The 144,179-nt window shown below is 46.8% G+C and overlaps 2 protein-coding genes across 2 annotated transcripts; both read right to left on the bottom strand.

The window, feature by feature from the left end:
* Nucleotides 1-54,616: 54,616 nt before the first annotated feature.
* Nucleotides 54,617-128,960, bottom strand: DYNC1H1 (dynein cytoplasmic 1 heavy chain 1). The gene is made up of 78 exons (XM_083167281.1): nt 128,549-128,960; nt 126,529-126,616; nt 126,052-126,225; nt 125,702-125,957; nt 124,554-124,740; nt 124,203-124,474; nt 122,851-123,078; nt 121,645-122,721; nt 121,379-121,558; nt 121,011-121,160; nt 120,783-120,929; nt 120,567-120,707; nt 119,994-120,170; nt 119,760-119,870; nt 119,560-119,679; nt 119,189-119,428; nt 118,811-118,966; nt 118,598-118,711; nt 118,412-118,522; nt 118,131-118,340; nt 117,306-117,452; nt 117,057-117,223; nt 116,804-116,977; nt 114,530-114,695; nt 111,290-111,478; nt 111,005-111,202; nt 110,637-110,919; nt 110,458-110,558; nt 110,213-110,372; nt 109,806-110,046; nt 109,532-109,715; nt 109,201-109,413; nt 100,975-101,213; nt 100,719-100,875; nt 100,232-100,459; nt 99,289-99,519; nt 99,063-99,203; nt 98,743-98,976; nt 98,287-98,493; nt 98,087-98,208; nt 97,042-97,207; nt 96,789-96,952; nt 96,581-96,710; nt 96,079-96,212; nt 95,714-95,828; nt 95,444-95,605; nt 95,130-95,344; nt 94,850-95,054; nt 88,244-88,417; nt 87,575-87,694; nt 87,337-87,457; nt 85,968-86,163; nt 83,295-83,412; nt 81,835-82,050; nt 81,534-81,746; nt 81,281-81,408; nt 80,259-80,412; nt 80,029-80,175; nt 79,765-79,915; nt 77,950-78,203; nt 77,697-77,831; nt 76,703-76,797; nt 76,310-76,484; nt 76,144-76,219; nt 67,647-67,807; nt 67,421-67,532; nt 67,272-67,332; nt 63,558-63,681; nt 62,067-62,180; nt 61,652-61,822; nt 61,223-61,440; nt 60,398-60,501; nt 59,358-59,569; nt 58,684-58,837; nt 57,472-57,614; nt 56,028-56,196; nt 55,583-55,710; nt 54,617-55,094 (listed from the first exon to the last, which is right to left on the bottom strand). The coding sequence occupies exons 1-78, from the start codon at nt 128,799-128,801 to the stop codon at nt 54,966-54,968; spliced, it is 13,938 nt and encodes a 4,645-aa protein (XP_083023407.1). The 5' UTR covers nt 128,802-128,960; the 3' UTR covers nt 54,617-54,965.
* A 7,801-nt stretch (nt 128,961-136,761) lies between these two features.
* On the bottom strand, nt 136,762-139,267 carry LOC146049436 (general transcription factor II-I repeat domain-containing protein 2-like). Its single transcript, XM_083165962.1, has 2 exons — nt 138,890-139,267; nt 136,762-138,717 (listed from the first exon to the last, which is right to left on the bottom strand). Exon 2 carries the CDS (start codon nt 138,676-138,678, stop codon nt 136,864-136,866), a length of 1,815 nt encoding a protein of 604 aa, XP_083022088.1. The 5' UTR covers nt 138,679-138,717; nt 138,890-139,267; the 3' UTR covers nt 136,762-136,863.
* Nucleotides 139,268-144,179: the final 4,912 nt, after the last annotated feature.

Genomic DNA, 144,179 nt, shown 5'->3' with positions numbered 1-144,179 from the left:
TGTCTTTCCTTACCGAGTGGTTACAATGCTTGCGGCTCCCGGTATTGTGGCGGGCGGGGGGTCCCCTCCTGGACCGTCGCCGGCTTGAGGTGGGTTCCAGGCTGACCAACGGCGGGGTGGGAGGCAGCGGTGATAGCGGGCAGGAGATGTAGATGTAGCCGTCTCTCGGCTGCGTTGCGGTCGGCGCCCTCTGACGCGTCACCGCTCCGTCCGGCTCCCGGAAATTGAGGCCCCGGCTGCTATCCCCGGACCAGGCCGCAACCTGCGGCGGCTCTGAAAAGTGCCGCCCGGCTCCGCAACCCGGACCAGAGCAGGCGGGGGATATAGGTAGAGCAAGGGAGAGGGTGGGTAGATAGACTGGGGGGGGATAAGGGCTGATTTGGGGGTGCAATTAGATCGAGGAAGCAGGAGCTCCGGTGCTGCACGTCCTCTCGGCCAGCTCGCCAGGCCACGCCCCCCCGTTCTCCTAGGGTTTTGATCCCGCTGTGTTTCCAGAGGTTCAAGTTGAGATTGGTTTTTGGATTAGTTTTGCCACTGTAGTGATGGGGAGAGTAGTGATAAGGGCAGATGGGGCACGAGTGGTAAGTAAATGATCCCACACATGTAGAGTTGCAACTGTCGCTGGCTGGAGGGCTGGAAGGGGGGGGTCTGATGTGTTTTGGGATCTTAAGTAGGTCAGGAAGAGGAATATGTGGGCAGTGAGATTGTTCAATGCCTACCCAAGCCCTGGGAGTAGGGCTTTCGAAGTAGTGCTTAGATGGGGCAAGGAGGCAGGCTACTTGATACTGAGACAGGTCAGGGAGGTCAAGTCCTCCAAATGCCCTCGGGATTGACATTTTGGAGCGGGCCATAGCTGGGGATGTACTTCGTCAGGATGGAGGTGGCCATTTGCAGAGACTTTTTGGGGAAGATATAGGGGATAGTGCGGAACAGATACATTAGCTTGGGTAGGAGCGACATCTAAAATGCTGCCATCCGTCCAATCCATGAATTTCAAATGCTAGCCATGACCTGGAGAGGGATGTAAGGGAGGTGAGGAGGGGAGACAGGTTAACCTCAAATACAGATGTCATGTTTGGGGGGATGTGGATGCCTAGGTATTTTATAGAGTTAGACTGCCAATTGTAGTTATATGTGGATTTCAGTGAGGGAAGGAAGTCTGTGAGGTTAATCGGATGGGCATCGGTCTTGGATGTGTTGAGCTTGTAATAAGAGGCAGCGCTGTATGAGGCCAGTATCGCATGGATATGTGGGAGCGTATTGGGATGGTCCGTTACAAAGAGTAGTACGTCGTCCGCGAAGAGGTGCAATTTATGGTTAGTGGAACCCACCCGGAGACCTGGTATGTTGGGGTTGTTGCGGATGGACATAGCTAATGGTTCAATGGAAAGGACAAATATTAGGGGCGAAAGAGGGCAACCCTGCCTTGTGCCATTGGAGATTTTGAAAGGGGAGGAAAGGAAGCCGTTACTGAACACCCGGGCCGACGGGGAGCTATATAGTGACATAATTGACAACAAAATCCGGTCCCTGAAACCAAAACGTGATAAGACTTCTCGCATATAATGCCAATTAAGTCGGTCAAATGCCTTTTCAGCATCGAGTGAGAGGAGAAGAAGATCCTGCTCTGTAGATAATGAGTCAATCAAGTTGAATACTCTTCTGGTATTGTCCGGGGCTTGTCGCCCAGGGACGAACCCCGTCTGGTCCGGATGCACCAGCAAGGGTAGGAAATGATTGATTCGGGATGCCATTAATTTGGCAAAGATTTTGATATCAGTGTTCAGTAAGGCTATCGGGCGGTAGTTTTGGCACAGTGCAGGGTTTTTGCCTGGCTTCGCGATGGTCAATTTTCGGGCTTCTAGTAATTCTGGGGGGGCTTGCCCCGCAGAGGAGAGTTTGTTGAATAAGTCCGTTAGGTAGGGGGACAGTAGGTCACTAAAGGACTTGTAAAAGTCTGTGATGAACCCATCGGGCCCAGGAGCCTTGTTGTGGGGGAGCGATTTAATGACCGATTGGATTTCCGACCGCGACCATGGAGCGTTTAGGGAGTCTAGTTGGTCTTGGGAGAAAGATGGGAAATGTAAACTGTCTAGGAAGTCACGTATGGTGGCATTGGTGGGTTGCGGTGTGGAGGGGTCTAGGAAGAGATTGTAAAGCTTAGAATAATAGTCAGCAAACAGGTTTGCGATGTCTTTAGGGTTGTGGATTACGTGTTGGGCACGTAGTTTTCGGGCTAACATTCTGCCCGATCTGTTGCTAGCTAGATAGAATCTATGCCTCATCCTATTTAAAGCTGATTGGGTGCGAGCAAGGAGTAGTTTCTGGAGTTGGCTTCTCACTGAAGCCAACTCTGCCTTTAGGGAGTTAGAGGGGGCCTTCTTATTCCTATCCTCAAGATCGACTAGTTTGGACTCCAAGGTTTTTTGAGTTGCATTGGCCCTACGCTTCAAAGTGGCTCCAGCCTGTATGGCTGCCCCTCTGGTAACCGCCTTAAAAGCGCACCAGTGGTTAATCACCGAGGTGTCCGTTGTCTGATTATTAGACATGTATGCTTCCATTGTTTTTAATATGGTGTCTTTGGCTGAGGGGTCTGTTAGGAGGTGAGGGAACAGACGCCAAGGCCTGGGAGGGACTTTCAAAGGGAGGAAGTTCCATTGCCACACCACAGGGGCATGGTCAAACCAAGTGATGGGGAGGATATCGACTCCAGCGGAGTGTTGAAGGGACCATTTGTCACAGAGGATGTAATCAATTCTGGAGTAGGTGTGGTGGACTTGGGAGTGGAAGGTATATTCTCGGCCTGTTGGGTAAGTTGTTCTCCAGGTATCGTACAGGTCAAATTCTAGGAGTAGGTTACGCAGGGCTATCGATTGGTTGTCTGAGTGAGATTGATGGCTAGGGGGGAGATGGGATTTATCCAGCCGGGGATCAAGTGCTAGATTGAAGTCGCCCAGCAATATCAGGGAGCCTTTTGATAGTTTTTGTACAAGGGAGAAGAGTTTGCGGAGGAAGGCTACTTGGTTTGTGTTAGGGGCGTAGATGGAGACTATAGTCGTTGGTCTGTCCTCTAGAAGGCCGGTGAGAATCAGGCATCTGCCATTTTTGTCAGCAGTTTGGGAATGGCAGGTAAAGGGGGTGTGACGGTTAAAGAGAATAGCAACTCCGTTGCGCTTGAAAGGGCCATTGGCGTAATAGGCTATCGGATAGTTTGGGTCCCTGAATGTGGGCGGGTTAGGAGAGGCAAAGTGCGTCTCTTGGAGGGCCACTATGTCCGCCCTTTGTTTATGGAAATATGACAGGGCCATCCTGCGCTTGTGTGGGGAGTTACAAAGTTACAGAGTAGGTAAGGCTGAAAAAAGACTTGCGTCCATCTAGTTCAACCTGGTATAGATATCCATTGCTGATTTGGTAGGTTCTGATATTTTACAGACAGATTATATTTCTTATTTGTACCCATGGATGTTTTTCACCAGTAAATGTTTGTCCAACTTTGCCTTGAACGCATTTAATGAGCCAGCCGTTACCACCTCTCTGGGAAGAGAGTTCCAGAGTTTGACTGTTCTGACCGTAAAGAAATTATTTCTACTAGCTGAATTAAATCTTTTTTCATCTAATCTATACTCATGCCCTCGTGTCCTAGATTCCTTTCTAGTAGAAAAGAGGGTGTGTGACAGTTCCTTATATTGGCCCTTGATATACTTGTAAATGTTGAGCATGTCCCCCCTTAAACGTCTCTTTTCCAATGTAAATAGTCCCAAATTGCTTAATCTCTCCCCGTAGCTTAAATTCTCCATTCCCCTAATAAGCTTTGTTGCTCGCCTTTGGAATTTTTCTAATTCTATGATGTCCTTTTTATAGTGTGGGGCCCAGAACTGCACTCCGTACTCGAGGTGAGGTCTCACCAATGCTTTATACAGTGGCATAATTACCCTTGAGTCCCTGGTTTCCATTCCCCACTTAATACATGCCAGAATTTTGTTGGCCTTTTTTGTAGCTACATTACAATGGGCACTACATCCCAGTTTGCTGTCCATTTGGACTCCTAGGTCCTTTTCAAGTATGGAATTACCAAGTTCCTCTCCGCTAAGGTTGTAACTTGCACACTGGTTGTGTCTCCCAAGGTGCATAACCTTACATTTATCTACATTGAACCTCATCTTCCATTTTTTTGCCCACTCATCTAGAATTGCAAGATCATTTTGAAGCATGGTGATGTCTTCTGATGATTTGATGACTTTGCTAAGTTTTGTATCGTCCGCAAAGATGGATACATTGCTGAGTAACCCTATCCCAAAGTTCAGCCCCTTAACATTTAATGAGATAAACTTAGGCATGGCATGTCTTTAAGGAATGCTGTGGATATTCCGACTGTATCCGTGGGAGGGGTGATAGGTGGGATGAGTTGGTAGCGGGTAATGCGGTCCAGGGGGGGGGGGGAGAGGAGGAGGACAGGTGATAGGTAGAGAGGAAGGTAAAGGGAAAGGTAAAACAAAAGGGTCCAGCAACTAGGACCCGCATGACTACTGTAGGGGAAAGAAAAAGGTTTTTCATGCAGTAGTATAGAGGGGTTTTGGGGTGGTGGCCTGGCGTCTCTGGGAAGGAGGGAGAAGGAGAGGCCACCCCTCCTGTAACGACTTTTTTAACTAAGCAGAACTTTGAAATCTAACAGTCCACCTGTGGAACTCAGGGGAAAACAGACAAATACTAATACTGTGTGTAGCTTGCTAAAGCGTACATGTAGGATCCCCAACCGGTATGGAGGCTATATCACACATAAACAGGAACTTTTAGCAGACTAACATTATGCTTCAATAAACATCAGTTAACACAGTCCCAGTGCCTAAGAACCTGCAATCATTAGTAAGTAATAAGACTGATACTTATCGCAGGAACCTCAACCCGCTGTGGGGAGGTGAGGGAGACAGGTTGGCATGGGCGCTCGAATAAAGAGTGGGGATGTCCGTGGCTGTACAGAGGTCATCAGGTGTCAACCCATTCCTGGCGGAGGGGCTGGGGGCGCTTCTGCCCCTGGGGTCCCGTGGTTGAGATGTCCCATTCTAGCAGGAGTTTCATTCCAGCTTCTAGGGAGGATACATTGTAGGTAGTGTCTTCATGGGTGATGATCAACTTCACTGGGAAGCCCAGCGGTACCGGATCTCGTGGGCGCGCAGTGCCAGGGTGATGGGAGCGAAGGCCCTCCTGCTAGCCACGGTCGCAGGAGAGAAATCCTGGAACAGCTGGAGGCTGCCAAGTGTGTCGGTTTTCTTTGGGAATTTCCAAGTCTCTGGCGCAAAAATTATTACAAATCTTCAAGTGTCTTCACGACTTTCAACGATTTTTTCCCCAACTCACGGTAAGTTGGGCGATGTACAGATACGTAGCGGTTTCTTTATCCTCGAGATTTTTCTTCTTTCTTCTCCTTTTTTTTTTTTTCTCGTATTCCTTCTTTTATTTCTCCGGAGTTATTCTCCACTCAGTGAGGTGATGTATGGAAAAAATGGGGAGTCCGGGTTAGTATATAGGCCGTAGGATTAATATAACACCCCGTGTGGTTAGAAGAGGAATTGTGATCGTACCTTACTCACCAGAAAGTGGAGCAAGATACTCCTATAAAGGTATCTTTACTTAATGTGACTTGAATACAGTAAATGGTGCGTACCGCACTTACGTGAAGAACTGGTGAATATATGCCCGTAGCGTGTTCTTTTTCTTGATCGTGATATCGTTGTAAAAACCGGTATTTTTTTTCCTCCAAGTGATGTGATTAAAGTGAAAAAGAAAAGGTATTAGTGTCTCAATATAAACTATACCTCTGTAGGCAGGTAAGTATAAAGTGGAAGGAGGGTACTAGAGGCGTACCGTGACTCACACTGTGATGTGTGGATAAATTCCCATAAAGGTATCTTTTTAAAGAGGAAAAGATTTCACCACCATTAGTGTTGATATGTATTAGTGGGTAGAAGGGATGCGTACCAAAGAACTTACACCAGTGTAAGCATGGAACCACCTATCAAGGTTTCTTTTGTTTCTCCCCGGATAGTAATCCGTGTAGAATGGTAAGTAACAAAACCAATAGTAATGAGTGGTGCGTACCGCACTTACTGAGGCAATGGTTGGTATATGCCCGTGGCGTGTTCTTGCCCTGGTTCCGATGTTGATGTCGGAACCGGTGTTTCTCTCACCGTGGATTGTGGAGAAAATATATGAAGATACAATTAGGGCCAAGATGAAAATAAATTTAAACAATGCCCCTATGGGGGACTGATGGATATGAAGTGCCTTTAAAAATTGATGAAAGTACTGATGGCGTACCGTGACTCACACTGTGGTATATCAATAAATTCCCAATAAAGGTATCTTTACACCATCTATAGTGCTCATATATACCGAAGAGAAGATTTGCGTACCCAAACTTACACGAGTGTAAGTGATAAACCACCTATAATGGTTTCTTTTGTCCAGAGAGAGGATCCGTATATAGCGAAAATATCCAAGATAGATGATTTTCTTAGTAAAAAAGTTCTTTATTATACAGTAACAAAAATCGATAAAAAATCCTCCATCACAACAATGGAAGGATATATATAAGTCCAAAATGTCCCAAAGTAGTATCCACAATAGAAAAAAATTAAAAAAATATGAAAAAAAAATATATAAAAAAATAATATATAAAAAAAGTTTTTTTAAAGATAAAAATACATACAGTATATCCAAAAGTGCATCCAGAAGAAGAGAAGTGATGGCTGCTCACTCTCCACAGAACTCGTCGACGCGTTTCGGTGTCAAAGGACACCTTTTTCAAGACATGTCTGTGGAGGGTGAGTGTCCATCTTTTATACCATGAGCAGCCAATCATGTTTAGACAGGAAGTGTGGATTTTGCTAATTAGACTTCCTGTTACTAATTTAACATGCATAATGTCTTGTAAACATATTTATATTAATATACATACATATAGTATACAATCAAAAATGACACTTGCTAAAAACTAAGCAAAATGAATAAAAGAAGAAGGAATGTATCTATGGTCGCCATGACAACCGGTTTTGTACTTAATAAGGCAGCATGTATTTTTCGGCTGGAGAATGGTTAGTAAAGTCCCCGCTTCAATAGTAAAATAGTGAGCAATAAAAACGAAGGTTTGGCTGGATTTAAGCACATATATATGCATACTTCCGGGTGTGCGCTGTTTGACACGCAAACAACGGAAGCCGCAGTGGATCAAGCTGGACCGCATCGCTGGCTGTGTACGTCGCGTCAGAGACCCTCTTGTGTTTAGTGGTCAGACAGATTTCTACGGAAGCCCAGCGGTATCATGCGCAATGACTAGAAGGATTTGGACCGCATAACGCGGAAGTGAAGGAAAGATGCGGCTCACGTAGTGGGGATGACGTCCTCGCTTGTCATGTGTAGTGATTGGGGAGGTTTATGCTGGTAACCTCGTTGTCATAGCGACGTATAGATCTAAAATAAACAATAATAATAAGCCATTATTAGTACATGATAATATGTTGTTAACAAAGAACCAGAATGGGCTAATACAAATAATGAAATATATGGAATATAAATGAAAGTGGTGTGGCCTGAACAGCAGACAACGGGGAACGGTGGCATTTACAGAAACCACTTCAACTCAAAGTCGCTGTTCAGACCACTAGGCAATAAGGTTTTACAATTATAAATGAGATTCATCTCAGTTTTTGCCAGGGAAGGGGTATTGTCGTTGTTTCTTATATTTTTATTACCACTTTCAGGCCACAAAAGGATATTATTTAGGCTGGTTTAGGTTTAAATAGAAAAACCTTTTAAAAAAACGTTAACAGAAGAGGCTGACAGAAATACTAGGACCTGTCACATTATAGGCCACATAAGACTGGCACACCACTAATCAATTATATTATAAATGGCATTATTCTAATAAGGGTCTAAAGATCACCGTATTCTGGAAATAAAGTCCAGGAGACATCTTATAAAGAAGAATATGGTCTGTTTATTTCACAGGCATTGATCAAAAGACCGCTACATTCCCCCTGATGAAGTCTCTATGAGACGAAACGCGTTGGGATTTTCTACAAGCGTTTTTATCAAAACTACCCCGTGAAGTTGAATAAAAGAAATTTTGGAACTAAATAACTCCGACTTACTTCACTGGATGTGGATCTTAAAATAAGTGTATTTGGACATTTATAATTTAATTTGGCGCCATACCACTATTGGGTAAAAACATTGGTCTGTGGTTGTTCCCTACCCCTCGGGGAACTTAGTGGTGAGGCTGCCTTATACATAATTGTAAATTAAATTATCTGTAAAGAGGCATAGCGCGAATTGGAATATTGGGGATACATATATTGAAATTTATTCACTCCAACCTTAGATCATGAGATTGCGGTGACGTAATGTATAAATACGAAGAAGTTAATAGAAACTCCTCCATTCCTGACGAATGATCACGTGACCTGTACTGTCAAAATGAATACGTGACCAAAGTTAGTGAGTAAGCCGTCAACTGCCCCTACTTCGGTGACGTAGTGCATATATCACTACGAGTAAGCAAACAGAAATCCCCTTATTCCCGATTAACGACCACGTGACCTCCATGTAAGAGGGAACACATGACTGAGGCCAACGAATGAGCAGCTAACCTCCCCTTCTGTGAGCTACGACCACATGACCTCCACGTCAGAGGCAACACGTGACTGAGGCCAACGAATGAGCAGCTAATCTCCCCCTCTCAGAGCTACGACCACATGACCCCTGCATCACAGCAAAAGATGCAACTAGGGGATGAATGGGTACATAGTGAACACCCCCTTAAGACACGTGACCACGGAAGTGTTCCTTTAATTTAGTACTTTACAACCAGTTCATTCATTCTAACATCAAGTTATTCTAATTAGCCCAGATCTCCTATGAGGATAATCGATTTTGCTCCACTTCGATGTGTAATACCAGACTGTAAACCATTCAAACTCCATCTAATTCTGCTTAATAAGTTGGAAAGAAGTCATGTGAAGTAAATAAGGTCATATGATCATAGATTAGGAAGCTGTCTCTATGTATATATTATGTTTTAACTGCATTGCATATTGCTTTTTAAGTCTGTCTCCTGTTTTTAACATTTATACTTGTTACACCATGGGATTTATGTATATTATGTAAGTTTTTTTGTGAAAATAGAGGCATTTTTTTTCATGGGATCCTGCAGCTGTGAGTAATCAGCAGCCATATTGGTCACAATATAAATATTGATTCCCAGCAGCTATAGGATCACCTTTGATAAAGCCAGTTGAACTGGTGAAACGCATCAGTCTATACGATACCAGCACCCTTATTTTTGGCAACTAAACCGATTGGACCCACCCACTAAGGAACTTAGTCCCGGACCAGACCTCCCAATTTCCACCCAAACCACCACCATTGGGTGTCAGGATCTCCTCTGGTTACAAATAGCACCCCTTTACTCAAGGAACCCCTTGCCTACAATCAGCATCCAGCAAGTGAGGGTCTAAAACTAGTGAGTAAATGGGATCTACATTGGAGAGACCCCCGTAATATTGGTTGGAGGTCATAATAGGAACGAGACTCATATCCTTACAGGTATTGCCTACATTGTGAGAGACTAGACAGTCCATACGGTAACACACCTTTTGAAATAATGCCATGCAATTGCTGCTATTATCATTGCTTCATCAATCATTTTTTTTTTATGTGTTTTTTTATAAGAAAAAATATTCATTTTTTATATCGCATGGTGGTTAATGGTAAAATCCACTCCTCCTCAAATTAGCGCTGTGCCACTACATTTGCCTTCTGGTATAAATATGGGGATCTTACTAGGGGAAAGCAGGATTCTGCCAACATTAAAGATGTGAGACCGATCCTAGGAATCGTGAGTGGTTCATACAAATTTTTGAAGCATAGCAGCTTTTATAATCTAAAAGGACATAAGGACATACCCTTTTATTATGGTCCGCTAATAACTTCATTTCCAGAGAGGTATCAGTTGCAAAACAAGACCTTGGTAGCACCTCTCATTATGTTTGAAAATATGGTGTGCAGTCCAGACCACCCCTCTTTCCACAATACAAGACCTGTATATACAAAAAGGAGAAAATAAGAGTGTCTGTTCCCTTGCAATTACAAATACAAAGCTAACCATCACCTTTTTCCTATTTATATTTATTATATTTTATGTATGTCATTAATTATGGTCTATTACCAAAAATAAATGTTATATATTATTAATAATTGTTGTGTGTAAATTAATCCTTCCTCAAAATATGCAGTTTGGTACTTGTGTATTATCACGGCGCCCATCGCATCGCATACCACAAATTAAGGTATGCGATGGACCCGATTTCAGCCTTTTTTCCAGGCTGAGTATACAATTTTAAAATCGGGTCACATCGCATGCCATTACAATGGCATGCGATGTGATGCGACGCGATTTGCCATTGAGTCCCATGTTAAATGGCACCCCCAGACTCGATTTTTAATTGTATACCCACCCTGATGGGTAATAAATATGTAAAATGCCCCCACATTGTTAACGTTCCCCCACTATCAATGCCAACCCGAAGCGTGGCGTGCGTAGCGAGCCCGCGAGGGGCGGTGGTACGCGTCCTCCGACCTTTTCATACCCTCATTATCCACATCGGCGTGGAGTTTTTATAAAGTGTGGCGAGCGTAGCAAGCCACCAAGCCCGAAGCGTGACGCGCGCAGTGTGCCCCGCGAGGGGACGCGCATTACTTCACAGGTATACGCGTCCGCTCGCCACGCTTCGGGCACAGCTGCGCTCGCCACACTATAAAATCAACTCCACGCCGACATGGATAGTGGGGGTATGAAAAGGTCGGAGGATGCGTACCACCGCCGCTCGCCACGCTTCGGGTTGGCGTTCATAGTGGGGTGGCGTTTCACATACTCATGACCCATGAGGGTGGGTATACAATTAAAAATCAGGTCTGGGGGGGGCGTTTAACATGGTAATAAGGCATCTGGGTGCCTGTACAATTAAAAATAGGGTGAAATTGTGTTGCATCGCATGCGATGCGACGCGATTTTTCATCGTACAATGCCCTGTGATGGAAATCGGGGGCTCCGTGATAATACACAAGTACCTGCAGTTTCCTTTACCTTTTACTTTTTAAGCAAACGGGACTGACTATCCCGTTAAACTACTGCGATTTTATGACACATAAAAGTGCGATTTCTTCCGCCGGTCATGTGCGAGTTTTGGACCAACCGGAGTGCGATTTACACGACTGTCTCTGCATGACTAAGAACCCCCTAACCTATTGGCCCACCTAGGTCCCCTCCATTATGCATCACACCCCCTATATAAAGGGGCACTGGCGCCATTTCGCTCTTTGATAGGAAGTAAGGAGCATGGAGAGGAGCAGTGGCAGTATGAGCAGAGGAAGAGGTGTTGGTGGCAGAGTGAGGAGTGGCAGAGGGAGCAGTGGCAGAGGGAGCAGTGGCAGCAGCCAGCCAAGAGGAGCCAGTGGGAGAGGCAGCAGAGGACTGCTGAGGTCGTCCTCCATTACAGGGAGTGGCAGCAGTGTGGCAGGCAGCATGGCCACAGCAAGGCCAGCCCCAGACGAGGCCCTGGCGGAGCAGCCCCAGCAGGAGGAGGTGGAGGATCCGCTGGCATCCCCATCCTATACCCAGGACCTATTCCATACCCCAGAGCAGCTGCAGGAGGGCCACATGTCAGAGGTGGAGGAAGATGGATGTGAGGAGGAGGAGGAAGACACTGGCATGGAGGAGGAGGGGTACATGGCTGGAGTAGAAATTGAGGAGGAGGAGGAGGTTGAAGCTGTCCGCACAAAAAGTGGCAGAAATTTGAGATTCTCGTACGAGGAGAATGCCACGCTTGGCCGGGCTATCATACCCCTGTTTGACCGGTTACTGGGGAAAAGCCACCACAACACCACTGCACAGCATAAAAGGGCTATGTGGAAGGACATCACCCAGGACACACCTCAAAGTAAAATGGCCATGGAGTTGGAGGAGGCCACCAAGACTGGCGGAGGAAGCCCCACCACTGTCTGCTACACGTCCTCTGAGGTCAAGCTCAAAAGAATCATACACCCTGAGGTCCTGCCTGGCATGCACGTCGCGCATAACAATAGGCCGGCGACGCCACCCAGAGCTGGTAAGTGTGACAGCATGCAATCTTAAACATACATGGCAATGTTTTTAAGCTGTAATGTTCGCTTGTATGTTATGCTAAGTAAAGTGCTGCTGTGGAACTACATAGCCCAGCAAGGTCAGACAAAAAAAATTGCCTGCTCCTACTTTCAAATTGATCATAATGCTGGGCCTTGTAGTTCCACAACTGCTGATATTGATCAAGACTTTAACATTCTTTCTAGCAGCTTAACATGTATGTGGCCCAAAAACATTGGTGTACTGGTGGTTTAGCTGCCACGCCTACATACCACAGATTTTGCACCAGTTGTAATGTGTCAAATAGTTTAATAATAATTTAAGCAAATTTCAGGTGTAAAACATATGTCAAATAATGTGGGGACTAAATAATGTAGTCCTTAACCAAAGGAAGTTTTGTCCAGTAATGTAATTTCAATGCATATTTGACATAAATGCTTATCCATTGCAAGGTAGATAATGGCTGCCCATCTTTTCTTTCACAGATTGTCCGTCCCGAAGTGCTCACGGATCACAGAAAAGAAGGCCCATTGGAGCAGAATCTGTGGAATCAGGTAAAGGAACAAAAAACACATACAGTACACACACCCATGTGTCCATCAACAATATCTCACACTACATTCATCTCCTGCTGCTACATTGCAACGGAAATGAATTTTAATCTGACCTAGCCATCTCACTTAGTATTAATGTCAATGTTACATGTAGTATCGGGGTACATGTGTAAGTACATAATACCCCTAGGTATGTGCGTTCAGCATTTCAAGCCCTTTCAAAAACAGTACTGAAGAGAGAATGGCCTATATATGCATCAGTACTTACCTCTTTATCTGTATCCACAGGTACTGTACAACTAGAAACACAACCAACAGAATCCTCTGATATGATGCTGGACGAAATGGACATCATTCTAGAACCCGTGGAGACCTTTGCGGCTAAAGGAGGAAATACAGACGTCATCACAGAGTGATCTTCCACCAAGTGGGGTGACTCCCAACCCACAAAGACAACCCCATACAGCAGCTTCTGCTGCACAAGTAGCTAACTCCTTGTTAAATTTCAAGGAGAAACAAATTGAGTTTATGGCCTCCCAAAGCCTGCAAATAGGAAACATCCAGGGGTACATGCGTCACACTTTTCTGCAATTAAGAAAAATTTCAAGGAGTGTACGGGTTGGTGTAGGTACTCATGTGCGCATGGCTAATAGCATTGACACCCGTTTTGCAGATCTTACTTCTGCTGTAAGGGAACAGAATAGCCATATTGGCAGCCTTGTGCAAAGTATAGTTGCACTTAGCCAATCGTGTACTGCGCAGACCAATGCCTTAATAGCTATGCAGGCACAAATACAGCAAATGGAGGTCAATGTCATAGGTGCACCAGCATCTACACTTAGTAGTGTATCTAGCACCCCAGTAAGTGGCTCGCCCACTTCCCCACCCCGTCGGAGTATTAGGACCCAGGGTGGCCTGGGCACAGGTTCAAAAGGTGGTTTTGCGCGGGCTGATGGTGCCAAAAAATAATTTCTTTCTTTTTTACATTGTTTATTTGCATCTACTATGCAATTGATCTTGTTACATCCCCCGAAAGTACGATTGTTTGAGTCACAGAAATGCAGGTTGTTTATGACATACTATACTGTAGTAAAAATGTCTAAACGCATACCATTTGGTCTGTGTATTATTTTTAAATCAATTGTTGTGTGAATTATGACATAGTGTAATTGTATATGGGCATGGGATTGCTGAAAAGTAGTGTTGTGTAACTCCTGGCCTGTCAAAGGTTGTGGAACTACATATCCCAGCAAGCTCTGGCACTCATTTTTTGGACTGTAATGGTTATAGTGTGTCAGGGCATGCTGGGACGTGTAGTTCCACAACACCAGGTGAGCCATGTTTTAGAGCAAAATTCGTTCATACATGTTGCAAATGTACTTACAAGGTTGATTACAGCAAGGGATAGGTCAGCACCACCAGCTGCATCAGTTGGGCTCTCTGTATTAGGCTAAATGTGGGTGGAAACAGATGGTATTGCTAAATCTATTGTTTGTGAGTACACTTACAGCAAAGGTACATGTTGGAATACAGGGCACATGTGCTTACCAGAAAAGTAGCGCCTGATGATCTCTGTACGCAACAGATTCCCCCTCTGCGTACCCATCACTACCCGAGGTGTGGTAGGTTGGGCTTCCTGCACGACTGCTGCATGTTCCTCCTCCACATAGGCTGGTTGGGACAGGGCTATGTTGTGTAACATGCAGCAAGCCTGGACGATCATCACTACTTTTGCTGGGTGGTAAAGCAGCATACCCGATGACCGGTCCAAACACCGGAATCTACTTTTCAATACTCCAAACGTACGCTCCACCACATTGCGGGTTGCAATATAAGATTCATTATACCGGTGCTGTGCTGGGCCCTCTGGGGAGCGCAAAGGTGTCATGAGCCAGGAAACACACCCTAGCACGATACATACGTGGGGTACGCAGTAGTCGGGGGGGGGGGGTACCTGGATCTGGTGCGCAGCTTCCTCCTTCCTGCACAGCTCCTCCAAATGGGCCACATCACAAATCAGCAACTCCAAACCACTCTGCAAAATCTCCATGTCTCAAACCCTCACAGGTGTCCTTAATGATGTTGGGGTATATGTAGGGGTGTTTCTGAGTGAAATTGAGGCCACCTGTGTTGAAATTAACCATTTGTGCACTTGACCAAAGTGAGTTCTAGGCCAAATCGCCCAACAGAACCTGGTCTGAAAAAAGTGTGATTATTAGACACCTTAAAAGTGCGATTTCCGAAATCGCATCCCATTAAATAAGCTATTTGTATACTTTTCTGTACGAAAACATCTGGATGCGATAAGTGCAATTTTTTTCAACACTTTCAGTACGCATGAGTTATCGCACAGAATATGCGATATCCGGCCCTTAGCGCATCCTATTAAATATGCGATTTCAAGAAAAAATGCGATGTCGCCATTTTTTTTACTAATAATCGCCAAAAAACACAAATCTCATCCCATAGAATGTCACCCACAGGGTTACACTAGGTATTGGCTGAAGGACCTGGCAGGCACCAAACAGGTTAAAAGCTTTGCCTCTGGGCAATCCAAGCTCCTCCCCACCTGTACCCCATCCACAGGCAGCCAGTTTTAGTAAACAAGCCCCAAGGCAGAGAGAAGGAAGACGCTTGATAACATACAAGTCCGTACACAAAAATAACATAACAGGAAAAACCATAAACTGCAGTAAAACGCATTGAAGGCGCACATGTCAGGGAGGAATCCCTGCGTCTCCTATGGATCTTGAAGAAAGAGATTTAACAGGTAAGAACATAATTTTAATTTTCTACTTCGAGTCATATGAGAAACAGGGCTACACTGGGATGTCCTAAAGCTAACTCTCAAAGGTGGGGACGCGCCTGAGTCTCGCTAAGGACTCTGTGCCCGAAAGCAGAGTCCCTGGAAGCAAAAAAAAGTACAGGAAGTATAAAACTGCGGCAACACCACCTTTGGAGGAACGCCACCTCCTAATAGACCCGGTTCCATTTTTGGTAAAGGAGAGGAAGAGACTCCCACCTCCTATTTACTGGATATTACAAATTTCCCATCTTCCCAATAACCATATGACTTCCCCAGTACTGGTGGACCACACAAGAAGGGTGACTATCCATACACTCATGTCTAACGCACTGAGTATTTTAATATTTTATTACCATTATTGCTTCACTGTATATATTGGTTTCTTGATTTTTATATGCATTTCAGTATATTAAATTGCAAATTTTTATGTCATACACAGTTTCTTTATATGTAGCGCAGTTTTATACTTCCTGTACTTTTTTTGTTTATTATTGGGAGTGACTACCCATTGTTTCTAAACTGCTGCTTGGCTATAAGCACACTGCTGCCTGATGGCAGCAGGTTAAACAAGCCAGGACCAACTACATCCTGGCCATGGCTTGTTTAACCTGCTGCCATCAGGCAGACGCTACAGGGCTATTCCCACCAGGTACACCAGAAGCCTAAAAAGTTTATTTCCTCAAGTGGTTCACCTGCTGACACATGAACTCATGAACTCCTCACTGTCTAGTCGCGCCATAACCCTTTGCACATAATCTAACATGGTCACCCCTCGGAATAACTTTATATATGACTGTACATGTTCCCCCACCTGTTTATATTGTTTATTGTTTATACTGTATGCTGTTTACTTGTTACCCACCTGGCTGCTGCACAGAAAACCGAAAACAAGTTCCTAGTATATGCAAGTATAACTGGCCAATAAAGCTGATTCTGATTCTCATATCAAAGCGCCGGTCACGATATCTTGATATCAAAACTCCTCCCTGGAAGCAAAGGTATCAAACATATAAAAGTGCAGGAATGAATTAGGTGATGATCGTGTTGCCACTCTGCACAGCTGCACCACAGTAGTACCACCACGGACTGCCCTAGAAGCACTCACCGATCATGTGGAGTAAGCCCGAACGCCATCAGGGACTGGAAGGCTGGAGTCCACATAAGCCTGACAGACAGTGAATCTGATCCAATGGGCCACCGTCTGTTTAGACACTCGCCAATCCAGCATGTGGGCACCATATAGGGCAAAGAGGGTGTCCATTTTGCAAAGAGGTTTCATCTGTTTGACATACAGGCAAAGTGCTCGGACCACATCCAAGGAAGACTCCGCCACCATGTGTCCAGAGGTCCTGAAAGCGGGAACCTCAATCTCCTGATTGATGTGGAATATAGAGATCTCTTTAGGTAATTGAGGACATCCTGTCCAGATGGAAAACAAGATAAGGGGAGCAGCACGAAAGTGCTGACATGTCGGATACCGGGCTAGCAGATGCAATGGGTAACAGGAAAGTTGTCTTCCAAGTGAGTCACGGATGGTTGACTGAGAGGAAGGGCTCAAGTGGAGGTAATTGTAGAGTTCGAAGGACCAGGGAGAAGTCCCACGGGGCCAAAAATGGAGCTGGATCCAGTTCGCGCCCTGTAAGAAGGTATGGACATTTGGAAGAGAAGCCCGTTTCCTCTGGAACAGGATCAACAACGCATAGATCTGCACCTTCAAAGAGGAAAGGCGTAACCGGGCCTCCAGGCCCAACTGGAGGAAGGATAATCTATAGATCATGGGGTTAAGCCTCCTCACCATACACTAAACGAAAAAGAAGGCTCTCCAAATTCTATGGTAGCCTCCCACGGAGGAAGACAGACGTGATCAAAGCATCATCTGGATCAGTCTTGAAGAGAAACCTTTCGCTCGCAAGAGGGATGTTTCAAAAGCCACCCCGTCAAACAGAGATGGGACAATTCCAGGTGCAGGCAGGTACTCTGACTGATGAGATCTGATTGCAGAGGAAGATGGAACGAGGGTACGCTGACATTCCCAGGAGGCCCACGTACCAGGCCCGCCAGGGCCAATCTGGTGCCACCAGAATCTAGGTTCCTCTTTCCACTTTGAATTTGCGGAGAACCCTGGGAAGGAGAGGTATCGGAGTGAACATGTACATTCAGTGAAACGGGTAAGGTGGTGATAGGACATTTGAGACAGGTGCCCGGATCTCTTGGGAGACACCCATACTTCTTGACCTTGGAAGCATCCTGGGATGTGAATGTGTCACATGCATAGAACTTTGTGAAGGTATGAACAGATGACCATGTTTCATCCTTGCACACGTGTTCAGCAGATGCCCCTTGGAGTACCACCATGGTGGTAAAGGGAGATAAGCTTGCTGGTAAGCCTGTTGAATTACCATTTGTATCCAGCGAGCAACAGTTTGTTTGTTCGCTGGCCAGCCCTTTTTGTGAAAACAATATAGGCATGTCTGACTTTTGAATAGAAGCAGTGCGGTCAATATATATAGTTAGAGCCCTAACTATATCCAAGGAGCGTTCAGCCGAGGACGGATCCTCTGAGTTGAATGCGGAGATGACTATTTCCTGGTTGATATGAAACCTGGACACAACTTTGGGCAGGTGGGAAGCTCTAGTTCAAAGCACCGCCCTATCTGAATGGAAAATTCGAAAAAGGAGGATGGCATGAAAGGGCAGTCAAATCCGATATCCATCTAGCAGATACAATTGCCAGAAGGAACACAGTTTTAGCTTTGAGCCACTTTGAACCACTACATACAGTGGAATACAAGGGAGGTTTGGCCAAAGCCTGTATCACAAAGGACAGATCCCATGGTGTTGTTGGAGGTATGTATGGTGGTTGTACATGTATAACTACCTGGATGAAAGTATGTATATCTGGAAGAGATGCTATCTTCCAATGGAGCCAAACTGACAGCCGAGATATGTACTTTTATTAAGGCTAGTCTTAGACCTAGGTCCAATTCTCTTTGCAAAAAAAGGCAAGTAATCTCACTTTTTTAAACACCTTTGTGTTATACAAAGCTGCACACCAAGAGAAGTATGCCACACCCTGTAGTAAATTCTGTCTGAAGCAGGTTTTTGGGATTTAATCATCGTTTGGGTGACTTTTGTGGAAAAAAAAGTTTATTTTAGGATGGCAGTTTCAAGCGCCACACAATCAAAGACAAGCACTGTAGGTCTGGGTGTAGGCAAGGGCTCTGACTGAGCAAGCATGGTCATAGTGGCAGCCGGAACGGCTGCTGTACCGACAGCTGTTGCCGGTTTACAAACCTATGTATGAGATCCCTGCCTTCCTGTTTAAATTTGCTGACAATGCTGGGTATCATAGACACTGGTGGAAAAATGTATGGAAGATGAAACCACCATGAATTGACATAGCATTCATGAAGCTGGCTTGAGGATCACTGGATCGCGACTCGTACACTGAAGTTTTGTTGTTGTGTTGTGACACCATGAGATCCACATCTGGGAGGCCCCCAAGGCTCACAAGGAAGGAAATGGCCTCTGGGTGGAGTGCCCACTCACCCGAATAAACATCTTGATGACTTAGGAAGTATGCTTCCCAATTTGGTATCCCTGGAATGAACACAACCGACAATGCCAGGAGGTGATGTTCTGCCCAAGTCAGAATTCTGGACACCTCTCGCATGGCTGCTGCACTGCGGGTGCTTCCTTGGTCGTTTATGTAAGCCACTGTTGTGGCGATGTCCTGAGAGTGAATGAGGGTGTTGTACACTGCCTGATGCTCCAGAATATTGATGTACAGGTGTGTTTCCAAGCCTTGCAAGGATCGGGATTCTACTACCGCTCCCCAGCCTCATAGACTGGCATTGGTAGTCAGGAGAATCCAATCGGTGAACCAAAATGGACATCCCTGGTTCAGGTGAGATAATTGGAGCCACCACTGGATAGACACTCAAAATTCCGGAGTCAGCGTCATGAACATTATCCCAATACGCTGATGCAGTCCATCCCATTTTCGAAGAATGAGATGTTGTACATGTCGAACCATTAGGCCCAAAATTTGTATTGCCAAATGGATTGATACTCTGGGACTTGAGGAATAGACATATTCTCTGTTGTAGAGACTGACATTTGTCTGCTGTTAGCAATCATCTCTGTGCCTGAGAGTCCAGGAGAGCTCCTAGGTACAGAATTTTTCGTGACAGTGGAGCTTATTCTGATCGGAGCGGCCAAACGTGCGTACGTTCACTATTAACGTACGCTAGCCGTACGCGGCCGTTAGGGTTAGGTCCACCCACAAATCAGCCGCTTACGTACGGGCAGAAATACCGTAGAAGGGGAGTGGCGTACAAATGAGCGTACGGCAACGTACGCGGACGGCCCAGCCCTTGCACTCCGACAACAGGCGTACAACTGAGCGTACGGCGCCGTTTACGGACGTCTTTCGTCCGTCTCCCCACCGACTTCTTGCGGAGATCTGAGCGTACGCCAGTTTGCACGGACGGGTCCCTATTGTTTTCAATGGAAAACACAGCTTATGTCACCGCTCGTGAGAGTGAGCGTACGTCCGTGTACGCTGCCATACTCTTCACATATATGGACCTGCAAATCTTGCCTTTCAACTACAAATCTGACAATTGATTAATTAATCTATTTGTTATTCAATTATTGATTTCTATTAACTCAATTGTCTACCTTAATAAAGACCTAATAAAACAACATTTGAACCCTCATTACATGTATATTTGTTATGTTCTAATGTTGCATTTTAATCACTATCTATGTGTCCCCATATTGCTGTTAATTGTACATCAAGTTATGTTGGTGTTTCTGTATATGTACTAAATATGTCCATAATTTCTTTGTCCACAATGTGTAACATGTATACCTACCCTGATGTTATGTGTGATGTTTTAATCTAACAACATTAAACATTCATGCATTTTCACTGTGTTATTTTACTCAAAAACACACACATTCACACATCAATCATTACCCCTCACCTCAAATTACAAGTATAACTTACAGTACACATCTGTATGTACCTACCCTTACAAGCCCTCTAACATATTTCTGATTAAAAACACAGGCAATTGCGAACTGTACATTAACTTTTATTTCGGACAAAAATAATAAGGGGGGGGGGGGGAATAAACAAAAATTAAATCCGGGCCTCCAGAAGGCCAAACAGTATTTGGAGGTACAGGAGGGTCAGTACTATCTCCCGCATTAGGGCTGCCACCTCCTCCTGCTGCTGTCCAGTGTCTGTAGAGAAGGGATAAAAAAAAAAATTAATATATAACATACACAAATGTTTGTTGTATTTGTACATAATAAAAAGTTCAGAGTTATGTGTGAAGGCCACATACATTTTTAAACTACATTGAAGATGGGTCTGCTGTAAACACAGTACTAAAAAATAATATGTTAACACACACATACTGTACATAGTAAATAACATTAATTCAATTACTCCTTCATCAATGAATGTATGGACTGTCCTCTAACCTCACAATTAGCCTGTGCTATTTAAGGGTTATGAGATTGTTGTGGCTTAAGCACTCCTTACTATTTTAAATTTAGGACATTGCTGTACAAATTATAGGCCTACAGCTATGTTTGTAAAGCATGCATCCGCATGGCCTCACACACTATTACCAAAACAATCTCTACATTTATGTTGCACCAGTGCCAGATTAAGCCTTTGGGGGGCCCGGGGTACTTTAGACCGGGGGGCCCCCTTGCACTTGTCATTACTGGCCGCACACTGCATGGGAGAAAATTATACTGTCAAAACACAGAGTAAACTTGGTTAATGGTTAACTGCAGGGGATATATATATATATATATATATATATATATACACACACACACACACACACACCACATGAAAAGCCTGTGTTTGTCCCTCTGCCCCTTACTCTGGAGGAGACCTCACAGTCCTATTGCTGCCTCTGATTAAAAACCCTCCCATGACTAAGCTGCTGCTGCTGTTCTCCATGGACCTGAGAAGCATGTAATGAGCTCCATCAATCAGAGCTCAGCACAAACTTCTCAGCCTCTGTCCTCTGGTGCAAAGTGTCAGGGGACTTAGTCAAGTCCCAGAAATGCACTGCACACTTGTGCAATCAGTGTGCCTTGGCTCCCGATGTTCAGCACCATAAATCATTGTCACATTGGCAGATAGGTGAAGCTGCAGCACTACCCCACCCATGGACAAAACCTTTAGCTAAAAACAAAAAATACAAAACAAATCAATTATTTTTTTTTCAAATACATGCCAAACACAGGGGGCCCCTAACTAGAGGGGGGCCCAGGGGCACTGACCCCTTGTGCCTCCATTATAATCCGGCCCTGTGTTGCACATCATGCTGGGAACTGGAGTTACCCAACACCTGGAGCCACATAACTACCACACCACTAATGTCGGATATCTCATTGGATGTACTGTTATGTCAATTATTCAAGGGGTGAGGCATGGCCACACTCAAAAATATCACCAAGGGGACCCTTGTTCCTGGAGAAGGACAGGACACACCTTATGGTCGGCCTGCAGTGATATGTTGCAACTAATGTTGATGTTGGATACACATATGTGGTTGTTGTGATTTTTGATGTGTAGAAATGTGTAGGTCAACATTATACACATTATTTACTTACGGCTACTTGAGCCATCCTGGTCCCCGCTGGTTGGCTGTGCGGTGTTTGGGGTGGTCATGAGCAAGGGGGAGGGGGTGGGGGTGGGGGTTGAGGAGGGGGTGGGGGTGGGGGTTGGGGAGGGGGTGAGGGTGGGGGTTGGGGAGGGGGAAGGGGATGGAGAAATTGTGTGGGCCCCAGCTACAGCCAGTGTCTCCAGTGTTGGGGAGGGGGAGGGGGTGGGGGTGGGGGTTGAGGAGGGGGTGGGGGTGGGGGTTGAGGAGGGGGTGGGGGTTGGGGAGGGGGAAGGGGATGGAGAAATTGTGTGGGCCCCAGCTACAGCCAGTGTCTCCAGTGTTGGGGAGGGGGAGGGGGTGGGGGTGGGGGTTGAGGAGGGGGTGGGGGTGGGGGTTGAGGAGGGGGTGGGGGTGGGGGTTGGGGAGGGGGAAGGGGATGGAGAAATTGTGTGGGCCCCAGCTACAGCCAGTGTCTCCAGTGTTGGGGAGGGGGTGGGGGTGGGGGTTGAGGAGGGGGTGGGGGTGGGGGTTGGGGAGGGGGAAGGGGATGGAGAAATTGTGTGGGCCCCAGCTACAGCCAGTGTCTCCTCCTCTTCCTTCTCCTCTTCCTCCTCCTCTTCCTCCTCCTCTTCCTTCTCCTCTTCCTCCTCTTCTTCCTCCTCCTCTTCCTCCTCCTCTTCCTTCTCCTCTTCCTCCTCCTCTTCCTCCTCCTCTTCCTTCTCCTCTTCCTCCTCCTCTTCCTCCTCCTCTTCCTTCTCCTCTTCCTCCTCCTCTTCCTCCTCCTCTTCCGGCTGCTCCTGGGCTGCCTGGTCCCGGCGTGCCTGCTCCCGGGCTTCTCTGCGGGCTCTTGCCCGTGCTGAAATGTTCATGTTGATGGCATAGAAATCGAAGATTGGGTTTCATAAAAAAGGGGGAAAGAAAAATTCACATTAGTCATACACCCATATACCCCCCATATACCCCCATATACACCCCATATACCCCCCCATATACCCCCATATACCCCCCATATACCCCCCATATACACCCATATACCCCCCATATACCCCCCATATACCCCCCATATACCCCCATATACCCCCATATACCCCCCATATACACCCATATACCCCCCATATACCCCCCATATACACCCATATACACCCCCATATACACCCCCATACTCAGGAACATATTTATAAAAAGTACACAAAACATTGCTAAAAAACGCTGACATACTAGTAATCAAAACTTACATCGGGCAATATGGCGGCGAAGGGTGCTGAGAAAAACTGGCTGCCGCCGGCGCAGGTCTGACCAGCGCCGCTCAACCTGCCCCAGGCTTCTGCGGACGCCGGTCGTCGAGAATATCAGGCGGCGGGCAGCAGTATACGCCCGCCGCTTGTCCGCATTGCTTACATATGGGCCCCTGGGCCCCTGGGCCCCAGGTGACGGTCCATTACGTCAACCAGGGCCAACAGCTCAGGGGTGGAAAACGGCCTAGCTCTGTTACAAGTCATAGTGCCTATGGCGCAGTTAATAATTGCAGGTACATATATCACTTTTGGTGCTTGCTGATTGGTCGAAAAAATTGTTTGTTTGGTATTAACTTTATTAATCCCTCTTACATTAACAAACTGGATGCGAATAGAAACTTACGCGGACCGTTCCGATATACACACACCACAACCAACAGCATGCATTCAATGTATAGAGAGGAACTGTATATACAGTGTGCGGAAAATAATACACGCAAGCATCTACTTACAAATACGCTGCTTAAAGGGGGGCACAATACATCGTTTTCCATGGAGAGACGTACTGTATATACAGTGTGCGGAAATTAATACACGCAAGCGTCTACTTACAAATACGCTGCTTAAAGGGGCACAATGCAACATGTTGGTGTATGACAATTTCAGACTCATTACATATGTAAGGAAAGCATTATAACGTGATGTTTTGAAATGTGACTCACAAAGCATACACGAACTCCAACAGATACCAGCTGACAACACTCATCATTGGAATGACAGGTGCACACATTTCACGGTGCAGAACACAATGCTCCACAACCTGTGTATGTGCATATACAGGTGATTGATCAGGTGCGCGGAGACCTGCGTAATTTAAGCGGCAGTTATCGGCGGGAAATATCGGCGTAAATTAGCAAGTCAATTGCGTGGAAAAATATACGCCCCCTTGTTCATGGCGGGAGATTAACATATAAATATTCAGTCAGATGCAGGCCACAATTGCTGCAAACATGTCTAGTTCAGACGATTCCGCAGCTGAGGACGCTCTCCAGAGAGCCAGAGCAGAATCCTTGCTGGAAAGGTTGAGGCAGAGGGAGCAGGAGAGGACAAGGAGGACCCAAGGCCAAGCGGGCCCCTCAGTAACAGGCCCTGTTCAACCTCCACCAGCTCCACAAGGGCCAAGCAACCAGCCAGAACAAGAGGTTGCATCTCTCCAAACAGGTGTGACCCAGCAGGTGCATGGTGAGAGAACTGGGGCCACCAGAAAACAGGCTGCAACATCGAGGGTGAGGACTGAGCAGGATGCCACCACCAGAAAGAGAAACCCTGCATTTGTAGAGGCCGAATTAAGAATCTTAGTGCCCAGGGCACGCGAATGGATAGAATTGGCAACCAGGAAGCCGGGTGCCAGTGCAAGGAGAAAGCTTTGGGACAAGATCACAGAGGAAGTGAACCAGGTGTCACCAGTGGTCAGAAATTGGGACGCGGTGAAGAAAAGGTTAGTGTGTTTGTCAGGGCTATTTTTCAGCAGGCTCCAGCAGGAACTGAGGCCCTTATTCTAGTTCACTCAGACAAAATATTTATTAGATGGACAAAACCATGTGCACTGCAGGTGAGGCAGGTGTTACTTGTGCAGAGATAATCAGATTTGGGTGGGGTTTTACACCTGCCTCACCTGCAGCGCACATGGTTTTGACCATCTAAGAAATATGTGGTCAGAAAGAGTGACCTAGAATAAGGGCCTCAGTTGCTGCTGGAGCCTGCTGAAAAATAGCCCTGGTGTTTGTCCCCCTGATAATGTCATATGTGTGTACATATGTTACATGTATGTTTTGCGAATTATAGAAAGGTGTGTTTGTAGATAGTGCTACACTTCAATGTCACATGTGAACACAACCATGTCTAATAACCCACATTGATATATGAAACATGCACCATTGGTGTGATGTGAGGTTATGGGCACAGTTCTGCTCATGTGAAGTATGTGATGGGACAAGAGAAAGTGTGTTTTTGAAAGAGTTGTTGTAACATGTTCCATATGATGCTACTGAAACAAGAATGAGCAAACTGTGCACATGTAGCTGGTGAGAAACTACACGTCCCAGTATGCCATCCCATAGTTAAATTACTCCATAATAACCACATTGTCAAGCTATGGTGGAATGTGTAGTTTCACAACAGGTGGAGGTGCATAATTTGGCCATGGATGATGTCATTTCTGCATAGTGATGTATGTATGTGCATTTAGTGGCCTAATGAATGTGATGAGACACTGAAATGCCTCCTAATGGAGACATGAATGTGTGTGTGGGACACATATGGCTAAAAAACATAAGATCACCCACACTAGGAAATGTCACGTAGCTAGGGGTACCACCTAGTCCCTTTAATTCCGGACACATATTAATTACACAGGTTCTGTGGCTGGCTGACTTCAAGACTCCACTTCACCTAATTTTAAACTGCCACAGAACCTGTGTAAGTAACATGTGTCCGGAATCAAAGGGACTAGGTGGTAACCCTACACGTAGCACAGTGGTGCACATATCTCATGGTGATATTTGTATTTTTAAACTTGTAGGTGGACTGACTTCAAAACGGCAATGAAGAGGAAGATGACTGACCGGTACAACCACAGCATGTCCACCGGGAGAGGTCCTATGCCCGATCATTTGGAGTATACCCCCCTGGAGCAGGACGCCTTGGACGTGATTGATGTGGGCGAGGTCAGGGGGATCTCCAATATGGACAGTGAGCTCCCGGCGGAGGTCTTTGATGCTCCTTTTGATGGTAAGTCACAGTAATGCATTGTATTTTGAAAGAGATTTTTTAGTGCGTATGTGATGGTGACATTTTTTTCAATTATTATCCTAGCAGAAGCAGAAACCCAGGATGTACCGGCAGCATCTTCCTCTGCAGAGCCACAGGTGGAGCGAGTGGTCCAGCCTCCACCAAGAAGACACCCCCAGCCCCAGCCACAGGAGACATGGGATGAGAGCGTGATGGTGATGCTGGAGAGGATCGAGCAGCAAGGGGTGGATGCCGCGCTCCGTCAGCAGCAGTTTGGGGATTTTTTTGATGAGTGGAAGGCCACAAACAGGCTGCAGTGTGAGGCGTTGAACCGCATTAATGACACTCTGGCGGCTGGCATGCTAAGCATTGGCCAACACCTCAGCCGCCAGAATGAACTTCTTGCGGAGCAGCTGACCACCGCCAGGTCCCTAAGGGACAATCCCCCATCTGCTGGCCCACCCCAAGCTGCTCCCCAACCTTCCACCTCTGCTGACCCTCCTGTGGCCACTAGGGGAAGACGCCGCAAGCCAGCTGACCCAAAGGCCCCTGTCCCCAAGGCCCCATCTAAAAGGGGGAAAAAAGGGCCCAAATAATGAGACCTGGTTCACTTCCTCTGTGGTTGGACCCCAAATGTTTAAATTGCACTGGACATCCACTTCCTGAGTTGTCCATCTATCCATTTGCGTGCCATGGGCATTAAAGTTCTTATTTTGACCTCTACAAATGCAGGATAAATTTTTGGTGGTGTGTATCTTGCTTAGTATTCACCCTGGTTGTTGCAGTATGTATTCTGGTGTCCCCATTTCTTTCACCATTGCATTTGCAGGGTAACACATGTTTGGAGATATGCAACCTCTTGTTCTGGCTGTTTTTTTATTTTTGTGTCTATTTTATTTGTTTATTTCATTTCTGACATTAAAGTGTTCACACTTTAAGCTGTGATGCTGAACAGCAAATAAATTTCTTTTAACAATTAAATCCAAATTGTTGTATGTGTAATTTCTTGTGTGAAACAAATACTAGATTTATGTGTACTTACTGACCAGGGTATTTTTGAACATTTGTTGAAGTGTGGTCGAAGTTTCCCATGTGTAACCCTCTCCATGGCCATTCCCATGTTCCTATCCAACTTTTCCCTGCTAATTAGTTTGTGTCAGCACATGTGCAGAGCAACTTAATAGGTGAGAAAGCAGTTTGTGTGCAGGTGAGGTAGCTCCTACAGTAGTAGGTAAAAGCAGGTCCAGAACAATGCTTTCCTCATGGAGTGGGTGAGGCAGACAAACAATGGTCAAAAGGTACATTTGTGTAGGAATGCATATGTGTCCTCCCTAAAAAAAGATGTGTGAATGGGCCAAACATGATAAAATTGCTTGTGAACAAACATGTATAAGTTTTTACATATATATGATTTGACAGTATCATAAGCAGATGTAGGAATCCTTTGTTAGAGAGATGTGAGTGCAATAATGTTATTGGTGGCATCTTACATCCAGAGTGTAGTCAAATCCAATTCATAGCAGATGAGATAGTGGTAGAGTTCTGTATTTTGGGTACTATACAAAGATTGTGTGCAAAATAGTGGTCATGGGCTTAAAACATTGCTGAAACATCCTTTGTAGGTGTTAGATGTGGTTTATGTTATTGTATCCTAAATACAAAACCTATGTTTGTATTAGAGTGAACACGTTGACACATGTCGACTTGTGTAGATTGAGTGTGCTACTGTGTAAAGTCTATGAAAGCACGTAGTGAATGTGTCTAACTGTTTAGCAAATAGCTACCTTAGCATATATAAGCAGGTCTTCAAAAGATTCTTACCTTAAATTAAACAAACCTTTAAATGTCGAGAAGTATATAAAGATAAGCTTCCAATGTGTTTGAGTGCTGTGTGTGGCTTGCAGGTAGTGAAATCATGGTTTGGACTTAATAGACTGCAGCATTGCTTATTACATTCAGGTGTATGTGTTTGAGTAGGAATCAGCGTCAATTAGCAAACTCAGGCGCACGCTGGCATGCGGTATCTGTAGGGGTGGTTTGAGCTGGCGGTTGGCGGCCGCCTGTTCTGTGTCCGAAATGAACGGTGCCTTAGTCGATCGTGCGGTAGTAGCACCGCTCATTTTTGGTGCACACCCCCGTGTACGCCCATATTTACGCCCATTTTCCCTCATTATTTCGGCCGCTCCCCTCTTCACGCCCCTATGCCGCCCCCAATACCGTACACTCGCGTACAGGTTTTTTCGCACGTAGAGACCCGTCCGTAAGCGTTGGTGAGCGGTCGCGCCTGCGCATTGGCGAATGTACGCATGCGCAGATCATAAAAAATCCCGGGACGTACGCGTACGGCCCGGCCGCTCCAACCAGAATAAGGCCCAGTGTCAGGGAGGATTTCTCCCAATTGAGGAGCCAACCGTGCTGTTGGAAAACAGCAATTGTTGTCTGCAGGTGCGCTAACAGTACTTCTGGTGATTAGGTCACAAGGAGCAAATTGTCCAGGTAGGAAAACACTCTGATGCCCTGCTGATGTAGACAGGCCACCATGACCGCCATGATTTTTGTGAAAATCCTGGGGGCAGTGGCCAAGCCAAATGGAAGGGCCTGAAACTGAAAGTTGCGGGAGAGGATAGGAATGGCTGATGTGAAGGAAGAATGGGAACATGTAGATAAGCATCCCATATGTCCAGGGATATCATGTAGTCTCCTGGCTCAATTGCTAGCACTAGCAAGGTCTCCATGCGGAATTTTGGCACCTTGACAAACTTATTGAGTGCTTTTAAATTTATTATGGGCCTGTAAATCCCGTTTGGTTTGGGACTAGGAACAGGGGAGAGTAGTGGGACTGGTATGATGACCTGAGACCGCAACAGGGAGGCTAGTATTTAATTGTTCCGCTTTTTGCGGATTTTGTGGGAGGCCTGTGCAAAATAACATTTGTGAGGGGATTCTTTTGAATGAGATTGAATATCCCCTTGACACGACTTCTCTCACCCAGGCGTCCGCCGATGTGGGGAGCCACTGTTGTGTAAAGTGTAGAAGTCTGACTCCCACTTTGGGGTCCCCCTGCGGGAGGTCCGCCCCGTCATGCTGAAGGTTTATCTGGTTTGGCTGGGTGCTGTCTAGTGGCCCAAGTTTGTTTGGGCTTAGACTTGGTTGGCTTAGAGCTATTTGAAATTTGAGAGAAAGATTGACCTCTCGCTTTACCTTGGGGATGAAAGGACCTGAAGGGAGTAGTCTTCGGTCTCTGTGGTAGAGTTGTAGGAAGGCACACAGTTTTAGCCGCTGCCAGGGAGGCTACAATTTTTTGAGCCATCCCCAAATAAAATATCTCCCTTAAAGGGTAACAGTTCTAGGGTCTTGTTGGACTCTAGGTCAGACATAGAATACAACATACCAGAAAAGAATTTGCTGACACCTTAGTGGCTAGTACACCTGCATCTGACAGTGCCTCCATGATGCAGCCTGTTTAATATGAGACACACAGAGTCTGGAATCTTCTGATGCATCAGAGGGCAGCTCATCCTCCAAGATTTGGAGCCATGGCAGAATGGCTTTACGGATCAGGACGAAGCCACTGTGGGTCTTTGAATTGCTCCCGTGAGCATAAAAATGTGCCTGTCTGTAGGTTCCTTTTAATGAGGATCCTGTGGTAAGAGGGAGTAGTGACGGCTTAACCAGCCGTGTTACATGGGAATCTAATGGGGAAGGAGTCTCCCATAACTTACAATCATCTGGTAGCAAAGGATAGAGATAGAGGATTTCTTGTCTTTTAGAGATAACTGATTTCTTGCCTAAGGCTTCCCATTGATCGGTTTGGATTTCCATTAAGTGATCAGAAAGTGGGAACTGGGATTTAATAACCTTTTGCTTTTTAAAGACATATTTAGGTTTTTCTACCAGCTTAGGCTCATCTGAATCTGACAAGAGCATCAGCATCAATTAGGCCTGGTACATCTGCTTGTTCAGTACGTACTTCGGGTGCCCCTGACCCCAGTAAAGTGGCATCCCCATCATTTACATTTTTTTTTTACCTTTAAAATCCTTTTTTCGTAGGCCAAGGTGGATGCTGGGGAAAAATGGGTATACCTGGATAGGAGGACAGAGCACCAAGGAGTATTATGTCTTTAAGACAGTGTAGCCCATAGCTCCTCTCCTCCCCCTTACACCCCCTTCCTGTCCTCAGAGACCAGTTTTAACGTAACAAGCCAAGGAATAGGGATAGGAGAGAAGAACCATTCAACAGAACAACTAAGGGGCAGATGAACAACTGCCAACTTGACTAACTGCTGATCTGGAGCACAAGGGTGGGCGCCCAGCATCCACCTTGGCCTACAAAAAAAGGATTTTACAGGTTAGAACCAAAAATCACAGTTTTTCTACCGGCCTTGGTGGATGCTGGGAAAAATGGGATGTCCTAAAACTGTGTCCCCTAAGGGTGGGAACGCTCCCAAGCTGCACTAAGGACACCTCTGACAAAGGCCGCATCAGCCGAGTCGAAGGTGTCAAATTATAGAATTTTATTAACGTGTGAGCAGGAGACCATGTGGCTGCTCTACAGATGCACTCAGCCAAGACACCTGGCCGCATGGCCCAGGAGGCCCCCAACCAACCTTGTGGAATGTGCCTGCACTAACTGAGGGACCGGCTCACCCACTAACAAACATGCCTGACATATTGTGGACCTTAACCAACGAGCTAGGGTTCGTTTGGAAGCCAGCCAACCAAGTTTTTGAATATCAAAGGACAAACAGACAATCTGATTTCCTGATAGTTGGCATCCTAGAGATGAAGGTACCAGACCCCAAGCCGCGTCAAGGCTTCTCTGTATATTGGGGGTCCCCCAATATACAGAGAAGCCTTGACGCGGCTTGGGGGCATATCATACACCTGCGCAGGTATATGTAACCAATATCTCTGAATTCTATTATCATGTAGTGTTCAAGATTGGTTGCTAAAACTATTCAGTGTGCCGGGGGAACCAATGTCTTGTTACTTTCTAAGTATTAACCCCTCCCTTGCATGCACCTCAAAAGTTTTACTGAACTAATTTGAGCATCTACCACTATCTGTATGTATGTTGTGAGAGGCAGAGATGAGCTTGCATTAGGTGGAGATGCAGGTCCTGATATGCCACATGGAGTAGTCTGGGGTTGCTCCAAGGTAGGTAGCTCTTAGTTCAGATATACCAAGTAAGGAGCCATTATCATGTGGCTCCTTGCTGACTAATTGTAAACCCAATTTAGGGTAACAGTGGTGTGGGGGTGTGGTGCCCCTGGACTGGTTGGGCTGGGTGGCTTTAGTGCGGCATGCCCTTACATTCTATTAACACTTTTCCCTCACTAACACTCTCTCTCTCTTATTTTAATTACATTTCATTTATCTCTCTCTTTATGTATAGCTGCGGCTTCCTATCACTAATTATTAACACTTAGTATCTCACTGGCATGCCGCACTGGGCCTCCTAGCTTATGAGATTTTGGGGTGCCACACCCTGCACCTAGATATAGTGCTAGGGACCCCAATATACAGAGAAGCCTTGACGCGGCTTGGGGGCATATCATACACCTGCGCAGGTATATGTAACCAATATCTCTGAATTCTATTATCATGTAGTGTTCAAGATTGGTTGCTAAAACTACATAATGAATACTTGCATGGAACTATGTTTAAACAATACAACAGTGGTGTCGTATATAAACAAAGTTGGAGGCACAAAATCCCTCTTCAGGGAAGCCCTAGAGACTTGGGAATGGGCAACCCAGAGGGACATCATCCTGGTGACATCCTACATCCCAGGCCAACTAAACGAGCTAGCAGATTCGCAATCTCCTTTAAAAATGTCCCTAGACTGAGTGGCACCATAAAGTCAAATCTAGAAATAGATCTCTTCGCCAGTCCCAAAAATGCCCAAACTCCATGCTTCGTATCGAGGATATGGACTGAAGGAGTGTGGAGGATGGATGCAATGTCCTTCCCCTGGATATGGCTAGGCCCCAAGATTCCGCTAGGACTATCCAGGGAACTCCAGAGATACTGGAGACCCTTCCCCAGTACATGTGCATGGCAATATTACTGGGTTGCTAACTGACCTTGCCCTAGCATCACCCACAAGGGTATTTCCAGGCCCATTACACCGAAATAACTGGATTTTGGTCCTACCTGTAAAATCTTTTTTTCTGACTCCATGATGGACACTGGGACAGTGGGATGTGGGTGGAGCTTCAGCTACAGACACTAAGGCGATTGACAATCTTTGAGGGCAGCCTAGGCTCCTCCTCCTCCATGCCCCTACAGGCTTCAGTTTGTTCAACAGCTAGCCGAAAAGGAACAGGAAGAGAAAGACAAGGAAGGGAAAACATGCAACCAGAAGGAAGGATAAGTTTCAAGAATGTAGACTACAGTCCCCCTCATTGTCAGAACAGTGCGTGAGGGTGGGCACCCAGTATCCACCATGGATTCAGACAAAAGGATTTTACAGGTAGGACCAAAATCGATTTTTTTCTATTATACCAATGGTGGCCACTGGGATGTACCAAAGCTGTCCCTTTATGGGAGGGAACATACACGAGCTGCATTGAGAACACGGTGCCCAAAAGCAGTATCTGCTGTGGCGAACGTGTCACACTGGTAAAACTTTAGAAAGGTATGTGGTGAGGACCAAGTGGCCGTACGACACAACTGCTCTGCAGAGGCTCACTGGCAAGATGCCGAACTATATTGCAGTGTAAAAATAAAGCAGCCATTATTTACCCTGCACAGAAACAAAATAACTCACCCAAATCTAATTCTCTCTGCACATTTTACATCTGCCCCCCTGCAGTGCACATGGTTTTGTCCATTTAAGAAGGATTTTGTCAGAAACAGTGAACTAGAATAATGCCCAGTATTCAATCTTTCTATCAGTGGGGTCTTTAAGAGAAGCCACTGTGGGAATAGGCAGAGGTTGCTTTAACCGAGCGAGCTACTTGAGCGTCTACTTGTGGAGGAGTCTACCATTTCTGACGGTCTGCCTGAGCAATTGGAAAGAAAGACATGAGGTGTTTTGTTAATGGCGATAAAATATGACCAAAGAAACAATAAGTGAAAAGCGCAGGTTACGTATTATGTCCGTAACCAGCGTACCCTTTATACCTAGCCACGTGCGAACACAGCGTAGCGTACCTTTATAGTGTATTGTACACCAAAGAACCAATACCTTAATAAGAGATCCTTTCGCAGTACTCTGACTCTAATCTGCGAATATACCTTTTAGGACAGTGTCCGTAATATACCTTATCGCTATATGTGAATAAACAGACACGACCACTGTATAGAAGAAAGGAGATAGGAACTCCGTAAAAAGATGTATTTAAGTCCCTAACGGACAACAGGGGGTTACAGGAATAGAAAATACAGATATAACAGGTAATACAATAGACTAACAACACAATATAATAATCAGGCTCTACTAGGGGAAGAAAACAGATACAGGATACAATCAGCCAACAATACTATGGAAATAAATACCGTGAATGCAACCGTTTACCGTCTCCTCATCAAATATGCGCAGCGCAGTCCGGTCAGAGCTCGCTATCGTTCAGGGTTGAACTATAGCCCAGTCGAAGGTCAGGGAAAGGAAGATGTGCCGAAGTGACCAAGGCCGCCCTGGGTCACCTATCTTATAGGGTCAGAAGGGGGAGGTCAAAGGCCATTCCTATTGGTCGGGGGTCGTATGTCAGGTTCTCTGTGATTGGGGGTAAAGTGATGCACCTGGTTTGAATAGGGGCAGGGGAGTAAACTTTTGGAGTTCTTTGTTTGTTGGTTTCGTCGTCAGGGGTCGTAAAAAGCAGTTGAAACCGGTTATATCTGGATTCCTTTGTTATACCTTTTTCAACAGAAACTGTCCTGGGAATATGGATTATGTCCATAACTATTGGGCCGTGTATATTGCGAAATATTCGCAATGACCGGAATACTGCGCATAAGAAACGGAACGGAACGGTACTAAACACTATACAGACAGATGTATGCAATGCTAACTAAGCTATGTGTGGCGTTCTAACCCTTTAACTATATTTTATTTAGTGTCAGTATGTTCTTATGAATTTATGTGTAATAGTATGGCTACTCTTCTGGTCCACTTTGTCACACAGACTCGGGTATGGAAACTTTATTTGCGCAACTCTGCGAACCAAAATGGCGGCCATACTATCGTAAAATGGCGTGTATGCAACTCGACTTTCACAGTCCACCCTTTAACAGTAAATATAAAACTGTTACAATACAAAACATTTTAAACAACAATACAGAAATTCATAATCCTAACAGAGAAATTAGGATCCGTGAATTGAACATATAAGGGGAGTAAACCATCTGCTCTTGGCCGATCCGGGATCATGGATAAACGATGGGCCGCATTTATCGAACAATCTACTCAGGGTCACGAAGGATAATATACAATTTTTGGGATAAAAATAAAAACAGGGGTGGTTACAACATATACACGTTCACAAATATGGTTTCTTTAAAGGGAGGTGGTTTCGATTCTAGGGTCATATACCAAACCCTGGTCTTCCTCTGCATCTCTCGATCTTACACTCATGATTTCTGTACGTTTTGTCTTTCCCCGGGTCCCCACCTTTAAACATTTGAACAATAGCACAAAGACCATGATGGCTCCACCGATACAGATAAGGAGTTTTCCTATGCTAGCTATGATCCCTTGCGCCCATTCTCCTAAACCAGAGAACCAGTGCATGGGATTCAACCAGGAGGTCCATTCACTAACTTTGCTACCTATTTCTGCCAGGCTAATATTGTGTTCCCTTCTAAATTCCCATTTGAGCTGAAGAATCTCATCCATCCGATGATCAATGATTTCTTCTGGGTCTTCAGTATTGTTGGTGATATATGTACAACACTTCACCCCAAACTGTGTAGAGAGGGTGACACAATATCCTCCTGTCATAGCTGTCAGATAGTTCAACACCATCCGATGTTGGACTAGCTCTCTTTTATACGCTTGTAACTCCTTCCCAGTGTATCTAAAAGTGTCATCATAAATCTCAGTGATGTTATCTACCAAGCTGGCTAATGCTTGTATATATTTAAAATTTATGACTCCTCTGGCGGTATGGGTGATATCTAATGCGATGAGGAGTTGGATACCGAACGACTCGTGTATCATTTCAGAAGCTAGGGGTTCTTTCTTAATTGTTAAATCCCTTTTGTGGATTTGATCATAGTGGGTATGAGTGTAAGGAGGAGGTATACCTCTGTGTATGCTCACCATCTTATCATGTGTGAGGGTCATCACTTCAGGTAACACTCTACCTAGATAACAAATTCCAACGTAGTTCATGGAGAGCCATTTGTACGCCCTTCTACCACAAATATAATAAACGTCGTCAGGGAGGAAATAAGGGACAGAGTATTTCGTAATTTTATCACACATTATCCATAAGAACATTCCTGTCCCCTGCTCCCTGACTTGTTCCTCACAGGTTTCCGGTTGTAGGGTCATATTACAGTAGCCGGCTGATACTCTGCCGGCCATCATTTTACTTTTCTTCACCGTGTAGACATATTTATAATGTCTCCCACTGGTGCGGATCTTTAACAGTAATTCTTTATCAATAGGCTCTCCATCTGGACGCTGGGAGTAAGTTATTGTCTGGTTGTGCCATGTCACTTCCCAAGTACCAATCGTTCTGGAACTCGAGAAGTTCATACATACCAGGGACTTATCCACTTGGTATGGGTGTAATCTAAGACTAGGGGACCTGGTATACAGGTATCTCTTATCCAGTGGCCTCCCTTTATTTAATACGCTTATCTCTGAAATATTAAGCGGGTATGGGACTAGGCCTACACTACTCCTTTTATGTAGTACTTGTGAACACACCCAGCATTCTGTTTGGTTTAAGACCTTACCCACTAGTGAGTGGTAATCACTCAAAGGATGTCGGCCTGTAGTTGCCTTACTTGTCGACTGACATCGCTGGATGCATTCTTCTTCCATTTTCGGTTGACAATATCTACAGACACAGTACTCACCAGACAATAACCCATCACATAGCCCTTGAACTACGTTTTCCTCATACCTTTTACCTTCTCCTGTTATGGGTAAAGTATCAAGCTGATTTTGGGATTCTACTCCACCCATATCTGGGTCCATTATTACACTGTCAGGACTCCGCTCCGATCGCTCTAGAATGTGGCAGCCACCGAGTATCCTTGAATGAGGAAGAGGAAACAGGAAGAAAACAAAGAAATAGATGTACAACTGTGAACCTGTTGCTTGGAGTCCTTCCATCATCTCTACCAGGGGACTTTTATTTGCTCTGCTCTTGGACCTTTGTTCGCTCAGGTTGCACGACCTTGGCTGCCTTTCAGTCTTCCCGGAACAATGCTTCTAGCGACACTTCTTCTTTTTCGCTCTCTGCACACTGGAACTCTGGGTTACTGGCTTTCTTGCAGTGGGACGAATGTATCCAAGTCTCTCTCTCTGCGACTTTAATTGATGTAGTGCTGGTCAACAAAACTTGGTACGGTCCTTCCCAACGGTCTATCAAACAACCTGAGCGTAAAAAATTTCGGATCATAACAAAGTCTCCTGGTTTAAGATTATGACAATTCTCGGTAGGCATATCAGGGTTCAGTAAATTCAGCTGCTTTTGTTGTTTCCTTAGCTGTTTGTTTAGCTTTAGGATATACTGTACAGTTAGCTCATTGTTACATTTGAGATCATCCTGTGGGTCTATCATGACGTGTGGCTGCCGACCAAACAATATCTCGAAGGGGGACAAGTTGAGCGGAGCCCTGGGAGTGGTCCTAATGCTATACAGCACAATAGGCAATGCCTCTGGCCATAACAACCCTGTTTCAGCCATAACTTTACCCAATTTGTTCTTAATAGTACCATTCATTCTCTCAACTTTGGCGCTCGCCTGGGGACGATATGGAGTATGAAGTTTACTATTAATCCCCAGGAGTTTACACATGATTTGGAAGACCTCTCCTGTGAAATGAGTGCCTCTGTCACTCTCAATGACCTTTGGGATACCATATCTACAGACAAACTCTTGACATATTTTCTTTGCTGTAAAGGTAGCAGTGTTGGAGGCAGCGGGGAAAGCCTCCACCCAGCTGGAAAACATGTCAACACATACTAATACATATTTCAAATTTCTACAGGGTGGTAACTGTATGAAGTCGATTTGTATTACCTGGAAAGGGCCTTCTGTAGGAGGGATGTGGGATGGCTCTGTTGGGATGGCTTTTCCAACGTTCTTCCTCAAACAGGTGAGGCATGACATTGCCACTCTACCTGCTTGAGAAGCGAACCCTGGTGCACACCAGTAGGCCTTTACCAGCTTGCACATACCTTCCTTCCCAAGATGTGTCAGCCCATGGGCCGCCTCGGCTAGACTAGGAAGGTATGCTCTGGGGGCCACTGGTTTCCCGTGTCCATCTCTCCAAAGTCCGGTGGACTCTTGGCCACATCCCTTCGACTTCCATACTGCTCTTTCCTGTGGGGAACACAAATTCTGCATGTCTATCAGTTTGGATGTGGATACCATGTTCAGTGTACAGAGGTTTGTAGGATGGGTGGAAATATTTACAGGGCATGCCGCCCTTTTCGCTGCCTCATCAGCGCGGCTGTTACCAAGGGACACTGGGTCCTTCTCTGATGTGTGAGCTTTGCACTTGATAACAGCCACTCTGTCTGGAAGCTGGATAGCTCCCAGAAGTCTTCTAATGTATGTCGCATGCGCCACTGGTGTGCCAGCCGCCGTCATGAAATTTCGGAGGCGCCATAGGGCTCCAAAATCATGCACTACTCCGAAAGCATATCTGGAGTCGGTATATATGTTAACTGATTTTCCTTTGGCCAGTTCACATGCTCTGGTCAGTGCCACCAGTTCCGCTACTTGTGCTGAGTGAGGTGGTCCCAAGGGTTCAGCTTCCACAATACCTTCTCCATCTACTACCGCGTAGCCTGTGCACAGCTCTCCCGTGTCCGTTTGTCTATGACAGCTACCATCAGTGAATAAGGTTATGCCTACCTCACTTAATGGGCTGTCGCTTATGTCAGGACGTGCTGTAAAGGTCTGATTCAGGTAGGTCATGCAATCATGTTTGTCCTCACCCTCACTAAACTCTGCTTTACCATATTCAGCAACATTCCCATCACCCTCCACCCTTTGTGCCTTGGAGGGCACATGAGGAAGGAATGTGGCTGGGTTTAGTGTGTTGCATCTTTTGATGGTAATATTTACTGGGGCCATCAGCGCCAGTTCCCACTTGGTGAACCGTGCTGAGGACACATGACGTGTTTGGGCAGAATTTAGGAGGGCAGAGACAGCATGGGGAGCATGAACAGTTAAATCGTGTCCCAACACCACGTCCTCACTCTTGCTTACTAGTTGTGCTATTGCGGCCACACTTCGTAAGCAAGTTGGGAGTGAGCGTGCTACTGTGTCCAGCTGGCCACTGTAGTACGCTACTGGTCGGTTGGCATCACCATGTTTTTGTACAAGTACTCCTGCCGCACACCCAGCTGATTCCGTTCCGTACAGTTCAAAGGGTTTCCCATAATCTGGCATTCCCAGTGCTGGGGCCTTTGTTAGGCTCACCTTTAGTTCCTCGAAAGCCAGCTCAGATTCCTCAGTATGAGAGACCCGGTCTGGCTTAGTTGAGGAAACCATCAGGAAGGGATAGGAACATGCAGCTTACACTGACATGTACTACCAGGGAGCGCTATGGTGTGCAGCACAATAATTAACACTGTTTCTTATAACAATATAAAAATTTTTTTTTTTTTTTTTATTAAAAATAAATAAAATATCAACAATAATAATATATATATGTGCACTTCATAAGTATTTCATTTTGCAATTGCAAGACAAAGACTAACAGGACTCACAACATTTAACATAGAGAGGCTTTTCTTATAGCTTGATTTGCTGATATGAGGCTGGATTTAAAAGTCATTCAAAGCAACAATTTTTGTGCAAGCAAGGCTTTTTGTATAGTTACCAGTCCCGCATAGTTGGAGGAGACAAATCTCCAAATGGTGTGTCCGGCTTGATTAGTGTCCGTGTTGTTAGGTACACAAATAACCTCTGTAGAATGAGAGGAGCTCTCCTGTTCAGTACGGAGAGGAGATGTAAAAGCTCTGCATCACCAATGAGTCCAACAGCTGTTCTGATCAATGTGGCAGCGATTATCAGCGGAGATGGTATCTGGCTATCAGTGGTCAGCAACAAACCGCGTTTCTCCGCCTTTAGAGTCAGCGGCTTCCTCAGTTGTCAACTGAGGAAGCCGCTGACTCTAAAGGCGGAGAAACGCGGTTTGTTGCTGACCACTGATAGCCAGATACCATCTCCGCTGATAATCGCTGCCACATTGATCAGAACAGCTGTTGGACTCATTGGTGATGCAGAGCTTTTACATCTCCTCTCCGTACTGAACAGGAGAGCTCCTCTCATTCTACAGAGGTTATTTGTGTACCTAACAACACGGACACTAATCAAGCCGGACACACCATTTGGAGATTTGTCTCCTCCAACTATGCGGGACTGGTAACTATACAAAAAGCCTTGCTTGCACAAAAATTGTTGCTTTGAATGACTTTTAAATCCAGCCTCATATCAGCAAATCAAGCTATAAGAAAAGCCTCTCTATGTTAAATGTTGTGAGTCCTGTTAGTCTTTGTCTTGCAATTGCAAAATGAAATACTTATGAAGTGCACATATATATATTATTATTGTTGATATTTTATTTATTTTTAATAAAAAAAAAAAAAAAATTTTTTATATTGTTATAAGAAACAGTGTTAATTATTGTGCTGCACACCATAGCGCTCCCTGGTAGTACATGTCAGTGTAAGCTGCATGTTCCTATCCCTTCTTGTTTTGCTTGAGTTATACAAACTCTAACAGGGAGCAGCAACGGTGTGCATTGGTGTGATCTCTCAGGTGCATAAAAACCAGCGCTTCTATATAGCCCTTATAGGGCTTCCCCTCTTTTTTATCTCTTGTAGTGGTAATGCCAGAATAGAGAATCCTGGGATCCAATTGCGACAGTATCCACACATGCCTAGGAACGTACGGATCTGGTGCTGGGTCTGTGGCAGTGCCATGTTTCGAATCGCTTGGATTCGGTCGTCGGTGAGGTGTCTCAGCCCTTGGGTAAGGCAGTGGCCCAGATACTTAACCCTGGTCTGGCATAATTGTAGCTTATCCTTTGATACTTTATGTCCTGTCTCTGAGAGATGCATCAGCAGCTGTCTAGTGTCATCCACTGATGACTCCAGTGACTCAGAACACAACAATAAGTCATCGACATATTGTATAAGTATCGAACCATTCATGGGTTGAAAGGATTGCAAACAATCATGCAAGGCCTGGGAGAAGATGCTGGGGCTGTCTATGAATCCCTGGGGGAGTCGTGTCCAGGTATACTGTACTCCTCTGTAGGTAAAGGCGAACAGATACTGGCTGTCGGGGTGTAAAGGGACAGAGAAGAACGCAGAGCACAAGTCAATGACTGTGAAATGAGTACAGTGAGGTGGTATTTGCATTAGGATGACAGCTGGGTTTGGCACTACGGGGAATTGGCTCTCAACTACTTTGTTTACCCCTCTTAAATCCTGCACTAGTCTGTAGCCCCTCCCCCCACTCTTTTTCACAGGAAAGATGGGACTATTGGCCGTGCTGGAAGTTCTAACTAGGATTTCCTGTTGGAGCAATCGTTGGATCACTGGGTATACTCCTAGCTCAACTTCAGGTTTTAAAGGGTATTGCGGTATTTTTGGGGCTATCCTGCCTTCTTTTAACCGGATCTCTACTGGAGCTACATTTGCCATCAGCCCAGCATCCTGTCCATCTTTAGTCCAAAGGGAACTCGGTATTTGTGCTGTAATTTCAGCTACCCTAGATGGATTTGACTCTATAACAGTGGAATACAACATTAGCCTCTGAGGACTATCCAGCATATCTTGCACTTCTTGTGAAAGATTTCTAGGGGTGTCCAGAAATACCCCATCGGGGGTGCAATAGATGACACATCCCATTTTACATAGTAAATCTCTACCCAGGAGGTTAGTCGGGGCCGCTGCAGCCAACAGAAAAGAATGTTTGGTATGCAGAGGCCCGATTGTAACCTCTGCTGGTTTCGTCAGTGGGTAATGTTGTATTTTTCCTGTTACCCCAATTGCTGCTACTGATTGGTCGGTGAAACCCAAGTGAAGAGGAGTGTTGAGAACAGATCTGGCCGCCCCTGTATCAACCAAGAAGGTTTGCCTTACTCCAGCTATATCAACCTTCACCTGAGGTTCCTCTCTAAGGTGTTGTGTTAGTCTAACTGGCTGTAGGATACAGGTATGACCTGTTTCCTATTGTCTTACCTGGGTTGCCCTTAGTACAGTGTCAGCCATCAAATGGGGAGGAGGCATGTTGCGTGACCTGTCTGTCTCCTCCCATTGTCTAGGGGCTGGGTATCTCCGTGTCTCACCTTGGTGAGATTCCCATTCTCGCCTATGTGTTTTGTAACTCCTGGGGTTTCCTAACTTACATTGTGCTGAGTAGTGTCCTTCCCTATTGCAGTTGTAGCAAATAATTTGCTTTCTACCTGTGTCCCTGGTGTTTCGTTGGTATGCAGCTTTATTTGGGGCATTTGTAAGAGCTTGGATGCTAACCATCATCAGTTTATCAGTTTGCAGTTCTCTGTGCTTCTTAATGTTACGGTCGTGGTCCACAGCAGATTCCCGTAGGGCATCCACTGTCATTCCACGCCAATTTGGGAAAGAGGTTTGGACTCTGGCTCTCAGATTATCTTTAAGCCCTTCCACCAGCACAGAGACAATCATCTCCCTCAGGTGGGGGTTGTCCTTAGGCTCGGAGACACCAGTGTATTTTGATACCGTTTTCAAGGCCCTGGTGAAAAAATCACCAGCGGTTTCACCAATCCTTTTGCTTGATGGTGAAAATCTTGCTATATTCCACTGCCGCAGGAAAATATACTCCCAATTGTAAGTTGATTAGGCATATATTTTCCTGGTTGATCTCATCATTTATCTCCCTATCCACTTTCAATCCACTGTCCTGAATGAATTTCGGGATGTCTATGTGGGTAGGGAGACAGGCCCTCAACATGATTCTCCAATCCTTGTTGGTGGGTTCATCAGAGTTTCCCAGATCCCTTACAAATTTCTGGCTTAGGGCCAGATCTTTCCTAGGATCAGGGAAATCTGTAATGATGGATCGCAGCTCTAACCGTGTCCATGGGTTTAGCATGGTCATCTTTCTGGTAGGTATCACACCCTCTCTGTCTGCCTTACCATAGGGAACCTCCAGTGTGCGTACAGGGTATGTTTGTACCACATCCGCATTACTGGGACCTGGTTGGGAGTCATCTGTGTCTGTGCTGTGTGGTGCTATCTTACCTGAGTCCATGACTATGCTGTTGGCATCAGCCGTCTCCTCTCCCTGTGCAGGGGCCGCAGCAGCAGGTTTTGCCGGTTCAGCCTTTCCTTCAATCATGTTAATTGCATGGGAGACGGCCAGTGCCAACAGCTGCTCGTTTTCCTCTCGGGTTTCCTTATAAGGGGATAAGACAGGATACAAGTTAGCAACTGTTACATTATTACTCATGTCTTGCTTATTAGTTATTAACCCCTTCGGCACATATGGGGGCGGGGGAGCTGTTGCGGCTACGGTTGCATTTTTATTGTGGCTGATTGTATCTGGCACTGCCAGACATCTGATTCCCCATTGTTCCTGTCCTTCCTTCTGCCACAATTTAAGAATTTCTATGTGCTTCACTCTCTTCTTACGACTGGAGAGTAGACATATTTCATCTTTTACTGCCGATAAGATTTCTGGATCAAAACTACCAACACTGGGAAATTCTAACTTGCTGCCTTGTGTCATCTTTTTCCATTTCTTTTGGTAAACAACTGCTCGTTCACCGTGCTTACAGCACATAATGAAAGCCGCCGATCCTTTGGGTCGACTCGCTTCTTCCCTAACTGACACGTTATCACTGTGTGACCCGTTATTACCCATAATTACAGGAATAGACGTTCACAGCTAGTAGATACCGGTGGGTTCGTTTAAGTTGAGAGCTCCCCAAAACACTCACTTCTCAGCGACCTAGAACGTTCCCACAATCAAGTGAGGTGCGAAGGGTACGAGGTATGATACTCAATCACCAAGTCTTTCAACTAGTAGCGAACTACTAGCCAACTTGCAAGGTGCGGCCTAATTTTTCCAGGGCACAACAAACTTGTTTTCCTGTACCCCCAAAAACTGGTTTTTCTAAATCAGTTAATCGGATCACTGGGTTCCGATTTAGCTTCTTGTACCCTCCTAGTGGATCAAAATAGGTAGTTCCACTGGAGGGGCAGTTCCTATGGGCACGTCGTCACGTGCACCCTGTCCTACCTGGACTACACTGGGCTTGAGTCGTGCTGTCACACACCCGTTCGCCTCAGTTATGTTTCACACTGGGCGCTAGTTACACCTTGGTCTTATGCTTATATGTAAAATATTTCTGTACAGAAAATCTTCCCAGGCTGGTAGCTTTTCACTAGATACTTATGCAGGTATAAATCCCTTATAAAAGGCTATAGGAATCTATTAAAATAATGCTTGAGTTGCTTGTTTTTGGAAAATGAACAAAAAGAAAAAAAAACTTATTTTCTTTTATAAATCACTGCCCTATCCACAGTATATTACTATACTGTTTTAAATAAAGCTAGTGATTCAATACTGTTCACCTTTGCGTTCCTATGTGTGCTGCATGTGCAGTGCCAGTGAACAACCACGTGCGTACGTGTGTTTTGTTAAACCTGTTCACAGGCCGCCGATGAATCGGCCACCCACGTGTTCTATAGTGTATTTGCAAGGTTGCGCTCGAGTTTCGCTATACGCAGTAATTGCGCCTAAATGTGGAATAAATCCCTTAACTTCGTCCGAAAGTTACGTATCAAGATGCGAAATAAATCCCGCACTTAATCCGTAAATCACGTACAAAGATGCGAAAATTTCCCGATATGGGCACGTGCGCGCGCACCTTACGTAATACACAATAGACGCTTTACGTTACTGTAAAAAGGCCCAGAACTTATCGCCACGTGGCGGAGTCTCTGGTCCTGCAGTAACTAACAATAAAAGTTATAGTTTTGCACAGAAGGGATCCTCTATGTACTATAATAAAACACAGGCCTTTGTCTCCACGTGTGCGAATTTTATCGCGCGTGGCACATATACTGTAATAAACAAGCAACTCAAGACACTATACCCCGTTAAACTACTTGTGGCAGGCAGAAGTACAGCTTACTGAACACTTAGATATGCTTTAAAACACGTGGCTTAATGTTTCACTTATTGTACTTCGGGTTCAACGCTAGCACTTCTCGAACCCCGCACCGCCGCGGACCTGGCCTATCCAGCAATGGATAATAAATACTTCCACCCTTTTGCTGGTATAGGTCAAGCTGCGCGCCTGGTACTGAGCTCCAGAATGTGAAACGGACGGACGAGCCCTCAATTGTTAATGGCGATAAAATATGACCAAAGAAACAATAAGTGAAAAGCGCAGGTTACGTATTATGTCCGTAACCAGCGTACCCTTTATACCTAGCCACGTGCGAACACAGCGTAGCGTACCTTTATAGTGTATTGTACACCAAAGAACCAATACCTTAATAAGAGATCCTTTCGCAGTACTCTGACTCTAATCTGCGAATATACCTTTTAGGACAGTGTCCGTAATATACCTTATCGCTATATGCGAATAAACAGACACGACCACTGTATAGAAGAAAGGAGATAGGAACTCCGTAAAAAGATGTATTTAAGTCCCTAACGGACAACAGGGGGTTACAGGAATAGAAAATACAGATATAACAGATAATACAATAGACTAACAACACAATATAATAATCAGGCTCTACTAGGGGAAGAAAACAGATACAGGATACAATCAGCCAACAATACTATGGAAATAAATACCGTGAATGCAACCGTTTACCGTCTCCTCATCAAATATGCGCAGCTCAGTCCGGTCAGAGCTCGCTATCGTTCAGGGTTGAACTATAGCCCGGTCGAAGGTCAGGGAAAGGAACATGTGCCGAAGTGACCAAGGCCGCCCTGGGTCACCTATCTTATAGGGTCAGAAGGGGGAGGTCAAAGGCCATTCCTATTGGTCGGGGGTCGTATGTCAGGTTCTCTGTGATTGGGGGTAAAGTGATGCACCTGGTTTGAATAGGGGCAGGGGAGTGATCTTTTGGAGTTCTTTGTTTGTTGGTTTCGTCGTCAGGGGTCGTAAAAAGCAGTTGAAACCGGTTATATCTGGATTCCTTTGTTATACCTTTTTCAACAGAAACTGTCCTGGGAATATGGATTATGTCCATAACTATTTGGCCGTGTATATTGCGAAATATTCGCAATGACCGGAATACTGCGCATAAGAAACGGAACGGAACGGTACTAAACACTATACAGACAGATGTATGCAATGCTAACTAAGCTATGTGTGGCGTTCTAACCCTTTAACTATATTTTATTTAGTGTCAGTATGTTCTTATGAATTTATGTGTAATAGTATGGCTACTCTTCTGGTCCACTTTGTCACACAGACTCGGGTATGGAAACTTTATTTGCGCAACTCTGCGAACCAAAATGGCGGCCATACTATCGTAAAATGGCGTGTATGCAACTCGACTTTCACAGTTTAGATACCATAAACTTTTTGTTCGGGTGTTGCCATGCTTCTGGCAAAACATCTTCCAAGTCTGTATTGGAAGGGAATATAGCTAACTCCTTTTTCTTCTTTTTGAAAAGGAGAGTGTCAGGTACTGAGGGTTGGGTATCCTGTCTCTTAAGAGACCTTAATGAGAGAGTCTACCCTGGTCTGGATCATCCTCTCCTCATCAGATTCGTCCGCGTCAACCTCATCTGACTGATGATTAAACAAAGGGGCCTGTACCTTTCGTTTAGGCAGAGGTGCCTTCAACATAGACTGCAATGAAGTAGACACAAACTAAACCCTTTACTGAGGTGGATAACCCTTGCACCCAGGCAGGCTCTGTATTAACTTCAGACTGTGTCTGTATAGGCTGTGCAGACACCCTGGCTGCAGCCAACTGTGAGGTTGCATTGTGTTTCATTGCAGATAAAAGAGAAGATGCCCAATTTGGCTCCACTGTAACTGGACCCAGGGGGGACAGACCCTCTGGGAGTCTTCTGTGACTCACAGAAAGCCCAAACGGGATGCAGTCAAAATCCCGACAAGGACAAAATGTCGACATTTAAAATACAGACAAGGTCAAAATACCGACATATAGAATGTACAGGTGAAACAGTCAACATGACTGTGTCGATATGTCAACATGGGTTTTTTTCACTGCTTCTAGACCGGACATGTGCCGACAGGCGGTATTTAATGCCCTACCATCCACTAGGGCGTGGTGGGAGAATAAAATAGTGTTCTGAGCGCAGCGAGGCACCGTGCCCGAAGCATTGCGAGCGAAGCGAATGATGCAAGGGGCTGCGGTTCACTTCCAACTATGTCCATGTCGACCGTGTCGACATTCGGGTAAAAAAAAAGTGAAAAACCCATGTCGAACTCCCGACCTGTCAACACAAAGTCATGTTGACTTTCACCTGTACATTCTATATGTCGGTATTTTTACCTTGTCGGGATATTGTCATGTTGGGATTTTGACCTGTGGATCAAACCCCACCTCCCCTGGAATCATCAGTGCCCTGTGCCAAAATGGCGCTCCACAGTACGGCACCCTGGTGGTCTAGTGGCCGCGCGGAGATAACCGGGTGCCACTGCCAGGGTCACCAGGCCTGCACCTGGCTCTGGTGATCTTACCGCTAGTGGTGTGTACTGCTGCGTGAACAGCGAACCCCCGCGTCCCGCCAAGCATACCCAGCGCTGATAGAGGGAGGACCCGCTTACCTGTGGCTGGAGCGCGGCATCCTTCATGCGTCGTAAGGAGAGCGGCAGGTCTCGCTGTAAAAGTCAGCGGCCCGCTGCCAACCACAGGGGAGCAGCTCTGCAGTAAGCAGGCTGTTTCCTAGTGTGTAAAAAGAGGGATTTTGTACTTACCAGTAAATCCTTTTCTCCGAGTCCACAGGTGTCACTGAAGTTACACTGGGGGATAGAAGGCGACCACAGGGAGCATGGGCACTTTAAAAAAAAATTAGAGTGGCTAACTCCTCCCCTTCTACTTCCCCCCCAGGCCAGTCATAAAGTTTGTGCCCGGAAGGGAGCAGGAAGATAAAAAACACTTCCAAGAGGAGGTTAATACCACATACATCCTTCCATACCAGAAGGAAAGAAGAAACAAAAACAGTGAGAAGAAACACTGAAAATTCAAACGTTCATAGTCAACAGACAACGTAACATAATAACATAACCCAAGGAACCCTAGTAGGGAACTCTTAAGTATCCTGAAAGTAATTGCAGAGAACAGCGCTGGGCGGGCGTCCAGTGACACCTGTGGACTCTGAGAAAAGGATTTACTGGTAAGTACAAAATCCCTCTTTCTCCTTCATCCACCAGGTGTCACTGGAGTTACACTGGGGACGTCCCAGAGCCTTCAACATGGGCGGGTGAGCGCTGAGAACCCCATAACACCCTGCGGCCAAAGACTGAAGCAGGGGCCGCAAAGGTATCAAACCTGTAGAACTTGACAAAAGTCCTACAGCCTGACCAGGTAGCAGCTCGGCAGAGCTGTTGGAGAGAAACCCCTCGGGCAGCCGCCCAAGAAGAACCCACCGATCTGGCTGAGTGTGCGGTGATGCACGCAGGCGGGGTTTGAGAAGAGGTGACATAAGCCTGACGGATAGTCAACCGAATCCACCTAGAAAGAGTCTGCTTTGAAGCCGGCCATCCACGACGTATCGGGTCATAGGTAACAAAGAGAGTGTCCGACTTTCTAATGGGGGCTGTACGTCCTACATAGATTCGTAGAGCCCTCACCACATCCAGAGATCTCGCATCAGGTTTATTATCTGGAAGGGCTGGAACCACAATGGGCTGGTTCAGGTGAAAAGCCGATACCACATTAGGCAAAAAGGTAAGACTTGTACGGAGCTCCGCTCTGTCAGCATGAAACTGAAGAAAAGGGGATCGACATGACAGAGCCCCCAATTCTGAAACTCGTCTGGCAGAAGCCAGAGCCAGTAAAAGCCTTCCACGTCAGATAGCGAAGGTCCACTTCCTCCAAGGGTTCAAAAACCGAAGTCTGCAAAAACTGCAGGACAAGATCCAGGTCCCAGGGAGCCGTTGGAGGACGAATGGGTGGCTGTAAACGAAGCACCCCCTGAAAAAAAGTTTGTACTTCCGGAAGGAAGGCCAATTTCTTTTGAAAAAAAATGGAGAGAGCCGAGACCTGAACCTTTAAGGTATTCAGTCTCAGCCCTGAAGTCAAACCCTCCTGTAAGAAAAGGAGGAGCCTCGCCTTTTTGAACAGGCATGTGGAGACACCACGCCTCTCACACCAAGCCACATATGAACGCCATATGCGGTGATAGTGTGCTGATGTGACCTCTTTCCTAGCTCTAAGCATAGTTGGTATAACTGCTCGAGGTATGCCCGCTCTTCTCAGGATGGACCTCTCAGCAGCCACGCCGTCAAATGAAGACGACCTAAATCTGGGTAGATGAAGGGTCCCTGGCTGAGAAGGTCATCTTGAATAGGCAGGGGCCACGGCCCGTCTATCAGCAGAGCTGTCAGACTGGTGTACCAAGACCGACGAGGCCAGTCTGGTGCCACCAACAGAGCCGTGACCCCCTCTCTCCGGATCCGTTGAAGTACCCGGGGTATCAACGGGAATGGTGGGAAGAGGTACTCATACTGGAAGGGCCAAGGAGCCACCAGCGCGTCGACCCCTTCTGCTTGAGGATCTCGTGTTCTTGCGAAGAACCGGGGAAGTTGGAAGTTGTGGCGGGACGCCATCAGGTCCACTTGGGGACAGCCCCAGCGATGTATCAGCTTCTGAAAGACTTGAGGGTGCAAGCACCACTCTACTTGATGTACGTCCCGCCGACTTAGAAAGTCGGCCTCCCAGTTCTCCACTCTGGGGATGAACACGGCTGACAGGGCCAGGGCATGGGCCTGCGGCCAGACCAGGATCCTGCTGACCTCCTTCATGGCTGCGCAACTGCGGGTGCCTCCTTGCTTGTTGATGTACGCAACCGTCGTGGAGTTGTCGGACTGGACACGAACGGCTTTGCCCTGGAGAAGAGGTCTGGCCTGGAGAAGAGCATAATAGACAGCTCATAGCTCCAGAACGTTGATGGAAAGCAGACTTTCCTGTTGTGTCCACAACCCCTGATATTGACAGTCCAGGGTGACCGCACCCCAACCTCGGAGGCTGGCGTCCGTGGTGATTAGGGTCCAATCCCAAATCGCAATCCTCCTTCCCTGTTGTAGGTTGGCGGTGTTCAGCCACCAGAGCAGGGACAGACGAGCCCGCGGTGACAGGGTCACCTTCTGCTACAGATGCAGGTGAGAGCCCGACCATTGATGGAGGAGCGACAGCTGCAAGGGGCGAGAATGAAACCGGGCGTATTGTATCGCCTTGAAGGTGGATACCATCCTCCCCAGCAGTCTGGTGCACAGGTGCACCAACACCTGTCTCCGGCTTAGGACAAGTCTGACCAAGGCCTGTAAGGACTGAATCTTGTCCGCTGGTAGGAACACCCGCATCTGACTGGTGTCCAGGATCATCCCTAGAAACAAGAGACGCCGAGTGGGGTGAAGCTGCGACTTGGCGAAGTTGAGGATCCACCCGTGAGATGTGAGGATCTTCTGTGTGAGAAGAATGTGCTCCAGCAGGGTGTCCCGTGAACGACTCTTTAGCAGAAGGTCGTCCAAATAGGGGATGATAGTAACCCCCTGCATGCGGAGAACCTCCATCATGACCGCCATCACCTTGGTGAAGACCCGAGGTGCGGACGAGAGGCCGAACGGGAGGGCCTGAAACTGCCAATGCCGCTCCTGCACCGCGAACCGCAGATATGCTTGGTGCGGGGCCCAAATGGGAATGTGCAAGTAGGCGTCCTTGATATCTATGGATACCAAGAACTCTCCTTCTTCCAAACCCTGTATCACGGACTGTAGGGACTCCATCTTGAATCTGGCCACGTGCAAGTACGGGTTTAGATCCTTCAGGTTGAGAACAGGGCGTACCGAGCCTTCCGGCTTTGGTACGAGGAACAGGCTGAAGTAGTAGCCCCGGGTACGCTGTTCCGCGGGGACCGGAACCACTACTCCCATGTCCTGCAGCTTGGCGATGGCGTCTAAAAGCTGTTGTCCTTTCTCTGGAGGAAGAGGAAGACCGGTCTTGAAAAACCTGTCTGGGGGAGACATGCTGAAGCGAATCTTGTAACCTAGGGTCACAAGCTCTCTTACCCAGGCGTCCTGACAGGACTGGAGCCACACGGAGCCGAAGGGTTGAGCAGGCTCCTGTGTGTCATATACTAACACATCCTGTGCATCCTGCATGTCGTCCCCAGGGGGCGCAAATGCTCCCTCCCCTAGGTCTGGCATCTCGTCAGAGTCAGGGGAGTGGTGTAATGGTGAAGCCCATCTCCTCTGCAAAGGTGGGGGCTGCCTTGAGGAGGAAGGGCGAGGCTCAGCCTGCCCTGGAGCTAGGGCTCTAGTGAGGCTCTGAACTGCAGAGGCTAAGTCACTCTGCTGGTTCCTAGAGGTCTCTCTGAGACTGTGTTAACTCAGAGGATAAACGGGACAGAACCTCAGTTAGTTGTGAGGCCCAGAAAGGCGGGTCCGCTGTGGTTTGGGACAGAGGGATTAACAGTGCATTTTTCACAGTTAAGATCCCCAGGGGCTGAAGGGGTAAACTTAGCATTGCAAGTCTTACAGGCAATTCTCTTGGAGCTTCCCCCTGCCATTGTTTCTATAAGTCACAGAAAATCCACACATTACCACACACCCAAGGGAGAGTAGGTATAGATTTGTCCAGGTAGAAGGACTGGATAGGAGAGATAGTGAAGGAAAGGAGCTGCCACAGGGTTTGAACAGCGCTATGGTCTGTAACCAGGGAGCGCTATAGCCCTAGTTTTTAACACAGCCCAACTATCTCTCTCTAAGCTCTTAACCCCCCACTGTAACTCACAGTACCGGGAGAGCTTATAGCAGGACGGTCACCAGGATCAGCGATGTACTTGAAGCCTTTGGTGGGGCTGCGCAGCGGCGCCTAGTTGTAAAAAAGATGGCCGCCGTGCGTGTCTCAGAGAGCGCTGGGGATAGCCGGGGCTGCTGGGAGTACCACGCAGTAGCTGCGCCCCCCGCTCGGCAGCTCTCGCTTCTCCGGCGCCAGGTTTGAAAACCCTCTGCTGCCGCCATTTTCCTAATAAACCCTGACCACCGTCGCTAGCAGCGGTGGCAGGGAATACTTACAACTCGCCTGCCGTCGGCAGTGAGGCTGGGGGAGGACCGCGGCGTGCTTTGGTGGGAATTGCCCATTGCCTCCCGAGACGGTGGTCTCAGCAGCCAGGGATCCGGGCGCGTCTACCATGGAGGCGGCCGGGTCCCTCCCGCAGGCTCCCACGTAGCAGGCAGATAGTGTATCACTATCTGCCTGTCCTCTGCGCAGTGAAAAAAACCATGCTGATTAAAAAATCTCTTATGTGCCCTAAGAGCACACTAGTGTGTGTCCGCTCCCTTTCGGGCACAAACTAAGACTGACCTGGAGTGGAAGTAGAAGGGGAGGAGTTAGCCACTCTAATCTTTTTATTTAAAGTGCCCATGCTCCCTGTGGTCGCCTTCTATTCCCCCCCCCCCAGTGTAACTCCAGTGACACCTAGTGGATGAAGGAGAAACTCTGGTTGCAGAGGAGGAACTGCATACCCCTGTAGGTCAATACCATCGAGCCCAGGACCCTCATGCAGGAATGAATGGAGAGGAGACTTCCTACCTGGGACTGCAGAGTCCTGCAACGTTCCTCTGGAAGATAGATTAGTTGATGAACAGAATCCAACTGGGCTCCCAGATGTATAATTAACTGCTTGAATCATGGATTGTGCCAGAATCAACAGGTTGTCCAGATGCGTTCGTATCCGGAAACCCTGATTGCGAAGCCTGCTGGCCATCGCTGCCATGACCGTAGTAAAACACCCGAGGTGCTGATCACAGGCCAAAGGCCCGGAACCGAAAAGGACGGTCCCGTATTGAAAACTCCAGACACAGACAATGTTCTTGCCTGACGGGGACAAGCAGGTATGTATCCTGGATGTCCAGGGATGCCATGTAGTTCACTGGTTGTAAGACCAGGACTATGGATCGCCAGGACTCCATCCTGAACTTTGGGACTCAGAAAGAATCTGTCTGTAAATTCAGGATCTCTTTTACTGTGAGCAAGGCCTCTCCTCAATGTGCGACGAGGCATCCTGGTCATTTACCACTCCCCCCCTAATCATGCTGCTCATCCTCCTCCCCTGAATCGGAGTCTTGAGGATAGAGGGGCAGGAAGGAAGGGGTAGGCCTGATCAGCCTAACCTGTTTTCTGTGGATACGCACTCACCCAAGGGGGTGCCATCATGAGGGACCACGGGACGGGGGGATGAGAATAGCCCTACAGGCTGCATGGGCGGTGCAGATGAGAGCTTATCTACTAGCTGCGCCATCATCTGAATAAGGAACGTGGCACAAGCAGGCTCCTGAGAGGAGGCTGTAGCTGTGGGCGTCGCCAAAGCTTTGTAGAAGCTTGCATATAAGCCGTCCTGTACTAGTCATGGGGGGATAGGCCAGCATTACAGGATGTACAAGACATCAGCGCTGGAGCCCCAGTGTCACTGGGACTGGTACCCCTGGAAAACATTGCAGTATTATTACACTGAACAGGCAGCTAAAGGCACAGTTAACACAATATACTTCTGACAAGCAATGATAGTGTTAAAACCAATACACAATATACAGCAAGCATACAAGGCATACAATGCAGTAAAATTAGGCAGGCAGCCTATATGGTACAATTAACACTGTATACTTCTGACCGGCAGTGATAGTGACAGGCAGAAATAGTGTTAAAGCAGTACATAGCAAGCTTGTACAAGGCATACATTGCAGTGACATAGGCAGGCAGCCTATATGGTACAGATAACAGTATACAGATGGAGCCGGGCTCCCTCTTGTTAGCGAATCGCCAGAACGTCACCGCTGGCGATCCGCCAGCAGCCTGGCATCCATCTGACTGAGACGGAACCCTGTCCGTCTCCACTTCAGGGAGACGGACAGGGTTAGGGGGGGGTGTGTGCGGGGAGCCGGCGGAAGGGGACGTGTGCGCGCGTGCGTCCCCTTTCGCAGATACAGATGACGGGTGGCGGGGGATGGCGGCTGGCGTTGCAATCCCCTGCAAGAGCGAGACCCGCTCCATCTGTACTTCTGGCAGGCAGTATACCGTAAGCTTGTACTAGGCATACAGTGCAGTGACAGACAGGTAGCCTATATGGTACAGCTACCAAAGTGTTAATACACATACAATGTTGCAATGAAACCTTGCACTGAGCTCCTGCAGCAGCAATAGCTGACTGGAGCATGAACTTTGTCTGTAACCTGAATCCTGGAGGAGAGGTACAGGGTAGACTGGCCCAGATGGCCTGGCAGTGAAGGAGTGGAACACCAGACTGGCTGATAAGCACTCTGTGTCCCTCCACACGTGCAGCAGGCAGGCATGCAGAGATCAGTGGCAGGAACTCTCTGTGCTGAGCACAGTTCCCTGCCTGCAGTCCCCAGGTGGGAGGCTCCTCTCCCTGCTAACAAATGGCCACCAGGGAAACGTCCTCATGCAGCACCGGTAAAAATGGCGGGGATCCGGCGCTTGCCGGGCGGCCCCACTTACCGGCACTGCTGCCCACAAACTGGTGATCCAGCAGGAGCGGGTGGCGGTCCAGCCGCCCCCCACGCCAGGCTGCTACAGCCGCTTATAGCGCCGTGTGCGTGCGCTCCCTGCAGGGAGCGCATTACCTTCCATCCTGGTCCCCAGTGCCCGCTGCCGTCACTACCTGTAAATGGTGCTGCAGCTTCCGGACCCGGGTGATGGAGCAGCAGCGCAGGTGTCTGATAGACCCCTGCACTGCTGCCCTGTCACTGACACAGTCCGTGTAAAAAACAGAAAAAATAAAGTAGTAAGGCTGCATAATGCAGCCCCTCTCTCAAGGTGCGTGTTGGCTCCTGCCAGCACCGAAAAAACTGAGCTTCCTGGCCTGGAGGCGGGGTAGAGGAGTGGAGGAGCATGGCTGCCTGGGAGGCAGGGAGACGTTTAACCTCTATAAGTGCTGGAGTGCTCACTCCACTACCCACGGTAAAGCCTGTGGCCCCTGACATGTCCCGATGAATAAAAACAGCTGTACGGTGTATAAGTAACCACATAAATACTTGTGATAATGCAGTTTGTGTAATACGCAGATTTTTATTAGGATAACACGAGACAAGCCGCTATGTAAAAGACACATGAAAAAGTGACATATAAACGTGCATCTATTTCCTTCTGAGTGTAACCTACTGAAAACCCTCCATAAAACGCTTCCATTTATTCTCCCATCATCCTCCGAACCGCTCACCATCAAACCACATGACTGTAACTTTAATACATCTCCACCGAATTGTATTTCCATATATTCTGCCATCCTCCTCCAAACCGCTAACCATCCAACCACATGACTGTTTCTTTATAATCTTCTACATCCACAGAACAGAGTTACAGGTACAACTACATGGGGTGTTTAAGAGCTTCCTATTCTACTCCGTACTCAGGATTGCCACCCCCCGCTCATAGAAGCTGTGAGGGTCCTCCTTGGTGGCAATGTCAAAGTCAACCGTGAAAATCAAATCGGCTCGTGTGAAGTTCAGGTAAACAGGCAAGGTGACCTAAAAGGAGACAAAGCATCACAGTTACAGCGGGACATCTGCAGCGAGACGGGAAAACACATCGCATTTACCCCCCTACCTCCCCCCAGGGTGTAATAAATCCACCAAAGGACAGGCCTGGAGTACAGGATGGTAGAATAAAAGCCACATACTCCAATGAGCACATCAATCCCAATGAAAGTTGTACACAGGGTGACAACAAATGACCACTGCAGGCGATAAGGAAGCTGTTGTGCCCCAGAGGAGAATACCAAAAGCGCAGATAACGGACCAGGGTAGGTCGGGCTCCTCAGACAAAAGAAAGGAAGGAAATCGGTCCCTCAAGTCTAAGGCTACCAGCAGAAAGTGCAGGAGCTCCCCAGTTTATTCAAGACTCTTGTTACTCCCCAAATCTGCCTCCTATGAAGCCAGTGGGCAGAACCAACCATTCCTCTCACATACACAGTATAACCATTCCTCCCCATATACTATGCTGCAGCACCACTCACCGCATTAGCCTTCTTCTCTGGACTGCTCTGCTTGCTCCAGCGCAGCTGTGTCAGTGGCAGCACCGTGGAAATGGCGTTAGACAGGGACAGCTTGTTGTTTGTACAGCTCGCACCCTGAAGTTTCAGACCTAAGAGGCAATCACATGAGATTTATCACTGTTAAACCTCCTAGAAGCAGACCCGGTGCTGGGAGGGTTAATGAGGGGGACACCGTAAAATAATGCTGCATGGACAGGTCAGACGCTAATAGTAATGGGAGGAGCTAGATGCTCACATGTAACATACCAACATGCTAACTTATGACACATCATGCAGAAGATCACATATATAAGAATGTAATACATACAGCAGATGCCATACCTTATACAGCATCTGCCACACAGCTGGGTGCAGTACACAATATCTAGCGCCATATACATATAGGCAGCAATAACAGCAAACATACCTGCTATTCCGAAGCTGTAGGCATCTAGCACAGCATTCAGGGAAGTGGTCACGCTAACTTCCAGGCACAGTTCCTCTAGGGACCAGCTGTTTGCCTGGGCCACGTACTGTCTTGTGGCGGTGATGTAAGCTTCTGGCACAAACAAGCCACCCAGCCACACGTGGATGTTCTGTTGGGGGAAAATCAAACAGATCGATAAATAAGGGTACCGTAGCTCTTGCCGCACATGTCACATACACTGGACAAAAGGCACAATGCTGCTGTGCATGGCCTACAGAAAAAACACCAAAGTATAACACCAGGCTGTAAGTGGCCCAGCCCCCCAGCGGTAACCCCAGAAGGCAGAAGCCACAACCCTCCCGCCACAGCCATAATCCCATCCTTAACTGACAGTAACTCCAGTAGAAAGGCACCTTTCCACCGCCAATATCCCAGTAGACAAGAACACCCCCACCCCACCCGCCAGTAATCCCAGCAGACAAGCAGCAGGTACAGTGAAACTGAGAATGGCTCATTAAAATCAGTTATGAGCCCGCCAGTAATCCCAGCAGACAAACACGCTCCCTACACCCAGCAGTGGTGATCCCAGCAGACAGACATCCCCCTCCGCCTCAGCAGTGGTGATCCCGGCAGACAGGCACACCCTTAACAGTAATCCCTGCATACACAATGGTTGATTTGTCCACATAATATAAACAGTTGGCACTGGTATTACGAAGAAGCATCTGTGTATAGCATTTAGATGATTTAGAACAGCCTTCTAATGTAGAGAAATAGAACAAACATCATAAGCCACTGCAGCAGCGATTAGTGATCCTTCCGTCATACATCGGTACAGGTAGTCAGCACATATACATACACACACACATACATACACACACACACACACACTTATTTTTTAAGCATTGTGTATTTTTAGGGATCCAGAACCATATATAGGAGCTCACTACCGTTACAGATCTATATATAACCCCACTATCCACATCATACCCCCAGTATCCACGTCGGCGTTGAGTTGATATTATAAAGAGTGTCAGCTGTTGCGAGCGCAGCGAGCCACCAAGCCTCAAGCATGGTGAGCACAGCAAGCTCCGAGAGGGGACGCGGATACGCATCCCCTGGCCACACTTTATAAAATCAACTCCACGCCAAAGTAGACTCTGCCGCCGGGGAGTGACCGGCACTGCCGCCAGGGAGTCATCGGGGATCGCCGCCAGGAGGAGGGTAAGTATAAACCACACCACCCTGCTCCCAGTGCTGCCTCCTGTATTATCAAGGTGCCGGCTACGCTGACAACGTAGCTTAGCCTACGTTGAAAACGTAGCATAGCTGGGCGCCGTGATAATACACAAGTACCGTGAGTTCATATAGATCTGTACAAGTAGTGAGCACATATACAGATCTGTCCAGGTAGTGAGCACGTATAGATCTGTATTAGTCAAACCTTCAGTTCTTTGGCTCCACTGGTAGCTGCAGCCTGTGATATATTTTGGAACTGTTTAATGCGTTCACTAAAATCTGCGACCCACTGAATGACAGTCAACCCGGCAGGGACTGTGAAACGAGACCAGCTCCGAGGGAGGATACCTTACGAGAAGGAAAAGTAGAACGTTAGCAGGTTACTAGTCCTGGAAGTTTGATAAACATACAAAGATGTATGAGAGCTGTAACAGCAGGAAGACTCTACCGCCCGGCTTTCCTCAGTAACTAGGCTAACAGCAGAGCTGCACTGTCCGGGAAAGCTACTTCTAGGATAAATTGAGTTATTATAGGGAATTCTGCTGTAGACAAGAACTTAGGACACGCGTCCATGTAGTGAGGCTCGAGGAAAATAAATACTGTACTGAATCAAGCGGATTCTTCACCATTAGAGCAGTAAACTTCTGGAACTCATTGCCGGTGGGGTGGTTACAGCAACTACTGTTAATGAATTTAAAGTAAAACTGGATACGGTTTTGGCCACTAAGGGAATCCTATAGATATGACTGCCGCGCGCTCCCGTATCCCGTGGTTATATCAGCAGATGAGCGGCTATGAGGACGGCTTTGCATAGCACTGCACTATGCAAAGCCGTCCTTCCCCGTCGGAGCCAGGCAGGGGGAAAGCCGCTCAGTGTGTATGGACCTCAAGTCAAGTCAGTAGTTAACAAGTCAAATAGGTTTTACTCTATGGACTAACATTTTTTTTGGCCTCAATTACTATGTTACTCTACCACCCCGCTTTCCTCGTTAACTAGACGAGGTCCAGCAGCTCAAGGAAGGCTACCGCCTGGCTTTCCTCAGTATCTAGGTGAGGTCTAACCATAGTGCCGCACTCGCTAGGAAGACTACTGCCTGGCTTTCCTCAGTAACTAGGTGAGGTCTAACCATAGTGCCACACTCTCTAGGAAGACTACTGCCTGGCTTTCCTCAGTAACTAGGTGAGGTCTAACCATAGCGCCGCACTTGCTAGGAAGACTACTGCCTGGGTTTCCTCAGTAACTAGGTGAGGTTTAGTAGCTAGGTGAGGTACAGTAGTACCAATGTCCATACAGACTACCTCCCGGGGAATATGGGCTATAGCATTCTGATTTGCAGCAGTATAGTCTACGTATATCCAGCCTTAAGCTCATCTGTCGGAGATACATACCACAGAGCGTCACTATAAAGTTAAATACCTTTCACCAGCTCATTAATCAGTGTGCGCAAATAGTTGGTCTGTTTCTTCTTTCCTTCGCACACTTGTACCACATCAGTGAGATCCTGACGCACGTCCTGCAGTAACTTAGCACCCATCTTTACCTCGCGCTCAAAGAACCTGAACAGAGGATCCTGCAATGCAAATGGATATAAATAACTGTGGAGAAAACAGCGGGCTTCCTGACACTATGTAAGGTTGGATAATGGTAGCAGGAGCTGCACTCTATACCCATACACCATGTAACGTGTACCCACCTTCTGCCTGTAGGAGGATTCTGCGCCCATAAACCACTTAACCTGTACCCACCATCTGTCTTGTGCAGGGATAGGGAACCTTTGGCCACCCTAGCTGTTAAACTATGCATCCCGGCATGTCCTGGCCTGGAGGAACAGAGACTGCAGCAGCCCATAAACTTATGGGGAGTAAAGAGGTTTCTATAGGCTGACAATATGACACAGAAGCTTGTATCCCAAAGCATTCAGTACACATTCATTGGTGCCACTGCCGCAGTGCACATTCACCCAAAGCTAGCAGAGTCTCAGGGACTATAGGGCAGAGAGGGCCTGTTTTGCACAATGCATGAGGACACACCTATGGCTCATGTGAAGCGGTCACAATAGGGCTGACTCCTATTTACGTAGGGGTGCTTACCTTTATGTTATCCACTGTGCGCTTCAGGTGGCTGAGGGTCTGTGGAATGACGTGGAGCCAGTTGCAGGCGGTGGAGTGCAGTGTTCTCATCCAGGCTGGGCGACCGTCAGACGTGGAATCTGTTCTCTGCTTTTTCTCTGTCTCCGCATAAGCCAAGTCATCCTCATCCTCCAGCATTTGCATTTTCAGCATTTTACTGATCATGTCAATGCCTGAACCATAGAGGTAGAAAGACAAAAACAAAAAAAGTGCAGGCAAAAATAAAGCACTGAAAGCCAATACAGAAATGAGCTGCACTCGTGTTAAGTCTCCACCATGAGGCAGATCTAGCCATACAATACAAAGCAAAAGCTCCTGCTGCCACGTGCAGCCGGCCCACCCAATACACTATAATATGTGACTATAGCAGGCACTGCCGGCGTTACAAGGTGGCTGTATATTCCAAGACTTATGGATGGAGGGAAATGGATAAAGCAACAGGCAAGAAAAAAAAAAAATGTTGGAGCATTATTAGGTACATAGATCAGAACATGTGAGGAAAATACAAGACTGCTAAAGGATGAGACGCTGGCAAGGTGTGGTTATGGAGAGCGACAGAAGAAATCATAGAGACAGTTGGCAATGTGCCGTAATGGAGTTTGATAGAAACACAATCAGAGGGACAGCTGGCAACGTGCGGTTAGGAAGAGACAGTATTGTCATTACATCAATCACACATCACAGTGCTACAATCTACAGCAGGAGTGGCCAAATCGGTCCTCGATATCTAGCAATGGCCCATGTTCCCAGACCACCTAGCTGGTGTACAGGTGTAGTCATTACTGTCACACTCTCACAGATGCTGAATTCATTCCTACTATAGATCCACAGGCCGCCTGACAAACATGAACTGTTGGTAGATCTTGGGAACAGGTTTGGCCACCCCTTATCTTGAAGAACGTTATTCCACACATACGAGATGTACTGTAACAGGATGAATGAAAGTGGCACAGTAGTCAGTATGGTCACAGTAACTGTAGCTGGACAGAGCGGCACATTACCCTGTGTGGTGAGGAGGACACACTCAGCGTTGTTCGGAAGTCCAAGCCAGGATGGAGTCTGTGTGTCTGGCAGCAACTCCACCCACTGCACAAACTCGTCACGCCTACAATTACACAGTGATTCCACAATAAGAACACAGCTGTACCTCCTGGTATATAAAAAGGTGCTAGTGCAGGGCAGGTCGCCGCACCTTGGGGTATATAAGGTGCTAGTGCAGGTCGCCTGCTGTAGCTTGGGATATATAAGGTACTAGTGCAGGTTGCCCGCTGTACCTTGGAGTACAGAAGGTGCTAGAGCAGGGCAGGTCATGTGCTAAGTGAAAATCTGCTTGGACTTGACTGGATAATGTATTACCCAGTCATTTGTCTCCAGTAGTTAGCAAGGTTAAAGTTTTTCTCTGTTCCAGTACAAAACACCATACACAGCAGTTTAACAAACAGATCTGTGGTGTTTGGGTGTTACATGAGATATTGTGACACTGAACTGACAGACCCACATCAGCAGCCTTACCCCAAGTATCCTGACCAGGGCAGCCCATCTTACACCCACACCCAAAGCGGCTATGCCAATTGGATGAATGCCTTATTTTTGGTGGCGACAGTTTTTCAGAGGACAAAGAAAACTTTAGGCGGCATCTATAATGGCCCAGTTACTTCATCCCAACCAGCAGTAGGTCCTACATGGAAATGGAGCACCGCTATCCCTAGTCACACTGGTCTCTGTCAAGTTCACACTCTCTATACCCCAAAGTACATTAGTGTCCCCCCAATGTATGGAGGACAACATTGTTCCATAGCTAGATTAATAAGTTTGTACATCATTACCTGATGCCATCTGGCATCTGGATGTCCTTGTGCCCATCAACTTTACAAGCAAGTTTAAAGTCCCCATCAAAACTTGAAGTAGTGAAGAGTCTATCGAGGAAAGTGTTGAGCAGACGCTGATCAAATTCATTATCAATACGGCCTCCATAAATAGACTGTGCCATCAGGGTCTTTAATGCGGACCATGGTATCTTATCTGGCGAGATGTTCTGCCGGCCCTGGAAGGAGAAACAGACATCATGTGTGTTTCATTAGCGAAGATGAATACGCGCTGGGTCTTTGCTTAATAAGGGCGAGAACAATGTAAAGAGCCTCAACATGTGCTGAGCTTTATCTGACCACCAGCATCCCACCAACTCCTGATACGTGGTATGTCAGAAGACACATTGCAGTATAAATCTGTATCAGTCAGGTTTGCTGATAACTTGCCTTTGCGGTGTCGTCCAGCCAAGTATCCACCGTGTCACAGGCCGATCGCAGGTCCGATTCTCCAAATTCATATTTTTTAGACCAACCCAGGGGAGCATAACGCAGACGTTCCTGGATGACTGCGTGGAACCACGCCAGCAGGAAATACAGCCGAGCGCGCTCGTTAGGAGACTACAGAGAAACAAGTATAGAGTAATCACTGCACCTGCACATAAATAAGTGTCTCCATGAGTTCACCTATTCACAGTAAACATTCCAGCAGAAACATCTCCAGCCTACAACATAGCTGCCTCATATGTACTTACAGCAGATCTTCTTCATACGGTTAACAAGACAGTGGTGTGCGACTAATCACTGTAAGGCTGCTTCCTACCCTCAGCCCTGCACAGCCTTTATAGCAGCAGTCTGGACTCACCTTGCAGATCCTGGAGACGGGAATGCTACTGAAGGTTCGCAGCATGTTGGCCTTCACGCCAGGTGGTGGTTCAAACACAAAGATGCGACCAGCACGCAGGAGATTCACTGGCACCTATGTCCATAAAGAATAGGAAGGGAGATTCTTTTTAAAAAATTACATGTAATGTAAATTCTATACCTCCCATTCTTTTGTAATTAGACAGCGTATCTAAGGAATGTCAGGAGATAGAGGGATTTTACTTTTAAAATCCATTTTTTGGCTCCATGGGGCACATTGGGGACTGAGGGATATAGATAATGGTGCATGGAACGTTCACATTAAATCCTGAATCATTTTGACTGGACTGCTCTCCCTGTACAACCCACTGGACTGAGGTGACAACGGACAGAAAAGGAACCTTAAACCAACAACTAAAACCACACATATTGCACAACAGGGTTCACAAATGGCAACACTGACAACCAAAACCATAACAGAGCAACACAGCAATTGGGCCTAGTGTTACGCACAGAATCAGAGAAAGGGGCTTCACTGCTAATATTCCCATGGTCTCCTACTTCCTGAGGATGCCCCAATGCGGTCCTCATGGGAGGAAATATGCTGAGCCAGTACAGAGCATCTCAGCATGACACACAAAAGTGTCAACCTGATAGAATGTGGTGATGTGGAATGGAAGACCATGTGCTGAGACTTAGGATTTAACCAACCTAGAGAGACTGATGCTGTGTATAAAGGAACTGCACCCTCACTGCCAGAATTCAATGCAACAATGATTAGCTAAGGTCACCGATGTGTATGTACTTGTATTGTTACACTACTGCCCTTATTTGATTATAATTAAAAGTTATGTTTTACACACCATTACATTAAGGGTGCATGACTTAAGAGCAATCAGTGACCTGGAGAAGTGGTATAAGGGGGAGAGACTCTGAGGCAGTCCCCCTACATTCTCCTTGTATACGAGGAAAGCTTTACAAAGTGGCATGAAAGGAATTAAATCTAAAATCTGCGACTGTGAAGCCAGATGCAGTCTGTGAGACTGCTCTGGCTTTTCTGTGACTGGCAAGGACTTCCTATTGGAGTTACCCAAGGCGGTCACATTTGGAAGTGTTCCCTCCCTCCGAAATGCCTCTATATGGGCTGCTGAGCAGCAACCCTTAAAAATATGGGTTCTGCGCATGCGCAGTAAAAGGACGATGCTGTGCATGCACCAGACCCGGGACCCTAAATAGGCTTCTGTGGGCTGTTGCAAAAGCATCATATAGAGGCTGGGGGCCAGCGCATGCGTAGTACCGAATAAGCCACTGCGCATTCGCTGGCACCGCAGCAGGGACCAAGACCAGTGGTTGAGAACAGAAGCTGCGGGGACCGAGATTAGGAGCACGGCGGCAGCAGAGGTGGGTGAGCACGCATCGCAGTAGCCCCGCTCATCTGCAGAGGTAGGAGCCGCGGCTGCCCTTATAATCAACTCCGTCATCTCCACGTTACCTTGGGATTAATTTCCATAGTTAGGAAAAGCCGGAAGGAGGAATGTGGCTGCAGAGAGTGGAGTTTCTTTTCCAGTTGCATCAGCCAACCGGGTGCCAAGTGGACATTCTTCAGCATCACCCACCTGGAGGCAGAGGAACCCACGTTACATAATTACAAAGTTACATAGTAGGTTAAACCTATGTTTATAGTAGCTTATCCCTTGTTGTATAGTATGTTCTGATATTTTAAAAAGACAGATTATGTTACTTATGCGTACCCATGGATGTTTTTACCCATAAATGTTTATCCAACCTTATTTTAAACGTATTTATAGTGTCTGCCGACACCACTTCTTTAGGAAGAGAGAGTTCCAAAGTTTGACTGCTCTGACTAAAGAATTTTTTTCTTCTAGATGAACAAAATCTTTTTTTTTCTAATCTAAGCTCGTGCACTCGCGTCCTAGATTCCTTTCTAGTAGAAAAAAGGGTGTTTGACAGTTTCTTTTATTGGCTCCTAATATATTTATACATGTTGAGCATATCCCCCCCCTAAACGTCTTTTCTCTAGAGTAAATAGTCCCAAATTGTTTAATCTTTCCTCATAGCTTAAATTCTCCATTCCCCTAATAAGCTTAGTTGCTCTGCTTTGGATTTTTTCTAACTATGTCCTTTTTATAGTGTGGGGCCCTTGCATTTGTCCACATTGAACCTCATCTTCCACTTTTTTGCCCACTCGTCTAGATTGTCAAGATCATTTTGAAGAGTGGTGACATCTTCTGATGATTTAATAACTCTGCTCAGTTTTGTATCATCCGCAAAGATGGATACATTGCTGAGTAACCCTATCCCAATATCGTTAATAAAAATGTTAAACAAAATGGGCCCTAAAACCAAACCCTTTGGCCCTCCACTTAGTACTGGTATCATATTTGAAACTGCACTGTTCACAACCACTGTTCTCTATTACACAGCCAGTTCCCTACCCATCTGCAGATATTTGCCCCTAATCCCAGGTCCTCCATTTTATCAACCTCTTGTGTAATAAGGGGTCGAAGGCTTTAGCAAAATCTAGGAAAATCACATCTACAGCATTTCCATTATCAAGGTTTTTGCTAACCTCTTCATAGAAACTAAGTAGATTAGTTTGGCATGAACATTTTTTCACAAACCCATGCTGGTTATAACTGAGTAAACTACGAAGGTCTAAATATTCCTGGATCCCATCTCTTAAAAATCCTTCAAATAGTTTACCCACTATTGATGTTAAACAGGTCTGTAATTAGCTAGATCCTCCTTTTTTCCTTTTTTGAATAATGGCACTACCTCTGCTATTCTCCAAAATTTTGGTACCTTTCCTGATGATAGTGAATTATTGAAGATATAATGTAGAGGGGAAGCTAATTCCTCCCTTAATTCCATTAGTACCCTAGGATGAATTCCATCTGGCCCAGGTGATTTATTTGTTTTGATTTTGCTGAGCCTCAATATTGTTTCCTCGGTAGAGAAATCAATATTGAGGTCTGGCTTGTTCATCCCATTTGTGGTATGTGTGCGTTCCACAGTCTGCTCTCCCTTAGTAAACACTGATGAGAAGAACTAATTTAACAGTTCTGCTTTTCCCTTATCCTCCATAAAACTTTTCCCAGTGATATCGGTTAAAGGGCCTATATTGTCCTTAATTATACGTTTACTATTTATGTATTTGAAAAACTTCTTGGGGTTAGTTTTGCTTTCAGTGGCTATGCGCTCTTCATAATCCCTTTTAGCTACTTTGATTGCCCCTTTGCAAATTTTGTTTGATTCTTTGTAATTGGTGAACGCCTCCTCATTTAAGTTATTTTTCTAGAATTGAAATGCTCTTGTTTTATTGTTCGACCATGGTGGCTTTTTTTTATTGAATTTACCCTTATTTACATTAGGAATGCATTTAATAGTTAATGATTAGAGTACATTTTTTAGAGTATCCCACATTTCCTCAGCATTTTCCCCTCAAAAACAGTTTCCCACACAAATCTTTTTAGGGCTTCTCTGAATATTTCACAGTTAGCTTTTCTGAAGTTTAGTATTTTTGCCGATCCTTTATTATGTAATTTACTGAAGTTGATTTCCAGTGAAACCATATTGTGGTCACTGTTCCCTAGATGTTCAATTACTTTTGTGTTTGAGACTAGATCTATGTTATTTGTTAATACCAAATCCAATAATGCCTTATTACGAGTTGGAGCTTCTACCGTTTGTGTGATAAACTGGTCTTTAAGTAAGCTTAGGAACCCACTGCTTCTTGCCGTTTTACTTGTTACGTTTTTCCAATCAATATCAGGTAAATTAAAATCCCCCATAATACCTGACCCTGATCTGATGATTGTTTGATTTGGTTTAAAAGAGACTCATCCCTTTAGTTTATGTTCGGAGGTCTATAGCATACCCCTATTAAGATTTTATTAGGTTTTCTGTTATTGGGGCAGATGTATTAAGCCTTAACAAGAGATAAATGCCATTGTGATAAGGAGAGATAAACGTCCAGCCAATCACCTGCAAACTGCCATGTTACAGGCTGTGTATGAAAAAAGTCCGTAAGGAGCTGATTGGCTGGACGTTTATCTCTCCTTATCACCCTTGTATTTATCTCTTGTTAAGACTTAATACATCTGCCTCATTGTCGGTTATCTCTGCCCACATGGCCTCAGTGTAATCTTCCTCTGTACCTGTGCTCATTTCTTTCTCACATGATGTTAAGTTATGTTTTACATATAGGCACACACCCCCGCCCTTTCTATTTTCCCAATCTTTTCTGTAGAGTGTATATCCCTCCATGCTTAATGCCCAGTTGTGCGACTCGTTACACTATGTTTCTGTAATACCAATAATGTCATAATCGTCCCTAGTGACCACAGTTTCTAGTTCCCAGATTTTACCTGCTAAGCTTCTTGCATTTGCCAGTAGGCATTTTAATTTATGTTTATTTGCATCCCTAACATTGTGTTTAAATTCTCCTCTGGACTTATTTGTATTCCTTACTAACTTACTCGTACCCACCTCTCCCTCAGGCTCTCTACAGCCCTCCCCACCATGCCCACTGCCTGACCTATTTACAGTTTTGAAACTTCTTCCTATGTCGTTTACTCCTTCCCAAACCCTAAGGTCATCTGTACCTGAGAGCTGTAATGAGGTAAGATTACTGTTATTACATAATATTCCTGGAGCACCCTGGGAATTACCCACGATATTACCCTTATTAGTACCCAGGACATTGCCTGTAACTATGTCCTCCCCCCCCCCCCCCCCCCCTCCCCCAAATTGATTCTTGACCCCAATCCTACTATTCTCACTACGGGACCCATAGTATCTAGCGACGACCCCCCCCCCATCGCCTAGTTTAAAATCTCCTCCAACCTTTTGAGTCCCTAGTTTCCATGCCCCTTTTAATACATGCAAGAATTTTGTTGGCCTTTATTGTTGCTATATTACATTGAGCACTACACCCCAGTTTGTTGTCTATTTGGACAAGATCTTTTCAAGTACCGATTTACCCAATTCATCCCCGCTTAGGTTAGAACTAGCACACTGGTTATGTCTCCCAAGGTGCATGACCTCGTATATTACATAATTACTCCCAGCCTGCCCCAGGAGCGGCATACCAAGTAGAAGCCCACTGTACATGTATACATGGTATCGCCAGAATGCTTCAGTACAAAGCAGCACATATATACATGGTATCATCCTACTGACTCACCTTCCCGACTTTACCGCAGTGTTTATAGCCTTCTCCGCCTGATTAAAGCCTTCGGCTGAACCTAAGTATGAGAACCACAGAGAAGGATTACATGACAGAACAAACATTGCATTAACCACCAACTCCTGCCCCTAATTCTCAGGACATACCAATGGCGATAGCCGTAATCTGACTACTCTGTTCTGCGGCTAGATCTTCCACACGCCCACTGGCATCATAGCCAGGAACGGAGCACATCAGTACTGGAGTGTTGGGTTTAACCTGAAGAGAAATACACAAAAGCATTGACCCACGGTACATCTAGGTGTAATACTGCCAACACAGGATATCATTAAACACTGGAATGTTCTAGGTGGTGGTGATGGAAAACATTACCTCTGTGTCCACAATGTGTGCCAGATCCAAGGGTTGATCTATGACAGACATAAAAGATTCTCCAAGAATTGTAGAGACAAAGATATGTGCCATGGCCAACAGGCGGTCTGGACGGAAGGCCTGGATCAGAAGCAAGCGATGGACAGCTTGGCCGATGGGTGCTGAAGACAAGAAGGTAGGTTAGGGAAATCACTGTGTTACTGATCCCATTCTCACATATCCAGAAGTATAATCTTTTGCTCCTTAGAATCTCGGGAGATTTTAAGCCCTAAGACTAATAAAGAACCAGCGCTTAAAATGGGGTGTTGAGTCATGCAGCTCCCACTAGGGGGTGTCTAGTCCCCAAAATATTACACAAAGAAAAAAGGAATGGTGGATCAATTAGGGATTACAATAATCAATAATATTTATTATACTTTTCACAATATTAAAATATCTTTCTAGCAGCAAGTGTATTCAACAATAAAAATATGTAACAATAAAATAATAAATATATATTTTGATATAAAAGGACAGGAGAGGTTATACTTATTGGTTAGGAGTCCCAGTTGTACTTGTTAAGTTCCTTAATTAGGGATTTGTAGGTATATCTTGCAGGATTAATTGTGGACGCTGGAGGGTATTTGCAGTCCTCGATCACAGAGGCATCCTCACAATGGTGCGATCCTTGTTTCCAAAGAAATGTGCATGTGGTGGTATCCCAATGAACAATTATAGAACCAATTTTTCCAAAACCATTATCAGGAACAATAATCAGGAACCAAACAAAGGTACATTTGATAAAGTTTCTATCTGGCAACAAAACATGTCAGGAAGCACCTGTTCTTTATGAAACAATTGGACTTGGTTTGAGGTTGTAAGGAGATTGAAGTCCCAGCAATTTTCCTTGGTTCCTGATTATGTTTCCTGATAATGGTTTTGGAAAAATTGGTTCTATAATTGTTCACTGGGATACCACCACCCGCACATTTCTTTGGATACAAGGATCGCACCATTGTGAGCATGATACTGTGATCAAGGACTGCAAATACCCTCCAGCGTCCACAATTAACCCAGAAAGGTATATGGACTCCCTAAAGTAATACACAATCCACTACGGATACACATCAGAGAACCTACAAATCCCTAAATAAGTAACTTAAAAAGTACAACTGGGACTCCTAACCAATAAGTATAACCTCTCCTGTCCTTCTATATCAAAGTATATTTATTATTTTATTGTTACATATCTTTATTGTTGAATACACTTGCTGCTAGAAAATTAGATTTATGTCTTACATGGTAAATCTCTTTCTTCGAGGACATCAGGGGCCACAGCTTTACAGTGGGTAGTGGCGTGGGAGTGAGCACCAGCACCCTAGAGTAGGCATTCCCAACCACGGTCCTCAAGGCACACCAACAGTGCAGGTTTTAGTGATATCCAGGCTTCAGCACAGATGGTATAATCAGAATCACTCAGATACTAATTAAGTCAACCCTGGATATCACTAAAACATGCACTGTTGGTGTGCCTTGAGGACCGTGGTTGGGAATGCCTGCCCTAGAGGTTAAACTTCAACTGCCTCCGAGGCAGCCAGGCTCCTCCCCTCCTCTACCCCGCCTCAAGGCCAAGGACCTCTGTTTTTTGAACAAGCCAAGGCAGGAGACAAGAGAGAAGAAAGAGAAGCACTACACAGAACACATGTTAGTAACCTCAACAGAGGAACAATATAACTTAAGCGTAACTTAACGCAACTGTAACTAAAGCAGGCGCGGCAGGGAGGGATCCCTGTGGCCCCTGATGTCCTCGAAGAAAGATATACCAGGTAAGACATAAATCTAATTTTCTCCTTCGGGAGACATCAGGGGCCACAGCTTTACAGTGGGACGTCCTAAAGCAGCCACCTATGGGTGGGGACGCGCCTGTGCCGCAGCCAACACACTCTGGCCGAAGGCCGAGTCCTGGGAGGCAAAAGTGTAAAAACGCAAGAAAGTACCAGCTGACGACAGTCGCAGCTCTGCAGATTTGCTCAGCTGTTGCACCGCCCCTAACAGCCCAAGACGCCCCCTCAGACCTAGTGGAATGTGCCCGGATACCAGCCGGAACCTGAAGGGAAGCGCCCAGGTATGCCTGCCTGATGACAGAACGAATCCAGCAGGCAATAGTTTGTTTAGTGGCCGGCCATCCTCTCTTCTGGAAGCCATACAGCACAAAGAGGCTTGCGTAAAGACCGAGAGCGGGGCACATAGATGTGCAACGCGCGGACAATATCGAAGGAGGACTGATCCGGGGACGCATCTGACCCCTGAAAGGCCGGAACCACAATTTCCTGGTGGACGTGTAAACTGGACACCACCTTCAGTAGGTGAGAATGCAAGACCAGGAAAGGGGACTTATAAGACAGAGCAGACAGATCCGACACCCTCCGGGCTGATGCTATGGCCAATAAAAAAAACGTTTTCCAGGTGAGCCAATACAGGTCCACGGACCGCAAAGGCTCAAAAGGTGGTTTATGAAGCGCAGATAGCACAAGGGAAAGGTCCAAAGGAGCAACTGGAGGGACAAAGGGAGGCTGGATATGCAAAACACCCTGCATGAATGTGCGGACATCCGGCAACAGTGCTAACCTACGGCGAATCAAGATAGACAAAGACGAGACTTGAACCTTCAAGGTAGATAAGCGCAATCCAGCCTCCAGGCCCTTCTGTAAGAAAGATAGAACCCGAGTCAGGTGGTTCTAGGATTGGATTGAAGTGGCGAGTCAGACACCAAATAAAGTAGGCCTGACAAACACAATGGTAAGCCCTCGCTGAGGAAGCCTTCCTCACTCTAAGCATGGTGGATATTACTCGTGCATTAAACCCCCGATCTCTCAACAGGGAGGTCTCCATAGCCACCCCATCAAAGCTAGGCGCCTTAGATCTGGGTGCAGACACGGACCCTGAGAGAGCGAAGGTCCGGGCGCAATGGAAGACGAATCGGGAAGGGGGGGGGGGGTCACCGACAGAGGCTGAAGATCTGAGAAATGTGAGGCCACCAAGATCAATGTGCCCCCCTCCACCTTGCGAACCAATCGCAGGAGGAGGGAGAATGGCGGGAAGGCGTACATCTGCCTGAACGGCCACGGGGCGGACAGGGCGTCCACCAAGATGGCGGCCTGGTCGCGAGCCCTGGATCCGTAAAGAGGGACCTTGTGGTTGTGTTGAGAGGCCATCAGGTCCACCTCGGTAAACCCCACTGTCGCACCAGCATCTGGAACACCTCCTGATTGAGGGACCATATAACGTTTGACGACCTAGGAAGTCCGCTTCCCAATTCTGGACTCCTAAGATAAAGACCACTGAGAGAGCCGGAATCATCTTCTCCGCCCACTGAAAGATGCGGGATGCTTCCACCATTGCAGCCCGGCTGCGAGTGCAGCCCTAGTGGTTGATATAAGTCGCATTGTCCGACTGGACATGCACCGGGCGACCCTTCAGCCAGGGTTCCGCCAAGCAAAGAGCTCGGAAGACCGCCCTCAGTTCAAGGAGATTGATGCAGAGCTTGGTCTCCGAGGCAGACCAAAGGCCTTGGAACGACCTCTGGCAAGTGACCGTTCCCAAACCGCGGAGGCTGGCATCCATGGTGAGGAGGGTCCATTGGTGGATAAAGAAAGGCCGTCCCATCGTGAGGTTCTGGAGAGAGACAGAGACACACAGAGACAGAGAGGGAGAGAGCGAGAGAGGGGGACAGAGAGGGACAGAGAGAGACAGAGAGGGACAGAGAGAGACAGAGAGGGAGAGAGGGGGACAGAGAGGGAGAGAGGGGGACAGAGAGGGAGAGAGGGGGACAGAGAGGGAGAGAGAGGGACAGAGAGGGAGAGCGGGACAGAGGGAGAGCGGGACAGAGAGGGAGAGCGGGACAGAGAGGGAGAGCGGGACAGAGAGGGAGAGCGGGACAGAGAGGGAGAGCGGGACAGAGAGGGAGAGCGGGACAGAGAGGGAGAGCGGGACAGAGAGGGAGAGCGGGACAGAGAGGGAGAGCGGGACAGAGAGGGAGAGCGGGACAGAGAGGGAGAGCGGGACAGAGAGGGAGAGCGGGACAGAGAGGGAGAGCGGGACAGAGAGGGAGAGCGGGACAGAGAGGGAGAGCGGGACAGAGAGGGAGAGCGGGACAGAGAGGGAGAGCGGGACGGAGAGCGGGACAGAGAGGGAGAGCGGGACGGAGAGCGAGACGGAGACCGAGAGGGAGAGAGAGACAGAGAGGGAGAGAGAGACAGAGAGGGAGAGAGAGACAGAGAGGGAGAGAGAGACAGAGAGGGAGAGAGAGACAGAGAGGGAGAGAGAGAGACAGACTTTTGGTTAGAAGGTTATCAACTGAGATCGGAGAGAATGGTAGGATCCTGACCACTTGGAGGGGATCTCCTTCTGAAGGGGGTGGGAGTGGAACTGGGCATATTCCACCATGTTGAATGCCGACACCATGGAACCCAGTACCTTCATGCAAGCATGCATGGACACCCGTCGAGGAGAGAGAGGAGCCGACGAATTCGGGACTGCAGAGTCCGATCGACGGTCCTCCGGCAGGTAGATCCTCTGATGGATGGTGTCCAACCTGGCTCCCAGATGAACCATGGACTGGGCCGGAAGCAGTAAAGACTTGTCCCAATTGATGATCCAGCCGTGGCGTTCCAGGAGCTGTATTACCATAGTCAGGTGGTCCCAGAGAAAGTCTGCAGAATGCGCCATAATCAACAGGTCGTCCAGATACGGGAGTATCCGGATACCCTGCCTGCGCAGACTGCTGCCCATCACTTTCGTCAATACACGGGGGACAGTGGATAGACCAAATGGCAGGGCCCGGAACTGAAAACGCCAGTCCTGGATGGCAAATCGCAGGAACCGCTTATGTTCCGAACGGATGGGGACGTGCAAATACGCATCCTGTATGTCCAGAGATGCCATGAAGTCCCCTGGCTGAAGGGCCAAGACAACGGAGCATAGGGTTTCCATCCTGAACTTGGGTAAACGTACAAACTTGTTTAGCTCCTTTAAATTGAGGATGGGCCTGTAGGAACTGTTTGGTTTCCTGACCAGGAAGAGGCTGGCGTAAAACCCTGAACCCCTTTGGGCCGAAGGAACCGGTATGATTACTCCAATTTGGAGCAAACGTTGAACGGATTGTTCTAACGATCTGCGCTTTTCCAGGTCTGATGGGAGACTCGTGGAAAAGAACGATCTCGGTGGGCGATGCCAAAAAGTTATGGTGTAGCCCAGAGAGACCACCTCCTGAACCCAAGCGTCTGTGGTTGATTCCAGCCAGATGGCCGAAAACCCCAACAGACGACCGCCCACCTTGGGAATTCCCAGGTGGGGGCCCACCTAGTCATGCGGAAGGCTTGTCCGCAGGTTTGGGCTCAGGGCGTCTGGTGGCCCAGGGATGCCTGCCTCTAGGATGGGAGGATCTGCCCCCTTGGGAAGATCTGGAGCAGAAGGCATGTCCCTTACCACGGACCTGGAAATGAAAGGACTGAAAAAGTAGGCCGGAGCCGCAGAATCGGGGTGGATGGTAGGAAGGCAGTTTTTGAAGCCGCCACCGAAGCAACCATTTTATCCAGTTCAAGACCAGATAAGAGGGAACCCTCGAAGGGAAGAGCCTCCAAAGCCTTCTTTGAGTCAGTGTCAGCCTTACAGGAACGCAGCCATAGAGATCTGCGAGCGGCCACTGCTGAAGCGGACACCCTAGAGGAGAGAGTAGCGGAATCAAGAGATGCCTCGCCTAAGTAGAGGGCAGCCTGATTTATCAACTCTGTAGTAGGCAGCAGAGTTTCTGCTGGAGCCCCCTCAGACACCCCTGCCGCCAGGACAGCAGTCCATTTAGTTAGGGCAATAGCCGTCCAGGCTGACGCCAGGGCAGGCTTGCCTGCTGCCCCAGCCGTGGTGTAAATAAGCTTCAGGAAGTTTTCTAACTTCCGGTCCACTTGGTCTTTAAGAGACACTGTAGGAATTGGCAACAGAGAGGCTTTTACCAGTTTTGTCACATGAGCGTCTACCCTGGGGGCCGTCTCCCTCCCTCTATCCTGCGGGAGCAGTCTTCCCTCCCCCTATCCTGAGGGCTTTTCCTCCCTCTATCCTGGGGGAGAGGATAGAGGGAGGAAAAGCATTTGCGAATGACAAACCTCCTATTGGGAACCTCCCAAGCCTCCCTAATGGCCCTGTCAAGGTTATCCGACTTGGGGAACAAAACCAAGGCACGTTAATGGCGCTTAAATATAGGGCCCGAATCCGCAGGCGGATCAGCGTGGTCGTCTAATAGAAGGACCTTCTTAACCCCTGTAACCATGTTTGGCACATCGAGACGAGACTGGGGGTCCTCTCTAACTCAGATGTCCCCGTCGTCAATGGCGTCATCGACGGCCTCCTCCACATGATAGTCATCCTGATACTCTGCCTCATCATCCGTATCATGCATGAGGAGGGGCCGGAGTGGCACAGGTTTTGAAACTAAAGACCTGCGTCTATCTGCGGGCAATGAACCCTCTCCCTGGGCATCCAATGCTGGGGGGGCTACACCCACTGCCGATGAGGATGGCACGGGCTGCCGGGTCAGCGCAGCTGAGGCTTTATCCACTAGCTGCGCCATCATCTGCACAAAGGATGAGGCCCAAGCAGGCTCCTGAGAGGAGGCCGTAGGCGTGGGCAGCGCCTGCACATTGTAGCAGCTATCTCACAAGCCGTCCAGTCCAGGGAGATCGACGGGCGGCGAACCAGCCGACCGCTTGCTAGCCCAGCCGGCGGTCACCCCTCGCCGGCTGTAACAGCCACTATGTGCGTCTCGCTGTGCTATCGCACGCGCTACAGGCGGGGCGCGTGTTACTCACTGTGCACAGGCACTTGAGTGGGGATGCAGCGCCGGACCCGGGTGATGAGGCCAGCAGCGCAGGGGTCTGTACAGACTCTCAGTGCTGCTGCTCTGTAACTGACAGGGTCAGTGTAAAATAAGATAAAAAATAAATAAAAGAAGTTTGGCTGCTAAAACAGCAGCCCCTCTAGTGGGGGCATCTGGCTCCTGCCAGCACCCGAAAAAAACTGAGGTACATGGTCTGGAGGCGGGGTAGAGGAGGGGAGGAGCCCGGCTGCCTAGGAGGCAGTTGAAGTTTAACCCCTAGGGTTCTGGTGCTCACTCCCACTCCACTACCCACTGTAAAGCTGTGGCACCTGATGTCTCCCGAAGGAGAAAGATATTTTAATATTGTGAAAAGTATAATAAATATTATTGATTGTTGTAATACCCAATTGATCCGTATTTTTGAGCGCTCCACCATTCCTTTCAATCTCCACATATGCCTTCTGCGCCAACACATCTCTGTGTGTTATATATGGATAACCTGGAACTGCACATATGCCGTACGATACAATCTGTTACTGTATGTGCAGGTCACTACATTGTGCGTGCGCACACACATCCTATACACAAAGCAACAATCAGACGTACCTGAACTTCTGCTAAGCGCATGGAATTTGCACAATGAGATAATGGGCAGTATTCAATGAAAAAAATTTGCGGTGCATGGCGAGAGATTTTTTCTCTCGCCATGCACTCGCCGTGTTCCGGAGGGCTCGCTGCCTCTCCTGCTCGCTCTATTCAACGTGGTTAAGACTCACCGCCACTCGCGGCGAGTCTTAACCCCTGCAGCGGACGAGCGTCCGCGGCAGGGAGCTGACAGGGAGCCGTGGGACGGTGGCATCCAGGGAGATTAACCCCTTCAGTGGTGGTTTTTTTTTTGGGGGAGCACTCCCCACTGGGCGAGTTATTTATGGGGAGCGCTCCCTTTAAAAATAACCCACGGGATTGCCAATGAAGAGGTTAAAGTCTCCCTGGATGCCCCAGAAGATATGTGGAGGGGAGGGGGCTCCCCGGGACCCAGGCAGCACAAGCTGCCCCCCCCTATAGCCAGCGGGGGACCCAGTATTCACTGCACCCGATCGTGCATATGTAATGATCGGATGCAGTGAATATATGAATATCTAATGAGCGGCTCGAGAAAAAAAAAAACTGATTTTTTTACACCAAAAAAAAAAAAAACTTTTAGTTTAAAAGTTCACATTCCAGCTCTCCATGAAAAGATGGAGAATTGCTACACGGCGAGAGACGGCGAAAATCACTTAAAAAGACGGCGAATATTTCACATTGAATAGGGTTGCTCGCTTTTGGAGAGCAAAATACTCCGTCCAAGGCGAAAAAAGCACAAATTCACCATAAAACAGGGCGAATTTTTCTCATTGAATACTGCCCAAAGACTCCATTCATAGCACAAACACAAGAACTCACTTTGCAGAGTGAGATTAAAACAAAATGAAAATGATCATCTCTCCCCCTTTTAACTGATGGGCTTTGCCATCAGATGGGACGCTATCTTAGACCGCTCTAATTTGCTCAGAGTGGGTTACACACATACACACCTGGGTGTAGAAGCAATATTCATACCCACGGTCAGTGCGAAGTGATATTATACCATGAATAGAAGGAAACACCTACTTGCTGGTTTATCTTCATTCCATATATAGGGCACGGTCTGTTCAGGGGAACTGCTTTCCAGCCATATAAAGAATTGCTGCAAACAGACAAGATATTCATGTATCTACATTACTGTCCAGGGCTTTCAGTGATCACATACTAACTGGACACAGACAGTGACACTCACATCATCAGCCTCAACCTTAGACATGACATCCCGGAACGCTGGCAGGTTGGAAAGCCTGATCATGGCCTCCACCTGTTCTTCTGTTAGACCACTCATTTTTGGCACAGAGGCGGAGCCAAGCACAATCTCTTTGCCTCGGAGGAAGTGCTGGAACTCATGGTCGTACGTAGGCTCCCTGCATTGGAAACAACAGTCAATATAATGTACATACGTCACACTAATGCAAAGCCTGAGATACTGATGGTCACTGAGCAATGGGCGATAAAACGTCAGTATTCACATTAAATCTTTAGGGGGTCCTGAAGACTGGAATTGGAAACGCCGGTTATAACCAGAACTACACATTGCCCCTTCTAGCCTCTCTACAGGTAAACAAACCAGAAGAGGCATTACCCAATGTTTCCCTTCAGTTTAATCCTGGCCAGCAGCATGGCGAAGGTGATATGGTCATTATGCAGCATCCCCCGGGCCACTCTGTTGAAGGCCACCTACAAAATGGATTGGAAGAGGAATAATCCATCATACAAGGATCACAGTCAGACCTTTATTGTCTTATTCACACAGATATAAGGTAGCAACATACGGCACGACCACCATTTATTCAGCCACATGTTCAGGCGCAGAGCCTGGGCAGCACACATACCCTATACGCAGAGCCTGGGCAGCACACATCTGCTATACGCGGTATGCAGAGCCCAGGCAGCACACATCTGCTATACGCCATATGCAGAGCCCAGGCAGCACACATCTGCTATACGCCATATGCAGAGCCCAGGCAGCACACATCACCTATACGCTGTACGCAGAGCCCAGGGATCACATCTCCAATACACTGTACGAGGAACCCAAGCAGCACACACCCTCTGTACATCGTACGCAGAGCCCTGGCAGTACATATCCCCTATACAATTTACACAGTGCCCAGGCAGCACACATCCCCTGTATGCTGTACGCAGAGCCCAGACAGCACACATCACCTATACCCAGAGCCCAGGCAGCACACATCCCCTATACACCGTACACAGAGCTCATGCTGCACACATCCCCTATAAGAAGAGCTCATGCAACACACATCCCCTATACTCTGTACAGAGCCCAGGCAGCATTCATCCCCTATATGCCGTACGCAGAGCCCAGGCTGCACACATCCCCTATAAGCAGAGCTCATGCAACACACATCCCCTATACTCTGTACAGAGCCCAGGCAGCATTCATCCCCTATATGCTGTACGCAGAGCCCAGGTACCACACATCCCCCATAGACCGAGCGCAAGCAGCACACATCCCCTCTACGTGGTACACAGAGCCATACACAGGCAGCACACGTGGTACACAGGCAGCACACACCCCCTTTATACGTCATCCCTATACAAACAAACAATCTCACCTGGAAAAGGTCCTTGGTGATGACAGAGAGACGCTGAGTGTGGTCCGTGGTCCCTGTAAGGTTGGTGTTCTCATACAGAACAGTATGGTAGATGTCCAGAAAAAACTGTAGGGAATACTGGTACAGGAAGTGTATCTAGGGACAAGACAATGGACTAATCACTAGTTGTATGCTGTAATACTATAAACACTTTATAACATCAGGACAACAAGATGTCCTAATGCTAGAGAACGGTCCCCAGCACTTTCCTTACCTGCTTCAGGGTCTCCATTGTAAAATAGATGCTGCTGCAAGCGGTGGACAGGGGCAGGTACTGCTGAGATACACTCTCCACTTCCTGCATGATTATGTCCGTCTCCTCCACTTTGCGGGTGACCTCCGCCGCCTCTTTCTTCAGGTTCTCCAATGTAGTGATGATGGTGTCATCATCCAATATGCGCCCCTTCACCTCATTGAGAGCCTGGAGCAACGACTTCTCCAACTGCCTTAAGCGAAGCTGGAATTCACCTACAAAAATAAAGAATTGTTTTTCCATCCACTTCCAAGTCACTCAGTGGTCGTTATCACCAGGACATGACTTGCTCATCTAACGGGTCTCCCCCGGTCATCGAATACACAGCAGCATTGTGTCCGACACCTACATTGATCTGGCTTAGCCAAAGTTGTAGCTTCTATATGAATTAGGCTGGTAACAGGTTCTGGTACTGCCAAAGCTCAGGTAATAGACATGTACGCATTTAGGGCAGGGCTCGACAAATCCTAGGCGCCAGGTCGCCATGGCGACCAGATGCCAACACCCAGATCTAGTTGAACAAAATTAGTGACCTGTGCTGGCACTGACAGCTTCAGATCATGCTTATCTGACCTGCCCGAGTCACTTCTGCCCGCCCGTGGCCAAGCCCATTTCCGGATGACTGTCTCCGCTGCGGCACCCGCTGGGAGGGGAAGTGTCATCATGATGTGCCCTGCCCTCCCTCCTGCGCTGTGTGACGGCATGCCTCAGTTTCCCACTGAGGTGCCAGGCAAGGAGAGGTTCCGGCAGCACAGCACTGCAGGCAGCCAGTTTCCCACGGACGTGCTGGGAAAGGAGAGGTCCCGGCAGCACTACAGGCAGCCTGCCCACCCGGATCGCAGACTGCAGTGGGGTGCCGGGCAAGGAGAGGTCCCGGCAGCATAGCACTGCAGGCAGCTTGCCCGCCTAGCGCGCGCACCGCGCCCAGGATCAGCTCGGCTGCCTGCCAGACAGAATTGGAAGGTGGCCCACCAGTCTTATAGCTCCAGCCCCAACCCAGTCTCCGCCAGTTCTGGCGTTAATAGGCAACAGACTAGCCGTTCACCCACTCCCACTGCTATCGCAGAGCCGCCTAACGCAGACTTACAGAAGTCTGACGCCAACTGACAGAAGAAGGCAGGCATCAAGGACACACTGCCACACTGAGTGAGTGACCCTGGCACAATCTGAGTCTGTCACTGTCCAGTGAGTGACTGTTCAGGGCTCTGCAGAATCGTAATTTTAAGTAAATCAGTAATGTACACTAGTAGTAATACAAATATAGTTAGCCAATAAGATTATGTGGGCAGTGGATGACATACATTATGTAATTAGGATGCATACACAGATCGATCTCCTAGTTCGGTTGTCTTATTGCTTTTAATATTTTCACCCACATTATCTCCTTGGCTAATTATAATTGTATTACTAGGTTAATATGTGCAGGGGCAGCACACAAGATGGCTGATGTTAATACGTGTAGGAGCACTTCAATTATGTCTGGCTCCTACACTCATCCTGGCTCCTAGATTTAAAAAAAAAAAAAAATTGTCAAGCCCTGATTTAGGGACATACTACGGTCATATTCTCCTGCTGTTAGCAGTCTTGGGTCTGCAGGGTTTAAATCAAACAGTGACATTGAGACACTAGGCACGAAATATGCTTCTAAATACTGTTGGATTCAGCTGAGGTCTCAGTAAGGTCACTGTATTATAGAAACTGCGTGATGCTCTCTCAGACATTGGCGACACTCACAGAATGAACACTGACACCTGACAATACGGATCGGACGCATACCTTGCAGCTTAAGAAGATCTGAACGTTTCTCATCTACGTCGGGCCTTTCTGCCTTCAGTACCTCATTCAGACACTGGCTCTGCAGACTGCTGCGCGTCACCGTGAAGTTCACAAACGTCACACGTGAGCACAGATCTGGTGGAAACTCAACCTAAACAAAGAGTACAGTATAAGTAGGGGTCTCACAGCCTAGCTCCAAGTAGAGTTCAGTAGAAGTAGGAGACTCGCAGCTTAGAGCCAAGTAGAGTGCAGACTTTTACGTACGGTGGGGTCTCTTGTGGAGAGGAAGATGACAAATGATGGGGACAAGTCAATGTCCTGATCTCCAAGTGTAATGAGCACTCTTCCTCCAGTCCTGCGCACTTCACGATTCAGAACAGGATTTAGAATGGGATCATAACTCTCAACATCCTAAGAAAGAGCCAGAGCTAATTATCTGCATTCTACAAGAATCAGCAAGTGATATGTGTTGAGGCAGTAGATTGCTAGCTCACCTGAACAAGAAGAGGGTTACCAAATCTGAGGGCACTTTCCAAGTTCTTTCTGAAAGCATCATCCAAGAAGCTTGTGCGGGTGATCTTACGGTCCTTGTACTCATTCATGATGAACTCAGTCGCTTGGCCTGATGGATCAATGATCAGGGGATACCTACAGGTACAAAAAGGAGGGAGCATGTTTCGCACACGTCAGACAGTGGCCAGTATAATGTACTGTAACTGCAGCTGCCAGACTTCTCTTCCTCACTAAGGATCAGTTGTCCCTCCATTGGTGACCTCTATTCTATCGTACCCTGTATAAACGGCTTCTACTCTCACACAAGGCTAGAAACAAAACTACACCAACATACATATCGGATACCATCTCCCAGCAAGACCTCTCTGCTTCCACGCAGGGTCTTATATGTATTCAACGCGCATGTAGGCAAACAAAGCCACAGCACTGAGATGTATTAGTATCTCAGTAGCCGAAGTGTGAGGAGCAAAAACTAACCAATTCCCCCCCAGAGATGCCAGAACAACGCTGTGAGACCATACAGCCAGCTAGACCCTCTGTTATGTGGCATCTATCCTCGTGTATCACACCTTTTGCCTATAGAGTATGTGAGCAGGACCCTCTCACCTCTCTGGCGGTTATCATCTACTGGCCGAAGCTCACATTGAGTCCTGCAGAGCAACGGCCAGGTACATTTTGGAGACCTCAAGATTAAGCTAATATGGGAACTGGAAGCAATTCTAGCAGGAATCAGTGGTTCAGTGTGACCTATATGTGCCATTAGCAAAAGCCTTGACGATGGCTTGGGGGCACACATAATTTGCGCAAATATATGTAACCAATATCTCTGAATTCTATCATCATGTAGTGTTCTAGACTGGTTACTAATTACATTGAGTGAGCTGGGGGGGGGGGGGGGGTTGCAAATGACAGAGAAGGGGACTTGATCAGGTCAGAGTTCCTGTGCTGCATATAGCAGACTGGCAAAAGGCCGCGGTCGTTCTGCGCACTCACACTAACTTACCTATTAAACCGTTTCAGCATGATGGCGTTCTCCGTGCACAGGTCATCTGCAGGTAAGGAACTGGCTTGCCAGCGAAGTCTCTCATCTGCATTAGACAGGTATTCTGTTCTTGCAATGTCTGTGCGGAACTAAGTACAAATAAAACAGCTATGAGCAGAAACAAAACGCAAGCAAACTGCTATAACAAGACGACTCCTTTGCCAGCATTAGGGCACAAATGGGGCACCGCGTTCCACCAGGCAGGGTGTATTACCTGGATGTTCGCCTGCTGCAAGTGATGGGACCACGTGGTGAACAAGTTCTGCCGCATTTGTTGGTCAAAGTATCCAGCATAGGCGATGAATGCAGCTGACAGTAAGCAGTCCCCAGCAATGGTGGACATCTGGTTCTTGAAGGTTTCGCTGGTCTTCTCCCAGCGGTCTCTCTCTGCAGACAGACTCTTCAGAAGCGCTGTGCTGCGATTCACCTGCGGGTAAGACATGAAGCTGCTGTAGACCTGGCGATAGTCAGTTATTCCCCAAGCAACATGAACACACTGGAACGCGGTATCTCACCTTGGCTTCTACATTGGCCAGATCAGCTTTGATAGCCTGGGCTTCGGAGATAAGGACGGCGTATTCCTCCTTGTATCGTGCAATACTGGCTTCAAGGTCTCGAATCATCTGCTCCACTTCATTGGCTTTTTGCTGGTTGTCCTTAGCATCATCTTCCAGCTTCTGCAACTCATTCCGCAAGGGCTCCACGCGTTTTAACATGTCTGCGTAGTTCAGCTGTAGCAAGGTCAACATGTAAGATTGCGCATATAATCAGATCACCAGTGGTGGCCAGAGACAATATTCAGCCAATCATTTTACCAGGAACTAGTGACATCACTGAGGCATAAGGGATGGCGGCTCTGAATTATCCCATACCCTCCAACAGTACTGTTTTTTAACGGTCTGTACCGGCTAAAATAAACTGTACAGATTGTACCGCTCTGGCTGACTGAGGGACTCTGGGAGATTCATAACACCGCCGACTGCTCCCCAGGGAGCGGCCGGCCAGGACTACATCTCCCAGGGTGCATGACTAAGGGATGTAGCAGGCCCACCACCCCCTGCTCAGGTAGGGGAGACTACAAGTCACAGCGCACTGTATGGCTAATTGGATTTCTCTCCCCACACCGCACTCAGCTGCTACAGCACAAGCCACTGCCAAGTTCAAAGAGTGGGCGGCCCAATGCGCAACAGCGGGTTGGGATCATTTAGTCTACCACCACTAGGTCGACATGCAGCAAGGTCGACATGGGTCAAGGTCGACATTACATTAGGTCAACACTAGCATAAGTTCGACAGTCAAAAGGTAGACATTGGATTTTTCACCATTTTTTGACCTGAATGTCGACACAGTCGACATGGACACAGTTTGAAGTGCAACGCATCCCCTCGCTACACTATTTTATTCTCCCACCACGCCCTAGTGGATGGTAGGGCATGAAATCCCACCTGTTGGAACATTTTGGCTCTAAAAAAAAAAAAAAAGTGTGAAAAACCCCATGTCGACCTTTTGACTGCCGACCCAACGCTAGTGTCGACCTAGACCCATGTCGACCTAGTTACTGTAGACCTAATGACAGTATCCTACAACAGCATGGGGAACCTGGCAGGCAGCAGGGACTAACATCAGTCAATCTTCCGGCAAGATCCAGGGCAGCATTTATTTTAAAATGGGACACACAGAAATTGGGATATGTAGTGGAAAAGTCGAGGCCACTCCCACTTTACCACATCGCCATGCCCCTCTATGGTTTTCATGTTGGAGGGTATGTTATTCAGCTAATACCGTAATAGTTAAAAATGTACAGCCAGGTTCAAACCAGAAGTAAAACACAGAAGCTCAGTGCCAGGATGGACTCTAATCAGAGCCTGGCGACTGTAGGATACATAATGAAGACTTATGTTCCCAACTGGCACAATTTTAGATAAATAACCCCTGCCTCAGATGTTACCAGAAAATCGGACAGACTGGAACTTACCTGAGCAATGGCCCATTTCACCATAGGTCCACAAGCCAAGGAAGCTCTGTTCACAATTTCGTAATTGTAGCTTGGATTTGATAAGTAGTTCTTCTTCATCTTCTCCCGAATGGTATCACTACCGGAGAGAACAATCTGGGGTTATACAAGGCAAGACTGTACAGAGAAGTCTTCTGTGCTTACCGGCTCCTCTACCCAATGGCAACCCTGAGGAATTCTATAATGAAGCCACAGAGTAACATTTATCGGATGCTACTTCATGTAGATATGACATCAGTACAGCGTATGTACTCAGCACTGGGAAAATAGCAGATCACTTCGTACCTTTGTAATCCCCACACCACATGTAGCTATGGAACGCACCTGCCCCGCTACCACAATCAGTGTCCTCCGGCACTGGATTGCCCACTAGGGAAGCAGCACAGCACTGCCGCCAATCCCACCCCCTTCGTAAGACATCGCCAGCCCACAGAAGGGCAGCCAGGTGGTGTATAAGGAGGACACTTGCTAAGCGCAGCACAGAGCTCTGCATAAAGGTGTCTGCAAATGGAATCCGCCATCGATCTGACAGAACCAGCCTGGGAGAGATCACTGCAGGCTATCTAGTGGCAGCGAATAGAAGCAAAGACAAGTGATCGTTCTGATGGAGGATCATAAGCGGAGCTCCAGCTCGATGTCCTGCACAAAGGCTTACCCGGAGGATACACGCCCCTACACCAAACCACCCAGAGAAGGCTCCCCATCTAGCTGTACCAGGGCTACCATATCCAGCATTACCCGGGGGAGACACGCCCAGCCACCCAGTGGTGGGAGTTCCCCATATAACTTTACCAAGGAACCCACACCCAGCCTTAAACACCCACAAAGAAAAAAGAAGTATCTTAAAGGGTGCACTGAGAATCAATTATTTTCATAAAATTTAAATTTCCAGACAGTCTGGATGAGAGTTTAATAATAAGATCATTATTAAACTCTCATCCAGACTGTTTGGAAATATATAACATAAATTTGAACATCTAAAGCGTTGTTTGCCAGAGGGACACAGACACTGTGATATATTAAAAGACATGCATATAATAAGAGCAATTCCAAGCATATAAGAATTGCAAAAGTGAAAGCCTCTAATAATTACTAAATCCTATAAACCCCAGTGGTAACATAACTGCTGGCTAAATTGCAACATACTAGCAGCAGAAAATAGCAACTTCTAATAAAGGCAAATTGAAGCCAAGAATTGTGAAATAAGCACAAACACACACACACACACACACCGTTCATCCTTTTTTTCTCATTTTAAATTTATTGTACACATTTCTTTTCATTCTTTATCACACTTATCTAGCTTTTAAATATTTCACTCTGAGACAAGGTTATACAGTCTCCTTCTGATAAGAGACTTTTTATATTTAAAATAAATAAAGGTTACATTTTATGAAAATAATTGATTCTCAGTGCACCCTGTAAGATACTTATTTTTTCTTCGTGGGTGTTTAGGTCTAACTAAGTAGTGGGTAGCACCCCCCAGACTAACTTTAGGGAAGACTTGATATCCCTAATTTTTGAAAATAACTGGGGGAGGAGAATCTAAATAAAAAGGTACTGGTGCGGGAATTTCTCCTCCTTTTGTGTCCACACCCAGCCTTATCCAGGTTGTATGATGCTGATAAGTCTTTTTTACATTTCAGCTCAGAATGGTAATGTAAGAACTAGGAGAATGTGTAGAGACTAAGAGGAACAGCGGGCAAGAGAAAAGATGCCCAACCTCGTCCACTATACGCAGTGGGTATCCTTCTGCAGCAATTAACCCACTTCTGGCCTAGTTGGGATTGCGGTTACTCTCATGAACTCCCGCTTGTGGATGCCCAAATGGACACATAGTGGAGGCCAATGCCACAAGTGTGCCATGCAGTGCAACCAGCTACTCTTGGTGCCGTAGGTGGTGATGACTGATCTATTTAGACCACAAGAAGAAGAAACAATGGGGTTATTGGAAAGACAGAAGAAAGGTTGGAGAAAGCCACTTGCTCCCCTGAGGGACGTCAGTGTGAAGCAGACAGAACGCAGGTGGTTACAGAGCGAGCTGGCAGCTGAACTCCAGCAGCCGGGACAGAACACTGACACCTAGCTTACAAATACCTTAGATCTTCTGGATTTAGGTTGATAATGTTGGTGATGAAATTATCCCTGAGAAATACCGTTCTGATCTTTCTCCAGTCACTGGTCTCCTCTCCCAGAAGGAGACAGATAGACTCTAAGGCCAGTTTTACTGCAGCAGGAGGGTTGCCCATGGCTTTTACTTCAACAAGGTGCTGCCTCTTTATAGAGCTCATCGCTATTAGGAGGGGGGGGTGAGAACAACATTACCATCCATGCAGGGTTAGTACAAAGACAACTGCTGCCGTGTGCAGGGAAGAAATCTATGTTTCGGGAAGAGAATAGTAAAAGCTTATGGACCTGTTAATATGGAACCTAACCACAGACACCTAAAGGATTGGACATATGGGTGAGAGTAGGCAACCATGTAGAGATGTCAGTGGAGTTGCTGGAAGTCTACCACTCTATTGTCTATGGGAACAACCCTATTCCCACCTTTTGCCCCAGCGTGGAAAGAGCCCACTATGAACGATTTGTCCCCGGCCCGCAGCAGCAGTTGTACACAACTTATCTATTCACCTGATCTCCTCAGCGGAAAAGTTTACAATAGTTGGAATGAAGTTTTCCCGCATTATGATGGAACGAATCTGCTTCCAGTCCGTTGTACTCTCGCCCAGCAGCAGACAGATGGACTCTAGCGCCAGCTTCACTGCTGCTGGAGGATTAGCCATAGAACGGACCTCTACCAGGTGCTGTTTCTTTATTGATTTAACAGCTACCCAAGGCGATCAAACCAGATCAGGGACAAAGACAGAGACAGAGAGACAGAGAGAGAGAGAGAGAGAGAGAGAGAGAGAGAGAGGAGCCATGACAAACAACACGGGACAAGAGAAAAAAAAGGCAGTGAGGAAATCTGATTAGAGGATTCATTTCGGTAAAATTAGCATTATTGATAAATCACAATATACATATGTACAAATATGCCAGGATCCTTTATTGCTTCAGAACTTGTAATGTTAGGTAGGAATCCTCCTTCTGCGCCTCTAGAATGCCTGTGAGCCACATAAAATACACAAATAGGAAGGCTGCACCTGGCTGACAGAAGAGCTTGCACTCTTGGGCACACTTAGATTAGTGACAATTATCGGACATTGGGCCAGATGTATTAAGCCTTCCAAAATAAAATCTTTTTTTTTTTTTGAAAAGCGAGGGTGATGAAGTGTGATAAACATCCAGCCAATCAGCTCCTGTCATGTTATAGACCATGAGTCTTCAAAACTGCGGCCCTCCAGATGTTGTGAAACTACAAATCCCACCATGCCTTGCCACAGTTTTGCTATAAGGGAGTGTTAAAACTGTGGCAAGGCATGCTGGGATTTGTAGTTTCACAACATCTGGAGGACAACAGTTTGAAGACCCATGTTATAGGCTGTATTTGAAAAACGGCAGTTTGTGATAAACCTCCATCCGATTGGCTCCTATCACCAACGCGTGCATCTCATTTTGAAGCTTGATACATCTTGCCCAATGTCGCCTGGAATTGTTAATGGAATGCTGATATTACATTCTGCTTCATTGGACCCCAGCACTAGAGACCATATTTAGTCTTTGGGTCTCATCTATTCCCAGGAAGATGGCACTATGATTTTCCATTACTGAGGCAGCATACACGAGTACAGGACACACTTAGGGCACAGGTACATAGAAAATGTCCATGGGATGAAGTCATACAGGTTGAGTGCCCTTCTATTTAAGCTGGCAAAGAAATAGTGACCCACATCCCTGCCAATTTAACAAGGTTACCAGTGACTTTGTATATTGTAAATAAGATGCAACCATACATGGCTGGTGAATGGACAGGTACCAATAGGGCTATGCATGTGCCCGACAGGACACGGAAGCAGTTGCTGGGCAGTGTGTATGAGCATTACTGCAGGAGGACACTTACCATTCTGAGCCTCAATGACCGCAGGCTCTACCTGATCCAGGTCTTCCTTCACATTCATCTGCTTGTCAGCAATGAACGTTTGCTGCTTATGCAGCTGTTCATGGATCTCTTGGCTCATGACCTGCAGGAACAATAGCCATGGTCATTTCTGGGCCGATTGAAGCGAGCTGCCGGCCTGTACACGCTGCAGGTCCTGGTCAGCATTGCTAATGCACCTCGTTACCACCAGAACCATTACCTTTTTCTTTTCAGCTTCTTGTTGATCCTTCACCATTTTCTTCAACTTGTCATTGGCTGCAGCATTTTTTACTTCCAGTTCCTGGCTTTTTATCCGCAGGTCACGTCGAAGCTCTTCCACCTGAGTTCATGGAAGAACAGTCAGTTCACACGTTAGGATGCAAAGGCTTTCACAGAAATACTGCAGGAGTAGCCAGGGTCCCCGGGAGTAGTAGGTGCAGAAGAGAGTGGGTCCGGTGCGGCCTTTGGTCTGTAAGTGTTTCCTTCCGATACAATAGTACTTTATAAAGCTCATTTATAGAGAGAGAGTGTGTGTGTTGTGTGTGTGTGTGTGTGTGTGGGTGGAACTTTACATTTGGACATTGGATATTTTTTGGACCATTGGATCCCCACTACACATAATCCAGACACTGGGATTCTAAATGAAGGTATAAGGCACCCTGCCATCCCAGCAAGGATAAGAAAACCCGAAAGCAGTTCCAGGCAATCACCATAGGACACCGGCGAGATTTTGTCCAATGACGTGCTGCTTCTGGTCACAAGAGGAGTTTGTATATACTCTTTTACATTACTATCGCACTTTTTGTTGCTCACATTTCTGGTTATTTGGTCACCCCATTTTTGTCCTCATACATTTCAGTCAATCACCACATTTGAAGAATTTACCAACCTGGTCAACGGTCTCTTTGATCTTTCTGAGGCCGACATTCAGGTGCATCTGCTGTTCCTCCAGTTCGCTGCGCTTCTCGTTAAACAGATCTGCATAGTGGTTTATGAAGTCCAAATAATGACGGGGTGTAATGGCCATGGTCCTGCCGCCCCTCTTGGCAAGACGGGTATTTGCCTGTAATCACATCGTCAGTCAGAACGAACGGCAAATCAACCATTTAGATTATAGTTAAATTGAACACAAAATAAGTCTATTCTCCTCCTTTTCACTAACTAAAAGAACCACAAGACCCTTTTTGTTTCCTTTCACCATGGGGATGTTCCAACACTGCCTGTCTTGGCAAATGTTTGCTCAAAAAAGGGGATTTTGTACTTCCCGTTAAATCCTTTTCTCAGACTCCATAGGAGAGTTACAGTGGGGAATAGAAGGGCGACCACAGGGAGCTTGGGCACTTTAGAATTATTAACAGTGACTTGGGCACTTTAGAATTATTAACAGTGACTAACTCCTCCCCTTCTACTTCCTCTCCTAGGCACTCTAGGTATGTGCCCAGATGGAGATGGAAGAAAGAAAAAACACTTCCAAGAGGATGTTAAACATAACATAACAAAGTCACACTCACATAGAGTGAAACATAGGTTGAAAAACAGCACTCATAACAGAATGAAACAAACCCATCATCGCTGATCAAACTTAGAATTAAAGCTAAGTACAAAGGTCTCATAAGACATCTGGTTACTGATCAAACCTGAAACAGCAATAAAAGAGACAGCGTCGGGTGGGCGTCCAGTGTCACCTATGGAGTCTGAGAAAAGGATTTAACGGTAAGTACAAAACCCCCTTTTCTCTTTCCTCCACTAAGTGACACTGGAGAGTTACAGTGGGGACGTCCCAGAGCTCCCAACACGGGTGGGATGACACAGAGCCCCTTAACACAGAACGACCAAACTGCGAAGCAGTCGCCGCAAGTGTCGAATTTGTAAAAACGGACAAAAGTCCGGCGGCCAGACCAAGTAGCCACTCTACATAACTCTTGAATGGAAACTCCACGGGCAGCCGCCCAGGAGGTACCCCCCGAACACGTAGAATGAGCGGAAATAGAAGATGGTGGCACCCTTGAGGAAGCCACAAGCCTGACTGATTGTCAGCCTAATCCACCTGGCCAAGGCCTGCTTGGAGGCGGGCCATTGAGGACGCAGGGAGTCATAGAGGACAAAAAGAGCATCTGACTTACGCATGGATATATATATATATATATATATGTGTGTGTGTGTACGGCCCGGACCACTTCCAGCGCTCTAGCTTCCTCTGACTCCTCCCTAAAGGCCGCTACCATGATAGGTTGGTTAATGTGGAAGGCCGAGACCACCTTTGGGAGAAAAACACTAGAAGTGCGCAGCTCCGGTCTATCCTCATGAAAATGCGAGAAGGGTGGCTTACAAGAGAGAGCACTGAGCTCCGACACCCTTCTGGCCGAGGCCAACGCCAGAAGCAAGACTGTCTTCCAAGTTACATATTTTAAATCCACGTCCTCCATGGGTTCAAACAGGGAGGACTGGAGAAAGGTCAAGACCAAGTCCCACGGTGCTGTTGGGGGGGGTTTGAAAGGTGGTTGCAGCCGCAACACCCCTTGGAAGAATGTCTGAACCTGAGGAAGGAGCGCCAGTTTCCTTTTTAAAAAAAATTGATAGAGCGGACACCTGCACCTTCAAGGACCCCAGCCGGAGCCCTGAGGAAAGACCCTTTTGTAAAAACAGAGCAACCGGGCCAGTTTGAAATTTACAGGTGAAACCCTCCTGGTCACGCACCAGGCCACATAGGCCCTCCATATGCGATAGTAATGCACCGAGGTAACTTGCTTCCTGGCCCTGATCATGGTGGGGATCACTGCTTTTTAGAATGGACCTCTCAACAGCCATGCCGTCAAATGAAGATGTTATAAGTTCGGACAGGCGAACGGACCCTGTGTGAGCAGGTCTTCGAAGAGTGGAAGAGGCCACGGCTCGTCTACTAACAGGTCTGTGAGAACCGTGTACCACGACCGGCGAGGCCAGTCCGGGGCTATGACAGCACTGTTACCGATTCCCTGCGGATTCTCTGTAGAACCGGAGGAATGAGAGGCAACGGAGGGAAGAAGTAGAGGTACTGATCCGTCCAAGGGGCGGTGAGCGCGTCTACTGCCACCACCTGAGGGTCTCTTGTCCGAGTGCAGTACCGAGGCAACTGATGGTTGTGAATGGAGGACATCATGTCTATCTGAGGACATCCCCACCGACGAATCAAGGTCTGGAAGACCTTGGGTTCAGACACCACTCTCCGTGATGGACGTCTCGTCAGCTGAGGTAGTCTGCCTCCCAATTGTCCACGCCTGGTATGAAAATGGCAGACACGGCCCCCGCATGCTCCTGCGCCCAAAGCAGAATCCTCTTCACCTCTCTCATCGCTGCACGGCTGCGAGTACCTCCCTGCTTGTTTATGTAGGCCATAGCCATGGCATTGTCGGACTGTACTCTGATGTCCTTGTTCTGGAGAATGACCTCCGCTTGAAGGAGAGCATAGTACATTGCTCGGAGTTCCAGCACATTGATGGACAACTGTGCTTCCTCCGGCGTCCATAGGCACTGGAAGTGGAGCCCCAGCGTGACCGCTCCCAAGCCCCTGAGGCTGGCGTCCGTGGTGAGGAGCTTTCAGTTGTGAATGGCGAACCGCCGTTCCTCCTGCAGTTTGCTGGAGTCGAGCCACCACGCTAGAGATGCTCGAGTCTGATGGGAAAGGGTTATTCGCTGATTAAGAAAAAGATGCAAACGTCCACTGGCGGAGCAGACACAGATGGAAGGGGCGAGATCAAAAACGCCCGTACTGCACCGCCTCGAACGTGGCCACCATCTTTCCCAACAGTCTCATGCAAAGCAGGACTGAAACCTTTCGATGCTGCAGCACAAGGCGAACCGACTCCTGTAGAGAAAGGACCTTGTCCACTGGGAGGTAAACCCGTCTGTGGACCGTGTCCAGGGTCATCTGCGAGAGGGGTCAGTTGAGACTTCTGGACATTGAGCATCCAGCCATGGGACTCCAATGTCTGACGTGTTGTGCAGCAGGACCTCCCTGGACGGAGCCTTCAACAGAAGGTCGTCCAAGTAAGGGACAATGGTAACTCCTTGAGCCCTGAGTATTTCCATCATGACTTTGGTAAACACTCTGGGCGCCGATGAGAGGCCAAAGGGAAGGGCTCTGAATTGCAGGTGACAAGTGTGAACGGCAAACCGAAGGTGCAGGTATGAGGAGGCCAGATGGGGATGTGCAGGTATGCATCTTTTATATCGATGGATACGAGAAACTCCCCAGGCTCCAGGCCTGCAATGACTGACTGCAGAGACTCCATCTTGAAGAGGGTGAACTGCAGAAACAGATTGATTTGTTTTAAATTCAAGATGGGCCTCACAGAGCCGTCCGGTTTGGGTACCCGAAACAGGCTGGAGTAGAATCCCTTCGATCTCTCCAAGTCTGGGACGGGGATATCCATCCCCATGTCCCTGAGTTTGTGAATGGCCATCTGCAGTGCCTTGCTTTTCTATGGAGAAGCTGGCAAACCTGTGGGAAAAAACGTAGAGGAGGAGGCAACAATAAATCTATCTTGTAGCCTACTGCGACCAGGTCCTTTACCCATGCGTCTTGGCAGGGCATGGACCAAACCTGCTGGTAAAACAGCAGGCGGCCTCCCACCCTGCGCTCTGGGCAGTGGCTGGGAGAGTCATGCAGAGGGCTTGGAGGTGACCTTTGCATCCAAGATGGGTGTGCCGGCTGAACCTCTGCCTCTGAAGCCCCGAGAACTGGTTGCACTTCCACGTGATCTACCCCGAAACTTGGGAGTAGAGCGGAAGGATCGAAAGGACTGCCCTCCTGTAGCGGGGAAGGACCTGCATGGAGGAGGGGCTGCTGTGGGCAGAAACTGTGACTTACCCCCAAGTAGCTTGTGAGATCATCTTGTCCAGCTCTGGACCGAAGAGTGCTTCACCAGCAAAAGGTAACACTTCCACCGCCTTCTTGGAGTCAGCGTCCGCGTGCCACTGTGTCAACCAAAGTGTGCGGCGAGCTGAAACTGTAAGAGCAGAAACACGAGCCGCCAGCATACAGACGTCTGAAGACGCCTTAACCAAGTAGCCTGCAGCCTCACATACGTGTTCTGCCAAAAGCATCATCTCACCTGACCTGGGGTCTAGAGAGGAGGCAACCTGAGCCGCCCAGACCTCATGGCCCTGTTGACCCAACAGCCCACTTGAGCCAGTCTTTGTAAAAGACCCGCGGCAGAATAAATATTCTTCAGGGTGCTCTCTAACCGTCTGTCAGAGACATCCTTGAGGATAGAAGCTCCCAGTATGGGGAGCACTGTCTTTTTAGACAGGCGTGATACCGAAGAATCAACAGCTGGGGGCGTTTCACATGACTTCCTAGCATCCTTAGGAAAGGGGTAGGAAGTGAAAAACCTTTGCGACACCTGAAATTTTTTGTCAGGGTGCAACCAAGCTTTTTGCAGGTAATTATCCAGCTCCTCTGAAGCTGGAAAAAACGCAGATTGTTTCTGCTTTTTAGCAAAAACCGAAGGGCGCGCAGCAGGACGCTCCTCCTCTGTGACACTGAGGTTTAAATGGACTGCCTGTATCAAATCCTCCAATCCCTGAGAGGGGACATCAGCGTCTTGCAGCACTGGAGCCTCAGGCTCATTAAATTCACTCTCCTCCAGATCCTGCATATCATCATCTGTATCATCTAACAGAGGAACCTGAGGGAAACTCCTATTAGCAGGAGCCAGTCTAGGGGTAGGGGGGTGCTGGGGTCTCTGCATGTAATGCTCTGGAAAGACCTTCAACAAAGGTTAACTCTGCCTGTTGATCCCTGGCTGCATCTCTGTCCTGTCTAGCTGCAGATAACTCAGAAGCCAGCTGAGAGATAACTGTGGACAATTGAGAAGCCCATACAGGAGTCTCCTGCCCTGCTCCTGAGGGAGGGGGCACCGGAGTTGCAGCACATGGGGGACACAAAATGGCGCCCTCAGCGTGTGGGGTGAACTTGAAGCCACACTTCTTGCAAGCTATCTTTTTAGGAGCCCCACCAGCCATCATACACTCTTCAATCATCCAAGAGAGGATAGAGAGAGGTTAAGCACCGGACAGGAGAGGAGGTATTTAAGGCAGAGTCTGCCACAAGCCAGGGACTGTATATAAATATAACTTGCGCTGGCTAAAGGGACCTTTTTGGACACAGTCCAAGCCGCCCTGACCTCCTATGTCCCACTATTACCAGGGTCACCGCACTTTTCAGCCGCCTGGAGAGAGCCGGGATCACGCTGCTGCTTTAATGGCCGCCGCGCCCTATGAAGAAGGAGGAAGAGGAAGTCCCCAGCATGCCGACGCGCCTCAGCTCCGCTCCTTGTTATGGCGCTGACTTTTAAAAGTGCTTAGCCGCGTATCTGTCTTCCTGAATTCCCCGCTAACATGGGATCAATGTTATACTTACCCCTGCCATAGCTGTAGGGTGCGGCTTGCTGATAGGTCCCCGAGGCGCGCTGCGTGCACCGGCGACGGGACCTCAGGAGCTGTGGTAGGGACAAGGGGCTACCTGCCTGTCCTCCTGCTGATTGCAGAAATCACTAAAAAATAAAAAAGCCCAGGAGTGAGCAAGGAATGCACCCAGCTCCCTTAGGGCACATGCTAAGACTGCCTAGGAGAGGAAGTAGAAGGGGAGGAGTTAGTCACTGTTAATTATTCTTAAGTGCCCAAGCTCCCTGTGGTCGCCCTTCTATTCCCCACTGTAACTCTCCAGTGTCACCTAGTGGAGGAAAGAGAAATAGCCAAGTACGGCATTACCCTAGAACACTCCTTTCATCTTGCCTAGTGCACTATGGAATGCAGACATAATTTCTGGCTCCAACACCGGGGACATATATACTAGTGGCTAGAGGACAGTGTCACCGTGAATGGGGGCTCCCTCCCCACCACCCTTCAGTGGCATACCCATAGTATATATGGAGCAAAAACATGACATGCAGTTGTAAGAAGGGCTTATTCCTGCAATGACGCCCTTTACACCGAAAACTTAGCACTGTAACCCAAAGTAGATGAAAAAAAAAAAAAGCAAAAGTTTCTTAATAAAAGGTCATTGTTTTCTCATATCTCTAAGTTGATCTGTACCAGGACAATACCAACACGTCTGCTGCTGTGGGAGCTGTTGTAAGATCTAGATCTAACGAAGTGGTTCCCAAACTGTGTGCCTAGGCTCCCTGAGGTGCCTCAGGACACTTGCAGGGGTGCCTTGGGTTGGTGGACCAGGATCAATTCATATTATTAATGGTCAATGTAACAGGCAAAACTAGTGCTGGTGGCTGCCAATCATAATATATGTGGACAAACAGGAGCAAATCCGGTCCCTCACCAGATAACTGACATGTAAACACAATGCACTTAAATTAATATTTTTTTTTGGCCTAGGGATGCCTTGAAAACATTTTGATGCTCTAGGGTGCCGTGATTCAAAAAAGTTTGGGAACCACTGATCTAATGGTTGGATGAATACTACAAAGTAACAAAAAGGAAGAATTAAAAAAGGCACCTGGTGAAGAGTCGTGTGAACGAATACGCAGCCATTGACGATAGCCTCCCTGTGAGAGGGGGTCTGTGGAAGCTTGTCATAGACCACCGGCATATAATCTGGAACAATGTAATTTGGTTTCTCCAGGTCCATTTTACTCGTAAATTCCTTTCCGACTTGGTAGAGTGCTTCTGTTGACCAATCACCAAACCAGTTCAGGACGCACCTAACAGAGGAAATATATAGTATTAATACCTGCACCAGAGAACCTGAGAACGTTTCATATCATGCAATTACAGACCTGTTGAACAGGGCTGGTGATGTTGCAGCTCTGTCCTTCAGACCCTCAGAGGATGGGTTCATGGTAAAAACGACATGGAGATTGCGTATGACCTGGCTGGTGAACCACTTGTACAATTCCTCATGCGAGTCCAGCATCAAACCTTCTTTCTGAGCTCCTTCCTTGCACTGGGTCATTAGTGTTGAGTACTCATCACCTTCAAACAAACCAGGAACCTAATGTTTGTATAGAAGGAGGAAAACCATGAGGACACAGCCAAGACCAATATAATGACTTCCAATAGCGGTACTTCCAAGGCAGATGCCAGTCCCTACCTCGCCATTGGCCAGCAAAGTGTTCATTCTCTCAAGGAAACCAGAATCCAAAACATTGGACTCATCCATAATGAACGCAATCTTTTCATTTTTGCAGCCAGAGCGTCTTAGGACAGTTCGAAGATCTTCATCAAAGTCTTCACCAGTGTATTTCCTGTGCACCTGTAGCAATAAACGGTAATCAGTCCCACTGGTTGCTATGTGAAATGGAACACCTTTTGTTTTCTAATTAGTCTATATAAGTGTTTGCCACTGTATAATAAACTGCACCTTAATCTGGTAAACACTAAGACCGTTCATCCAAGCGACAAAGCGCGACAGCGTGGTCTTTCCAGCACCGCTCACTCCAATGAGGAGTAAGTGACCCTGTGGTTGTCGGAAAATTCTGTCAAAGAAAAGAAAGAAACTTACAAAAAAGTATAATTCTAATGGACACGGCATATGGTTTCTATGGGGAACACTAAACCACAAAACTGGACATCTAAAAGCAGGGGGAGGGGTACTGTAGACCTGCCTCGAAGACTGCCTGTGTACCCACTGGAAGTACACCCCTAAAAAGGGGAGAACTGTGGTATACCTGGAGAATTTTAGTTTAATTCGAAACCAGATTTTTGTAGCAGTTGTTTGTTCATCACCTGTCAATTCTTAGGACGTGGTCTAGCACTTCATTGAACAGTACAAGTGGCACATCCAACTCTTCCTCATAAAAAACCTTCAGACGAGCTTTGACATAGTCCCTCAGCTCTTCTTGGTCAACTGGAATATAATCCTGCAAAAACAGATGATTTAGAAGAGAACAATTGAACCACGGCTCCACACATTATAGTGTCTGAATACTAGTGTACTACAGATGTAGGGACATGCATCATTGTTGCGTAAATTGCCGCATGGTACTTCTGTGGCGATCAACGCTCTCCCATGTCCACGCGCATCCTATTTTTTCCCACTGCCATAGAAATGCATTGAGCAGCGATGTTGCAGCAGAACACTTCCGTGATGCGATTTTGGCACACCAAATAAGCATGAGCGACCTTATTGCAGTAACAATGAGCTACATCTATAAAATTTTAATTTCATTCCGTTCTACACCCAACAAAACTGATCACCCTATAATACCACCTCACCCATAGCACGTACCTTGGATAACCAGTTGCTGTACAGGATGGGCCGGTTTAGCGCCTTATCTTTCTCTATATTTGGGAAGTGCTTCAGTGCCACCATGTCGATGTTCTCGTCGGTCCAACGTCTCTCTTCATCTTCCACCAACCTAGAACCAGAGTCCGCACCATAAGTGACCATATTGGAACCACTAGGTACAAATGCGATAAATCCACAAAGAAATTACCTGTCCTGGAAGAGACGCAGAGCTTCGTGGGCCCAAATTCTGATGAGCCCTTCCACAGCCAGGGTCTCAAGTGGCCTTAAGGCTTCGAAAATTCCCCTCACCCATCGGGTCATCTCACGGGGTGAGTAGATGTAATGCGGCTGGGTGTCCTGGGTAAACCTCTCCTACAAAAGCAAAGCACCATTACAGGTGACAATATGAAGGTGTAGGCTCCACCATGAATGAAGTACCTGACCAGCATTGTAATAGCTACCTGGGACATGGTGTAGAACTCCACCATTGCAGCAGTGAGCGGCTCAGCATAAGTGCGTAGTGAGGGTATGAGTCTCAGCATCGCACGGTTGAATGTCCCATAGATCTGGGTCAAAGATGCAGGTCCTGGGTAGTCCACATACACCACAGGTACATGTCGCAGGAACCTGGACAGAACAGGAATGGAACATTACCTTTATGTAGGGCTGGGCTGCAAAGAGCCTGTACCTAGCTGGGAGGAAAGATATGTGCATTTGCAATGTGTGTGTGTTCGTGGGGATGTGTGTGTGTGTGTGTGGGGGTATGTGTTCATATACAGTATGTGTATGTGTGTGTGTGTGGGGGGGGTGTGTTCATATACAGTATGTGTGTGTGTGTGGGGGGGGGGGTGTGTGGTGGGGTTCATATACAGTATATGTGCGTGTGGGAGATTTGTGTATACAGTATGTGTGTTTGGGGTGTTCATATACACTATATGTGCGTGTACACAATTTAACACTAGGCACAGTATCTAAAAGTTCATGCCCTGTAGTGTAAATAAATATAGTGCGCACCAGTATCCTTTTCAATGTGTACTACAAAGCAGTTTCTGGTATGTGCAGTGTCGTGCAATTACCCCCATCACTCAGCTCCCCACATCACCCCACTTAACCTGTGCACCCCACCAACCCACACACCCAATCAAACTCCCCCACCCACAGCACCCAACCCTTACCCACCCAATACTCCACCAACAGCACCCCCACAACCAACTCAAAACACCACACCTGCCCCTCCTGCACCCTCAGGATTTCCCCACCCACCTCTGCTGCACACATCATCTTTCACGCAATAAATGCCGAAACACGTTAAGGGGCGGAGCCCCTCACGACCATGTGAAGAGCGCCCGTAAGGTGCGATGAATCAATTAGTATAACATATTTGGTAGACAACAGCAGACAGCAATAATGTATGGTCACAATTTGCAACATGTAAGCTCAGCGAAACACAGCACACTCAGGATAATACTGAGCGAGGCTGATTGTCCTTGGGAGGGAGGATGGTACCTGTGGGACAGAGGCTTTCTTCCAGGGTCTGTAGGTGGGTTGCATGCGCCAACAAACTGAATTCTTTCCAGCTTCACCCAGGTTTGGTCAGACGTCCTGTAAAATCCTCCGTGTTCCACCATCTAAACCAACAAGCGTTAGTATTACCTCTCCTTATTCCCTCGGTGACCATGACGCAGTAACATCACTGTAATGCTCACCTGTCTGATGAAGGAGATGACTCTCTGCGTGCCGTATTTGTCCATATCGGGCAAGTTGATTTCATCACAGAACAGCACCAGCCACTTTCCAAGCTGCACCGGAGCTAGGACAACTCCATTTGGAGTACGACGGTACTCACAATAGTGATCAAACGTTTTCAGCAGCAGCTCTGGGGTGGTGGCACTAGAAAAGTTCAAGCCCACCACCTATAGGAGAGAACAGCAAGGATGAGATAATCACAAGAGGCAATGACATGATCAACCACCTATTGGCGAGGAAAAAGAAACATGTATGGGACAACGCAATCACATGACCAATGACCTATAGGGGAGGAGAGAGTGCCAGGGATGGGATGAGGCAGTGACATGACCAACAACCTATAGGGGAGTAGAGACCGTCGGGAATGAGATGTGGCAACCCCAGAGAGATGGCAGAATAGGCAAGGGGGCAAGTACCTCCATGTCAGGGAGAGCCCGCAGCGCACTGAAGAGGGTCATGGTCTTTCCAGAGCCAGGAGGCCCACATAGCACCAGCGGCTTGTGTTCTGCCAGCCATGTGTAGAGAAGAGCCTCATGTCTCACGGTGTCCAGAGTGGGCACAACAACATCAGGTGCTGCCACTTTGTGAGTTTCAACTTCAATTTGAGGCACTTTGCACTGCCACGGCACCCACTCGCCACTGATGGAGACCTAAGGACAGATGCAGATAACATTGGTGAAGCTGAATGGAACGTCTCAGCACTGTAGTAGTAGTGTAACAGGACAGGTTTCTGTACCTCGTAGTCTATAATGGGAATGTTGGGAGTTGTTGGCAGCGGGATAGTAGTTACCCTCCTGATGTACTCTCCAAGCTCTGCCCTCATTTTCAGACGACCGTCCCCAGAGAACGACCACAGGACGGCATAAATGAGGTAGCGCTGTGACAAGAGTGAAGCACAAGACAGTATTAGCATAGTGTACGAGCATTAGCCAGGAGCGGTTCTGTCATTGGGAACAGATTACCTGTATGTAGCGTTCCAACTGGTCAATCTGCATCTGAAAGTCGGGGTGGTTGGCATCGTACTGAGCAATGTTACGGCATGCTTGGTGCAGCATGGAGAAGAGGGAACCCAGGCAGCGCAGGCGGGTCAGGTCCATAATATGCTCTAGTTTGAAGGCATGTTCCAGAGCCTTGATGACCAGCCCACTGGACGTGAAGTACGGCTGCAAAACGGCCGCTGCATCTCGCTGGATCTAAAACATTCAGAGACACTGATGGACACTAGCGCATACAGAACCTACAAGGTCTATGCTCTGCACCACAGGCTACCCCAGGGGTTAGGCTACCCCCGGCACCAGTGTCTGAACCTCCACAGCTAGGAGCGTAAGGTTACTCCCCCCCTCCTGCTATGCCTATGTCTCTCACAGGAGATCAGAGAACCCATGCGTGGAACACATACCCAATGATGCCTAAGCCTCTAGTGACTGAAGTCTGCCATAGTTAGTCCTGCTCTCAGGAAAATAACAGTACAGCATTCTCTTCATCTATAGGCTGCAAGTTACCAACCTACTCTGAGCAGACAGCATGAAGACTGTAAAGCTACTGACATTATTGGCACCCATCTATTGTTTTATAAAGGACTGTATGTGGGTGAAAACCATTGCCAATAGCCCTGTCCTTAACTACCTCCACCTGATAGCACCCACTCTGGGCACAAACCCACCAAAGTATTATGCCAGCACAACCCACCCACTACCCAAGCTGTGGGTAGTGGGGTTCCCCTCTGATGTCAGCACCTTCTCTGCAAGCAAGTTATTCCTATTTTCGGTTATCTAGAAGGGGATGAACCAGTTTGTGCAGAGAACATTGCAAGCTTCCAACCCCACACTCTATCCTGCAGCCATTCCAGAGTCTCTCAGTGGATGCATAATGAAAGGACAACTCATGATCTAATACTACATGTACCTGAAGCATCGGAGAAGATGACTCTTCTCCCTCATCTTCTTTGCCCTTCCTCATACGCTGTGCTTCATCTTCACCTTCATCAAGAGGGATGCTTCGCATGCGGGCAAGGAAGTTGTTGAAGATCATGTCTGTGCTCAGGACATCCTCACTGAACCACACCATGCCACATCTGGACACAGTTGCCAAAGTCGCATACTTCAAGTCCTGGACTTCAAACATAATGCGCACCTACAGTAGGAGAAAGACGACATTGAGGCTGCAACATTAGTTACAAGGTACTCCCAGCTGCCCTGATCCAGATAGAAGCTTTATGTATATTGCACATTCATATAAAAATTGCACCAAAGGAATCACAATACCTTATTAACAGCCCTGCCACCCCACACAAACATTCTAGGACTGTCCAAATCCTAGTCTGGCCAAGAAGCATCATTACTTAAGAGAAACAAGGGAATGTAAAGCATACAGACGTTCCAGTGGTACTTACATTTGGTGGGAGGCTGAGACGTTCTCCATTGGGAAGAGTGAGGAGTTTGTTATCATCGAGGACAGAGTTCAAGTTCTCAACCCATTCGGGATCCACATCACCATCAAAGATGATCCATTGGCGTTTCTGGAGCTCTCCTCGGACATTGTCAATAATCCTGCATGGGAGAAAAGCGTTCAGGGACATCGCAGGTGTAAACTCATTGGGAGGGACAAGATCACGTGTGCTAACCAAACACGTTTTAAGACACACTCACTTTCGGAGAACATGGGTGAACAGTCCATCTGTCCATTCCCTGGTGTTTGGATCCAGGGTGCCGTACAGATGGTCTTTGCTAATCGCTTTAGGATCAATGATGTGAGAAACACCTTCAACTCCTTCCAATCTCTCCAAGGCTTTCAGCAACACTCTCCACGCCATGGTCTTACCGCTGCCAGAGGGACCTACCATCATCAGACCATGGTTGATTTGGGTGATCTGGTAGAGTTGAAGAACCTACACAAATAGAAACGGGATTTTGTACTTACCATTAAATCCTTTTCTCCGATTCCACAGGTGGCACTGGAAGTTACAGAAGGCGACCACTAGGAGCACAGGCACTTTAAGAAATTTACAAGTGTGGCTGACTCCTCCCCTCTACTTCCCCATCCCAGGCAGTCTGAAGTACTGTGCCCGGAGGGAGCTGGAAGAAAAACACTTCCGAGAGGAAGTTAAACATCACACATCCTAATCTACCAAACAGAACAGGAAAAGTGAAAATAGAAATTTCAAGCAACACCCACCACACACATAACTGGCCAGGGAGATCCAACTAACGAAGGAATCCACCTTGGCAGGGGACTTAACTGAAGAGGCGATTAGCCCTAACTTTCTTAAAGCGCAGCGCCGGGAGGGCGTCCAGTGCCACCTGTGGAATCCCGTTTTCTCCTTCATACACTAGGTGGCACTGGAGTTACAGTGGGGACGTCCCAAAGCTCCTAACACAGGCGGGACAGTGCTCAAACCTTTAAAAGCAGAGCAGCCAGACAGATGCTGGAGTCGCAAAGGCTTCCCCCCAAGGTCCTAAGGATCCAGCCAAGTGACAGCCCTACAGAGTATCTGAATGGAGAATCCACAGGCAGCCGCCCAAGAAGGTCCCACAGTGCGCGGAAAATGCACAGAAAGAATGTGGAGGCCGTGAAAAAAGTTAAATAAGCTTGCCGGAGAAAAAGAGGAGTGCAGCTAACCAGTCTGAAGATGCCAACCCGGCTTTGCTGAGTCACACAAAGCAGAGCATCAGAGTTACTGATGGAAGCATTGCCGGCAACCCAGATCCGGAGTGTACAGATTACAAACAGATACCGGATATCTGGAGATCTAATGGGAAAAGACAATCAGCTGCTGATATGGAAGGTTGTCACAACCTTAATGCAGGGAGGGCAGACCTATACAGAATTATGCTTCATGCAGGAAGTCCTCATGAATATATCAGAAAAGGAAAGACAACAGGAGAGAGCCGCTTAAGCCAATACATGGTCGATGTGAAGGCCACATGGTTGTAACCAAACCACGTCCGATATATCAACTCCACAGAGTCCAACTGATGGAGAGTGTTGGAAGCAAGGACCAGGGCTAAATGCCCAGAAGTAGCAGATAAGGAAGGGAGTTTGTAGACTCCACCTTCACTAATAATGACAACCCTCTGTGTAAGAAAATAGGAGAGAGCGGACACTGGAGCCGTCAAGGCCTGTAAAAACCAAAGAAACTGCAGCTTTCTAAATTGAGCACAGGAGAACACCTTGCCCCTCACACCAAGAAACCTAAGCTTGCCAAAAGCGACAATAATGCACAGACATCACTTCTGTGCTAGCACATAACATAGGGATCACCACGCAGGGATACCTGCTCATTTTAGAAAAGGACCGCCTAGTAACCATGTTAGCGAAGCCCGAGGGGATAGATCGCTCCGTAGTGACCGAAGCCATACTCATCTGTCAAAGGAGACGTTAAAGTGGTGTTCTAGGCACTGCGAGGTCCTGCTGAAGCCATCAATAGGACAGCGATCTGTATTTTCAAATATGCCATAGAATCCGAAGCAACCTCTGGGAGGTAGAAGGATAAATGAAACGGCAAGATCGGAGAGCTGTGTATACATCCTACCTCCGTACACCCTACCTCCATAAGACACCGTGTACGGGTGTAGCAGAAGGGTAATTGATATTGCCAAGCTGCCAACAATGCAATCTCTGAGGGACCTTAGCAGGACATTAGCTCCATGGAGATTGTCTGGTTGTCTACCTTGCTTTTGGTGACCATATACCACAGGTTGTTTCACTCCTTGACAAAGATCACTGGTGTGATCGAAACGTTGGAGAAAGGATTATACCAGCAACAGGTTTTTCACTTATTGTACTTCTTTTTTAGAAAGTTTTCCCTAAAAAAACAAAACAAAAAAAAAACTGTTTTGTGGAGAACACACAGACAGAAGTGGCACTCGGAGACTTAGTAAGAGGTGAAAACACAATGGATGCTTTTAATCCAAAAACAATCTACGTTTCGGGGTTCGGCGACCCCTTCATCAGGATACAATTAGCAGTGTAAGGTTATGTGGGCAAAACGGACTGTGCATTCAAAACCAGGATAACACAGCACAGAAGTGCCATCAGGGCTGCCTGGCTTTCAGGAAGCAGCAAACAACCGGTGGCAAGGCATTTCGCCTTGATAAAAAACTCCATGGCGACACTTCTATACAAAATCATTGACCATGCCCCGGCTTCCATCAGAGGGGACAATAGGTCTAAAAGATTACTCCAACTTGAAGCAGAGTGGATCTTTAAACTAGACACTCCAGCCTAAAGGTCTGAATGACCATATGGGCTTACACAACTTTTTGTAATAGCCCATCTTTTTTGCCCTTTGCACACAACCCATTAGTAATATGGGCACTACACCAGATACTACATCATGTTACATTATACCATTTTTCTTTTCAGGTAACTGCGGACAGCATCCCAGTTACATCTCTGCAGCCTACCCTAGCTTATTACTGGTCAATATTGGCTTCAGCCTGATCAACAATTCCTGCTAAGGGCTCCATATAGGTACAGCTAGTATTTACCTGGACCAGACATCCAGGCAGTAACCATTTTAACCCCAGGATACCATAGATCAGGAACCACCCCCTGCCGTGGAGCAGTTGGATCCAGATTGAACGACCAGAACTTTATCTCACCCCACCATCCAGGCCTGGGGTCAACCCCCGGCACCCCCCACTTTATGATTATCAATAAAAGCACTAGCTTTTTTACCTACACATACGTTTAAGAGTATCATTCCTTTTTATATACATTAATCTTTTTTCTCATTTATCCCATCTTCTTTCCTCCAAAATCTTTTACTCCTCCTTATCCCAGATCACACACACCCACCCTGTGTGCGCTATCCATAACCACGTATAAATTATCAACATTTATGCCACAATATACTCTTACATTCACCCACAGTCCCGAGGAGGACACACAAAAGTGCCATGTTAGACAAAAAAATGTATCTAGCAGATACAAAGTAATATGCTTCACTGTTTCAGCTGCGATTTCAGATCTTGACACTTGGGGGGAAATTTACTAAAGGAAATTTGTAAAAATAGGTGTAAAAACAGGTGTATTTGTATCCAGAAATACACTTATTTTTGACATTTACTATCCCGAAAATACGGCAATTCATATTCGTATTGATAGCACATCAATACGACTACGAATTGCCGTATTTTTGGGATAGTAAATGTCAAAAATAAGTGTATTTCTGGATAAAAATACACCTATTTTTACACCAATTTTTGACAAATTTCCTTTAGTAAATTTCCCCCTAGGTGTCAAACTTTTCATGTTCGCCCAGTGCAGAACGGTTTTACATTAGACATAGGAACATTTATCTTTGCATTTTTTTCACATATTGCATTCTCGTATTTAGTATTTTGGATGCCTTATCACTGCACACCTATTCTGTTATGTTTTATCAGTTACTGTATACTTTTTAATTTTTGTTTTGTTTATATTATTGCAGCCCATGTGACTGCCGGGAGGAACCTCCCAATATCGCACTTCCGGTGACTCGGGAGATGCCGAACCCAGAAGTCAATTTTTGTTTTGTTTATATTATTGCAGCCCATGTGACCGCCGGGAGGAACCTCCCAATGTCGCACTTCCGGTGACTCGGGAGATGCCGAACCCGGAAGTCCACTGGTGGCACCTTGCACAGGGGAGGAGGGTAAGTTACACTTAAGTACATGTGTATTTATATGCCCACTTGCACCTTACACTGCTAATTGTATCCTGATGAAGGGGGTCGCCGAACCCAGAAACGTAGATCATTTTTGGATTAAAAGCATCCACTGTCTTTACACCTCTTACTAAGTCTCCGAGTGCCACTTCTTCTGTCTGCATATACATGGAGGGTGGCTATCCCTCATAAGGAGGCACTGGAGCATGTTACAGCATTACCACCAAGTTCTAAGTGACATGTCCTTTTTGTAGATAGATACTTACAATAGTTTTACTCGGCGCCCTTACAGTATCGGGATGGTAATTCCGGTCTCTTTACTTTATAGTATACACACAAATAAATGCTTTATGTTTTAAAATTCTTGTCACAGACGTATTTTTCACAAGATTATGGATGAAACAAACCCAACGCTTCTCGTTGTGAGACTTCATCAGGGGTATACATTTTTTGAAACAAATCTTTTATACGTTTAGTGCAGGCTCTTCTAATGGTGTAGGACAAGTTTTTAGCTGACCCTCTGGTGAAATAGATAAACCCTTCTATATTGGGTCTATTACCTGTAATAGATTTAAGGTCAAGACAGTGCTTGCTTTAATAAGTCATTCTTAGCAATAATAAAGTGGAGGACCCTTTTAAATGGGGGTTGAGGAGATCCCCTATTTGGCCAGGTGGCTTCCCCGCATAGGATTCAAGGTGGAGTCCAAACACAATTAAATATGATACTAGCCTCTGTAAGCAAGACTTGCTTGTAGGACTCTGATGAGAACACATGCACCTATACCTGTTCAGGTAAAATTCCCTACTACAAGTCTTGAAGCAGCTTCTTATGGGATTTACCTCAGTGAGGTAATCCCTGCTGATAAAAAGGTGCGTCTGCTTCCTTGCAGGCACCAAACAAAAACTGAGCTAGTTGAGCGTGGAGGTGGGGTTGCAAGGGAGAGGGCCCAGGGCATCCTGGGAAAACTTCAAAAAGCTTCGCTGATTGGTGCCGAGGACCCCCTGGATCCGCCTACAACCCCGATGTCCCCTGTGGGACCCATGGACCCTGAAAAGGAAACATTAATACCCCTGATGAAGTCTCACGAGACGAAACACGTTGGGTTTATGTTTTATCCCATAATCTTGTGAAAAATACATCTGTGACAAGAATTTTACTCGAAAATGTGTTTTAAAACTCTTTTAATAAATGCTTTATGTTTTAAAACGGTTATGGGCGCCGAGTAACACTATTGTGGGGCTGAGTGTTACTGGCGACCATTTCTAGTCATTGTAATTAGCGCAGCATAGGAGATTTAGTATATATATATATATATATATATATATATAACATACATACATACATACATATATACACAGACCAATAATCCAATCGCGCTATATGAAAGACGGCCTTTCGCGGTTGGCTGCCTTACCACAATGTCCCTAGAGGGCTAAGGGACAAACACAACCGTCAAACACCCACTTGTGGTATGGCGCCTAAATTATATTTATATAAAGTCCATAAAATATGATGATCCAATATAGAATGAAGTGAAACTCTTGTTATCTTCCAGAAATTGTTTAATTGTTCCTCAAATAATCACAAGAAACAGGTAAAGCACTCCCAACGCAATTCGTCTAGCAAGACTTCATCAGGGTACCATAGTATAAGTTGTTCTTAGTGTGTTTTATTTATTAACACAGAGATTTAAAGATATTTGCAAAGGTGTTTTGATCACCCAAGTGCATGGAACCATTAAAATATTTGAAGACTACTTGTCTTCCCCAGTGGTATGATATCCAACAATATCCCAAGAAAAGGTGTAGTGATCTCTCCTCGGAAATTAAACTATATAGAAACGCTGTTTGAATGTAGCCGCAAGAATGCTGGCCCATCTATGTATATATGTACCTTCATATAATAGGTCGTACAGATAAGAGGCAGCATATTGGTATATGGTATATGGCATATGGTGCCGCTGAAGTGAACACGGCCGTCAACATTGGTAACCAGTAAAACTTTTACCAAAGTGAGATTGCGTCCCTGAAGGGATGCATAGTCAAGGCCATATTAGCTATTAATTATAAAAGCTGCAGCCAGTGTTACTCCTCTAAAACATAATTTAGAGAACCGTAAGAATTGACAAACCGAATAGTTTGTGGGAGAAAACGGGAGTACCTGGAGTAATTCCACGCAAGTACGGGGAGAATATACATAAACTCTGCACAGTTAGGGTAATAGCATTGTTTGAATAGAACCCATGACCTCAGTGCCGTGAGGTAGTAATGCTAACCATTACACAGTTCGTACTGCAACTCCACAGCTGCATCCCCCGAAAATGCTACCCCGCTGGGGTGCAAGGCTACTAGAGGCCTGGAGGAATACTAAGTCAAATTATTCTCCAACTTTCATTGAGCAGGAATACCGAAGGTTATCCTGTGGAGAAATTACACCTCAGAGTCCACCGTTGGTGACGTTTGCCGTAGTGCCCTGTCAGAGCATGAAATAAACCATGGTATTGTGGGGACTGAATACTCAAAGCCGTGCGCCTAGTCTGCTTAAGAGACGGAAGCGCTGCTGATTGAGCTATCGCTGTTTATTAGGTTTAAACAGACCTAGACTATGGCCCGACAGGGTTTGAAAGTTTGCAGAGGTCTTTTACACTTTACAAGTGTCTGGACCAGAACTGTAATGGCGTGCACACAATGAGATTCCTTTGCTATTTGACTTGCTATGGAAAACTTTGCTAACTCATGAGTTACTTACATACAAGTCATGCTATCTGCATTAGACTTCATATAGACATTGCTGCCCTGCCAAGAGGGCGCATCATGATCTCAAATGTGCGATCTGCATGCTCTCTGTGTGTGATCCTGATGCAATTCCGACGACATAGTCCGATCCCACACTGGATTGTATCGTGAGTACCACAACCAGCTCTGTATGTGACAGTGCAATGTTAACAAGCCCTAAGTGTCTGTGCATTAGAGTAAGGGAGTGACCTCTGTCACCTTGATAGCATGATATAAGCTGAAACATTTGTAACAGCAGACTTCCTGCTGTCCTCTGTATGACCTAGCTGTCTGCAAACTGTCCCCCCACAAACTTTAATCTGAGAACACAGTGTATCTTTCGGTAAGACAGAAAGTGGGTACACATTGCACAAGCAGCAGAGGCTATTATTGCAGAGATCTAAAGATCTGTCACTCTGTGGTAGCAGTAATACAGAGAAAAAATACATGAGGGAAGGCAAGGGACATCCCTTTGGGGTGGAACACAGGGGGCTGATGTGCTGCATTAAGCAGGCCCCTCAGATGGTATAGGTAACCAGAGATAGAATAACTGGACAGGAGACAGTGAGAGAGGAGCTGCCACAGGCCATCAACAACACCATGGTATTTAACACAGGAGTGCTATGACCTAATTTACATACAGCGCAATACTGTAGCACCATGCTCTAAACCCCACTGTCTGATCACAGACCTTGGGGGAGCAGCTGCAGTCATAGACTAAGACATGGGGCAGCAGCAGGTCAAGAGCCCCCAGCAGCATGCATGGGCACCAAGTATGTTAAAATGGCTGCCGAAGCCGCGTTTTAGCTGGGGAAGCACCTGGGTCACTGGGAGCAAACCATGCGGCAAGCTCCACGCCTGGTCGGCTCAGTCTCCTTACAATGGTGCCTTTTTAGAAAAGTGGCCAAGGACCGCCTTTATAGTACCTGAACCCCTCTGCTAGCAGGGGATCAGGGAATACTTACATCTGCCTAGGCTGACCGGTGGCAGTATGGCTGAGGGGAGCACGATGCAAGCTGCATGCAGCGGCGTCCGGTCACTCTAGGACAGTGGTCTCAGGAGCCGGGGACCCTGGCGCAAACTGCAAGCAGAGGCGATGAGGTCCCCCTGGCAGCTCCCATGTTGCAGACAGGCAGTGGCAGAAGCTGCCTGTCTGTCCTCAGTGTAAAATCAGTACAAAGTAAAACCTAATCGAAAATAACATTTCTATTTGCCCTGAGAGAGCAAACACAGCACCCAGCTCCAGGAGGGCACATTCTAAGACTGGGAAGTATAGGGGAGGAGTTAGCCACACTTATAAATTTCTTAAAGTGCCCATGCTCCCAGAGGTCACCCTCTATTCCCCACCAACTCCAGTGCCACCTAGTGGATGAAGGAGAAATACATGTCGATTACATGCAATATGCTTCAGCAAATCAGCATCTTATTGGAGCACATAGCAAAGACTTACCTTCTCCACCCACATGCCACCGACTTCCTCTCCATCTCCGTAGGTCAGATACATCTCCTGACAGACCTTCTTCAGTTCCTCTCGAAGTGCAGTCATCTCACCTCGATGGTACTGGACTCCAGGGAACACGTCAGACAACAGAGAAAACAGCAGTGGGATATCTTCTGCAACCAGCTTGGGCACCATGGTCTCGCACACACTTTGGATCAGTATCTGCGAGTGAAAACATTGAATAGCGACACAGTACAGGTTTATTGAGTATTAGCTAGTACTCAGATAGTGGTGGCAATAACAATAGAGCAGAGTGTGGAATAAAGGGCTGTTACCATACCTCTTGTTCGGGCAGGTGCTCTGCCACTTCTCCTTCAACAGCAGCTTCTCCACGCTCCTCTTTCTCCTTTTTGATCTTCTGAATGCGCTCTCTCTTGACATTGCCAGCACTCACGAGAACGCTCTTCAGAGCTCGCAGGCCAAAGTCGTAGTGGCTCTGAGAGGAGAGCTGCTCATCACACAATCTGCAAAACCACATAATTACAGAGTCCCTGTTACACAAAGCTGCTACTGTACCCATTACTCCATCTGGCAGTCGCACAATGCTTCCTTACTTGAAGAAGGGCACGATTTTGTTGGCCAGCACTTCGGCAGTTCGGAAGCCTTGTGAGTACAGCATGACCTGGGCGATCAGCTGGCGATCTGGCTTTGTCATGGCCAAGCTGCGGAACAACTTCTTTAAATTGTCTGGCAGGTTGGATCTTCCAGCATATCCAGGGTTCATGGTGATGAAGATTGCCATGTCAGGGCTGACTTTCACCTGCTTATTCAGCAGCTCACAGGTGATTGTGAGAGCTGAAATATTGCAGAACACAAATCTGTAGACAGATGCAAAGTGGCAACAGGCAACCCTGCTAACTATTATCCCATCTGCTCAGCTGATAATGTAAGGTCTGCAACAGGTTCCACTAAAAATCTTAACTAAACTGTTACAAGTAACAAAGTACATGCGAGTTCTTACTTCGGTCTCTGTTTGGAATAGAGTGCTCCCTCAGGGCCTCCTGGATGCACTGCACTTGCTGAGAAACTGCGGACAGCATGCGTTCTTCCAGTCTGTTAAACTCATCAAAGCAGCCCCAAGCTCCGACCTGACACAGGCCCACAAAAATACGGCCCATAGCCTGAAGGTGAGAGGGGGGAGGGATGCAGTTATAACACACAGGTAGTGCATCATCCCGGCAGATGGAGCATTTCCCAATGTCCTACCTGAAAGTCAAAGGTTTCATCACAATTGAAAACCAGCACAAAGCGGCCAAGCTGGTGTCCAAGGGCCTTGACGGACTCTGTTTTTCCAGTACCCGCGGGACCTATTAACAGAACAGTTTAGGAATAGTTCTACATTGCTCATAAACCTAATACATATTTATCATGCATTAAAAATGTACCAAAAGGTGACCCTCCAAGCCTTGCTTCCAGAGCCTGGGTCATCGTCAGGTAGCAACGATCAGTCAGAGGAGTTTGCACAAGTTTATCCTGGACACCCAGGTACTCAAAGCCGTAATTGAATTTGGCATTTGCCATCTGGATGGAGAGCTGCTGCAGAACATCGGTCTGTTTTGGATCAAAGTAGAACCTCATCTGACTCAGCCACTCAAAGGACTTGGGGTTGTCAACCTGGAGCTTTGTGAGAGATCTTGTGACGTCCCTTTGGTGCACCAGTTCTGTGATCTGTCAGACGACATCATCTTAGAAATATCGAACACAACACAGAATCAAAAAATGAAATTAAATAGGCTGAAAAAGTGACCATTACCAAGTGCTCCAGTTTCCTCCTGCGCAAAGGTGGCTGTTCCATCAAAACGGAGTCTGCCAAGACCGTGAGTGTGGCCTCCACGTTGGTCTGCACAGACTGCAAGGGGCGCGGATCTCCTCCTCCTTCAGACACGCTGTTGAGTGCAGATTCCACATTCTCTGACCAGGCAATTTGAGCCGAAAGGACCACGAGCTGAGCCTGCATACAGAGGAGAACACAGCCCATGTCAAGCAAGGGAACCATTACATACAACAGCAGCTAAAATAAGTTACAGATGAGACCTGCCTGGTACTTATCAATCCATGAGATGTACGTGGCAGAATCAATGGCGGTGGACTTCCCAAAGATTTCCACTTCAGTGACTGACTCAGCCAACAGCTTTGCCAAGGTCACTCTCATTTCCTTCTCCACCAGAGTCAGCCATTCATTGATCTTTGGATGCTCTGTGATGGACACTGGAGTCTTGAAGATCACCTGTGAAGAACCAGCAACAACTGGTTATAAAAATCCTGCACAACTACAGATCTGCACAAATGGTGGAGGGTTCTACCTCTAGGGCCTGGTCCAGAGATGCCCACTATGCGTCTATGTACAAGCAACACAGTCGCTCTGTGCATACTCTGAGGTACCTTAGTGATGCTGCTTACATTCAGCATTTCTCAGCAGATGGATTGCGATTCTGGGACTTTTGGGTGTCAGCAAAGGGGTGTAGCTGCATAAACCGCTGTTATGCAACTTTTTGGGGGCATGTAGCAGCCTACAACTGCCATCTTCTACACAGAAAACATGGTGCCACAGCCATTCTCTGCAACCAAAGGGGATCATCAGTGAGTCTTGTGGAATGATCTGCGACCACCACTGTGTATTAGGATAACGAGATTTAGATCTGTTAAATCTCTTTCTTCGAGGACATCAGGGGCCACAGGGATAATAGTGGGTAGAGAGTGAGGTCACGAACCATTCCAGCACCAGAAAGGTTAAACTTCTTGACTGTCCTCAGGACAGCCCAGCTCCTCTCCCCTACCCCGCCTCCTAGGCCAACTACTTTCAGTTTGCAACCAGGCAGGAGTCAAGATAGAAGGAAGAGGAACCCATACAGAAACACACACACACACACACACACACACACACACACATATATATGTCTGTTTGGCACTCTCGTCGATATAGTAAAGTTGCCGGTGCCTTCCTCAAGAGGTGATATCCAGCAGGTATTCTTTCCTAGTCCAAAGAATCAGGCGGCACTCGGTCGTTTAAACAAAATCAGATATATTGTGCAAAAATTACATCTTTATGCCATCAACGTTTCAAGACCGTATAGGTCATTTCATCAGGATGCGTGCATTAAAGTGCTTGAGTGCTAGGAAGAAAGAAAGAAAACCGAGCTGTGTGCTCTCTTGTCTATTTGTAGCAGCGTGTTCAGGTGTCTAAGGGAGCGGCCTTGTATGAGGTCCGCTTCCTGGGACGCGACTCCGCCCTGCAGTGCTTGGTCATTGTCTAGGTAACCTTAGACGCTCCCTCCTCACGGCCACCCCGCTGTAGACAGATTGACTAAGACCAACTTTACAACTAGTTGGATAAAAAGTGACAAACAAAATGTGACTATAAGCTGCTACAATATACTAAACCAATGTCATGTGAATCATACAGCTAATGGAGCATAGTACAACGCGGATAATGGAAGTATAAATTATAGATAATCTGTGTAAACACAGATTATTACTATATAAATGCTATTCAAGACTTCTGTGGAAAACCTTTAAAGGGTAATACCATAGCCACCTATGTACTTATTTCACTGATCTCACGGGCCACAATTTTTCATATAAACATATTCCATGTGATTTTCTCATTCAGTCCCACTGGTGATAGACAGTTCAATTTGAATATCCACTCGGATTCCCTCTGGTTTAGGAGTTTGTGTCGATCACCTCCACGGCTAAGGGGTGGGATATGGTCAATGATCATACTACGTAGACTGGCCAAATTGTGTCCACATTGTTTATAGTGTCTTGTGACTGGTTGTTCAATTTTTTTCTCCCAACAGGCTGGCATTTATAGCAGATCGATGGAGCGTCATGCATTCTCTGAAAGTTCTTATTGTCTGGTCCACATAGTATTTATTACATGGGCATATGATAAAATATACTATAAATTGTGATTTATATGACAGCACGTGTTTGATTTTGAATTTTTGGCCTGTCTGTGGAATTCGTTACCAGTGAGCATGTTTTTACAAGTTGTACATGACTGACATCTGTAGCATCCGTTTTTTTGTATTGTATATTGAACAAGCTTTTTTGGGGTTCTGGGGTAATGTTGGTTCTCACCAACATCTTAGATTTTGTCCCCGACGATAACTTTGCCATGTTTTTTACAAAAAACAATACTGCCAAGTTTTATCACTGGTTACGATAGACTATACAGCATGTGCCGCTCTAGGTAGCACTTGGCTGCCAGGGGTATAGGTGGTCACGAAAGGTACTTTATTGAAGGTGGATTTTTTGGACATGAAGATAATAGCAGCTCTGGGGATTTGCATCACCTGTGATTTATATTTCCTTAGTAGTTTCAGGTCATAGCCTCGTAAAAATTTTGTGAGCATTTTATCCAGATTGTCTTCCAGGGTAGATCGGTCACTGATGATATGCGCAACAAGGATCATTTGGGATTTTGGCAATCCTTTTTTCAACGAAGGGGCATGATTGCTGCTGTATTGCAATAACGTATTTCTATCTGTATCTTTGTGATACAAACAGGTCACGATAACATGATTTGTTTTCCTTAGAGTGACATCCAAATAGTTAATAGTATCACTGTTGATGGTATATGTGAATTTAATCGGGTCAGTCAGTGTAAAAAGAAAAAGAACATCTTTAAAAAAAAGAAGTAAGGCTGCATAAGGCAGCCCCTCTCTATAATGTGCATGTTGGCTCCTGCTAGCACGACTAAAACTGAAAGTAGCTGGCCTAGGAGGTGGGGTAGAGGAGAGGAGCTGGGCTGTCCTGAGGACAGTCAAGAGGTTTAACCTTTCTGGTGCTGGAATGGTTTGTGACCTCACTCTCTACCCACTGTTATCCCTGTGGCCCCTGACGTCTGCCGCAGACACTTTCCCAGACTGCTGCACATGTATTAGCGCACATCAAAGGCATATATTCAATGCCGTGGGCGAGCGATGACTGCGAGCAGGACTTTTTGCTCGCAGTCACCGCTCATCCTGTCAGTATTCAACTGACCCCCCTCATTCGAATTTGCGAATGTGCCTCCAAAAACTGCGAGAATCGAGGCTAATTACAGCGAGTTTGCTGCACTAGCCGCGGCTCTCGCAGTTTAGGGGAATCCTCGCAGTTCTGTGACAGCGAGGATTCCCCCGGAACGTTGCATAGTGAGAGCGGCCGGTGCGGGGGTTAAACTGCGAGGATCACTGGTTTTCTGTGATCCTCGCAGTTTAACCCCCTCGCCGGCCGCTCGCACCGGCATTGAATACTTGCCACTGAATCAGGCCCCTTATCTAGACGTACTTACCTCCTCCCCTTCTCTTGAAGAGATTCCCAACACAACAGAGCTGTCCTCATTCAAAATGATGCTGGATACTCCAGCAAACATCTTCTTGAAGTGTTTCTGCAATTTGGCCACATTTTTGCTGTTACCGATGATCTCCAGCAGGTCTTCATCACCGACAAAGTAGAATCTAGACAAGGAAAACATTAAATCTCATATTACAAATGTTACTTCTAGTGGAAGCCTACAGGACACGTCGCAGCAAGGTGACCACGGTTACTATCCAAGGGAAAGCTGATCTCTCCTAAAGTGATGCAAAAACATCCCTGGGCACTTCCGGGCTAGGAAGGTTTCCTCGCCCTGAGCATGGCGGAGGTCACTCTTCCACTGGGTCTTACCCGGGAGGTCTCAACAGCCTATGCATACCTTGCGGTGGCGTAGACATTTAGCTCATATGTACGGCTAACAGCATATGTTTTATATTTTGGATTGTGGGAGGAAACCGGAGTACCCGGAGTAAACCCACTCCAATGCGGGAAGAATATATAATCATAGTGGGAGTTGAACCCATGACCTCAGCGCTGTGAAGTAGTAACGTCAACCATCACACCATCCGTGCTGCCCCCACAGAACGCAGTAAGCTAGTTCTAGGCCTATATAGCAATGACATAGGCAGGCAGGCAGCCTTTCTGACTGGCAGGGATAGTGTTACACAGCCAGCTTGTAATAGACATACAATGCAGTGATATAGACGGCAGTCTATATGGTACAGATAACCGTATGCGTCTGACAGGCAGTGATATTGTTACACAGTACACAGCCAGCTTGTAATAGAAATACAATGCAGAGATATAGACAGGCAGGCAGTCTATGGTACAGATAACACCATATGCTTCTGACAGTCAGTGATGGTGTTAATCCACAGTACACATACAATGTTGCACTGAGCTCTGCAGAAATAGCTGACCGGAGCTTGAACTCTGTCTGTAACCTGACTCCTGGAGGAGAGGTATAGTGGAGCCCAGGTGGCCTAGCAGTGAAGGAGTGGAACCCCAGACTGGCTGATGGCATGTGTTTGGAGGGACACAGCATGTGTGTGGAGAGACACAGAGAGCTTATCAGCCAGTCTGGGGTTACACTCCTTCACTGCCAGGTCACTTGGGCAAGTCCCCCCTGTTCCCCCTCATTCGGGACACTGTACAGTACTGTGCTTCGAGTAGGAGCCTTGTGCTATTATTGCACTGCCCTTGTATGCTTGCCATCCTGTATTGCTAGTTATGTCATGCTGACTTAGCATGTGTGTGGAGGGACACAGAGAGCTTAAGTCAGCATGACATAACTAGCAATACAGGATGGCAAGCATACAAGGGCAGTGCAATAATAGCACAAGGCTCCTACTCGAAGCACAGCACTGTACAGTGTCCCGAAGGAGGGGAACAGGGGGGGACTTGCCCAAGTGACCCTGCAGTGAAGGAGTGGAACTCCGGGTCGCTGAGAGCTCCTATGCAACAGGCAGGCAGGCAGGAAGGGATATCAGTGGCGGGAACTCTCTGTGCTGAGCACAGTTCCCTGCCTACTGTCCCTGGGTGGAGAGGCTGATGTGGGGGGAGCCTTCTCCCCCTGCTGACAAATGGCCCCCAGGGAGGTGTCCACATGCGGCGCAGGTAAAAATGGCAGGAATCCGGCGCGCACCGGGAGGCCTCGCATACCTGGCGCCGCTGCCCACAAACAGTTTCCCTGGTGGTCTACCGGGAGCGGGTAGCGGACCAGCCGACCGCTTGTCAGCGCAGTCGGCGGTCCCCCTTGCCGAACTGCCACAATGCACTGCAAGCGCGATCGCGCTGGGAGTGCGTTACCTTGTCAGGTCCCCGGCATCCGGTGGCGGCTGTATGCTCCCCAGTGCCGGGGGGGCCGCTACAGGTCCCCACCCATGAGTGGTGATTCACCGCCGGACCCGGATAATTGAGCCAGCAGCGCAGGGGTCTGTGCAGACCCCCAGTGCTGCTGCTCTGTCACTGACAGGGTCAGTGTAAAAGAAAAATGAAAAAGAAAATGAAGTTAGGCTGCTAAAATAGCAGCCCCTCTAGTAGGTGCATCTGGCTCCTGCCAGCACCTGAAAAAACTGAGCTTCCTGGCCTGGAGGCGGGGTAGAGGAGCCCGGCTGCCTGGGAGGCAGTTCAAGTTTAACCTCTAGGGTGCTGGTGCTCTCTGCCACTCACTACCCACTGTAAGGCTGTGGCCCCTGATGTCTCCCGAAGGAAAAAGATGTGGATTAAAAAAAAAGTGGCAAGAACTTACCGTGGAAATGAGGAACGCTCCCTTTCCAAATACTCTCCCAGTGCTTTCTGGATCTTGCCTAGTAAGTCGGCAAGTCGCTCCAGAGATCTCTGCACTCCTTGGATGTTCAGTACGTCCATGACAAGTGGAGACTTTGTGACCTTCTTCATGAGGGACAGGAATTCGGTGCTGATGCTGGGGGACAGAGAACAGGACTCAGTGATGCTCTCGGCTGCAGAGATAATCTCGTATGCAGAGAGATATGAGCAGATACCTTTGAAAGCGTTGTGTCTCCACGGGAAGCAGGTGCTTTATGTCAGCGCTGCCCGTGAATATGCCCTCCAGGTACACCCATCGTCTCTGGACATCAATCCACACATCAAATAGCGCCATGATCCGGTTAAGTTTGTCTTCCCAGCTCAGGGCATCCTCTTCAAACACCTAATTTATAAGAGCAAGAGGTGAACGGATGCCGCAAAGGAACAATATCTGCAGACAAGCCGGGTGGTTCTGAGCACGGTACCTTGTAGTACGGAGAAAGCTTCATCGCCGACACACTGTTTATGTGCTCCTTCACCTTATTGAACAGATCATCCCAGCCACGGATCAGTCGACATTTGTTCTGATAGTTTACAAGGTCCAGCTCGTAGGCATTCCACACTTCTCTGATCTGGAAGTAATCAGCACACCCGCTAAATTAGGAGCATGTCAATGGGAAGGTGCTGCGAACAATGCAAGAACATTACAGACACCTAATGGGACTCCAAACTTAAACTAACTTTAGGAAATGATGATAAAATCCTTTCCCAGTGACCACTGTGGAACATTGGTGATGTTTGGATATATAGAGTGGGTCCAGCAGTACATAGTTCCCCATTGGGGCCAATTCGGAGTTGGAAGCAAAAGCAGAAAGCAGAAAGCAGCAGATTTGGGCCTCAGCGATTCCACGTTACATTGCAGGAGAGGGCGCGTGATTGGGGCAGGGCATATCCTAGCTGAGTGACTATAGCTGGCCAGCATGTGGGCCACATGCAAGAGCAGACAGTATTTACACAATGGTATTCAGAAATCAGAAGGACAGTTTTGGTGATTTTTTTTTTACTGGGATTCTTAAACCTGGTAAAACAGATTGTAAAATCTCCATACTGTTATACGGGATTACAATGGGACGGGGAAGCCTGTACTTCTGAGTGGGGAAGGGGTCTATAATACTAACATACATGTTACTATTATATGTATAAATGTGTGTATGTATAATTAATGGAAGAAAATAACAAAAAAAAGTGTTTTATAATGCAGCAGAATGTTAATATTCTTGTATAAATTACATATAAAAAAAGCCTTTGACCTGCTTTAAGAATTCCTCCAGGGCCATTTCTCCTTGTGCCACTAGTAAGACGTCCTTGACAATGGCCTCGTTCCTCTGCAGGTCCACATCCCAGATCTGGCCCAGAGTGAGCTCTGACACCACCCAGTTCACATGCAGTCTCTTCATCAGCTGTTTCCAGTGCCGATCCTTCAGGGCTTCGGACTTCAGCTCGATCACCAGCATATTTATCTGTGAGGAGGAACATGCAGCTCAGTACTGGGCAGTAATACATCCAGCCTCCAGGGGAATGGACGCCTTACCTTCATGTAGCCCTTGAGCAGCCTCTGCACGTATTCATAGGACGCATACTGCCGTAACCGGGTGGGGAAGTTCTTCAACTGATTCAGGAGGCCATCCAGGCTCTGCCGCAGCTACAGAGAGGAAAGCTGTGTGAGCTTGGGCATGTGTTTGTATCCGCCATATTAAATGAGGAGAATGGACAGTACCTTGCGTGGCTGTACAGACACCCATGGTTGCTCCTTCATTTGGTCAATCTGCTCCCACACTTTGGAAAGTTCAGACCAGACACCCTTTAGATCTTGCAATTCTTCCAATGCCACCTGAAAGACCAGAAGACAATGCCAGTGAGAGGAGGCTAGAAGACAATAATGGTGAGAGGATGAAGAGAGGTGGAAATAACGCATGTTTCATGATATTACCTGAACACGCTCTTCGCTACCGCTCAGTAACCCGGTGTCCGTTAGCTCCAAGGCTTCCTTCGCTTTGGCACATTTCTCACGGTCATCTTTCAGTCTGCCGAACTTCCCTTCATATATTGTGAGCGCCTGTAGAGCGTCCTCCGGACGTAGGCTGCCCTGTATAAATGCAAAGGTAGAGGATGGGCACACCCGCAGCCTTTCTACACACATCTAATGTGTCAGAGGGATAAGCAGAACTCAGTTTATGCCCAAGGACTTTCCCACCCATAAATTAATAATACACAAATGTATCCACATAATTATCTCTTCACTAAAGAGAAGCTTCATCAAATGCCGAATCATACAAATACTGAATATGGAAAACCAAGATGATCTTACGGCAACAGGCTTGGTCTTCTCCCAGTCAGTCAGCAGATCAATTGTGCGACTCTCGACGGCCCGGTCCTCCTGGACGATCTTCATTTGTAGATTTGCAACTTGCTGCTGGATGGCAGAATCCTTGCGTCGCATGATGTCATTGAACGCGCCCCATTCCCCCTCAATGTTGTCTATGTAGAGCCAGGAAGACGGGAACTGGAATCGCTGTTTCTCCAGCAAGCGCTGCCCATTTCTGTATAGCTGCAGATAACAAGGTGCACACACTGACTCTCTGGGACTGATAGGAGAGCGTTTGGCAGGTGGGGGTAAAAGGACATAGTGGAGACATGTACATGAGACAGCAGAGGTTACAATGCAAAACTGATATTTACATCCACTTGTTTCTCAAACTGCTTGATCTTCCTTTTCAGAGACTGGACGTAAGTAATGAAGGTGACCGCGTCCGATGTACTGGCAGTGTCCACTGAATGTTGCTCCAGCTCTTGACGGGACTAAAAGTAAAAATAATGTCAGTTAAGAAACCATCCAGGAAAGATTTGCTGACTGGATTTCAGAAGACACCCTGACGCACCTTTGAAATCTGTGAATGAAATTCCGTCATGTTCTGTCCAAGCATCTGACCAAACTTGCTGAGGACCTCTTTGTGCCAAGAGTCGTATTTCAAATTCACTTTAGACTGAACCTGTAGGGACAGCATAAGGAGGACTTAAAGAAGAAATCATGGATACTATAAGAGGATGCTGCCATTTCCATTTCATTCTCATATGTATAAGAACCTTCTAGAGCAGCAAACACTTGAACAAACCTTTCCATAGTCAATGATCACTGGTCCAAAATCCTTCCTGGTCTCTGCATTGTCAAATGTCCCACGGGCCTTTCTGATCTGGACGAGCAGTGCCTGCCACTTATTGAGGTCTTCTCCGAGGCGATTGTAGATGTTCTCTGCCTGCATATCCCACAAGCACTGGTACTGCAACCACACCTGGTACAGATGGAAGAAAGGTGGTCATATAATAGCCAGGCATTATACCGGATAACAACAAAATATACTCTTATGTAGCGATTGCATCATGAAAAATTCTTACTGTACCAGCACGGTTCCAGGTACATCGTTCGCAAGCCTAAACGATTTTAAACGTTTACTATGGTAAGAGCTACAATGAACCCGATGGGTCTCTGCTTTTGTGATATGAAAATGAAAAGTACTAAATAAAATTACATGCTTGGAGGTATAGCCTGCAGCTGAAGGAGGCTTACATTTCTATTCCATGGCATAAAACATGTACAACTGCAGCCCCCACCCATGATACCTCATATTCCTATATTACATCCTATAACGAGTACCATAACGAAGACATTCCTATTTGTATTTTTTCACCTTGACATACTGCTCCACCTCCATCACAATGCCCATAATGGCATTGTAGGCTTCCTCTAGACCAGCTGGGCCATCAGGCATGCGAGTCAGTGCGTTCCGGTAATACTTTTCTTCTTCTGACAGTTCATAATGAACACCGACCTACGCCAATATAAAGGTAGTTAGTAATTTGCCCGGTACAAAACTGGGGAGAGGACGCTACATACACTAGGATACCTGGTATCTCTGACTTTGTATTCTGGGAAGCGACAGAATCACCGTTTTCCAGGCAAACAATTCTTGATACAATTTAAATCTGCAATCTTCAATTGGTGGATTCAGGTAAATGACCTGATTGGTAATGCGGAGCTCATGGACAATGTTCTGCAATTAGAGGTTACACCACATTAACAGAATACATATGAAACAGGAGGATATATACGGAGTACACAGTAAACTACCTACCTTGATTTTGGGCTCACCACCAGGTTTGTGGCTGACTTGGGGAGCATCTGTGTCCATGTCAACTTCCGCTTTGTCATCAAACTGACCCATGAGAACCTGGGTCCAGGTCTTCAAGCCGGCTTGTAGTCGGACACCCAAGATCCTCTCGATCTATGATGGGATAAAATATTCAGACGTGGGCTCAGTCATGCTTGTAGGCTGCCCAAAGTTTAACTGAAACAAGGACCATCCTATAAAACCCCATAGAGCTGATTTAATTTTGAAAGCAATAAATCATGAACTGTATTCAATGTTTAATTATGGAAAAGGTGTAGATCTAATTAGGCTTCAATAGATCCCAAAACAAGGTGGTATCATTAATAACTTACCTCCATATCAAGCTTGTTAACCCAGATGGGAAGGTTGGAATAAGAGTGAAGATTCAAGTCATCGACAGCTTTCTGGACTCTATTCAGGATCTCAGAGAACGTTTTGTGGTCGTACATGCAGGTTTCCAGTGATCGGACCTCCAAATCAATCTTCTCTTCAATTATAAGGAGATCATCCACCTGGATAGACAGACACCAAATGCTCTTCAGTCTTAATCTACATACATGTCGACCAGTGGAAGCATGAAGCCTAGGACGGGACATACCTTTTCCTGGAAGTTGAAGACAGTCTCCGCTAAGCGCTGGACATAGGGATCGAGCTTGTAGGACTCCCACACAAGAGCTATTCCCTCAGCTATTAGAGCCTGCACCTCCTTCTTCAGTCCTGCAACCAGCAAGCTTATACTGTTGCGCTCTTCCACTTTCTCACACGTGCGCTCGTATGTACGGACACTTTCAATCAGGGATATGGCAAAAGGATAAAGCTGATTTGCCTGATGAGCTTTGTTGACAATGGCTAATGGGACACGGAACCCAAGCCACTTCAAGTTCCTGACTTCTTTTGAGAGCGTTATGATCTCTGGTAGGAAGTTGACCTTCAGCTTGAGCACATTTCCAGTCCTCCCCCTGGCTCGTGTGCTTTCGATGGTGAAGATGCGCCCAGACACCCCAAGATTGCGTTGTTGAACTTTTCGCGCCCAGTCATCAAAAATTTCTTGGGTATTAAGTTTCATGCGGAAGCTGTCTCCATCCTGCTTCAGCTTCTGGCCTTCTACATGGTTTTCCCACCCCTTACCAAGGACGTCTTCCACTCGCTTCATATAGGCAGTCAGCTGACGGTCAATCTGTTTGGCCCAGATTATGGAGCCAGAAACGGGAGGTAGGTCCCGGACGTGACTCATCTTGCATGCTTGGCTCTGAGGGTACTGTACTTTGAACTTGTCATGAAGAGATTCAATGTCATCCTTTACTCTCTGGATAAGCTGAGTTTGGTACTCCCGGATAGCGCCTCTGATGTGCGGTCTTACGAAGAGAGCATTGAACCGAGAGAAGATTCTGAACATTTCGTTGGCATTTTTGGCTGTGCCCAGTTGATCCCGGAGACGAGCAGTGATTCTGGTCTCCACTCTGTCTATTCTTTCATCATATCTCTTTAACGCAGCTTCCCAGGCTTCTGTGCCTTCTTTTGAAACATCCAAACCATCGACTTCCTTCACATTCTCATAAGCAAGATTAACCTCTTCAATGGCGTTCGCATCTGCGGCCTCAAACAGGACTTCTGTAACTTTCATGTCCTGAGGCTCAGGAACTTCCCCCTGGTTCTGCTGGGCCACTGCAGTGACCTGTAAAATAAAGAGTCATATGGAAGAGAAGTAAAAAAATGCCCCAAGTCATAGAACTTGGAGTGGTCCAACTTTATGAGCATTGTTGGACCTTCATCCATTCAAGCCAATCATAACAAAATCATGTACCTGGGGCCTAAGAACCCGCACAATCACCGCTCTCAGTTGTTCATGTTGCCGCCTGAATTTACGCATCTGGTCCAGACGGGCCTGCAGTTTCCTGTGGGCCGGATTTATCCTCCAAACCATTTTTAAATTCTCCTCTCGCTTCCGTTTTACGAGGTCTCTCAGTAGCACTTGGAGCTTCTCATACTCATCATCCCAGGTTTGGAAAACCTCAAAGCAGGCAACCATGACCTAATAGAAGAACCAATCGCCAATCAGACTACCAACATAGTCATTTAAAAGGTCTCCCTAGGACTTAAATGCACCACTAAACAAATACAATGGTCACCATATCTATGAACATAAAGGTAGTGTTCATTCTAGCACCCACCATCTTTGAAAACTCATGCAGTTCCTCTTCACTGCCTGAGGTGTCGCTGTCTGCTGAAGTGCTTCTAGTACAGTGTGGTCTGTATATCAGCACTGATATGCAAACCAGACCTGTGCTAGAAACACCACAGCAGACAGCGACACCCCAGGCAGTGAAGAGGAACTGCATGGGTTTTCAAAGATGGCAGGTGCTAGAATGAATACTAGAATAAATATGTGAATGTAGTCTGAATAAGAATTGCTTTGGAATAATGTGGAAATACTTATAAAACTCTGGCGCTTTAAACACCAGGAGAACTCTGTCGCCAATCACATGCTAAAGAAAGGTCTTGCTGTATGATGGCCAATCTAAGCTAGGAATGTAGCTTCTGCCTTGTTCCTATTATTTACATTCGTCCACTGATGCTCACTTCTCCCTTTCTGGTATCTCACCGATATCCGACCCTCCCTCTTATCCAGTTACACCCTTACCACCCCACTACTCACCCTCCCCTCTGTGGTATCTATCTCAGGAACAATCCTCCCCGTTATCCATAGTTACCCCCTCACTCACACTTTATGGTATCTCACCCAGGACCAGTCCTCTCCAATAATACATAGTAACCCCCTCACCACACCTCTATGGTATCTCACCCAGGACCTGTCCTCCAAGTTATCCATAGTTACCCCCCTCACCCTCTCCTCTATGGTATCTCACTCAGGACCAATTCTTCCCATTACCCACAGTTACACATTCACCACCCTTCTCACCTTCCCATCTATGGTATCTCACTCAGGACCGACCCTCCCCATTATCCAGTTACCCTCTCACCACCCCTCTATGGTATATCACTCGGGACCGATCCCACCACCCCCCAATAGCCTGACTACTGATTACTATTCTGGATCTCTTACACCATTTAAACTCTGTCTTGCAGCATCCTTCACATGCATGCAAAAGTGGAACAGAAATGCTTTAATAGAACTTTATGACCGAATGTTCTAACCTTCTCAAACTCTTCATAAGCCACATGCATTAGCTTCCTTGTGCCCAAAACTTTCAGCAGCTGAGAACTGAGATCTCTGGAAATTGCTTCCACCAGTCGCAGTGCTCGCTGAATCGGATACTTTGTGTTCCGGATTTTTCGGAGATGGGTAAAAATGGCAACAAGGGCCTGTCTTATTTTGTCCAGCTCGGTGGCAGACAAGAGGTCATTCAGAGGAAAGTCTTTCATGAGAGGGTTGTAATCGTTTACAGTTTCCAAAGCTTGTTTCAGACCTGCCCAAACATGGATAAAATCATTAGCTCTATTTAGCGAGGACAACAAGTTTCTAATTACCAGGCTCAGAAATATTACCTGTGTCCGTATCAAAGCTGACCGTGGCATGAAACCGTTTGCCATGCTTTAAGATGTCCAGAGTAAGGAGAACCTCTGGGCTCTCCCGTTTTTCCTGAATACGGTACAGCGCCCTCTCGAGATTCAGCCAAAAACTGATTTCTTGCAGAGCTGTTCCAGATGCCGGATCCCGGTCCAGTTTGGTCACCTGCACAAAGGTTTACACTATGAAAGTACAGATCTAGGCCATCTCTATAGCAGCGGAGATCAGACATGGCTCCACTATGGCTGTTACAGCTGCCATTATGGATCTCCACAAGCAACAAAAAAAGCCAAGCAGCGCTGAAATATGGCAAAGATGGGATACTGCTAAATAAGAAAATCTATTCATGTATATTATATAATAAAAAGGCTAATGCTGCACTATGGGGGGGGGGGATTCAAGTGTTGTGCAAGGGTTGCTCTGTTTGTGTCCTTAGGATAAGTCTGACCAGATTGCACCTTGAGGCTCACTACCGATTTGGCACTTGGTGTCATTTTACACATGCAATTAATCGCATGCAATTTATTACATGTAAAAAAACTACCGGGGAGGTGGAAGTGGCGGGGGGCGGCCAGCTGGGAGCTGGTAATGGCATTTGCCAGGAATCGGCTGGTGAATTAAAAAAATATTTTGAAGAAAATTCTCTCAGCCAATCAGCATCCCGACGGGGTCCCCGTCAGTGGCACATCGTGGGGTCTGGGTAATGTGATCTGAACGGTGGCTGGGAGCTAGTAGTGGCATTTGCTTGGAGGTGGGAAGCCACTGGTGATGTCGATTGGCTGAGAGATAAATTAAATGTGCAGCCCGTCCGACCTCCCCACTCCAATCCAATGCACACAGGTCCGCACATCAGGTTTGGGGAGGGGGGGTCAAACACATCCGATTTCGGCAGATTCCGTCGGAACCGGACAAAATCTGTCCAAATCGGATAAGTGTATGAGCACCTTTACTGTGTGCTACATCTGAATGGGTCAGGTGATGTCAGTGACCGATATCAGCAAGTGTGTATGTGCAATATAGTTTGCCCATGGCCCAACATATATAGTTCATGTTGGCGGTGCCAGGAATCACCAAGTGTATACCCAGCATTACTCTTTGCTTGAAATAAAATAGGAGGGCACAATACCTTCTGGATTTCTCGAATCCAGCGATTGACGCCAGACTGCAGCTGGTTCAGGAAGGTTGGATCTTCCACCTTGTCACCAAAATCCGTGACCTTGGCCTTCTCGCCCCTCTCATAGCACTGCTTCGCGACATTGGTAATATTTGGGTGAATCATTAAACTAATTTCTGGGATCTCAATGTTCTGCTGCAGGTGCAGAAGGCCCATCTCCAGCTCTGCAATCTTCTTCTCCACAGATGGAGCCATTTTATCACCATCCCTGGAAATATACAAGAATTGCACAGCACTGTACAGACTGGAGCAGAAATGTACAAGGCGGCATATTACGATGGGGAGAAAAACACTGCAATTACCTGTCTGCTTTCCCTGATTCTCTGATGTAAGACTTAAAGAAAGGAGCAACAGCATTGCTGATGAAAGAGTGCAGAGTCTCGTATGGGGAATCTTCACTGAGCGTGAGTACTCGCAGCTGAGAGGAGATTGGCTTGTCTGCATCAATTACAGGTGTGCGTTTAATGAACGCCAAGCTACGGAAGGGAACAAACGATTAAAGCTTTAACTACATAAAATAAACATCTCAAAAGAAAAACAGGGGGGGGGGGGGTTAAACAAGGTTAATAGCAAGAATTTAAATGAAAAAGAATTTTATGAAAAAGAGTCTCCACTTTGTATTCATTCTAGCACAGTGTGGTCTGTATTTTTTAGCACTGATAAATAGCAACAGCAACACCCCAGACAGTGAAGATTCACGGTGCTTAAATGAACAAGGAGAGGGTGAGAGATAGATATATCTGTATAATCAGATGTAATTTCTAGAGCTAGAGAATTACCTGTTGGACTTCAGTCCATAGTGTATGTCAATATTGATGTTGTATGAAATGAATTCCCGCTCCTCTTCTCCTTCATCTCCAACGTCCTCTGTGAGACCAAACACAGAAATGTCAGGAGACCCCCAATATTTTGTGTAAGTAAATAGTAAAACCCCCTTGCGGCATTGATTTACACTAGCCCTTTCTCAACTCCAATCTTCTACAACCACCAACAGATGATAGATCCAGTATATCAGACCAAGTACAGGGGAGACCTCCTCAACCAGCATTCTCCAACTAGTGCCCACCATGATCCAGATGCCACGCTAGGTCACAATACAGCACCATAGTGTTCATTCTAGCACCCGCCATCTTTGAAAACCCATGTAGTTCCTCTTCCATACCTGTGCTAGAAACAGCACAGCAGACAGCGACACCCCAGGCAGGGAACAGGAACTTCATGGGTTTTCAAAGTGTTAAGCTGGGTACACATATATACAATCGTCGGGCCGTTCTTCCAATCTGGGGGCAAACGGCCGTTCGATTGTATAGGTGTGTACGCTGTCCCAATTGCTGCTGTGCGACCAATAAACGGCCAAAACCGCTCTTGGCCGTCCACGGTCGGTCGGTCGAAGGTTCTTTGCTGCTTAATATTTCATCCGACAGGACGGCTCCATATCGGAACAAAAGTGAAGTGTGTACGCACGTTCGATCGATATGCTTGACAGTTTGACAAAGCACGGTGGTATGCTGCATTATGAGAGACCCTGTAACCCTTTGCCTGCTGTTTTAACTAATGTGTGTTTAATGCCTCACTGCTCAACACTTTAGAGGCATCACTTTAAGACATTAATCAATGTTGAAGTTTTAATAGAGTGGGCTGGAAGCTCTTTTCAGGGCACCATACACACTATTAAAACTTCAACATTGATTAATGTCTTAAAGTGATGCGTCTAAAGTGTTGAGCAGTGAGGCATTATACACACATTAGTTAAAACAGCAGGCAAAGGGTTACAGGGTCTCTCATATACTTCTTCTTGCGATTGTTTGGACGGGAGTACATCGGACGTCGCAAGTAAAATTGTACATATGTGTACGCGCAGAAGGGTCGTATGTTTTGGACGGCCGAACGTGTATTCGGTCGATCGAACGGTCGCAAGAAAAAGGAAATTGTACATATGTGTACCCAGCTTTAGAATGAACACTACACCATGACCTAGTGTTGTCCGATTTCTGCTCGCACCTCAGGAGGGTTCCAACACAGACAGTAGTCACGGAAAGCTTGCTCCATGCGCTATTCACAGCACACTGAATAAATTTGATGCTATAATGCACCAGGGCAGTATAGTAACTTTGCCATGGTATTTACTGAGGTGGAGCTATAGGGAAAGGTGGCAAGTGCTAAATGTGCTATAATCTGGGTTTTACAAAAGCAGATAATTGTGTGAAAGGGTCACTTCTCTACTGTGCTGGCACATTTATTGCCTGCAGACACAAAGCTGCACACTCTGGTTCCAGGCACCACAGGGGTGGGGGTTTACTGACTGCAGCATGCACACAGACACCAAGCTTCACACTGGTCCACGGCAAAACATCAAAACATGGGGGGGGGGGGGTTATTGACTGCGGCATGCACACTGACACCAAGGCTGCACACACTGGTCCCAGGCAGGCACCACAAGGGGGGTGTTACTGACTGCAGCTTGCCCAAAGACACCAAGCAGCAGACTCTGGTCCCAGGCAGCACGGGGGAGGGGGGTTACTGGCTGCAGGGTGACCACTGACACCAGCGTGCCCACTGACAGCAAGGCTGAACACTTTGGTCTCAGGTACCAGCCAGGGGTGGGGTTACTGTATTCTATTGCAGACCCAATCTGGGAGTGTTGACACAGCCTGTTCCGGTGATAGTGTCAGGGCAGGAGGAGGTGGTTGCTCACTGTACAGCGCTACAAGACAAAGCCAGACAGCAACATCACTGACAGGGCCCAATACCGGCCAGGGACGCCACCCTGAGAGGGGTCCCATCCGCAAGGGCCCTCACCTTTGAGCGCGCTTCGCTCCACCAGCACCGTGTGCACTTGCGGGTCGGATAAGAACTTCCGCATCTGTTCCAGGGCGCTCTTCTCCTCCAGAGCCGCCTCCAGGGAGGCCGGGGCGTCGCCGCCATCCTCCAGGAGCAGCGGCACCAGCTTCCGGATGTGCTTCTGCAGCACCAATGGGTCCGCCACGTTCTGCACCGCGGCCGACACCTCCAGCCCGGCGCTGCCGTCATCTACCCCGCTCGGGTCCGACATGGCCACGGAGCGGAGGACGGGAGAATGCGGTAAAGAGACCGGGAGACGCTGACAGAAGACCGGATCCTTTCGACAACAGAGGGAGAGTGACTAGTGAGGGAGCGGCCGCTGGCAGCTGCAACACAGCTGGGGGGAGGAACTGCGGCCACCGGGAGGATTCTGGGAATTTTAGTTCTCACAATCGTCTCCGGCCTGTCTGTGCGCGGCAGCGAGAATACAACTCCCGGCAGCGCCCGCGCCCTTACCGCAGCATTACACAGCACTTTGTGTGAAGGAGCCCGCCCCGACCTGACCGCTCATCCCCCCCAGTCCCCGGATCCCTCCGCCCATCCTCCCCTACCCACGGTAGAGACTAGAGATCCCCTTCAGTTACAGTTACTGCCTTATGATATAGCACTTTTTTATTATCTCATTCTCAGCTAGTTCCTCTTCTGCAAATCTGTTACAGTTACTGCATGGAGAGTAGCACTTTTTAATTAGGCAAGCTAGTTCCTCTTCTGCAAATGTAAATATTTCCCCCCTGTAGGGCATAAACGGAATGAGAATTGCATTTAGCCTACTTTATTATTTGTGTCTACATCCACTTTTGTTATTGTACCAAGTACATGAATTGAAGTGGATGTAGCCCATGTATTATATTGTGTCTTCACACACTTCTGTTTATTTGCGTTTTGCCCCCTTGCTGGTCAGATACTAAACCAGGGTTGCCGACTTTCTTCTTCTCCTCTCCGGGACCTCATGACCTCATTTTCATACGAGAATAGACGCTGTGCGCATGCGCACAGCGTCTATTCTACTAGATTGGGGGGTCTCCCAACTGCCACCCCCCACAGCGGGACAATGCCTGCCGCGGGTGGGACAGCGGGACAGGACCCGAAAATCGTGACAGTTGGGAGGTGTGGGCAACCCTGTTCTAAACTAAAGCTGAAGTGGATTTAGACAATTTAATATAATGGGCGAGATGTATCAAACTGAAAATGCGGTAAAACCCCAGTTTTACCTCATTTTCCTATGTATCAAAACCCGGCCGCACCGATACCGCATTGTAGGGTATCGCCACCTTTGGGTGGCGATACCCTATAGAAGCCTATGGGCTTCTTTTCGCCGCCTCCAACGCAAACCCGCCGCCTCGCCCCCCCCCCCCCCTCCGGCTTACCTTCCTGAAAGGTCCTCCTGGACCCCGGAAAAACTCCTCCTCCCCATAGTGAAGCAGCCGGACGTCCTTCCGGCTGCAGTGGGGAGAAGGAGGCGCCGGGGACATCCTGCTTAGCTGTCCCCGGCGTGAGGGGATCAGGAGGCGGCAGGAAGGTGACAGAGACCACCCGCACACCACAGTACAGGTATCCCGGGGGGCCTCCTTCACCGCACCGCGATGCCAGCCATGTTAGTACATATGTGGTAGCATCGCGGCAGGCGGGCGGCGATGTATTTTAATACATCCTGCCCAATGTGTCTGGAACCACTTCTGATTTTGTACCAAGGGCATACCTCCCAACTTGTGTCCGGATAAAATAGGGACACTCGCGCGGCGAAGCCGTGCGAGCGCCCGGAAAGGGGGCGGGGCGTATGCAAATGAGGGCGCGGCTTATGCTAATTAGTCGCGACCTCATTTTCATACGAGAATAGACGCTGTGCGCATGCGCACAGCGTCTATTCTACTAGATTGGGGGGTCTCCCAACTGCCACCCCCCGCAGCGGGACAATGCCTGCCGCGGGTGGGACAGCGGGACAGGACCCGAAAATCGGGACTGTCCCTCTAAAATCGTGACAGTTGGGAGGTATGCAAGGGGGTGATTCACTAGTATTTGATCCCCAGTCTAGTCGTGCTGGGGACCGATGGTGTGGCTCTGTGCATATTTGTGCATATGTAGTTTCGCAGTGCGAATGCCTTCGGCGACTAGCATAGTCGCCAAGGTGTTCGTACAAGTAGGGGAGGGTGGCGGGGGTGGACAACGGTCTTTGGCAGGAGAATGCCCAGCATTTTATGGACGCCCCTGTGAAAACTCTGGGCATTCCTATGCTACTGGGGGTGGACAGCTGATGGCACATGACGTCAGTGCCCGTCTCAAATTCGTACATGTGCGGCCATGATAAAAGTAAGTACAAGCTTACTTTTATCTATGAAGGGGAAGAATAATTCCCCTGTGTTATTTTTTTATTTTTTAACTTCAATAAATTTTTATTGAAAACTTCTCAGCTTTTACAGATGAAACAAAAACATTGAACATGGGGAGGGGGGGGGGAGAACAGAAAAGAAAAAAGGGAGGGGGGAAAGGGAACAGTCCAATAGTAATCGAGCATTCAAACGTTCAATGGGTGGTCACCAATAATAGCCTTTGATTTTGTACATAATATAACAGGTCAAGAAATATAGCGGTGATGCAATACAGTACAGTATGACGGGGAGATGCATAATAGAGTCGTAGTCCAGGATCGTAAGTTAAGGAAGACATTCAATTTTGCCTACTGTGGAGCAGGAGTGATGGGAATCATTCATACTATGTTTAATTAACTCAGCACCTTCTTTTGTGTTTGAGAATTCTCTCCAGGGGTTCCACTGAGCCATAGAGGTAGGTGGGGAGAGGAGACCTGGGGGATTGTCCGTTTCCATCAAAAAATGTGTGTGGGTTTTCTGCACGAATCTAAGATAAGAGGGAGGGGCCGCTTGCTTCCAACACTGTGCTAGCGCGGCGCGTGCTGCGATGCAAATGTGGCCTAGTACATAGAGGAGATGGGGAGGAACTGTATTAGGGAGATAGTTTAGCAGGGCTATGAGGGGTGAAGGTAAGAGGGATAGAGCTAAGGGGTTGGGATCATTTGGTCTATTGCATTATGGTAGAAAGTCATTAGGTCGAATCCATTAGGTCGACATGCTAAAAGGTCGACATGATTCTAGGTCGACATGGGAAAAGGTCGACATGATTCTAGGTCGAAAGGTCATTAGTTCGACAGGTCATTAGTTCGACAGGTCATTAGTTCGACATTGTCTATGTCGACATTCACAAGGTCGACATGGGGTTTTTCACAGTTTTTTTACCTGAATGTCAACACAGTCGACATGGACACAGTTTAAAGTGCGCTCGCTGCGCTCGCTATGCGTCGGGCACGGTGCCTCGCTACGCTCGGCACACTATTTTATTCTCCCACCACGCCCTAGTGGATGGTAGGGCATGAAATACCGCCTGTCGGCACATGTTGGCTCAAAAAACAGTGAAAAACTCCATGTCGACCTTGTGAATGTCGACATAGACAATGTCGAACTAATGACCTTGTCGAACTAATGACCTGTCGAACTAATGACCTTTCGAACTAGAATCATGTCGACCTTTTTCCATGTCGACCTAGAGTCATGTCGACCTTTTAGCATGTCGACCTAATGGATTCGACCTAATGACTTTCTACCATAATGCAGTAGACCAAATGACCGCATCCCGAGCTAAGACCTTATTTATTAGGTCGAATACCGCTTCCCAATAAAGGGTAATTCTAGGACAAGATCAAAACACATGGAACTGATGGCCTACCTCTCCACATATCAGGAATTAAGAAACGTTGTTGTAGGTCTGTAAAAGAGCATAGAAGAGAGCCGTTTAACAGGTCTCCTAGTGTTTTACTACCTAATTTAAACCATTTGGATGCATTGAAGTTAGGGAGGATATGAGCTATAGTATAAAGGGATATTAAAGGTAAATTATGGAATTTACTGGAGACGGTATGGGTCAATCTGTCCCAAGCAGTAAGGGAGACTTGAGTAGATAAAAGAAGTTTAAGGGGAGTAGGACGCAGACCTGGGGGTAGCCAGAACAGGTCACCCAGTGGGAATTTAAGGCATGCCCTCTCTAATCCCACCCAACTCCCTCTAGAATTATGTGAGAAGAAGTGTCTCAATTGGGCAAATAGGGCTGCCTCATGGTATAGTGCCAAGTTAGGTAAATTAATTCCGCCACGTACTGTGGGCATACACATTTTGGTTCTAGCTAACCTGGGGGGATGGGATGCCCAAACATAGGAGGTCATAATAGAATTAGCTTTATTCAAATATTTCTTTGGGAAGGAGTAAGGGATGGTGCGGAAATGGAACATCAGTTTGGGAAGCAGGGACATTTTAAAGGCCGCTATTCGACCCAGCCAGGAGATGTCATAATTGAGCCAGGATTTAGACAGAGCAGAAATCGAATCTAGGAGCTCAGGGATATTGGCCTCAAAGGTTGAGGAGGGGGAGGGAGTAACTTGAACGCCAAGGTATCGAATTTTAGTCGTTTGCCAATTATATTGATATCTGGAGCGTAGCGTGTCTATGGAGTGATCTAAATTTATAGGGAGAGCATCAGTCTTGGAAGTATCGAGCTTATAGTAAGACGCCAGTGAATATGAGTCTAAGATTTTATGCAGATAAGGGAGAGATACCAATGGATCAGAGACCAGCAAGAGAACATCATCTGCAAACATGCAGAGCTTGTGGGGCTGTGTTATCTTAAACATCTGCTCGCATCATACCAAGTGGATTTGGCGGTGGGGAGTGGGCGTAATGTTAAGTCACTCGGGCGAGTGCTGCTTAGCAAGTGGTGATGAATCACCTATCAAAGTACATGAACTGAAGTGGATCTAGCTAATGTTTCATAATGGGGGAAATTTACTAATATGAAAAACCGAGTTTTTCGTATTAGTATTTTCCATACGACTGCATATGACTGTTTCAGTCGTATGCAAAGTCGTGTTCCGGAGGGTCATTTACAAAGCAGTCAGATACGACTGCTTTGTAACCCACCGATGTCGTAGGAATTCGTATTAGCGGCCGTATATACGCCTGCTAATACAAATTATTTGTAGCAGTCTGCACGGATCAGTCAGATCCGTGCAGGCTGCAAGGTGTAAAAAAAATAAATAAATAAATAAATGGAAAAAAAACGGCGTGGGGTCCCCCCCACAGCCGAAACCAGCACCAGGCTGACGGAGCCTGGAGCCGGTAATTCAAAATCAGGGAACCCGACAAATAGGGGTTCCCCGATTTTTAACAACCAGCCCAAGCCTCCAGGTCCGGGGCTGGTTCCCAAAATACGGGGGACAAAATGACTAGGGGTCCCCCGTATTTCAAGAACCAGTCCCAGGCACAACCAGCCAGCAGGGTAATGTCACAGCCGGGGGACACTTATGATATAAGGTCCCGCGGCCAAAACATTAACCCTACCGACCAGTCAGCCTGGCCAGGGGCCCTGGGGGAGTGGGGACCCCCCCAATGAAGGGGTCCCCCCCCTCCAGGACTTACCTGACCAGGCTGAAGCCTGGTACTGTCCCCTATGCCCCTGGGCGGTGGGCATCGGGCTGATTATGGTGTAAAAAAATAGATTAAACTATTGTTTTTTACTGTGGCACTACAAGTGCCAGCAAGCCTCCCCAGCAAGCTGGGACTTGGAGAACCACAAGTCCCAGCCTGCTGGGCATTAAAGGGCCCGCTGGCACTTGTAGTTCCACAGTTAAAAAAATAGTACACAAAACACACTGACACACTTTTAAAATAAAACTTTAATACATACAAAGCCCACACATACTAATACTTACCTATCTTCTTCCCGTAGGTAGCCCTGGTCCTGTGTCGTCGTCTTCTGGTCCTGTGTCGTCTTCTGGCTCCATGTCGACCGTCGCTGTCGCCGTTGCCGTCCGGATCCGACGAAATCCATTTGGGAAGCTGTGGAAGGAAACCATACTCACCTGTCCCAGCACGACGTAGTCCAGGTAAGTGTCTTGGCAAAAAAACAAACCGAACACCCCGAAACCAGCCGGACAGGGAGACGCACGGTACTCTGTGTACATCGTGCGGCTCCGCCTCCCGAATGCCGCTATTGGCCGCCTTGCGGCCTAGCGGCCAATCAGGAGCCGCTAGCCCGCAAGGCGGCCAATAGCGGCATTCGGGAGGCGGAGCCGCACAATGTAAACAAACACCGTGCGTCTCCCTGTCCGGCTGGTTTCGCGTGTCGGTTTGTTTTTTTGCCAAGACACTTACCTGGACTACGTCGCGCTGGGACAGGTGAGTATGGTTTCTTTCCACAGCTTCCCAAATGGATTTCGTCGGATCCGGACGGCGACGGTCGACATGGAGGCAGAAGACGACACAGGACCAGAAGACGACGACACAGGACCAGGACATCAGGGCTACCTACGGAAAAAAGATAGGTAAGTATCAGTATGTGTGGGCTTTGTATGTATTAAAGTTTTATTTTAAAAGTGTGTCAGTGTGTTTTGTGTACTATTTTTTTTAACTGTGGAACTACAAGTGCCAGCGGGCCCTTTAATGCCCAGCAGGCTGGGACTTGTGGTTCTCCAAGTCCCAGCTTGCTGGGGAGGCTTGCTGGCACTTGTAGTGCCACAGTAAAAAACAATAGTTTAATCTATTTTTTTACACCATAATCAGCCCGATGCCCACCGCCCAGGGGCATCGGGGACAGTACCAGGCTTCAGCCTGGTCAGGTAAGTCCTGGAGGGGGGGAAACCCCTTCATTGGGGGGGTCCCCACTCCCCCAGGGCCCCTGGCCAGGCTGACTGGTCGGTAGGGTTAATGTTTTGGCCGCGGGACCTTATATCATAAGTGTCCCCCGGTTTTGACATTACCCTGCTGGCTGGTTGTGCCTGGGACTGGTTCTTGAAATACGGGGGACCCCTAGTCATTTTGTCCCCCGTATTTTGGGAACCAGCCCCGGACCTGGAGCCTGGGGCTGGTTGTTAAAAATCGGGGAACCCCTATTTGTCGGGTTCCCTGATTTTAATTACCGGCCCCGGCTCCGGCTCCTTCAGCCTGGTGCTGGTTTCGGCTGTGGGGGGGACCCCACGCCGTTTTTTTTTTTTTATTTATTTAATTTTTCTACTTTTTTACACTGAAGCCTGCACGGATCTGACTGATCCGTGCAGGCTTAAAGCAAATAGAACAGGAAAATGGTGTTCTATTTTCCTGTCGTATTTGCATGCCTGTTTTACACCACTAAGCAGCCGTATTATCAGTACGGCTGCTTAGTAAATCAGAAACCACCATTCTTTTGAATGGTGATTTCTGTCGTAACCTATATCGATGGTGTAGACCAGGGGTGTCAAACTCAAATTCATCGGGGGCCGCATCAGCAGTTTGGTCACCCTCAAAGGGCCGGTTGTATAGGACTATGCGTCCACTCTTTATTATCGTAATAAATTATTGTCACTGCATTCAATTATTACTGTTTTGTAAGTAATAACTAGGTCTTAAAGCAGAAACATAGTCATAATAATGACAAGTAGATATTCAAAAGTGCAATTTATTGAAAAATGATTTTTGGTAACAAACAGTAATTTTTTTTTTTTTTTTAAACATACAAATATTGCCAACCACTGTTTATTACACATATGGAAAACACAAGTCATTAAGGCCCTTATTATTGGCAACCAAAACCACATATGGAAAACACAAGGCATTAAGGCCCTTATTATAGTTCACTCTTAGAGGCAAATTCATTCTTATATGGACAAAACCATGTGCACTGCAGGGGGGCAGATGTAACATGTTCAGTGAGAATTAGATTTAGGTGATTTTTTAATTTGTTTCTGTGCAGGGTAAATACTGACCGCTTTATTTGTACACTGCAATATAGATCTCACTTTGACAAAAAACCCCACCCAAATCTAATTCTCTCTGCATAAGTTACATCTGCCCCAACTGCAGTGCACATGGTTTTGCCCCTCTAGGGTGGAGTTTGCATCTAAGGGGGTTATTAGAATTCACTCTGAGAAAATTCTTCTTAGAAGATGGACAAAACCATGTGCACTGCAGGGGTGCAGATGTAACATATGCAGAGAGAATTAGATTTGGGTGAGTTATTTTGTTTCTGTGCAGGAAAAATACTGACTGCTTTATTTTTACACTGCAATATAGATCTCACTTTGAAGTAAAACCCCACCCAAATCTAATTCTCTCTGCACAAGTAAAATCTGCCTCACCTGCAGTGCACATGGTTTTGTCCATCTAAGAAGAATTTTGTCAGAAAGAGTGAATTCGAATAAGGTCCTAAGAGTGAAGTAGAATAAGGACCTAACTTATTTTTTAAGTTTTCTGACTAGATTGCTGACATCGTTTTCCTGAGGTCAGTCCATCGATGTCTGGCGTTAGGTCTTGTGCTGTAGCAATCCGCAAAACAGCATGAAGGTTATCATCAGTGATGCGTGATCTGAGCTTTGTCTTGTTCAGATTCATGACCGAAAACATCTGTTCACATAGATAAGTGCTCCCAAACATGGACATAACACGTGCAGCTTGAAGTCGCAGCTGTGGCATCAAAGCAGGGGGGAGGAGACGGTAAAAGTCGTCAACTGTCGCATCCTGGAACTTCGCTTTCAGGCTGCTGTTGCACTGCAGTTCTATTAATTCCATTTGAAGGTGATGTGGTGCACTGTCAACATCGATGTTGAAGGGATTGGCAAAGCTGGTAAAGGTTGCATTTTGTTCTTTAAAGTCATAAAAGCGTCGATTGAATTCATCAATCAGCCGATTCACTTTGGTACCCAATCGAGCACACGAAAAAGTACCTGGGAATGAGGTTGACATTTTCTGGCAGATAGGAAAGTGGGCAAGACTGTCTGTTTCAAGCTGTGACTTCCATAGGCGAAGTTTCTCTTGGAAAACTGTTATTGCGTCATACATTGAGGTTATGACTTGTTTGCGGCCCTGCAGCCTCAGATTCAGTTGGGCAAGATGCTCTGTTATGTCACACAACATGGCAAAATCGCACAGCCAGTTTGGATCTGACAGTTCTGACAAGGGCTTCCCTTTACTTTGCATAAAAAGATTAATTTCTTCCAAAAGCTCAAAAAATCTCTTGAGAACGGTGCTCCTGCTCAGCCACCTTACTTCTGTATGGTATGGCACATCTGTATGTTCCATGCTCACCTCCTTCAAAAATTGTTGAAACTGACGATGATTCAGACCCCGTGCACGCAGAAAATTCACTGTTTTCGTGACTGTGGACATTATGTTATCTAGTTGCAGAACCTTGCCACATAGAGCTTCTTGGTGGATAATGCAGTGATAAGTTACCAGCGGTGTGTGGCAATTCATTTCTTTCAGTTTCGCTTTTAACAGCCCAACTAAGCCATTTCTCTCTCCACACATTGCTGGAGCGCCATCAGTAGTAAGTCCCACCAACTTTTCCCAAGGTAATTTAATTTTATTTACGGATTCCTCCACTGCATGGAAGATGTCCCTCCCAGTTGTTGTCCCATACATGGCGACCACATCCAAGAGCTCCTCACTGACAGACAAGTCTTCCTTCGCACCTCTTACAAAAATAGCTAGTTGAGCTGTATCAGTATTGTCAGTGCTTTCATCAACAGCTAAGGAAAATGCCAGATAACTGCATGCCTCTTCAGCCAACTTTGTTTTAATATTACAGGCTAGGTCCCTGACTCTGTCTGTGATGGTGTTTCTTGACAAACTGACATTGTTAAAAGCCTGTCTCTGCTCAGGGCACACCTGTTCACATACCTTCAGCATACACCGCTTTACGAATGCACCTTCTGAAAAGCACTTTGAAGCTCGCGCAATTTCTTCAGCAACAAGATAGCTGGCTTTCACTGCTGCATCATTCTTTGCTGTCATTTTTGCAAAAATATTCCTTTGAGAATGCAGCGTACCTTTTAATTCTTTGGCCTTTTGTTGCTTTTCCTGGTGGCTAAGGTTAGCAAATTTGGGCCCATGTTTGGTCTCAAAGTGCCGGCGTAAATTGTATTCCTTCATGACCGCAACTGCCTCATAGCAAATAAGACATACTGGCTTGCCTCCATTAATCACAAACATGTATTCACTTTCCCATCTCTCCTGGAATTGCCTTCCCTCTGCATCAACTTTCCTTTTCTTGGACATTTTTGGGGGATTTGATTGTAGTTTAGGGTCCCTATACCACTGTAAAGTGACATGGGAGTGGTCAGTATATCCAAAGTTTACCGCTCCGACTTTATTGGCGACTGCTCAGACCAAATACCTTCTGCCTGAGCAGTCTCCAATAAAGCTTTCTTGTGGATGATATCAGCAGTGTGCAACCTAACTACTACTAACATACATCATATCTACTTACAGTACAGGAGAGAAGTTTTCAGGCAGCCGTTGGATCTGTCACATCACAGGATGGCATGCGCTCAATGTAGAACGGGCAGTGCCGCTAAGCAGGGATTGTCAATTTTCTTTCAAATCTAGGAGCCAGAATAAAAATGCATGAGCCAGAAAAACTAATAGTAAACCAAATCTAAATCTCTCTGTACATGTTACAGATGGAGCGGGTCTTATTATTGCTGGCGAATCGCCAGCAGCATAGCGCTAGCAATCCGCCAGCAACCCGGCTCTCCATCTGACTTGGGCGCGCGAGACCCTCCCTCCAATAAAGGTCTCCATCCCATCCATGTCACCCAAGGTCTGACTCTGAAGTGAATCCCAAAACTAATATGCTGGTGGCATATTAAAATAATTATATTTAATGTACTTATTTAATAAATAACTATATATATATATATATATATATATATATATATATATATATATATATATATATTATATAAATAATATACTTATTTCATACACCAGCAATACAGCCCACCATGTCACCATGTGACAAGACTCTGGGCTGGGCTGTATTGCTGGTATATGAAATAAGTATATTTAATGTACTTATTTAATAAATAAGTATATGAAATATACTTATTTCAATATGCCACCAGCAGCCCACCAAGCCACCATGTGACAAGACTCTGTGCTGCAGCTTACAGCAGGTGTGTCACTGCATAGCCAGCATCATTCATATATTTATTAATATATAACACACCTACTGCAAGCTGCAGCACAGAGTCTTGTCACATGGTGGCTTGGTGGGCTGTATTGCTGGTGGCATATTGAAATAAGCATATTTCAAATACTTATTTATTAAATAGGTACATTAAATATACTTATTTCAATATGCCACCAGCAGCCCACCAAGCCACCATGTGACAAGACTCTGTGCTGCAGCTTACAGCAGGTGTGTCACTGCATAGCCAGCATCATTCATATATTTATTAATATATAACACACCTACTGCAAGCTGCAGCACAGAGTCTTGTCACATGGTGGCTTGGTGGGCTGTATTGCTGGTGGCATATTGAAATAAGCATATTTCAAATACTTATTTATTAAATAGGTACATTAAATATACTTATTTCAATATGCCACCAGCAGCCCACCAAGCCACCATGTGACAAGACTCTGTGCTGCAGCTTACAGCAGGTGTGTCACTGCATAGCCAGCATCATTCATATATTTATTAATATATAACACACCTACTGCAAGCTGCAGCACAGAGTCTTGTCACATGGTGGCTTGGTGGGCTGTATTGCTGGTGGCATATTGAAATAAGCATATTTCAAATACTTATTTATTAAATAGGTACATTAAATATACTTATTTCAATATGCCACCAGCAGCCCACCAAGCCACCATGTGACAAGACTCTGTGCTGCAGCTTACAGCAGGTGTGTCACTGCATAGCCAGCATCATTCATATATTTATTAATATATAACACACCTACTGCAAGCTGCAGCACAGAGTCTTGTCACATGGTGGCTTGGTGGGCTGTATTGCTGGTGGCATATTGAAATAAGCATATTTCAAATACTTATTTATTAAATAAGTACATTAAATATACTTATTTCAATATGCCACCAGCAGCCCACCAAGCCACCATGTGACAAGACTCTGTGCTGCAGCGTGCAGCAGGTGAGTCACACCATAGCCAGCATTCGTGCATTTTTATTATATATTTTTTTTTTTTGAGGGAGAGCCACTTACTGCAATGATGTGGCAGCAGGCAAAAAGATCCCCCCTCCGTCGCGCGCCAGGGCAGGGCAGGGCAGGACAGGACAGCCGTCACCGCAGCCGCACCCCACGCTCCTTTGCCAGAGGCAAAGCATACTGCGCGGGCATGACGGCATGACGGCATGACGCGCACGTCGCCGGGCAGCGCAATGGACTCCTGGGAACGCTCAGCACCACAGCGTTCTCAGGAGGCAGCCGTCTTTATAGACTGGCAGCGCAGCGCAGGCCAATAGACTTGGTCTGGCGGCGCGGGCCAGTAGAGTTGGTCTGGCGGGCCGGATTCGGCCCGCGGGCCTTGAGTTTGACACCTATGGTGTAGACATTCGTATTTGTAACTACAAATACGAATGTTCCATCTTTAGGAATACGAATTGTTGTATTTTTGGGATTGTAAATCCCGAAAATACAAATTCGTAAAAAAAAGGTGTATTTCTCCCTACGAATACACCTTTTTTCTACGAATCCATTTTGGTAAATGTCCCCCAATGTGTCTAGAATAACTTCTGTTTATGTACGTTTTAGCCCCCCTGCTGTTCCTATACAAAATTTGAAGTGGATTTTGCCTACTTTACAGTTTGGGGGAAATCTACTTAAGGACATTTGTAAAAAATAGGTGTATTTGTATCCAGAAATACACTTATTTTTGACATTTACTATCCCAAAAATAAGGCAATTCGTATTCGTATTGATAGCACATCAATACGAATACGAATTGCTGTATTTTCAGGATAGTAAATGTCAAAAATAAGTGTATTTCTGGATACAAATACACCTATTTTTTTTTACAAATTTCCTTTAGTAAATTTCCCCCTTTGTGTCAAAAACTACTTCTGTTTTTGTTCCATGCACATGACTTGAAGTGGATTTTGCCTATTTTATATTGTGTGTCTACAACCACTTCTGTTTATGTAAGTTTTAGCCCCCCCTACTGGTCAGATAAAAAATTTGAAAGGTATTTAGCTCAATTTATATTAAAAGTTCCCTTTCTGCTAATGTACCTGGCAGATCAAGATGGCAGCTGCTGACTTTTACTCCTAAACTGATTGGCTTCAGCAGAGTGTGTCCCTGGGCCGAAATTGGGAGTAAAATATGTGCTATAGCGCGTATTTGCGATCACTGCACAACACGCCATCACCTCCCATTGGCCAATACACCAGCTCCCCTGACATGACCCACAGGTCGATGGAAATGGAATCAAATAGGTGGTTTCGAAAAATAATCTGTGATTGCAGCCAAAATGGGGGCAGTAATGCCCCCATTTTGCGGCTCTACTGAGATGACTTTTGAGCTGACCCTAGACATAGGCTTGTGTGGAGAGGCACAGGACAAGTGGGTGTTTATGGTTATAGAGATATATTGGGGGAAATTTACTATGCTAAAATGTAAAAAATAGGTGTATTCGTATACAATAATACACCTATTTTTTTACAAATTCGTATTTTTGGGATTTACTATCCCGAAAATACGTAAATTCATATTCATGGCACATTAGTATTTGTATTTAAAAGTATGAATTTATACGCCATTGACAAAATACGAATAGGAATCGCCATTCAAAAGAATGGTGATTCCTAATTTCCAATTAGCGGCGGTAAACTGGTAAACTCCAAATTCACCAGGAAAATACACTTACCATATATACTCGAGTATAAGCTTACTTTTTCAGAACATTTTTTATGCTGAAAAAGCCCCCCTCAGCTTATACTCGAGTGAGGGTCCCACTTGAGTCAATAAGTTTTCCGTTTTTTTTGTTATAAAATTAGGTGCCTCGGCTTATAATCGGGTCGATTTATACTCGAGTATATACGGTAATTGCCTTGGTGTATTTGGCAGAAGCCTGCACGGATCAGGCTTCAGTGTAAAAAATAAATACATTTTTAAAACGGCTCCCCCCCCCCCCCCCCCCATGGGCATAGCTAGCCCCAGACTCACAGAGCCTGTCCTGGTTTAAAAAAAAAAAATCAGGAAAAAAAACGAATAGGGTTCCCCTTATTTTTTTTAAACCAGGCCCAAGGGCCGGTTCTGGTTCCCAAAATACGGGGGACAAACTGAATAGGGGTCCCCCGGTTTTTTAAGAACCAGCACCAGGCACAACAAGCAAGCAGGGTAATGTCACCGATGGGGGATACTTAGTATATAAGGTCCAGCAGCCAAAACATGGGAGGTTATTCTGGTTGGTGCGTACATTTCCGAAATCTTTCGGAGCGGTCCGCACGCCACGCTGTGCAGACATCGTCCGAAGAAACGCCCACCCGACCTCCGCATACGGACGGACTCACACTAGAAGAACAGGGCGTGTTTACGGACGACATCCAAACCATGCGTGTGCGGTGGACACACACATATTCTGCACGGTCTTACAGCGTTTGCACGGTCTTACCGCATCAGAATGGACGGGACCCTGGCCGTACGCACCGATGCGGTGTATTTTCGCAAAAATCACCACTCTTGTCTGAACTCCGAAATCGGTCACATTACACACTTATGCAATTAGGTAACATCATTAAAAAGAGTGTGTTTGGAATTGGAATCAATTAAATCCTAATACATACTTAAACACATTACTACCACATCCATTACACACATTAACTCTTACATCATGTGAAGTGATATTTTAATCATTGTCACCCCTTTATGTAGCTTTTATGTTTGCATATGATATCAGAATTGCACGTCAAATGCAATATTCTACAATGTGCTAATTATTAGTAGCACATAATAAAGCAAACTTATCAACAGTTATTAACAGAGTGTGTGTGTGTGTATTTTGTTGTTTGGATAATGTAAATAGATCTACAATTATCGTACCTTTGTGTCTTGCAAGGATGTATACACTACAATAACATACATCTATATACAGTATGTACCTTTCGGATAAGAAAATTATTCTAAACAATTTACACATATACTGTTTATTGTGTAAAAAACACACATACAACTTCAAACTGTGATAAACATTTTATTATGAACAATCATATTTAAATATCTTAATAAAAAAAAAAATTATAACAGAAGATCTGTCAGATCTTGGAGGTCTGCAAGGACCAGCTGCAGGTGATGGCGCAGTCTGAGGAGGGCCCCACGTACACCCTCCTCTGCTTGGGTAGGCTCATCTGTGGGCATGTTAAAGGGGGTTAAATTAGTAATGATATTCATGAATACATTTAACATAGTCATACATAAATGTAATAAATGCAAGGTGACAGGTGTGTGTGTGTGTATATATATATATATATATATGTATATAGAGACATATATAACTATATATATGACACATACATCAATACATACATGCATACATACTAAATGGAAAGCCTGTTCTTTTCCCTCTACCCTTTACTCTCTAGAACACCTCACAGTCACAGTGCTCCTTCTGAATCCAAACCCACCCATGACTAAGCTATGAGAAGCATGTAATGAGCTCCACCAATAACAACTCATCAAAAACCGCTCAGTGTCTGTCAAGACACTGGCCCCACTTATCTCACACAACTTGTGTCACTATGTACAACTTACTGACGAC

This window comes from Crinia signifera, chromosome 12 (assembly GCF_055691185.1).
Source record: "Crinia signifera chromosome 12, ASM5569118v1, whole genome shotgun sequence".
Lineage (NCBI taxonomy): Eukaryota > Metazoa > Chordata > Amphibia > Anura > Myobatrachidae > Crinia > Crinia signifera.
The sequence above is the reverse complement of the archived record's forward strand: the minus strand, read 5'-3'. Positions and strand labels throughout refer to the sequence as shown.

Bases quoted from the DNA above. Each gene is read 5' to 3' on its own strand.
- LOC146049436 (XM_083165962.1), bottom strand. From the start codon at position 138,678: ATGTCCAAGAAAAGGAAAGTTGATGCAGAGGGAAGGCAATTCCAGGAG.
- DYNC1H1 (XM_083167281.1), bottom strand. From the start codon at position 128,801: ATGTCGGACCCGAGCGGGGTAGATGACGGCAGCGCCGGGCTGGAGGTG. The intron at 110,920-111,004 runs GTAATGGTCACT...GTCGTCTGACAG, and splicing joins GGAGGAAACTGGAGCACTTG to ATCACAGAACTGGTGCACCA. The intron at 96,711-96,788 runs GTAATTTCTTTG...CTCTGGTTCTAG, and splicing joins CTGCGTCTCTTCCAGGACAG to GTTGGTGGAAGATGAAGAGA.